Source organism: Phocoena sinus, chromosome 4 (genome assembly GCF_008692025.1).
Source record: "Phocoena sinus isolate mPhoSin1 chromosome 4, mPhoSin1.pri, whole genome shotgun sequence".
NCBI lineage: Eukaryota > Metazoa > Chordata > Mammalia > Artiodactyla > Phocoenidae > Phocoena > Phocoena sinus.
Window position 1 is genome coordinate 77,429,012 of NC_045766.1, and position 121,896 is coordinate 77,550,907.

The window sequence follows — 121,896 nt, forward strand, 5'->3', positions numbered from 1 at the left end:
TTTCTTTTTTTTTGCGGTATGCTGGCCTCTCACTGTTGTGGTCTCTCCCGTTGCGGAGCACAGGCTCTGGACGTGCAGGCTCAGCGGCCATGGCTCACGGACCCAGCCACTCCACAGAATGTGGGATCTTCCCGGACCGGGGCACGAACCCGTGTCCCCTGCATCGGCAGGCGGACTCTCAACCACTGTACCACCAGGGAAAACCCTCGTAGCGTTTTGATCAGAAAAGATGCTTGATGTGATTTCAGTTTTCTTAAATTTACTGAGGCTTGATTTGTGACCCAAGATGTGATCTCGCCTGGAGATTTTTCCATGTGCATTTGAGAAAAAAGTTTATTCTGCTGTTTTTGGATGGAATGTCCTACAAATATCAGTTAAATCAATCTGGTCTATTGTGTCGTTTAAAGCTTGTGTTTCCTTATTAATTTTCTGTCTGGAGGATCTGTCCATTGGTGTTAGTTAGGTGTTAAAGCCCCCACTATTATAGTGTTATTGTCGATTTCCTCTTTTATAGCTGCTAGCAGTTGCCTTATGTATTGAGGTGCTCCTATGTTAGGTGCATATATATTTATAATTGTTATATCATCTTCTTGGATTGATCCCTTGATCATTATGTATTGTCCTTCCTTGTCTCTTGTAACATTCTTTTTTTTTTTTTTTTGCAGTACGCGGGCCTCTCACTGTTGTGGCCTCTCCCGTTGCGGAGCACAGGCTCCGGATGCGCAGGCTCAGTGGCCATGGCTCACGGGCCCAGCCGCTCTATGGCACGTGGGATCTTCCCGGACTGGGGCACGAACCTGTGTCCCCTGCATCGGCAGGCGGACTCTCAACTAGTGCGCCACCAGGGAAGCCCTCTTGTAACATTCTTTGTTTTAAAGTCTATTTTATCTGATATGAGTATTGCTACTCCAGCTTTCTTTTGATTTCCTTTTGCATGAATATCTTTTTCCATCCCCTCACTTTCAGTCTGTATGTGTCCCTAGGTCTGAAGTGGGTCTCTTGTAGACAGCATATATGTGGGTCTTGTTTTTGTATCCATTCAGCAAGCCTGTGTCCTTTGGCAGGAGCATTTAGTCCATTCACATTTAAGGTAATTATCAATATGTGTGTCCTTATTACCATTTTCTTAATTGTTTTGTGTTTGTTTTTGTAGGTCCTTTTCTTCTCTTGTGTTTCCCACCTAGAGAAGTTCCTTTAGCATTTGTTGTAGAGCTGGTTTGGTGGTGCTGAATTCTCTTAGCTTTTGCTTGTCTGTAAGGCTTTTGATTTCTCCATCGGATCTGAATGAGATCCTTGCCGGGTAGTGTAATCTTGGTTGTAGGTTCTTCCCTTTCATCACTGTAAGTATATCATGCCACTCCCTGCTGGCTTGTAGAGTTTCTGCTGAGAAATCAGCTATTCACCCTATGGGAGTTCCCTTGTATATTATTTGTCATTTTTCCCTTGCTGCTTTCAATAATTTTTGTTTGTCTTTAATTTTTGCCAATTTGATTACTATGTGTCTCAGCATGTTTCTCCTTGGGCTTATCCTATATTGGACTCTGCACTTCCTGGACTTGAGTGGCTATTTCTTTTCCCATGTTAGGGAACTTTTTGACTATAATCTCTTCAAATATTTTCTCGGGTCCTTTCTCTCTCTCCTCTCCTTCTGGGACCCATATAATGTGAATGTTGTTGCGTTTAATATCATCCCAGAGCTCTCTTAGGCTGTCTTCAATTCTTTTCATTCTTTTTTCTTTATTCTGTTTCATGGCAGTGAATTCCGCCATTCTGTCTTCCAGGTCACTTATCCATTCTTCTGCCTCAGTTATTCTGCCATTCATTCCTTCTAGTGTATTTTTCATTTCAATTATTGTGTTGTTCATCTCTGTTTGTTTGTTCTTTAATTCTTGTAGATCTTTGTTAAACATTTCTTGCATCTTCTCGGTCTTTGTCTCCATTCTTTTTCCGAGGTCCTGGATCATCTTCACTATCATTATTCTGAATTCTTTTTCTGGAAGGTTTCCTATCTCCACTTCATTTAGTTGTTTTTCTGGGTTTTTATCTCGTTCCTTCATCTGGTGCATAGCCCTCTGCATTTTCATCTTTCTGTGAATGTGGTTTTTGTTCCACAGGCTGCAGGATTGTAGTTCTTGCTTCTGTTGTCTGCCCTCTGGTGGATGAGGCTATCCTGCATCCCATATTTCTGATCAAGTGTATTTTCCAGCTGTTTTTATTTTTGCCAATCACTTCCACTCATGTGAGAAGCACATAGTTCTTTTATTGCTTTTTTCTTCCAGTTTTATTGAGATATAATTGTATAAGGTGTACAGCATAATGATTTGACTTACATACATCGTGAAAAGATTATCACAAGTTAGTAAATATCCATCATCTCATATAGATACAAACAGAGAAATAGAAAAAAATAGAAAAAAAGTTTTTTCTTGTGATGAGAATTCTTAGGATTTACTCTTTTAACAACTTTCATATGTAACATACAGCAGTGTTAATTATATTTATCATGTTGTACGTTACATACCTGAGAAGCACAGAATTTATTTAGTCTGGTTAGATGTTTCTGTTTTAGTCAATTCACAATTTAGTTTGTGTAAATTTCATTTTTTCATATAACCTCTGCAATTTCAATGGATAAACCACTCTTCATTATTTGTGCAACTTACTAAAATAATCAGATGACATCTTTGAAGGCACATCAATTGTTACTGAGTTTCCTTTACTTCTGTCTTTAGCAATATTAGGCCAAACAAGAAACCACTTCTAGAACAGCACACTTTCCTTAAAATTCTGGATGTTATATAAAAAATACTTCCTTTAAAATTCATGACTAAACTGGTAAAATCAGAGATTTCCTTGTCAGTCAAATAATTTGACATTTGACTCCTTAATAAAAGGAGTAAGTAGAGAAGTGAAGCATTAGAACCAAAATTTTCCATAGTGATGTCTGCTGATCCCTGGTGGTCTAGAGTATGGATTTTAATGGATTATGTGTTCTGGGGGATAGGAATCTGGTGTTCCTGGCAGGGTGGGTGGTAAGATCTAAAATCCCCTGTATAAAGCCAAAACCCCAAAACGACAGCTCCCTCAGAAAGTAAAGCAGAGAAATATCTCTTCTGAACATTGAGATGGTGAGTGTGGAAGCTGTCCAAATCTGGCTCTGGTGTCTAACATTACTACTTCCATATCTTAAAAAATGCCAACCCAAAGATTACATTTAAAATTGGCCAGAATTGATATGTCTCCCAGGTAGCTGGCAGAAATATATTCAAAAAAATTTTCAAGGTCTTTAATGCAGACCTTAAGGAATTACCACAGATACAATTCCAAGGAATCCAAGCTCACAGTTAAAAGACAGGTGGGAAATACTTCAGGTGTATTAGCTTTAATTATTATGGTAACTATTAGCACAAAAAATGTTTAACATTTTTGAGAAGTAACCTTCTCCTTTGTATTTTCTAAGAGTTCTTTTTTTACATCTTTATTAGAGTATAATTGCTTTACAATGGTGTGTTAGTTTCTGCTTTATAACAAAGTAAATCAATTATATATATACATATGTTCCCATATCTCTTCCTTCTTGCGTCTCCCTCCCTCCCACCCTCCCTATCCCACCCCTCCAGGTGGTCACAAAGCACCGAGCTGATCTCCCTGTGCTATGTGGCTGCTTTCCACTAGCTATCTATTTTACATTTGGTAGTGTGTATATGTCCATGCCTCTCTCGCTTTGTCACAGCTTACCCTTCCCCCTCCCCATATCCTCAAGTCCATTCTCTAGTAGGTCTTTGTAAGAGTTTTTTTTTAAATTAGAAATTTATGTTGAATGTTTGAAATACATTGTAAATTTTAAAATATTCTCTAGGCTTTTTAGAAGGATGACACAAACCATGCCTTTCAATTTCTTCATAATTATTTTTCTCACTTGATCATAGTTCACCTAATAAAAATAGAATAACTTTGTGACAGAGATTTCTTTGGTTTATTCTTTTCCCATCGAAGTGCTGGATTTATATTGGAAGCAATATTAGAATATTTATATAGCACTTTCTCTGAAGAGCACTTATTATGTGGTAAGCACTTTACACCTATGACTATCTTAGTGCTAATAATAACCAAATAGTTGTTACTTTTATTATCTCCATCATATAGATGAGGAAAAGGAAGCTCAGGGGGTTAAGCAAAATCACACAGCTACTAAGTCTTGAAACAAAGACCGATTGGCTACAGAGTTGCTGCACTGTTGACCCCTATGCTACACTGCATCTCTGAAAGATCTTCCATGACTACAATCTAAATTAGGATCCTTTTATATCTTTGATAGCACTCTATTCTTTTTTGCCTGAGCAATAGTACAATTTAAAATTATCAATTAATTAATTAGTTTAATGTCTGTCTCCTCTGGTCTCTTTCACTTTGAGAGCAGGAGCCATTTCTTCCATTTCTCTGCCATATACCCAATGCCTAGCATGTAGTAGACGCTCAATAACTAGTTGAGTGAATCATTGCAAGAAAGGTAACTAAGAAAAATGTTTCCTTCATGGAGTAATGTCTCCATCTTGTGGACTTTTAGAATACTGTCCAAAAAATTTTTCTTTTAACAAGGAAGGTTTCACAGGAGAATTGATTCTCCTATTTTCCAGACTACATGTCCGGGAAACATGAGAATTTTTGTTGTTGTTATTGGACTGTTCCTTTTGAGACTTTTAGAGCTGTAGAAAAGCACCGCCCCTTCAGGGCAGGTTTTCCCTTACTAGATTTGCTTGGTGAAACCAATTGTGCAACTGGGTAATTAACTGGCATCAATCTAAGTCCAGAACTCGTTTGATTCTACCTTGCCAAAGGTAGAGCACAGATCCATCAACAAACTCTTGGCTCCGAATGATCACTCGGGCACATCCAGAGCCCCTTCTATGCAGCGTTCTACTACCTAAGAGGTCTATCGGCCGCAGTCCCTATCTCTCCATCACATATTCCTCACAGCGTATGATGGCTAAAGTAGAAATTGTGTACAGAAATAACCTCTGCCCTACCATCTGTAAATCAGTTATACATATACATATGTTCGCATATCTTGTTATAAAGCAGAAAGTAAAGCAGGAGTAAATTGCACTCCATTCTAAATCCTAAATTTTACTTGTATAATATTTTGCACATATAATTTGTAATAATTGTTTTAAAAATACAATATGTTAAATAGAGCTACGTCTCTACCTATTATGGGCAGTTCATTTTATGAAGTTAACATAAACTTGCTATTTAAACCAGACATGGACAAAAAGAAAAGGAAAAACTTTAAGCCAGTATGATTATAATTGGAGATTATATATACTGAGTCTGGTTTTTCCCCCCGTTTAATCTAGGTCCAAGTCTGGTTCTCTTTCACTATCCGACAACCGAGGTGACAGGCCGGAGGTCTAGGACACCAGCGAGAGCCCCTCCTTCCCCACGATTCTATGGTCCTCAGGTTACTCTCGTCACTGGGAACTCTATGGTTCCGGGGCGGGCTGGGAGGCCTGAGTTTGAAAGCCGTGGCGGGAAGATGGCGGCCGCACCTGTCGCCAGCTTTCGTTTCTTCCGAGCGGGAGGACGCTGGGACTGTGCCTTTCCCTGAATGGCCGAGAAGATTTCGCGATGAATCTGACGCGCTGGAGTGGGAAACGCCGACGTTCAGCACCAGGCTCAGACTTCTTTTCGGGAAGTGGCGGTGACAGCAGTGACAGCCCCCTGCTCCTCTCGGGGCCGGTGCTGAGCCCGCCCCCGGGCCTGAGACGCAGCCTGAAGGACCGCGGCCGCCCGCCGGCCAGAGCTGCAGGTACTCGCAGGCACTCCGTGGGCAGCGGGCGTGGTAGGCAGCTCAGCCGGGCCACTCGTCGGGAGGTGTCCTCACCGCGCGGAGCTCGCGCGTTTGCACGGCCTGCTAGGCTTCTACTCCCCTTTCTCAGTTTGTGACTAGGACCTGGTGCGGCACGTCACTTTCTGTTGACGTGGAAGAGCTTTCAGTCCATATTCAGCGACTGTCTGGTAGTAATCTTCAAGTGGTTTCTGGGTCTTTTCGACCTTTATTTACGGAAACAACTTACTAGTTGGCCAAATCTCATCACCTGTAGGGAATTCACTCCTAATAGCGCCCAGTGCTCCTTACAGATCCTTATATTGTATGTGTTTTATGTCAGGATGTACTTTAAATAGCCTCTTTACAACACATAGGAATCCCAAAACACAGTGGAAAGCAAATTACTGAAGTCTTACGTTAGAACTAAATTCAACTATTTCCTTTTTTTTCCTAAAAGGGAAATGCAAGCAGACGTTTCCTGACGATAAAGTAGACAAGCTGCTATTGGCAAACTGGGGGCTTCCTACAGCGGTTCTGGAGAAATATCACAGTTTTGGTGTAAAAAAGATGTTTGAATGGCAAGCAGAGTGCCTTTTGCTTGGACAAGTCCTGGAAGGAAAGAATTTAGTCTATTCAGGTATTCAAATTTGTGCAAGTTAATTTCTCTACTATTTTTAAGACATTATTAATGTAAAGGACACTCTATTGAGGTAAGGTGGGTGAGAGTGCTTTATAACTAGATAAAGTCTTAAAATATTTGAAAAGCAGAGTTTCATCATATGCATACTTAAATTATGAAAATTCCATTAGATGGTAGGGTGGGGGAAGGCAAAAACCCAACAATTTAAACAGAATTATCTGCCTACCATTTCTCTCAAAAAACATGTGTCCCAGAGCTTCCCTGGTGGCGCAGTGGTTGAGAGTCCGCCTGCCGATGCAGGGGACACGGGTTTGTGCCCCGGTCCGGGAAGATCCCACATGCCGCGGAGCGGCTGGGCCCGTGAGCCATGGCCGCTGAGCCTGCGTATCCGGAGCCTGTGCTCCACAGCGGGAGAGGCCACAACAGTGAGAGGCCCGTGTACCGCAAAGAAAAACAACAACAAAAAAAACATGTCCCAGAGTGAGTGTGCAGTATGAGATGTAAATGTGCTCTTCCCACAGTTGATCTCACTTGCTTTTCAGTGTGTGAACATTTTACGTTGTATGTTTATAAATTGACCTGCTTATACAGGATTGTATATACAAAGCCCTATGTAATATACTTTATGAAAGGTTTATATGAGCTTTCAAGAGCAACTTTGACTTACATAATTTTTAGCCGTCTGTGCTTAGTATACTGACTTTAGAATCTAATCACTTGGTAAGATGTACGTCCTTTGTATCAGTTTTCTCTGAAATTGTGAGTCATCCAGATTTTCATTATGGCTGCCAAAATAATTAGAGAGTTAACTGTCAATAGATATAAGTTCAGGCTGTTTACTGACTGTGTAACCTTGCAAATTAGTTGAGAGAGAGAAGCAGAGGGAGGGAGGGAGCGAGCGCCTACGTGCACAGAGAGCATGAGTGCCAGGGTGTGGGCTTAGAAAAGTTTTTGGCGTGTAAGAAATACTCAGTTAATGCTAACTAGTGGCAGTTGGTGGCATTGGTAGAATGGCCTGACCGTTTCAGTTGCTTAAACAAGAACTTGGGTGTCATTCATAACTCTGCTCACCAACTCACATTAATTAATCACCAAGTGTAGTGTCTGTTACCTCAAATGTCTTGATTCTGGCTACTACTCTCTGTTCTTAGGTCCATTACCTAGTTTACTATCATCTTCTAGACTATGCAATAGTTCTCTAACTAGTTAATCTTTTCTTTCTGCTCTTGCTTTGCTCCTGCAGCCAAAAGTGATCTCTATAAAGTATAAATATGATTTTGTCATTCCTTTTCATAAAACTCACTTGTCACTCTGCATTGTAGGATTATAAAAGTCTTCTCCATGTGGCACTTTCATATCTCTTTTTTCACTCCCCTACTTGTACTTTATACTTCAGGCTTACTAAATTACTTGCTATCATCTGAACATACCAGGCTTTCCTCTAGACCTTTACATATGCTGTTTTTTTCTGCTGGGCATTCCTTTCTTCTTGCCTTCTTTGCTCTCATAAGTTCTGTTTCCATAAACTTCCTTACAGCTCTTCTCCCTCAACTTCTATCATAGCTCCTATCACAATGTATTAAAGCATTTTATCTATTTCCCCAAAGCAGGGCTTTTAACTGTTCAGTACTTAAAGGAAAGAATCTTTAGGTATAAGCTAGGTACTCAGTAATATTCATCATTTATTTGATGTAAAGATTTATTTGTCTCTGTTTTCACTGTGAGAGTATTTAGAAACCTGGTTTAAAGTCAGGGGCATTTCAGGGTATAAAGGTTTCAAATGCTAGCTGGGGCCTTAATGATAGTTTAGCCTTGGGCTATTTAGTTACTGGATATGATTTAAAATGTTTATTAATGCAGTGTATCAAATATTACTTCTTTTTGTGATAACCTTGCCGAATAACTTGTTTTAGCTCCTACAAGTGCTGGGAAGACTCTTGTTGCTGAACTACTTATTTTGAAGCGGGTCTTGGAAACGCGGAAGAAAGCTCTATTTATTCTGCCCTTTGTCTCTGTGGCTAAAGAGAAGAAATACTATTTCCAGGTAATGTTCTTTTACTAAGTTTGAAATTGTGAAAGGCCTATTATTGGCAGCTTCGGCTTTACTCATTTGAAATGGAATTATAAAAGCAATTGGAAAATAAAATTTCTTTTATTACATCCCAATGTAGCTTTAAAAGTTGACCATTTATGAGGGGAAACTTTTAAATTACTGCATAAAGGAGAAAGGGCCATTAAATCAAAGAGCAATCGGTGAAAATTGTGTAAAAATTTATAAACTTTTCCTTAGGAAATAGGCAGAGTAATCTAATTAGCATATAAAAGTGCAAATTAAGAATCAAACTCTTAAGTGAATAGTAGGACTAGACTGAAGCATGGAAAGGAAGTGTGTTTGAGGAAGCATATCCCATCCTGATGCAGGGCCATTTGGGAACGTTAGAGGATGAAGAACAAGATCCATTGGTGCTTATGTAAAGCTCCAAACCTGTGTTTTCTTCTCCTGTTCTCCTGCAAAAATGAATGACAACAGTATACATTTGTGTGACGCTCACTGGTCTTTAAGGTATTTTTACAAATACAATATTTCATTAAATAGAATAAATTTATTCTGATTTCTGCAGTGAAAAAATGTGATTTTGGAATGCCAAGATTATTGCAGTGGTAATACAAAAAATCTGAGTTCTAGTCCCAGTTTTGTCACTACCTGTGTCTTCAGGCCAGATACATAATTTGCTGGGCCTCAGCTTTTTCCACTGGTAAAATGAAACTATGGGGTTAACTATGGGTTAACTTAGTAAACACTCAGAAACATTTTATTGAATGAACAGCTCTAAAATTCAATGGTTCTATAAATCTTTTTAACAGTTATTTCAGAGGTCAAATAACCAACAAAGCTGGTTCTACATGGTAACATCCTTTCAACTTAGACCAAAGTAACAAAATAATGATCCTTTTTACTGAGAAGGTATGTTAGTTAAAAGTTAAACTAAAAAAATTAACATCAAAGTCCCATTGCATTTGACTTTTGAAAGCTTTTCTTCCGTTGTATAAAAAACTAATCTTTAGTGGGATAATGAGAATATTTTCCTCACGAAGTATAAATTTGTTTCTGAAAATATTACATTAGTGTTAAAGAAAGAGTGAGTTTCTTGCTTGTTTATTAGATTAAAAATGTTAGTGCTTAAGGTAGTTTTTCTTTAATTTTAATTTCTATAAAGAGCTCTTAGAACTTATTTGATTAAGTATGCCATTTTATTTGACTCTGTCTTAACAGAAAATCTCTGTACTGAGTTTTGTCAGTTCTGAACTTCTTATTTTTAGTATATGATTCTAAAAAGAACCAGTGTGCCCTGACCAGGAATAACTAACAGTAATCTGATAAATGTATTTGAATACTTATATCTATGTTTTGGGAAAGAACCAATTTAAGATTCATGAATTTCAAATATTTTCCCCTGTATTTTTCCTTTTTACTCAATTTAGAGTCTGTTTCAGGAAGTAGGAATAAAAGTAGATGGTTATATGGGCAGTACCTCTCCAACAGGGCGTTTCTCTTCTTTGGATATTGCTGTCTGCACAATTGAGAGAGCCAATGGTCTGATCAATCGCCTCATAGAGGAAAATAAGATGGATCTATTAGGTAAGCAAATAAGAAAATAAGTATATACTTTCTCTTGCTATTTTTGATAGAATGGAGTGGAGCTGTTGTGATTTCTGTATGACTTATGTTTTATTCTATTGTCTGTCATTTACTTCTGGAGGTGAAAATTGGCATCTGTAATGTTAGGAACTCTGTAAAAAAAAAAAAAAAAAGTTTTGCATCCTACTGATGTTATTGACTCTACTTCCTTGTATTTTTGCACTTTACAAAGCATAGAGGGTATTCTTGAACCCTCAAGTCATTTCTCATTGCTTCTTTCCTATCTAAAGTTTACCAGGAATAGAAGGAAGCACCTGCCATCTCTGCAATTAGTGTATATATGTATTCATTATCATATTCTGGTACTGTGGTATCTAGATTAGGCCTGGACCCAGAGGCTACCATTTAGCAGGCAAATGGTAGGGAGCTATAGAAACTGGCACTGTATTTGAGCTTGGAACTTTTCTACCTTAATCCTTTTTTTTTTTTTCCTTTTCCAACCACTTGGGAAAGCCCACTATGTAGAGGTAGCAACAGGAAGAGAATGGTTATAGCAGCAATAGAAGCTGCAAGAATATCAGTTAGCTACTCATTGTTTTCCTGGTGAACTTAAATGGTAAAGTTAGGGTAGGGTAGGGGTGGGGAGTAAAATCAAAGATTAATGAGACACAGGCTCCACTCTATAAAGCTTGGAGAGAGAAATCACATTCATCAGTTTGTATCAGAATTGTCAGATTGTGTTATATCAGATTAAGTGTTATATCTACTATACCTAGCACAGTTCTTGGCACACTAGGTAGAATAAATATTTTTTGGATGGATGAATGCTGAAATAAGTCATCATACAATATGATTTGGAAATAGCTTACTGATGAGGAAAAGGGTCATCATGTACCATTAGGAAATAGTCTGAAAGGTCTTTATTTTTGTAGGGGGATTTGTGGGGGGGACACTAGTGCACATACAAACTATGATATTATGAAAATGTTTAAAGGAGGCATTCGTTGATACAAATTTCAGTACTTCTTGAGCATTATTCCAAGTGCATAGACTGGTTTGATTCTCCAAGTAGGGGAGGAGGTAATTATGATCATATTTATGTTTTATAGTAGGGTGAGTCACTAGTCTACCATAATCAAACAAAAACATCCTCTTAAAATCATTTATTTCTTCCTGATCTGATTCTGTTTTTCTAAGCACTTGCTAACATCAGTATGGTTGCCCTGGCTGTTTTCCCCATAGCAAACTCAACCCACTGAATAATTGTTGTGGATGTCCTTGATTTTCATCGTACATGTATTTCTACAAGGTTGCCAATTAAGAATTGTCTGATAACATGACGAAGTTTTTCTTGAGTTAGACCTGAGTTAGCTAATCATTGATTTCTAGATCCAGGATACATTGTGGTAAGACCACTTATTATACTTGAAATATCTTGGAAAAGAATTGTCTGCTATGTGGAATCTGATTTTTGTTTTATGGTTAGAAATTTGTATTACATGCAGTATATTATAATGCCAGCTATTTATGGTACAAGATACAAGATATTGAGTCTTAAAATTCTTGGAATTGTGAAATTCTGTAAAAACTAGTATCTGGAAAATCTCTTTAGGAATGGTGGTTGTGGATGAATTGCATATGCTGGGGGACTCTCCCCGAGGGTATCTGCTGGAACTTCTGCTGACTAAGATTTCCTATATTACTCAGAAATCAGCATCTTGGTAAGTACCTGAAATAACTAAGTTCCTGAGATTCTAAAGAATGTTGAGAATGTGTTTGCAAAAGTGCATAATAACTAGGAGTTAAATACATCAGAGGAGGGTAGTACTTATTTAGAACAAACTCATGTACAGCATTTCATTTATGTTCCAAAAGAAGTACTTAAGACTAAGAGTGATTTTAGATTATTTTTAAAACATTCTTAAATTTCTGACTGCTCACCACTTTTATGATAGATTTTTTAAAATCCAGTTTTTGTATTTGTTATCTGTATGCACATCCTTTTTAAGTAGTCAAGGCTAATTATGAAAAATAGCATTTCTTTATCCCCTACTTTCCAGAGGTAACTATTTTTAACTCTTACAGCTTTTTTTCTTTTTTTAAAAAAATTTATTTTATTTATTTATTTTTGGCTGTGTTGGGTTTTTGTTGCTGCGTGCGGGCTTTCTCTAGTTGCGGCGAGCGGGGGCTACTCTTCGTTGCGGTGCACGGGCTTCTCATTGCAGTGGCTTCTCCTGTTGCAGAGCACAGGCTCCAGGTGCATGGGCCTCAGTAGTTGCGTCACTCGGGCTCAGTAGCTGTGGCACGCGGGCTTTAGAGCTCAGGCTCAGTAGTTGTGGCACACGGGCTTAGTTGCTCTGCGGCATGTGGGATCTTCCCAGACCAGGTATTGAACCCGTGTCCCCTGCATTGGCAGGCGGATTCTTAACTGTGCCACCAGGGAAGCCCCTCTTACAGCTTTTTAAAAATTCTGTTTACACGGATATCTCTAAATATAGCTACTTGAGTTTTTAGTTTTACACATTATGTATTGACTTTTTACTATGGAAGATGAAGATCTAGCTCTTTTTTATATTCTTTGCTCACTCCGCCTGATCTCCTCATCCAGCCCCTTAGTCTTTCTTTATCCTCTCATTATATTCCCATTCTTCAAATATACTTATGTTCTAATTTTGCTTAGTTCAGTATTCAATATTACACTGTTATGACTATATAAGTGTCGTTGTCAACTGAGCCATGTGGTATATTATGATTATTTTTACTTTCTAAATAACTTTTTGTTTTCTCTGAAATTAATAAATGTCTTTTGTTTGATGAGTTGGTTTTCTGTGAACTTATCATTGATTTATCTCTAGCATCTTCCCCACTTATATAAATCTCCACCCAGTATGTTCCAATACATTTGTTATTCTGCCCAATTTGTTTTCTTGAAGAAGTTTCTCCTAAAGCCTCCTGAGTTGTTCCAATTTAGATAGGTGGTTAATCTATATATGTGCTGTACAACAGTTATCTTGAGATCTCTTTTTATCATTATCATTCATTCCCATTGCTGTTTGCTTGAGTCAGAGCCCTCCTTTTTTGTGATCATATGTATTTCTCTTGATTCACTTTCTCATTTTAGTGGGGATATCTTCTAGGAAGTTCCACTTTATTTCAGTGTACAGGCTATTATGGGTATAAATTTTGCAAAAATTAGCATGTCTGAAAATGCCTTACAATTATTTCATAGATTTTCCAGGTACAAATGTCAAGATTTTAAACACTTTTAGAGTTTTTAACATAGTACTTCATTTTTCTCATTACTATTGAGAAATGCAGTGCCATGCTAATCCTTCATCCTTTGTATAAATTTTATAAATTTATTTATTTATTTTTGGCTGCGTTGGGTCTTCGTTGCTGCGCGTGGGCTTTCTCTAGTTGTGGTGAGCAGGGGCTACTCTTACTTGCGGTGTGTGGGCTTCTCATTGCGGTGGCTTCTCTTGCTGGGGAGCACGGGCTCTAGGTGCGCAGACTTCAGTAGTTGTGGCTCGTGGGCTCTAGAGTGCAGACTCAGTAGTTGTGGTGCGCGGGCTTAGCTGCTCCCTGGCATGTGGGATCTTCCTGGACCAGGGCTTGAACCTGTGTCCCCTGCATTGGCAGGCAGATTCTGAACCACTGGGCCACCAAGGGAGCCCTGTATAAATTTTAAAATTTTTCTCTGAGAGTTTTTAAGAGATCCTTTTCTTCCTTAGTATTGTGAAATTGCACTGATGTGTCTCGGTGTTGGTCTATTTTCTAACATTGTTCTGGGTACTCAGTAGTTGCTTTTAATCTAGGAGCTCTTGTCTTTCAGTTTAGGGAGATTTTAACACATCTCTTGCAGTATGTGGGAAAACATGCAGATAGTCATCTATGTCCCAAATTAGTAGGATATAGAAGATATGACTAATACAATTAGCAAATTTGACCTAATGGATGTATGTAGAATATTTACCAAATAAGAGCAGTATATATATTCTTTTCAGTTACATATGAAACATTTACAAAAAAAAACCCCTATCATGTGCTAGGCCATAAAACAACATATTTAAAGGATTTAAGTCATTTAAAATATATTCTTTGACAGCAGTGGAATTAAGCTAGAAATAACTATAAGAAAAACATAACTGAAAGATGCCCACATATTTAGAAATTAATAAATAATTCTGACCCCTTTTGGGGTGAAAAAAATAATCACAGTAAAAACAGGAAGATAGTTTGGAATGAAAGTATAATAAAAATATCTCCTAATGAAATTGTGAAATGCAGCTAGAGTTGTTTTTTTTGTTTGTTTGTTTTGCGGTACGCGGGCCTCTCACTGTTGTGGCCTCTCCTGTTGTGGAGCACAGGCTCCGGATGCGCAGGCTCAGTGGCCACGGCTTACTAGCCGCTCCACGGCATGTGGGAATCTTCTCAGACTGGAGCACGAACCCATGTCCCCTGCATCGATCGGCAGGTGGACTCTCAACCACTGTGCCACCAGGGAAGCCCTAGAGTTGTTTTTAAAGGGAAATTGATAGTATGCAGTGTGTATATTATTAAAGACGAGAGACTGGAAAATTAATGACTTATTCATCTCTAGAACTTAGAAAAAGAATAGTAAAATAATGCCACAGAGAGTGGAAGGAAAGAAATAATAAAGACAAGAACAAAAATTAATGAAAGAGGAAAGTCATTATCCTGAACATTAAAAAAAATTCTACAAGTCAATGAGGAAAAATACAATGTAATATATCAATGGGTAAGGAACTTGAAAGACATTTATAAGAGGGTATCCAAATGGTGTCTAAACATGAAATGGTGCTTAATCTCATTAGTAATCAAGGAAATGTAAATCACCTCTTCAAAGAGCTATTACCACACACTGTCCAAAATACCTAACAGACTGACAATACTAAGTGGTAACAAAGATGTGGAACAGTAAGGAAGTCCTAGCCACAGCAATCAGACAAGAAAAAAAAAAATAAAAGGAATCCAAATTGGAAAGGAAGAAGTAAATCTGCCACTGTTTGCAGGTGACATGATAACTATACACAGAAAATCCTAAAGACACCACCAAAATACTAGAACTCATCAATGAACTATGTAAAGTTGTAGGATACAAAATTAACATATAGAAACCTGTTGTATTTCTGTATGCTGACACGAATTATCAGAGAAATTAGGAAAACAGTCCTATTTATAATTGCATCAAAAAGAATCAAAATCCTAGGACTAAGTCTCACTAAGGAGGTAGAAGACCAGTGCAATCCCTATCAAATTACCAATGGCATTTTTTGCAGACCTAGAGCAAAAAAATGTTAAAATTTGTATGGAAACACAAAAGACCCCGAATAGCCAAAGCAGTCTAAAAAAGAAAAATGGAGCTGGAGGAATCAGGCTCCCTGACTTCAGAGTATACTATAAAGCTTTGTTCCGGTACCATACTGTAATCAAAACAGTTTGGTACTGGCACAAAGACAGACTTATAGATCAATGGAACAGTATAGAAAGCTCAGAAATAAACCCATGCACCTATGGTCAATTAATCTATGACAAAGGCAGCAAGAGTATACAATGGAGAAAAGACTGTTTCTTTAATAAGTGGCACTGTGAAAACTGGACAGCTACATGTAAAAGAATGAAATTAGAATACTCCATAACACCATACACAAAAACAAACTCAAAATGGATTAAGGACCTAAATGTAAGACGAGATGCTATAGAATTCCTAGGGGAAAACACTCTTTGGCAGAACACTCTTTGACATAAATTGCAGCAAGATCTTTTTGGATTCACCTCCCAGAGTAATTAAAATGAAAACAAAAATTAACAGGTGGGACCTAATTAAACTTAAAAGCTTTTGCATAGCAAAGGAAACCATAAACAAGATGAAAAGACAACTCATAGAATAGGAGAAAATATTTGCAAACAGAGTGACCCACATGGGTTTAATCTCCAAAATAGACAAACAGCTCATGCAGCCCAATATCATAAAAACAAACAACCCAATAAAAAATGAGCAGAAGATCTAAATAGACATTTCTCCAAAGAAGAATACAGATGGCCAAAAAACACATGAAAAGATACTCAGCATCGCTATTTATTAGAGAAATGCAAATCAAAACTACAATGATGTATCACTTCACACAGAATCACCATCATTAAAAATTCTACAAACTATAAATGCTGGAGAGGGTGTGGAGAAAAGGAAACACTCCTACACTGTTGGTGGGAATGTATATTGGTACAGCCTCTATGTGAACAGTACGGAGGGTCCTTAAAAAACTAAAAATAGAACTATCATATGATGCAGCAATCCCACTCCTGGCCATATACCTGGAGAAAACCATAATTTGAAAAGATACATGCACACCAATGTTCACTGCAGCACTAATTACAGTAGCCAGGACATGGAAGCAACCTAAATGTCCATCAACAGGAATGGATAAAGAAGATGTGGTACATATATACAATGGAATATTACTTAGCCATAAAAAAGAACAAAATAACACCATTTGCAGCAACATGGATGGACCTAGAGATTGTCGTAAGGAGTGAAGTAAGTCAGACACAGAAAGACAGGTGTCATATAATATCACTTATATATGGAATCTAATAAAAAATGATATAAATGAACTTACTTACAAAACAAAAACAGACTCACAGATCTTGAAATCAAACTTATGGTTACCATAGGGGAAATGTGGGGGGAAGTGATAAATTAGGAGATTGGGATTAACCTATACATACTACCATATATAAAATAGGGAACTAACAAGGCTGTACTGTATAGCACAGGGAACTCTACTCAATACTCTAATTACCTATACTGGAAAAGAATCTGAAAAAGAATAGATAAATGTATATGTATAACTGAATCACTTTGCTGTACACCTGAAACTAAAACAACATTGTAAATCAACTATACTCCAATATATATATATATAAAAATCCTAGGAATAAGTCTAACTAATGAGGTAGAAGACCTGTACTCAGAAAACTATAAGACACTGATGAAAGAAATTGAAGACAACACAGACAGATGGAAAGCTATACTGTGTTCATGGATTGGAAGAATAAATATTATTAAAATGACCATACTACACAAGGCAAGTTACACATTCAGTGCAATCCCTTCCAAAATACCAATGGCATTTTTCACAGAACTAAAATGAAAAATTGTAAAATTTGTATGGAAACACATAAGACCTGAATAGCCAAAACAGTCTGGAGAAAGAATAACAAAGCTGGAGACATCACACTCCCTGACTTCAGACTATAGTGCAAAGCTACAGTAATCAAAACAGTATGGTACTGGCATAAAAACAGACACATAAATCAGTGAAACAGATTAGAAAGCCCAGAAATGAGCCCAGACTTTTATGGGCAATTAATCTATGACAAAGGAGGCAAGAATATACAACAATGGTGAAAAGACAGCCTTTTCAATAAATGGTGTTGGTAAAACTGGATTACTGTCTCACAGCATGCACAAAAATAAATTCAAAATGGATTAAAGATTTAAATCAAGACCTGAAACCATAAAACTTCTAGAAGAAAGAATAGGCAGTATGCTCTTTGATGTTGCTCTTAGTAATATTTTTAGGATATGTCTCCTCAGGCAAGGGAAACAAAAGTAAAAATAAACAAATGGGACTATATCAAACTAAAAGGTTTCTGCACAGCAAAGGAAACTTTCAACAAAATGAAAAGGCTGCATACTGAATGGGAGAAGATTTTTGCAAATGATGTATTCAGTAAGGGGTTAATATCTAAAATATATGAAGAATTCATATCAATCAACATAAAAAAATCCAATTAAGAATGGGCAGGGGCTTCCCTGGTGGCGCAGTGGTTGAGAACCCGCCTGCCAACGCAGGGGACACGGGTTCGTGCCCTGGTCTGGGAAGATCCCACATGCCGCGGAGCAACTGAGCCCGTGAGCCACAACTGCTGAGGCTGCGCTCGAGAGCCCGCGAGCCACAGCTACGGAGCCTGCGCTCGAGAGCCCATGCACCACAACTACTGAAGCCCACGCACCTAGAGCCCGTGCTCTGCAAGAGAATCCACCGCAATGAGAAGCCCACGCACCGCAATGAAGACCCAACGCAGCCAAAAATAAATAAATAAATTTGTAAAAAAAAAAAAAAAAAAAAAAAAAAAGAATGGGCAGAGGGTCTGAATAGACATTTTTCCAAAGAAGACATACAGATGGCCAACAGGCATATGAAAAGATGCTCAACGTCACTAATCATCAGTGAAATACAAATCAAAACCACAATGTGATATCACCTCACACCTGTCAGAATGGCTGTTATCAAAAAAGACAGCAAATAACAAGTGTGGGCAAGGATGTGGAGAAAAGAGAACCCTTGCGCACTTTCGGTGGGAATATAATTGCTGCAGCCACTATGGAAAACAGTATGGCGATTCCTCAAAAAATTAAAAGTAGAACTGCCATATGATCCAGCAATTCTACCCCTGGGTATTTATCTGAAGTAAAACAAAAACACTAATTTGGAAAAGATATGTGCACTCCTAGACTTAGAGCAGCATTATTTACAATAGCTAAGATATGGAAGCAACCAAGTGCCCATCAATAGATGAATGGATAAAGAAAACATGGTGTATTTATATACAATGGAATATTATTCAACCATACGAAAGAAGGAAATCCTGCTGTTTGCAACAACATAGATGGACTTAGAGGGCATTATGCTAAGTGAAATAAGTGAGACAGAGAAAGACAAATACTTTATGATTTCACTTACATGTGGAATCTAAAAATACAGAACAGATGGTTGCCAGAAGGATGGGGGTTGTGGGGAGGAAAGAAATAGGTGAGGAAGATTGAGGTATAAATTTCAGTTGCAAAATAAATGAGTCATGGATATGAAGTGTACAATGTGGAGAATATAGTTAATAACTAATAGCTTTGTATGATGACATATTGTAACAAGACTTACGCTGATCATTTTGAAATGTATAGAAATATTGAATCACTGTGTTGTATAACAGAAACTAACAGTGTTGTAGGTCAATTATACTTCAAAAATGAACAAACTCGTAGAAAAAGAGATCAGATTTGTGGGTTACCAGAAGCAGAGTTGGGGAGAGAAGGAGCTGAATGAAGGTAGACAAAGGAACAAACTTCCTGTTATAAGATAACTAAGTACTAGGGATGTAACGTACAACATGATAAATATAATTAACACTGCTGTATGTTATATATAAAAGTCATTGAGAGTAAATCCTAAGAGTTCTCATCACAAGGAAAAAACTTTTCTCTGTTTTTTTAATGTTGTATCTATATGAGATAATGGATGTTCCCAAAACTTATTGTGATAATCTTTTCATGATGTAAGTCAAATCATTATGCTGTACACCTTAAACTTATACAGTGCTGTGTGTCAATTATATCTCAATAAAACGGGGAAAAAACACACATGGATTGCAGGGGTGTAACTCTGGTGCAGTCTCTTTGGAAAACAGTTGGACATTATCTAATAAAATCAAGATAATATAAGACCTAGCAATTTTACTCCTAGGTATATACCCTAAAGAAATTTATGCACGTATATACCAAAGGACACGACCAAGAATATTGTTAGCACCATTTGTAATTAGTACTGTGTGTCTTTTAGCATCATTTTCATTTGTTTTTCACAGCCAGGCATATTTAGCCAGTCCTCTGTCTAATGCCGTGCAGATTGTTGGCATGAGTGCTACTCTCCCAAATTTGGAGCTTGTGGCTTCCTGGTTGAATGCTGAACTCTACCACACTGACTTTCGCCCTGTACCACTGCTGGAATCAGTAAAAATTGGAAATTCTATTTATGACTCTTCATTGAAGCCTGTGAGGGAATTTCAACCCATGCTGCAAGTAAAGGTAAGTCATTATTTTTATATAATTACCACCAGTACCTTTGTGTTTGATTGCATTTTCTCACAAGTTAACAGTTGTTTTTGTTTTTTGCTATACGCGGGCCTCTCACCGTTGTGGCCTCTCCTGTTGCAGAGCACAGGCTTTGGACGTGCAGGCTCAGCGGCCATGGCTCACGGGCCCAGCCGCTCCGCGGCATGTGGGATCTTCCCGGACCAGGGCACGAACCCGTGTCCCCTGCGTTGGCAGGTGGACTCTCAACCACCACGCCACCAGGGAAGCCCAAGTTAACAGTTTTTGAGTTAAGTAAAGTAGGGGGTTGCAAAGTAGTTGATTATGCATTATATATGCATTAGAAGGATTCCTAATGCTAAGCTAATTGGTTTCATATTAAAGAATTGGTGGTGTTGGTGAGAGAGGAAATGTAGCTGTGTCTTAAATTTAAGTATTATCATTTCCTATAAGTGTAAGTATAAAATTTTGTAGATTTTTGTTTTTAACTAGGAAAAAGATTTTCTTATGGCTTTGTTTACACTAAACACTAACGTGGAAAATTGACTTTTTGTTTAATGTTATAGGTATAATATAGTAGAGTGGAAAATTCATTTTTTGGAGTCAGAAAGACCTACTTCTGATACTTCATAGGGATACTTGATATGGCTATGATATTAGTTGAATCACATAACTCCTCTGAATATAGTGTCTTCATCTATAAAATGGGATGTAATACTTGTATTTAGTATTGTAAGAATGAAATTTGATTTAAAAAAATTGCCTAGCACCTAGAAAGGGCCTGAGAAATATCCCCTCCGCACACCCCTAAATACACTTTAAAACATTTAGTTCACAATATTTTTCTAAGCCTGATTCTTCAGTACTGAGGTTAAAGGACTGACTCATGATCTGTGCTGCGAGGGATCTGTTTTTATGCCGAGCAGTGCCTCTGAGTACTGAAAAAGTTAAGGGTAAGTTTAGAACTAGGAATAGGACTAAATTCATGTGTTTTAGTACCGTCATAGGTATGCATTTGTAGCTTCTGCATGCCTGGTATGGAATCTTATTTAGTTGCTTCGCTCTGTACCCCAAATTTCACCTGACTGTGCCTTGGTTACCTTAAGTATATAAGTAAACACATTCATCTACTCTCCTGTTAATCTTCTTCTATTATCATGCCTATGCCTCCACCTCATTTAAATGTTACAACTCTTACCTGGATTTTTGAAATAGACTCATAATTGATCTCTTTGCTTCCTACTTTGTCCCCTTCAGTCTGTGCTTAAATCAAGAGCTAGTGACCTATTTAAAATGAATATCACATTCTGCTCAAAAACTTGTGATGGTTCCCTGTTTCATTTAGAATGAAAGCCAACATCTTTAAAGTAGCCTACAAGCCCCTGCATGATCTGCCCCACTCCCTTAGTGCGCTGACTTCAGTTTCTATATTCCTTCTTACTTCCTCCGTAGCCTTTTTGCTATTCCATAATATGCCAAGAATCTCCCACCTCAGGTTCTCTTTATCTGGAATGCTTTCTCCCCCAGGCATCAGTAGGGTTTACCCTTTCACCTTTGGACCTTTACTCAAATATCAATTTCTCAGACCTTCCTTGGCCACCTTATTTAAATTGCTGTGTTCTCCCATTCCTCCTATTTTCCCTGTTTTATTTTTCCCCTTTGCACTTTTCAAAATTGAACATACTACGCGTTTTACTTATCTTGTTGTTTTTATCTATCTTTTCTTACTGGAGTAGAAGAACTCTGAGGGCAGAGCTGTTTTTCTGCTTTATTCTCCATCCGCAGTGCCTAGAACAATATATGGCACATAGTAAATATTTGCTTAATGAGTGAATGGATTAATGAATTAATCCAGTTACACACACTGACCTTCCAGTTTTGAGAACTCCCTGGGCCACCACTGGGTGTTTACAAATGCTCTTTGTTCTGCTTGAGATGTGTTCTCTATCCCCCAGTTACCTTTCATTAGGATAATGCTTCCCATTCTTCACGTCTCAGCTAAATCATCAGTTTCTCAGGGAAACCTTTCTTTCAGATCTTTCAAATTTATGTCAAATATGAGGCTTCAAAACACCATAAAAGTCTCTTTTATAGTACGTATTATGATTGTATTTTACATTTGTTTGTTTAGTACTTTAATATGTTTCCCCAGTGAGACCTAAACTCCTTAAAGATAGTACCTTGACTTTCTTTTACTCACCATAATATCCCCATTACCTGAGGGTTGGAGGTCAGTCAATATTAGTTGAATGAATATAAGATATTTCCTACTCACCTTGCATCATAAGGAAGTTTATTTTCTTCTCTTTCTGCTTTTTCTTTGTTTTATTACTGATTTTGTGTAACTGATTTTTATCATGCCTTTGAGTAGAAAAACCTTTCCCTTGAAGCAAAATGAATGACTTTAAAATGATACGAAAATGTTTTGAAAGTACTACTATAGTGGCAACTTCTCTTTCTTTTATAGGGAGATGAGGACCATGTCGTGAGTTTATGTTATGAGACCATTCGTGATAACCATTCAGTATTACTTTTCTGTCCGTCAAAGAAATGGTGTGAGAAGTTGGCAGATATCATTGCCTATGCGTTTTACAGTCTACACCATCAAGCTGAGGGTAAGTTACTGATAGCAGTGAAAGCCTCCATACTTAGGACATTTGCTTGAAAGTAATGTTAATAATTATATTAGCAAAGCATGGCTCTCTTTCATCATTGCCACCACCTGCCTACTGTATACTCCTTTGTAAAACTATGCTTTTGTGACTAATCATCTCCTTATCCTCCTTACAGACGATGTGTACACACATTTAGACTAATCTTCAGAATTTTAAAATGTTGGATTTCTACAGGTATATACTGAGGTTCTTCATCTAGGATCTATGGGCTTTGAGACGTTGACCTTGGAGCCCCTAAATTGTATAAAAAACTTCACATATACACATTTTTTTGGGGAAAGCAGTCATATCTTTTTTATATTTCCAAACTGTAACTCTAAAAAGAATCATACACACACACACACACACACACACACACACACACACACACACACATATGTACATATACATATATACACATGTATTGGGTTGGCCAAAAAGTTTGTTCATAACATCTTATGGAAAAAGCTGAATGAACTTTTTGGCCAACCCAATATTTTAGAAGCTTTACTGAGGTGGAATTTATGTGGAATAAAATGTACCCACTTGAAGTGTGTAACTTCATGAATTTTAACAAATGTGTTCACCTGTTTAACTCCCCCACTGTGATCAACATGTAGAACATTTCTGTCACTCTAAAATGTTCTCTTTTGCTGTCAATCTCCTCCCTCTATCCCCAGCTTCAGGCAACCATTCATATATTTTCTGTCACTCTAGATTAGTTGTGTCTTTTCTAAGAATTTCATATAGTAAATGAAGTCATATTGTGTGTATGTGTCTTTTGTGCCTGGATTCTTTTACTCATCATAATATTTTTAAGATTCATCCAGATTGTTACTTTTATCAATTTGTTTCTTTTTTATTGCAGAGTATTGATCTAGTATATTGCTATAACCATTAATATATATTTTTACTGATTCTAGGATGAATACTAGCTTATGGTCCCTTGGGGTCAAAGATAAGTGTAGGGAAGACAGAGACCAGTTCTAGTTACAGAATACTGTGATATTTTATGACTTTGTTATGACAGTGGCATCTTGAGGACAGGTGATGGATATCTCAAGCCTAACTCCAATAAGTAAACTTTGCCTGAAGTTATATTGGGTAGACTCTGATCCAACGTTTTAATATCTCTTCTAGTTCCCTCTTAATTGATACTTTCTTATTATGCCAACTTATATTTTTTATGTGAACCATGATAACTTATATTCCTTAATAACCAGAAACATTATTAATATTTTCTTTGCTTGAGGCTCCGTTATTTTGATTTATAGCAGTGGTTCCCAAATCCTGGTGCTTAGACTGGAGCCTGGGCTATGATGAACTTTTCACCAGAAAAGTAAAGACATGGCAGCACATTTTTCATAAAGATGAAGTTTAAATTTTGAAATTATCCCTACTAATTTTTTTATGTTAAAATAACTTTTCTTTTGAAATAAGGAATCAATGATAATTTAAAAAAAATTTTAAATTGTTCTTAGAGAAATAAAACTTTGGCAACCCTCTGTGGATCCTCAAAATTTTAGGAAAAGTTTACCTAAAAGACTTAAAAATATATAAAATATAAGATATATTCTATGAGAAGGTTTACTAGTTCAGAAATCCAAAAGTCTAAGAAATTCTTTAAGCAAACAGTTCTTGCATCTAAGTCTTCTGGGGGAAGTTACACATAGAGGCAAAAACAGAGGGTAATGTATGATTAATTACCACATTGGTGCCAAAAAGGCTAGAAGAATTGTCATTTAGAACTAAGCTCCTATGTGATTCTGACACTGCTGGTTTGGTGGGGTGGGGCACACTTTGAGCGAGGATTTTGATTTTTAGTCTCTGAGTGGTAGTATCTGTAATTTTCTCCTTCCTTCAGCTGTTTCTTTGATCTCCTCCTGTGGGCTTGATCTCACCCTGATATAGTGTTTCCTAAACTTTGGTACACATTAGAATTGCCTGGGGAGATTTAAAAATTGTTATGTCCAGGTTGCATCGCATCACAAAGTCCAGAGGTGAATGCCAGGCATCAGTATTTTTAAAAGATGTCCAGGTGATTTTTTTTTTTTTTTGGCGGTACGCGGGCCTCTCACTGTTGTGGCCTCTCCCGTTGCAGAGCACAGGCTCAGCGGCCATGGCTTACGGGCCCAGTCACTCGGTGGCATGTGGGATCTTCCCGGACCGGGGCATGAACCCGTGTCCCCTGCATCAGCAGGTGGACTCTCAACCACTGCGCCACCGGAGAAGCCCCGTCCAGGTGATTATTATAAGTAGTAGTTTCAGAACCATTGCCCTCTGTCATGACTCAGGCAGATAGCAGTTAAAGAGGTCCAAGGGGAGGTGACAGTGTTGATGATTTTTTTGTGACAGGATTGGTAAGATCATCTGAACTTCCACCAGTGATACTGGAACAAAAGGGCCTCCTAGAAGTGATGGATCAGTTAAAACGTTTGCCTTCAGGACTGGACTCTGTATTACAAAAAACTGTGCCATGGGGAGTAGCGTTTCATCATGCAGGTATCCGTATTTATAATATGTTATTAAAAAGCCCCCTCCAAGAATCCTTATAATTTCTTCATTTTTATTTTTATATTTGATTTGCATTTGATTTCTTGTTAACCACACTTAATACTCTTAGATTTTATTTTAAGAAATTGTGTGATTAAGGTTAAACAAGAATAAGAATAACATGTAGGTTTACTTATCTGTATGGTATATAAATACTAGATATAAGCTTTCTTGTACCATTGGGGAAATGAATTCTAAAATTATTACCTTTCTATACTTTGTTTTCTTAAAAATTAGGTTAGAGTGGTACTTGCTATCCTAATTTTATGCCACTTTGTTTCCTTTTATCTCAAGGGGTATTAGAAATATTCTCACGAGTATATCAAAATCAAATTAAGTTTAGAATTTGTCATATTATATTTTGAGAGGGCTACAAGTGTTTAAAAACCAAATACCTAGGTTGTCAAAATTGCAAGGGTTATGACAGTCACCAAATTGAATAATTTCATTCAGGGTATGATCTGTCAATGATGATATGTGCTGAGGATATGATTAAGAATATATAGTTTCTGGGGAGTGGGAAGGGTAAGCTGTGACAAAGCGAGAGAGAGGCATGGACATATATACACTACCAAACGTTAAGGTAGATAGCTAGTGGGAAGCAGCCGCATAGCACAGGGAGATCAGCTTGGTGCTTTGTGACCGCCTGGAGGGGTGGGATAGGGAGGGTGGGAGGGAGGAAGAAGCAAGAGGGAGGAGATATGGGAACATATGTATATGTATAACTGATTCACTTTGTTATAAAGCAGAAACTAACACACCATTGTAAAGCAATTATACTTCAATAAAGATGTAAAAAAGAAAAAAAGAATATATAGTTTCTATGATTAGGAACTTAACCTTTTCAATTTATTTAAAGTTTTTATCGTGCTATATATAAATAAAATTTTAAAAAATATATATATATACCTATACACACAAACACATAAAAAATTTTCATTGTATATAACTTATAATGCATACTAATAAAATGAATACCGGTGGACCCACAACTTATTTACAAACTAGAATCCCAATCCTTTTGATTTTTTTTAAAATAAAAGAAAATAAAAAATAAGCCACGTAAGTGTGTATTCTATGTGCTGTTTTTCTCATGTGCTGAGAGAGCACATTTTCTATGTGCTGTATTTACTCATGTATTTATTTTTCAGACATTTATTTATGTGTCTCACCATGGTGTTGGATAGACCCTGCAGATACTGTCATAAGGCATGTCTCTACCTTCAAGGAGTTCTTGTCTAGAGCAGGGGTCAGCAAACTACAGTCTGCTGGTCAAATCCAGCTGTTTTTGTAAATAAAGTTTTATTGAAACACAGTCTTGCCCATTTGTTTTGCGGCTGCTTTCACGTGACAGTGGTAGAGTTGAGTAGTTGCAGCAGGGACCATCTGTCCTGCAAAACCTAAAATATTTACAGATAAAGTTTGATAACCCCTGGTCTAGAAGATGAGATAGAAGTACAGTATACAGTACAAGGGTTGGCAGATTATACTCTTAAATTGGTACACTTTGATTACTTCTTTGTTTACAGTTATAACAATAGCTTGAAAAAAATCTTTACATGCTTGTAACAGATTCTCAGATCCATTTGTAAGTGATCAAGTACAATATTTTCATTATATGTTAATAAGTATATGTTATTGTAATTTCTTTTTTTTAGGTCTTACTTTTGAGGAGAGGGATATCATTGAAGGAGCCTTCCGTCAAGGTCAGATTCGGGTCTTGGCAGCAACTTCTACTCTTTCATCTGGGGTGAATTTACCGGCACGTCGTGTAATCATTCGGACTCCTATTTTCAGTGGTCGACCTCTAGATATTCTTACTTACAAGCAGATGGTTGGTCGTGCTGGCAGGAAAGGAGTAGACACAGTAGGTAAGTGAGTTTGAATTTTGTAATAGTGTTGCTGAAGGACAGTGTCAGTCTACCTGAAATTGAATGGCAACCCATTTCTTATCATGCTGTATTTCTTTGTTATCCAAAACACTAATGTCATCCTTTTGGATTTGTTTAATATTTATATGAGTATAACTTAAAATTTTCATATCATCAACTATTGATTGTCTAGTAATGTAGAATCAAGATTTTCTTTTGTATTATATACAGTGAAATGATTCAGTATTATGTTAGATGACATCACATTAGCTGTAAGATGACTTAATTTCCAGTATCATCTACTATTTTGTGCTAGTGAAGGGATTAATTTTTATGGGTATTAATTCTGTTTAGGTGCCTGCTGTAAGAGTTCAAATAGGGATGCTGAGAGCCGGGGAGTACTCGCACACTTTTGGAATAGCAACTTCATGTACCCGCTTTCTCTTTCTAAATTGGTGCTGGCTCTGAAAACACTTTTTCAGTTTCTTATTTTGTGTCAGCAAGTGATGATAATATTACCAGCAATGCAAACAAAACTTTTGTCTTAAGCAATAGGGAAGAGGCTTGTTTGAATTAAATATGAAGATAGCAGCAAATATTATTTCTTGCCTGCTACATTATTCTGGGTATGACTAAATTGTTGAGTCTTCTAACATTAAAGAACTTTGAGAGGAACATTCTCTGTCACACTTTCTTTCTTCTAGTTTGTTTTTCCGTGTTCAGCAATATAGTTTCTATCTTGTGGTATAAGATGGCTATTCCAGTCTCTGTTATCACATCTGCATTTCAGTCATCAGGAAGGAGAGATGAGGAAGTAAAGGGCCCATCCTACCCTTTAAGGACACTTCCCAGAAGTTGCACTTAGTATTTCTCCTTACACACAATTGGCCAGAACTAAGTCATATGTTTACATTCCCTGACTACAGGGAAGCTGGTGAATATAATCTAGCCGAGTGACCCTGTGTTCATCTAACATTTAGGGGTTTTATTAAAGAAAGAATGAGAGAATGGCTATTAGGGGCAAGTATTAGTCTCAGCCCTAGTAGCAAATGATTCGTCTGTATGTAATCCCTGAAGGGCCACTGGTCTGCCTCACTTTTAAGCCCTAAGAAGTTTGTTGATTAAACAAACCTTCCAACTCATTGGATTTCTCTTACTAAAGGCATCAAATAAGTTTATCCTGCTTCTGTCTCTTACTTTATCTACGAAATATGCAGATTACATTTATGTGTTTTAAAAGGGCAAGAGGAAGAGCTGAGATGCTCCCTTCTCATTCCTAACTGCCTCCTTCTGTCCTTCCTCCAATTTTCATTTCTCAGTAGACTCACAACTCTGGAGAGTGGAGTGTAAGTTCATTTTACATAGATACTCTTCTTTCAAGGCCAGAGGGTCTTCAAGGTGATGTAAAGATAAGGAGGTTTTATTTGCCTTGCTATGTTCTTAGCTTGTGCTTATCTTTCTCATGGGGAAGAATAATAGGAAGGTTGGCATCCTGGACTAATATCAAGCCTTAAATCAGATAACATTCAAACAATACTAAAATATACCACAACAACTTTGTTTCTGAGGTCTTGGAAACTTCTGAGATTTTGACTTTGCATAATGTTCCATTTTAGGATGGCATATGGCTTGCTCAGAATTTCTTTAAGTGGGGAATGTGCAAATAAAGGGTTTCATATCAATTATGAAGATTTAAATACTTGGTCATTCTTTTTGGACTGTGTAGCATTTTTGTAACTTCTTTGCATTTTATAAATGATATTAATATTTCCTGGATAATTCATGGAGTTTTATTTAGATGACTCTTTAATCTCTCTTTGGATTTTTTGGAACCTTCCAGTGTAGGATGATGGTGCTTTGTGCCAAAACAGTGACTTGCAGTTAAAAAGTTTGCAGATCTATCTATATCAAATCTATGAATGATTTGATTCTAATTGACTTCTCAATTATAATATGGATACAGCCTCACTAGGCAGGTGGGAATGGGATCTGGACATATATACTGGCATTATTTGGGGCATTTTCATAAATCTTGCTCATCCTGAAAAAGGGTTGTCTATTTTGTTGAAGAATCAAAGCCTGGAAGAGCTTTACACTGCTCAAAGTGGCTTTTTACCTTGTTGCTAATGCTAGTTGATCCATTTTCTAGGTAGGTTTTTTGTTTTAAGCTGGGTTGTTTTATAGTTATCACAAGAACCAGGTGGTATATTTTATTCACCTGGCTTTTGTTTGTTTGTTCTGATGGCACCTATGTTTTTTGTAATTATATTTGGGGTAAATAACCAATGGTTATCAAGTTTATAGTTCCTTATATTTTTCCTATCTTGATTCTCAATTTGGCAGTGTTAAGAAAGCATCATCTGTATTTTTCTCTCTGCCTGGGTGGTTAGTATAGTCCACCACAATGCTACTTTTATTTTTATTTTTCTCTAATGCAAATGGCCTTCATTTTGCCTGTTGAATATCTTATTTACTGCTTCCTTTCCCTTACTATTGGATTCATTTTTGAAAAAAAATTAGTTTTCTCTAGTTTTAATTGTTGTAATAAGTGTTTATGTTTGTATAAATTGTATATTTGTATATATTTTTTCTTAGTGACTTTTTTTAAGGTTTAATTTTTTTTTTTTTTGGTGGCTGCGTTGGGTCTTTGTTGCTGCATGCGGATTTTCTCTAGTTGCAGTGAGTGGGGGCTGTTCTTCATTGCAGTGTGCAGGCTTCTCATTGCGGTGGCTTCTCTTGTGGAGCATGGGCTCTAGGCATGAGGGCTTCCGTAGTTGCAGCACGTTAGCTCAGTAGTTGTGGCATGCGGGCTCTAGAGCACAGGTTCAGTAGTTGTGGAGCACGGGCTTAGTTGCTCCGTGGCATGTGGGATCTTCCCAGACTAGGGATGGAACCTGTGTCCCCTGCATTGGCAGGCAGATTCTTATCCACTGTGACACCAGGGAAGTCCTGTATATGTATTTAATTAATAAGTGCTTTCACATATTTTTGTTCACTTGATTGTTTCAATAGCCTAAAGCATTTAAATTAGTGAGTGTTATAATGTGATTTCTAGGTATCTGTTAATATTTTTGATTTTATATTATCATCATGTATAACTGATATTGAACTCAGGTTTGGCTACTCATTACACGATAGGCCAGTAAGTCAAGTGACAAGGTGTTGAGTCAAGGAAAGTGACTTTATTCGAAAAAGCCAGCTAACTGAGAAGGAGAAGATGGTGGACTAGCGTCCTTAAAAACGATCTTAACATCTTGGTGCAGGCAAAGGGCTTTTAAAGGCAGTGTGAGGGAGGGTGCTTCCGGGTGCATGAGCAGCTTTTGCACAATTCTCGGATTGGTTGGCATCAAGGTGAAGTTTCAAGCATCACCAGTTTTCTGGGTTCAGCTGGTCTGGGGTCTACATGCTTGCAGTCAGCAGTTTTCATCTGGGGGTCTGCTTCCTATAGAACAAGTTAAGAACGTGTGTTAGACCTTTTATCTATATCTTTCAGGGAACTGAGAGTTCGGTGACTGCTTTGTGGCTGGTTTATAGTCTAAATTGTTACCAGTTTCCTGGCCCGACAGCTATTCTTTGTTTCTACACCTTTGCATTTCCTAATCATTAACTCTTGAGCCAGCCTTTTGAGACTGAGTGGAGGCCTGGGAGCTTTTTACTTCAAAGGACAGGGACACAGGGACTGGTATGCAGTTTCATAACCAGTAATAATTTGCATCTGCATTTTCCTTTATAGTTTTCAAAATATCTATTACTATTATATACTTAATTATTCAATAACAATAGTTAATCCTGTAGGGAAGGAAAAAACTTTTCCTCTACCCTCTTAGGTTCTATGCCTAGTGCCTGCAAAGGAAACTGACAAATTACAGATTAACAGGAAAAAAGCCATACATATTTGACTTGATGTTAATATTTAATTTTTTACATACACAGAGTCCCTAATAGAAAAGTAAAAATCTAAAGAAGCAGTTAGATGCTGGGGGCTTATATACCCTTTTAACAAAGGTTGATGAATTGTAGAGAAGTGACAAGACAAAGGAAAAGGGGTTTGGGCTTCTAGGGGGTGGTACATTGTGGGAAGGTAGATATATGCTGGAGTTTAATGCAAGTTAAGGTTTCTTTAGTGAGGTTTGTGCACACCCATCTCAATACTGACTTTTTGTCTCCAGTGATAAGAATTGTCCTCCTGCTGTGAGAGACAGGAAGGGGAACACCTTCACAGAGAAATTTATGTCCTGCTTCTAAGCAAATAGGGAGAAAGCAAAGAGCTCTTTCTATGTTTGCTGCTTCCCAATTGGCTTCAGGTCAAAATAATCCTTATGCTAAAGTGGCATATTTTGGTGTAGCATATTCTGATCCCCTTCAATCCAAAATTCAGAAAATAAGAACATTAGTGATAATTATATGACTATAACAACCACTATCTCTTGTCTCCTTTTAAACAAGTAAGCCAGTTTAAATTCTCTTTAGCAGGTATTTTATGTAAACGTGTTGGGATTCTGCAACTGTATAGTTTTTTTTGATTATAGGTGAGAGTATCTTAATTTGTAAAAACTCTGAGAAATCAAAAGGTATCGCTCTACTTCAGGGATCTCTAAAACCTGTTCGCAGCTGTTTGCAAAGACAAGAAGGAGAAGAAGTAACTTCGAGCATGATAAGAGCTATTTTAGAGGTAAGAGAGAGTTCACTAAATTACCATTTGCTTTTTTGTTCCTGTAGTACAATGATAGAACTTTAGTATGTGAAAAATCTTAGTTTTGTGTTTCTTTATGAGATTATTTATAGCCTTCCCAAGTCTGAACCTCTTCTACTTTATATAGTTATTTCCTGGAGTTTAATACAGCTAGTGCCATATGAATCTACTTCAAAACAGTGTATTAAATCACAAATGCCAGATGGTTATTTTTTAGATGTTCTTTATTATTTTCTGAATTTAAAAAAATGATGACAGGGCTTCCCTGGTGGCGCAGTGGTTGAGTGTCCACCTGCCGATGCAGGGGACACGGGTTCGTGCCCCGGTCCGGGAAGATCCCACATTCTGTGGAGTGGCTAGGCCCGTGAGCCATGGCCGCTGAGCCTGCGTGTTCGCAGCCTGTGCTCCGCAACGGGAGGGGCCACAACAGTGAGAGGCCCGCGTACTGCAAAAAAAAAAAAAAATGATGACAAAAATGGACCTTAGTTCCTCCATCCAGATAATACCTGTTGACATTAAAATTAAATTACAAATACACAATTAGAAGTTGCAAACTTCTACAGACGGAAGTATCTAAAGTGAAAAATAAAACCTTTTGCTCAGAGTCCTCAAAGGTAAACACCTTTTAACTGTTTCATGTAGTCATCCAAAAAAGTTTCTATTCCTATACCAGCATGCCTTGCTGTTGGTTTCATTGCTGGTGCTGGAGGACTGGTATTGTACTTATTCTCGTTTTTTCCCCTTTAGCTCTGTTTGAAAAAAAAAAGAAAGTAATTGATAGCACAGGGTAGATAAGACTGTAGAAAGTAGGCACTCATACAGTGCTGAAACTCTTTTGGAGAGCAACGTGGCCATACCTACTAAGAATTTTTTAAAAAATGCAGACATTTATCCAGCAGATTCACATCTAGGAATTTTACCTAGGGATGTATTTGTGAAATTTCATCAAATTAAAGATACAAGAATGTTTATTGTAGCACTATTGGTAATAAGAAGAAACTGGAAACAACTAAAATACTATTAAAACTAAACAAATCTTGGTAAAACTATGCTTTGCTGTCATTAAAAAGAATGAAATAGCTCTGTTTAGACTGATTTGGTATGTTTCCAGTATACTTTAAATGACAGAAGACAAGGGGCAGATTAGTATATGTAATAGAATAGTTTGAGGAAAATGATATCTATAAGATGCCACTTTCATCTTTTTCTACACTGATTCTCACCCCTCTTCTAGGTGGGGAGTATTCAATGCTTGCATTCATATATGCCCACATATTTAAAAAAGGAAGGATGAGTAGAATTGATTTGGTTCATGGCCATGAACCATCAACACCTCCTTTATATTATATATGTTATATACTTATATATGTATATTATTTAATTATGTTGTTAATTCCCACATTTCAGATAGATAATAATTCATTTATTTTCATTTATGAGAACATGCTATATCTACTTTTAAGGAAAACTTTTCATGTTGTCAGTAGGTGTTATCTACCTTTGTAATGAATGATGGTGGAAGAGTTAATAAAGAGTCTCTACATTAAGATGCTGATAATATTTTAAGAGAACAAAGTTATTTCTTTTATATTTTGAGGACCTATGTGTCTTATTAAAAAGTTACAGAATATTTCAAACCTCTTGTCTCAGATAATAGTTGGTGGCGTGGCAAGTACATCACAGGACATACAAACTTACGCTTCTTGCACATTTTTGGCTGCAAGTATGAAAGAAGGGAAGCAGGGAATTCAGAAAAATAAAGATTCTGTTCAACTTGGAGCAATTGAGGCCTGTGTAATGTGGCTACTAGAAAATGAATTCATCCAGATTACTGAAGCTAGTGATGGAACAGAAGGTAAATTATTCTTAATTGCAACTTACTCACTTTTTCACCTTTAGTGATTTAGAGTATCTAAGACTGCTTAGTAAAAGGAAATTGACTTTTTCAGCAGTATAAAAGGAAACTGACTTTTCAACTCATTTTTAGTAAATCAGTGCTGTGTTCAGCAACATCAGACAATTAGCATAGAGCCTGCTAATAAATATCCATGCATTGGATTCTGTTTGTAAAATTTATCAGAGCCTTAAAATGTTAATTATAGAATGCCAAAAGACAGCATTTGTTTTATTTTATTTATAACATTTGGTCCTTTATTTCTCCTCCCCCAATCCCAAATCAGGAAATGTGTATCATCCAACACATCTTGGTTCGGCAACTCTTTCTTCTTCACTTTCTCCAGTTGATACTTTAGATATTTTTGCTGACCTCCAAAGAGCAATGAAGGGCTTTGTTTTAGAAAATGATCTGCATATTGTTTATCTGGTAAGTTCTGCTTTCTTCATTATTATATTTGTGAAAATGGGGAGAAAATACCTATAAGAATCCTGAGCATCAAAGATACCCTAAGGGAATATCTTGTCTGCTTCCCTTGACTAGGGTAGTACTGGTGGGAATAGAGAAGAAGTAAGAAGGATTGTTGTAAAGGAATAAGCTAAATGTTCTAGTGACCTTTTCAATCTACTTGCCTACTTGTCTTTTTTCTCCAACTTTCTTTCAAAAAGTATTTGAGGTGACTTATTAAAAAATATGTATTATATAGTATGTAAGAACACAGCAAAGGACAATGAGATATCTGGAAATTAAAGATAAGATCATAATGTAAAACTCAAGCAAATGTTGGTACATAAACAAGAACACCATTAAGTCATGTACAGTTGTTGTGCCCAACATTGGTTCTGGGCTGTCTAGCAGCTGTAGCAAAGAGGGAAGCTTTGTTAGTCTCAATATTCATAAGATAAAAAACAAAAAAATTTAGGAGAAGCATTGCATTTTATTGCCTAAGAGAAATGTCTTAGAAAGATACTATGGGACTTAGATTCTTGATAAAATATTTATAGTAAATGCAATTAGGAATTTTAAAAGTTTGTCTACATTAGGTAATCTTTTATAAATGTTATTTCTTATAACAAATATTTTTGATAAGAATTGAGTAAAATAAAGTTTGAGATCATATTCTCTGGGAAGAACCTGACCGGAAATAAATACTTAATTTTGCAATTAAGAGCAGATGTAGGGACTGGTGTAAGCAAGATGGTGGTATAGGAGATCCCTGGCTCTAGTCCTCATCAAAAATACAGATTAGCAACTATTCACAGTCAAGAATGCCTTTCTGAAAATCCCAGAACCTGGTGGTGAGGTTAAAACACTCTCTTAGAGCACAAAAACTGAGAGAGGCCACATTAGAACACTAAGAACAGTGGTTTCACTTTGACTCTGTTGCCCCTCCTTCAAGCAAGCACAGTGCCACACTGAGGCATCCAGTTTCTCTAGTGGGGTGAAGAGAGTCAAGGTAGTCATCCAGTTTCCTCAGCATTCTGGAGTATTCCCTGGGAAGGTCACTTCTGTCTCGCCTCATGGAGAACCATGGGAGAATTGGCAAGGCTAGACCACCAAGGGTCAGGTAGTAACAAAAAAAGTGGGCGGGGCTCACAGTGACCAGTGTGTGGATCATGGCAGTGGCTCTGCATCTCTCCTGGCCACCTCACCCAATCAGAGAGGCCAGTAAGCGATTCCACTCACTGTGGTATCAGAATGATGTCCCCATCTGGCCAGGAAGCAGGGTGAGCAGTTCTGCCCAGCTGGCATCCCTGGCTAGTGGCCTGTGCATAATCCTCAATGTATATTTATACATTTTTATTTTTTATAATTTTGGGAGAATTTGTGGAGGGAAAAAGTAGTAACAGAGCCAGATTAAGAATGTGATTTATGAGCTCTTAATAAAGGTCATAATAAAAACCTTTTAATTTAAAAAAAAAAAAAAAGAGAGCCAAGCCAGCAGCCCCACCAGACGGCAGAGCTTGCTTGCAGTCTTGCCTGACCAGGGACCCTGACTGTGGAACATAGCCTGGAGTCCTGCATGAACACAGAGTTCATCCTATGGGCACACCCAACTGTGGAGCACAGTCTCTGTCTACACCTGAACATGGAATCCAGCTAATAGCACCAACCAGCCAGGGAGTACAGTTTGTTCCTGCCTGACCAGAGAACCCAAGCAGCAGCCCCACGCAACCTCAGAGCTCAGCCAGTGGTCATGCCTATCCATGGACCCCAGCTAGCAGTTCCACCTGACCAGGCAGCTCAGGCAGTGGTCCTGCCTGAATGCAGAGCTGAGCCAGTGGCCCCACCCAACCAGAGGCCCTGCCTGCCCTCCTATGGACTCTACCAGCTGGCCCTTTCTAGAACCCCAAGCTAGCCTGACTAGTGAAGGTCTTTCTTTGCCAAAGCAAATGTGAGGATTGGAAGAGGAGACTGCTTCCTCAAATGCACAGACACCAACACCAGTATGCAAGAATAATGAAGAATCAGGGAAATATGACACCACCAAAGAAACTAATAAAGCTCCAATAACCAAACTTAAAGAAATAGAGATCTATGAACTGACTGACCAAGAATTCAGACTAATCCTTTTAATGAAGTTCAGTTACTACAAGAAAACACAGATAGGCAACAGAACAAAATAAAGAAAACAATACATGAACATAATGAGAAGTTCAACAAAGAAACAGAAACCATTTTTAAAAAGCCCCCTAAGCCCCCTAAAACCCAGAAATCCCAGAGCTGAAGAATACAATGAGTGATCTGTAAAATTCAATAGAGAGCTTCAAAAGCAGACTTGATCAAGCAGAAGAAGGAATCAGTGAACTCAAAGATAGGTCATTTGAAATTATGCATCCAGAGAAGGGGGGATGGAAAGAATGAAGAGTAAAAAAACCCTGCAAGACTTATGGGATGCCGTCATATACGTTATTGAAGTCCAAGATGGAGAAGAGAGAGAAAAAATGGCAGAAAGTCTATTTAAAGAAATAATGGCTAAAAACATGCCAAATATGGCGAGAGATATGGACATGAAGCTAAAAGGACCCCAAACAGGTACAACCCCAAAATGACTTCATCTAGACACAACAAACTGTCAAAAATCCAAGAATCAGAATTTTGAAAGCAACAAGAGAAAAGACTCTTGTCATGTACAAGGAAACCTCAAAAGGCCATTAGTGGATTTCTTAGCAAAAACTTTCCAGAGAGAATGGTATGATATATTCAAAATATTTAAAGAAGAAAACTGCCAACTAAGAATGCTATACCAAGTAGTTCTGTCCTTCAGAAATGAAGGTAAGATAAAGACTTTCCCAAACAAACAAAAGGTGAGGAAATTCATCACCACTGGACGTGCATTATAATAAATGTTAAAAGGAGTTCTTCAAGCTGAAATGAAAGGATGCTAATTAACAGTGTAAAAACATACGAATGTATAAAACTCACCGCTAAAGGTAAATTTATAATCAGATTCAGAATTCTGAATGTAATGGTGGTATGTAAATCACTTTTATACAAAAGTTAAAGACAAACATTGAAAATAACTATAATTACAATAATTTGTTAATAGATACATAAGATAAAATGTAAATTGTAATATTAAAGGCATAAAATATGAGGGGATGGAGAAGTAAAAGCATAGAGTTTTTGTATAGCATCGAAGTTAAGTTGTTATTAGCTTAAAATAGGTTTTTATAACTATGTATACCATGGAATATCATTCAGCCATAAAAAAGAAGGAAACCTTGCCATTTGTGACAACATGGATTAACGTGGAGGGTGTTGTGCTAAGTGTAATAAGCCAGACAGAGAAAGAAAAATTTTGTATGGTCTCGCTAATGTAGAATCGGAAAAGTTGAACTCAGAAACAAAGGAGAATGGTGGTTGCCAGGGGCTGGGGTATGGGGGACATGGGGAGGTGTTGGTCAAAGGGTATAAACTTCAGTTAAAGGCATACCTCCTCGTTTTATTGCACTTTGCTCTGCTTCATTGCACTTTGTAGATACTGCATCTGTTTTTTAGAAATTGAAGTTTTGTAGTAACCCCACATTAAACAAGTCTTTTGGTGCCATTTTTCTAACATCATTATTTTTATTTTTTATAACTAAAAATTTTATTTTTATTTATTTATTTTTGGCTGTGCCTTGCGGCTTGAGGGATCTTACCTTGCGGCTTGTGGGATCTTAGTTCCCCCACCAGGGAGCGAACCCCGGCCCTCAGCAGTGAGAGCATGGAGTCCCAAATACTGGACTGCCAGGGAATTCCCTAACAACATTATTTTTAGATTAAGATGTGTGCATGGTTTTTTAGACATAATACTATTGCATACTTAAGAGACTACTTTTATATGCACTGTTAAACCAAAACATAACTTTTATATGCACTGGGAAACCAAAAAACTTGTGTGGCTCACTTTATTGTGATAATTGCTTTATTGTAATGCTTTTTTTTGTTGTTTTGTTTTTTTACATCTTTATTGAAGTATAATTGCTTTACACTGGTGTGTTAGTTTCTGCTTTATAACAAAGTGAATCAGTTATACATATACATATGTTCCCATATCTCTTCCCTCTTGTGTCTCCCTCCCTTCCACCCTCCCTATCCCACCCCTCTAGGTAGTCACAAAGCACTGAGTTGATCTCCCTGTGCTATGCGGCCGCTTCCCACTGGCTATCTATTTTACGTTTGATAGTGTATATATGTCCATGCCACTCTCTCACTTTGTCACAGCTTACCCTTCCCTCTCCCCATATCCTCAAGTCCATTCTCTAGTAGGTCTGTGTCTTTATTCCTGTCTTACCCCTAGGTTCTTCATGACATTTTTTTTTCTTAGATTCCATATATATGTGTTAGCATATGGTATTTGTCTTTCTCTTTCTGATTTACTTCACTCTGTATGACAGACTCTAGGTCCATCCACCTCACTACAAATAACTCAATTTCGTTTCTTTTTATGGCTGAGTAATATTCCATTGTATATATGTGCCACATCTTCTTTATCCATTCATCCGATGATGGACACTTAGGTTGTTTCCATCTCCTGGCTATTGTAAATAGGGCTGGAATGAACATTTTGGTACATGACTCTTTTTGAATTATGGTTTTCTCAGGGTATATGCCCAGTAGTGGGATTGCTGGGTCATATGGTAGTTCTATTTGTAGTTTTTTAAGGAACCTCCATACTGTTCTCCATAGTGGCTGTACCAATTCACATTCCCACCAGCAGTGCAAGAGTGTTCCCTTTTCTCCACACCCTCTCCAGCATTTATTGTTTCTAGATTTTTTGATGATAGCCATTCTGACTGGTGTGAGATGATATCTCATTGTAGTTTTGATTTGCATTTCTCTAATGATTAATGATGTTGAGCATTCTTTCATGTGTTTGTTGGCAGTCTGTATATCTTCTTTGGAGAAATGTCTATTTAGGTCTTCTGCCCATTTTTGGATTGGGCTGTTTGTTTTTTGGTTATTGAGCTGCATGAGCTGCTTGTAAATTTTGGAGATTAATCCTTTGTCAGTTGCTTCATTTGCAAATATTTTCTTCCATTCTGAGGGTTGTCTTTTGGTTTTGTTTATGGTTTCCTTTGCTATGCTAAAGCTTTGAAGTTTCATTAGGTCCCATTTGTTTATTTTTATTTCCATTTCTCTAGGAGGTGGGTCAAAAAGGATCTTGCTGTGATTTATGTCATAGATTGTTCTGCCTATGTTTTCCTCTAAGAGTTTGATAGTTTCTGGCCTTACATTTAGATCTTTAATCCATTTTGAGCTTATTTTTGTGTATGGTATTAGGGAATGTTCTAATCTCATACATGTACATGTAGCTGCCCAGTTTTCCCAGCACCACTTATTGAAGAGGCTGTCCTTTCTCCACTGTACATTCCTGCCTCCTTTATCAAAGATAAGGTGACCATATGTGCGTGGGTTTATCTCTGGGCTTTCTGTCCTGTTCCATTGATCTATCTTTCTGTTTTTGTTCCAGTACCATACTGTCTTGATGACTGTAGCTTTGTAGTATAGTCTGAAGTCAGGGAGCCTGATTCCTCCAGCTCCTTTTTTCGTTCTCAAGATTGCTTTGGCTATTTGGGGTCTTTTGTGTTTCCGTACAAATTGCGAAATTTTTTGTTCTAGTTCTGTGAAAAATGCCAGTGGTAGTTTGATAGGGATTGCATTGAATCTGTAGATTGCTTTGGGTAGTAGAGTCATTTTCACAATGTTGATTCTTCCAGTCCAAGAACATGGTATATCTCTGCATCTATTTGTATCATCTTTAATTTCTTTCATCAGTGTTTTATAATTTTCTGCATACAGGTCTTTTGTCTCCTTAGGTAGGTTTATTCCTAGATATTTTATTCTTTTTGTTGCAATGGTAAATGGGAGTGTTTTCTTGATTTCACTTTCAGATTTTTCATCATTAGTGTATAGGAATGCAAGAGATTTCTGTGCATTAATTTTGTATGCTGATCCTGCTGCTTTACCAAATTCATTGTTTAGCTCTAGTAGTTTTCTGGTAGCATCTTTAGGATTCTCTATATATAGTATCATGTCATCTGCAAACAATGACAGCTTTACTTCTTCTTTTCCGATTTGGATTCCTTTTCTTCTCTGATTGCTGTGGCTAAAACTTCCAAAACTATGTTGAATAAGAGTGGTGAGAGTGGGCAACCTTGTCTTGTTCCTGATCTTAGTGGAAATGCTTTCAGTTTTTCACCATTGAGGATGATGTTGGCTGTGGGTTTGTCATATATGGCCTTTTTTATGTTGAGGAAAGTTCCCTCTATGCCTCCTTTCTGGAGGGTTTTTATGATAAATGGGTGTTGAATTTTGTCAAAAGCTTTTTCTGCATCTATTGAGATGACCACATGGTTTTTCTCCTTCAATTTGTTAATATGGTGTATCACATTGATTGATTTGCATATGTTGACGAATCCTTGCATTCCTGGAATAAACGCCACTTGATCATGGTGTATGATCCTTTTAATGTGCTGTTGGATTCGGTTTGCTAGTATTTTGTTGAGGATTTTTGCATCTATGTTCATCAGTGATATTGGCCTGTAGTTTTCTTCCTTTGTGACATCCTTGTCTGGTTTTGGTATCAGGGTGATGGTGGCCTCGTAGAATGAGTTTAGGAGTGTTCCTCCCTCGTCTATATTTTGGAAGAGTTTGAGAAGGATAGGTGTTAGCTCTTCTCTAAATGTTTGATAGAATTCACCTGTGAAGCCATCTGGTCCTGGGCTTTTGTTTGTTGGAAGATTTTTAATCACAGTTTCAATTTCAGTGCTTGTGATTGATCTGTTCATATTTTCTGTTTCTTCCTGATTCATTCTTGGCAGGTTGTCCATTTCTAAGAATTTGTCCATTTCTTCCAGGTTGTCCATTTTATTGGCATATAGTTGCTTGTAGTAATCTCTCATGATCTTTTGTATTTCTGCAGTGTCAGTTGTTACTTCTCCTTTTTCATTTTTAATTCTATTGATTTGAGTCTTCTCCCTTTTTTTCTTGATGAGTGTGGCTAATGGTTTATCAATTTTTTTTATCTTCTCAAAGAGCCAGCTTTTAATTTTGTTGATCTTTGCTATTGCTTCCTTCATTTCTTTTTCATTTATTTCTGATCTGATCTTTATGATTTCTTTCCTTCTGCTAACTTTGGGGTTTTTTTGTTCTTCTTTCTCTAATTGCTTTAGGTGCAAGGTTAGGTTGTTTATTTGAGATGTTTCCTGTTTCTTAAGGTAGGATTGTATTGCTATAAACTTCCCTCTTAGAACTGCTTTTGCTGCATCCCATAGGGTTTGGGTTGTCGTGTCTCCACTGTCATTTGTTTCTAGGTATTTTTTGATTTCCTCTTTGATTTCATCAGTGATCACTTCGTTATTAAGTAGTGTATTGTTTAGCCTCCATGTGTTTGTATTTTTTACAGATCTTTTTCTGTAATTGATACCTAATCTCATAGCATTGTGGTCGGAAAAGATACTTGAAACAATTTCAATTTTTAAAAATTTACCAAGGCTTGACTTGTGACCCAGGGTATGATCTATCCTGGAGAATGTTCCATGAGCACTTGAGAAAAATGTGTATTCTGTTGTTTTTGGATGGAATGTCCTATAAATATCAATTAAGTCCATCTTGTTTAATGTATCATTTAAAGCTTGTGTTTCCTTATTTATTTTCATTTTGGATGATCTGTCCATTGGTGAAAGTGGGGTGTTAAAATCCCCTACTCTGAATGTGTTACTGTTGATTTCCCCTTTTATGGCTGTTACTATTTGCCTTATGTATTGAGGTGCTCCTATGTTGGGTGCATAAATATTTACAATTGTTATATCTTCTTCTTGGATCGATCCCTTGATCGTTATGTCATGTCCTTCTTTGTCTCTTATAATAGTCTTTACTTTAAAGTCTGTTTTGTCTGATATGAGAATTGCTACTCCAGCTTTGTTTTGGTTTCCATTTGCATGGAATATCTTTTTCCATCCCCTCACTTTGAGTCTGTATGTGTCTCTAGGTCTGAAGTGGGTCTCTTGTAGACAGCATACATACGGGTCTTGTTTTTCTATCCATTCAGCGAGTCTGTGTCTTTTGGTGGGAGCATTTAATCCATTTACATTTAAGGTAATTATCGATATGTATGTTCCTATTCCCATTTTCTTAATTGTTTTGGGTTTGTTATTGTAGGTCTTTTCCTCCTCTTGTGTTTCTTGCCTAGAGAAGATCCTTTAGCATTTGTTGTAAAGCTGGTTTGGTGGTTTTGAACTCTCTCAGCTTTTGCTTGTCTGTAAAGGTTTTAATTTCTCCATCAAATCTGAATGAGATCCTTGCTGGGTAGAGTAATCTTGATTGTAGGTTTTTCTCCTTCATCACTTTAAATGTGTCCTGCCAGTCCCTTCTGGCTTGCAGAGTTTCTGCTGAAAGATCAGCTCTTAACCTTATGGGATTCCCTTGTGTGTTATTTGTTGTTTTTTCCTTGCTGCTTTTAATATGTTTTCTTTGTATTTAATTTTTGATAGTTTGATTAATGTGTCTTGGCGTGTTTCTCCTTGGATTTATCCTGTATGGGACTCTCTGTGCTTCCTGGAGTTGATTAACTATTTCCTTTACCATACTAGGGAGGTTTTCTATGTAATGTCTTCAGATGTTTTCTCAGTTCCTTTCTTTTTCTCTTCTTCTTCTGGAACTCCTATAATTCGAATGTTGGTGCGTTTAATGTTGTCCCAGGTCTCTGAGACTGTCCTCAGTTCTTTTCATTCCTTTTTCTTTATTCTGCTCTGCAGTAGTTATTTCCATTATTTTATCTTCCAGGTCACTTTTCCGTTCTTCTGCCTCAGTTATTCTGCTATTGATCCCTTCTAGAGTATTTTCAGTTTCATTTATTGTGTTGTTCATCGTTGGTTGTTTCATCTTTAGTTCTTCTAGGTCCTTGTTAAATGTTTCTTGCATTTTCTCTATTCTATTTCCAAGATTTTGGATCATCTTTACTATCATTATTCTGAATTCTTTTTCAGGTAGACTGCCTATTTCCTCTTCATTTGTTAGGTCTGTTGGGTTTTTATCTTCCTCCTTCATCTGCTGTGTGTTTTTCTGTCTTCTCATTTTGCTTATCTTACTGTGTTTGGGGTCTCCTTTTTGCAGGCTGCAGGTTCGTAGTTCCTGTTGTTTTTGATGTCTTTCCCCAGTGGCTAAAGTTGTTTCAGTGGGTTGTGTAGGCTTCCTGGTGGAGGGTACTAGTGCCTGTGTTCTGGTGGATGAGGCTGGATCTTGTCTTTCTGGTGGGCAGGTCCACGTCTGGTGGTGTGTTTTGGGGTGTCTGTGGACTTATTATGATTTTAGGCAGCCTCTCTGCTAATGGGTGGGGTTGTGTTCCTGTCTTGCTAGTTGTTTGGCATAGGGTGTCCAGCACTGTAGCTTGCTGGTCATTGAGTGAAGCTGGGTGTTGGTGTTGAGATGGAGAGCTCTGGGAGATTTTCACCGTTTGATATTACGTGGAGCTGGGAGGTGTCTTGTGGACCAGTGACCTGAACTTGGCTCTCCCACCTCAGAGGCACAGCACTGACTCCTGGCTGCAGCACCAAGAGCCTTTCATCCACACGGCTCAGAGTAAAAGGGAGAAAAAGTAGAAAGAAAGAAAGAAAGAGGATAAAAGAAAATAAAATAAAGATTAAATAAAATAAAGTTATTAAAATAAAAAATAATGAAGAAAAAAAATTTTTTTAAGTAAAAAAACAAAAGAAAAAATGGACAGATAGACCCCTAGGAGAAATGGTGAAAGCAAAGCTATACAGACAAAATCTCACACAGAAGCATACACATACATACTCACAAAAAGAGGAAAAGGGGAAAACATAATAAATCTTGCTCTGAAAGTCCACCTCCTGAATTTGGGATGATTCGTTGTCTATTCAGGTATTCCACAGATGCAGGGTACATCAGGTTGATTGTAGAGATTCAATCCACTGCTCCTGAGGCTGCTGGGAGAGATTTCCCCTTCTCTTTGTTCACACAGCTCCCGGGGTTCAGCTTTGGATTTGGCCCCGCCTATGCGTGTAGGTCGCCGGAGGGCGTCTGTTCTTCGCTCAGACAGGACAGGGTTAAAGGAGCCGCTGATTCGGGGGCTTTGGCTCACTCAGGCCGGGGGGAGGGAGGGGCACTCTGCGGGACGAGCCTGTGGTGGCAGAGGCCGTCGGGATGTGGCACCAGCTTGAGGTGCGCCGTGCTTTCTCCCGGGAAGTTGTCCCTGAGTCCCGGGACCCTGGCAGTGGCGGGCTGTACAGGCTCCCCGGAAGGGAGGTGTGGATAGTGACCTGCGCTCGCACACAGGCTTCTTGGTGGCGGCAGCCGCAGCCTTAGCATCTCTCATGCCCGTCTCTGGGGTCCGCGCTGCTAGCCACGGCTCGCGCCTGTCTCTGGTGCTCCTTTTAAGCAGCGCTCTTAATCCCCTCTCCTCACACACCAGGAAGCAAAGAGGGAAGAAAAAGTCTCTTGCCTCTTTGGCAGGTCCAGACTTTTCCCCGGACTCCCTCCAAGCTAGCCGTGGTACACTAACCCCTTCAGGCTGTGTTCACGCCGCCAGTCCTCTCCCAGTGCTGAAGCCCTAGCCTCCGCTCCCAGCCCCGCCCGCCCCGGCAGGTGAGCAGACAAGCCTCTCGGGCTAGTGAGTGCCAGTCGGCACCGATCCTCTGTGCGGGAATCTCTCCGCTTTGCCTTCTGCACCCCTTTTGCTGTGCTCTCCTCCGTGGCTCCGAATCTTACCCCCTCCACCACCCACAGTCTCTGCCCCTGAAGGGGCTTCCTAGTGTGTGGAAACCTTTCCTCCTTCACAGCTCCCTCCCACTGGTGCAGGTCCCGTTCCTATTCTTTTGTCTCTGTTTATTCTTTTTTCTTTTGCCCTACCCAGGTACGTGGGGAGTTTCTTGCCTTTTGGGAGGTCTGAGGTCTTCTGCCAGCGTTCATTAGGTGTTCTGTAGGAGTTGTTCCACGTGTAGTTGTATTTCTGATGTATCTGTTGGGAGGAAGGTGATCTCTGCGTCTTACTCTTCCGCCATCTTCCCCCTCTTCCCTCTATTGTAATGTTTTGAACTGAACCCAGAATATCCCCAATGTATGCCTGTGTAAGATGAATAAGTTCTGGGAATTTAATGTACAGCGTAGTGATTTTAGCTAATAATACTGTATTGTATACTTGGAATTTGCTTACAGAGAGAATCTCACCACACACATGCACACGGTGGTAACTATGTGAGGTGATAGTTGTGCTAATTAACTTGATTGTGGTAATCATTTCACAGTGAATACATATGTCAAATCATTATATTGTACACCTTAAATATATACAATTTCATTTGTCAATTATGCCTCAATAAAGTTGGGAATGGGGAAAGAGCAAATGCATGTGTTTTGATAGGCAAGAGAGTGGGGGGTAAATTTCAAATTATAAGAATTAGGAAGGCTTATCAAGAAATGTATTTCAAAAAGAACACTATATAGAGGCGAGCAGAGGAGAAATTTCTGGACAGGGCCTTCCCTCCGCCCCCCCTTCCAGTGAACATGTGTACTACGTGGGTGATAATGTGTTCAAAGTTCTGTGCCTGAGAATGTGTCTAAGGAGAATCTCAAAGCTGGTCTTACCAGTTATCTGGCATGGCCTTAAAAATAAGTCTCATTTATTTTACATTGGTTATGATTATGGGCTCTAGAGTCAGACTGCCAGTTTCCTTCTATGAAAATTAGATTTAATGCAAGTTACTAAAATAATTGCTGATAAAACATGTGAGTGAGACTTCTGTAAAGCTCTGAAAAAAAGTTATAATCTATATGGGAAAACAACTAGAAGGATACTGTTCACAGAGTATTTTGCAATTTTCTTTAATGTCAAACTTCACTTGACCAAAAGAGAAACTGGATTTATGAGACAATGTACTGTGGGTATGGTTTACATAAGAAAGCCATGGTAAATTCTAATCAATAGACTCACACTCAAAAGACCTTAACCCTGTCTCAAAAAATTGCCAAGTTAATGTACACTTATTTTTTAAATAAAACATTTAAGTTTGCATGTACTATTTTGTTTTTTGAATATTTAAAACATTTATGTGATTCAAAAGTCAGAACTATATAAAAAGGAATACCCAGTGAGGTCTGGCAGCTATTTGTTAATGCTCTGCATGCCGTTTCCTCTTACCTTCATAGATAATTGTTTTCATTAGTTTCTGGTGTATGTCTTTTCTTTTTCATTGTATAAATATTAGCAAGTGCTAATAAATATTAGAAAGTGCTTAGATACGGTCTCACTTTACCTTTCTTATTCAGAGGATAGTATTCTATATACATTACTTTGTACCTCTTTTTCCCCTTTAACAATATATCTAATATATCTTGGAAATCACTCTTTGTCAATTCATGGGATTTTTATTCTTTTTATATCTGTGTAACCCCATTGTGTATGTGGATAATCCATTGTTTATTCAGTCAGTTCTCTGATGGATATTTGAGTTGTTCCCAATATTTTGGTATGGCAAATGATGCTACAGTGAGTAACTTTGGCATATATTATTGTTTAGTTTAGTTTTGATGGAGGTGTATCTTTGCGAAAGAATCCTAGAAGTATGATTGCTGGGTCAAGTGTAAAGACACAGGTGATTTTGGTTTTGCATTGCCCTCTATAGCGTTTATATCATTTTCCAGTTTTACCAGTGCTATATGAGAGTGGTATTTTCCCACAACCTCATAAATAAAATTATATTGTCAAGCTTTTATATTTTTGAGTGTACTTTTAATTTACACTTTTTATTATGAATAAATTTGAACATTTTTTCTATATGTTTAAGGTAGTATTTTATTTTCTATGACTTGTCCATGTCTTTTGCACATTTTTCTATTGTATTTTTGGTCTTTTTCTTAAGTTTTAACAATTCTTTTACATATATTAGGGAGAGTAGTTCTTTGTGGTATAAATATTTTTCTTCTAGTTTTTCATTTGGCTTTTGACTTTGTTTATTGTGTGTTTTGTGTAGCATTTTTAAAAATTGTAGTTGAATTTTGAACTTTAGAATCAGTGAGAAATGCTTTTCTTGCTCTGAGATTATAAATTCTCTCACATTTTCTTCAAGTAATTATATGATTGTAGTCCCTCTCTTTTGCGCTCTATTTCATTTAGAGTTTATTCTAATATATGGTTCTTCAATTTTATCTTTTTTCATAATGGCTATCTGTAGTCACATCTTTATTTTTTAAAAAGATTTGTTTATACACAGTGACTGAAAAATGTTCTTCAGCTTTCATTTAACTTTTTTCTCCAATTTTTATGTGCTAATTTGCATTTGTGTTTAGATGCTTTTCTAATTTCCATTTGTTGTTGGGTATATTTCTATTTCATTTGTTGACCTGACAACAGACCAATTTTACCAATATGTACACTACTACCTCTGTTTTAATTAAAAGCTTTTATTGTATTATCTAGTAGGGTTAGTTTCATTGCTCTCCTTTTTTAGTGTTCATAGGTATTCTTGCTTACCTCCCTTTTCATATATCGCTTAGAATTAACTTGGTATTTTCATTGGTATTGTTAAATTTATACATTAACATGGAGGAGAACTGACTGACATCCCTTTTAATTTGATTGATCTTATTCATGAAAAGAGATGTTTTTCTATTTCTTTGAGTCTAGTTTGGGGCTTTCAAGAGTGTTCTGAAAATTTTCTCATAGGGAATTTGAGTTTTTTTTAAATAGCTTTGTTGCAATACAATTCACATAGTATATAATTTAAAGTGTACAAGTAAATGATTTTTAGTATGTTCACAGAGTTGTGCAGTCATCAACATCTAATTTCAGAACATTTTCATCACCTCAGAAAGAAACCCTGTACCTATTAGCAGTCACTCCCCATTTTCCTTCAACCTCCTCATCCTCCCCTACCCCTGAGCAACCACCAGTGTGATTTCTGTTTTTCTATAGACTTTCTATTCTATTCTTATTCATATAAATGGAATTATATAATATGTGGTCTTTTATGGCTGATTTCTTTCACTTAGCATAATGTTTTCAAGGTTCATCCATGTTTTATCATGTATCAGTTCTTAAGTCCTTTATATTGCAGAATAATATTTCATTGTAGAGATGTACTACATCTTTATCCATTCATCAAAATGATGGACATTTGATACGTTTTTACTTTTTGACTATTATGAGTAATGCTGCTGTTAACATTCATATTCAAGTTTTTGTGGACATATGTTTTGGATTCTCTTAGGTGTATCTCTAGAAGTAGAACTGCTGGATCATATGGTAACTCTAATTTTAACATTTTGAGGAGCTTCCAAAGTCCTAAAAAGCAGCTGCATAATTTTACATTACCATAAGCAATGTACAAGGGTTCACATTTCTCCACATCTCTCCAATGCTTGTTTTTATCTGTCTTTTTAAGTATATCCTTATGGGCTTGAAGTGCTATCTCATTATAGTTTGAATTTGTCTTTCCCTAATGGGTAGTGATGTTGAACACCTTTCCATCTGTTTCTTGACCACATGAATATCTTCCTTAGAAAAATATCTACTCAGATCCTTTGCCCATTTTTAAATTGGGTTATTTATCATTTTATTGTTGAGTTGTAAGAGTTCTTTATATATTCTGGATACAAGTCTCTTATGAGATATATGATATGGAAATATTTTCTTGTATTCTGTGGGATGTCTTTTCAAGTTTTTGATTATGTCTTTTGAAGCACAAAGATTTTTAATTTTGATGACAATTAACAATGTTAAGTCTTCCAGTTAGTGTACTTGGCTGTCTTCACATTTGTGTAGGTCTTTAATTTCTTTCAACAGTTTTTATAGTTTTCAGAGTACAAGTTTTATGTCTTTTGTTAAACTTATTCTTAAACATTTTATTGTTTTTAATGCTATTGTAAATGGAATTCCTTTATTAATTTTCTTTTCAGATTGTTTATTGAAATGTATGAACAATTTTTTAATATTTTGATCTTGTATGCTGCAGCCTATTAAACTTGTTCATTAATTTTAATAGTATTTTGGTGGATTCCTTAGGATTTTCTATATACAAGTTCATATCATTTGCAAATAGAGGTAGTTTTGCTTCTTCCTTTCCACCATAGATGAATTTTATTTCTTTTTCTTGACCTGTCTAGAATCTCCAGTTAAATACCAATAGAGATAGTGAGAGCAGACATCTTTGTCTTGTTCCTGATCTTAGAGGGAAAGTGTTCAGGCTTTCACCATCAAGTATGATGTTAGCTGTGGATTTTTTGCACATAGCCTTTATCAGTTTGAGGAATTTACCTTCTATTCCTAGATTGTTGAATTTTTTTAAGCACAAAAAGGTGTTAGATTTTGTGACGTGCTTTTTCTGCATCTATTGAGATCATCATGGGATTTTTGTCCATTATTCTATTGATATTACATTATTTGATTTTCAGATATGATATTAATCTTGAATTTTCTGGGTAAGTCTCACTTGATCATGTTGTATAGTACTATTTACATGTTGCTAGATTTGGTTTGCTGGTATTTTGTTGAGGATTGTTGCATCTACATTCTTAAGACACATTGGTCTGTAGTTCTTTATTCTCATGATGATTTTGTGTGGTTTTGAGGTAGTGAATGAATTAGGAAGTGTTCCTCTCTCTTTTTGGAAGAAATTGTGAAGGATTGCTGTTAATTATTTAAACATTTGGTAATAGATTTTACCAGTCAAGCCATTTGGGCTTAGACATTTCTTTGGAGTACATTTTTTGATTACTAATTCAGTCTCTATTCTTGTTTTAGGTCTATTTAGATTTTCTATTTTTTCTTGAATCAGTTTTGGTAGTTGGTATGTTTCCAGGAATTTGTCCATTTTATCTAGGTTATCTAATTTGTTGGTATTCAATTGTTCATAGTATTTTTTTATGATTCTTTTTATTTCTATAAGGCAGTAGTAGTGTCCCCTCTTCCATTCCTGATTTTAGTAATTTTAGTATTCTCTCTTTTTCTTGATCAGTCTAGCTAAAGGTTTCAGTATTGTTTCAAAGAACTGTTAACAGTACTTAAATAAGGAAGCCTGTCTTAGCAGCTTACGTAAGCAAACAAGAACTTAAGCCTTAGTCAATGCACTTGAATCCAAGAAAGTGAAACTTGAGAACAACCAATCACAAAAAGCCAACTAGGTTCTCCCAAATAAGGCAACTGCTGAAGCGATAACCAGTCCTATAATTGCTTTGCTTTTCTTCAGCATCTTCTCTTTAAAAACTTTGCCCCAGCTCCTGTCATTAGAGGACTCCTAACTGCCTTTGGTTTTGCGCTGCCCAATTCTAATTGGTGCATGCTCAAATAAACTCTTGAAAATTTTAATGTGTTTCAGTTTACCTTTTAACAGAACCTATTTTGGGTAGGTTGATTTTCTCTATTATTTTTTACTCTCTGTTTCCTTAATTTCTGCTCTTTATAGTTTTTTTTTTTTTCCTTCTTGCTTTGGCTTTCCTTTGCCCTTCAATTTGCAGTGTCTTAAGGTGAAAGATTAGGATATTGATTTTAGATCTTTATTCTCTTTTAGTATAGGCATTTATAACTATAAATTTCTTTCAAAGCACTACTTTCACTGTATCCCATAAATTTTGGTATTTTATGTTTTCATTTTTTATCTTCATCTGTTTCAAGGTAGTTTTTAATTTCAATTGTGATTTCTTCTCTGACCCATTGTTATTTAGTAGCATCTTGTTTAATTTCCACATTGTGAATTTCCAAAATTTTTTAAAATTTAGTTTTAATTTCATTCCATTGTTAGAACACATATTTCACATGATTTCAATCCTTTTACATTTATTGAGACTTGTTTTATTGCCTGGTAGATGGTCTGTCCTGGAGAATGTTCTATGTGGCCTCAAGAAGAATGTGCATTCTGCTGTTGCTGGTTGAAGTTCTACAGATGTCTGTTAGGTCTAGTTGATTTACTGTATCATTTTCACCTTCTATTTCCTGTTGATCTGCTTAGTTCTTCTTTCCACTGTTGAAAGTGAGGGTATTTAAATCTTCAACTCTTATTTTTGAATTGTCTGTTTCTTCATTTCTGTCAAGTTTTGTTCATGTGTTTCAGAACCCTGTATGTATTTACAGTTGTTATGTTTGTTTGTTGGATGGGTCCTGTTGTCATTATAAAATAGTCCTCTTCTGTGAACTGTTTTTTAGAAGTCTATTTTATCTGATATTAGTCTAGTTACTCTGGCTTTGTTATAGTTGTGGTTTGCATATTTTCACTTCCTTTTACTTTTGACCTGTTTGTATTTTTGAATCTGTAATGTGTCTCTTATAGACAGCATATAGTTGGATTCTGGTTTTCTTCTTATCCAATCTGTCATTCTCTGTCTTTGATAGATTATTTAGTCCATTTGCATTTCATGTTACTATTGATGTAGTTGGATTTACATCTTCCACATTTTGTCTATTTTCTATATATCTCACATCTTCTTTTGTTCTCTTGTACTTTTACTGATTTCTTTTGAATTAAGCAAAACTTTCTAGTATAACATTTAAATTTCTTTTTCTCTATATTTTTTGAAGTTATTTTCCCAGTAATTACTTAAGGGGTTAGCATATACAGCTTAAAATTTATACTTACTTAATCCCATTGAGATATAGAAACATTATTCTTGTATAGCTGTATTCCTATTCCTTTTTTTTTTTCTTTTTGGTGCTATTAGTGTTATACATGTTACATCTAATCTACATGTGTTACAAACCAACAATACATTGTTATAATTGTTATTTTATACAATTTTATGTCTTTAAAGAAGCTGAGAGTAGAAAGGAGAACAAATGTATACGTATAAAATTTGCTATATTTACATTTTTATTTAAGATTTGTGCTTCCCTTTATTTGTTTCTATGGATTTAGTTACTCTCTCTTGTTATTTCCTACTTCAATATAGCTTTGCTCCCATCTGCCTCCTTTGGGCTGTTATTATCAAACATTTTGCATTTTTATATGTTTTATACATACTGTTTTGTACAGTTGCTTTTTAAAGTCAGTCAAGAGAAGAAAAGAGGGGAAATATGCAATAATACTATCTTTACAAGTACCCATGCAATTACCTTTGTTGGCACTCCTTGTTTTTCTGTGTGGAATTAATATACTGTTTTGGGTCACTCTCTTTCAACCAGAAGAGCGTTTTCTTTAGTAGTTCTTGTAGGCAGATCTGCTAGCAACAAATTTTCTGTTTATCTGGGAATGTCTTTGTTATGCCTTTATTTTATAAAGTTAGTTTTCCTTTATATAAGATTCTTTGTTGACTTTTCTTTTCTTTCAGCAGTTTGAACACGTTTCACAGCATTCTGTCCTCCATTGTTTTTTTTCTTTTTTTGTGGTATGCGGGCCTCTCACTGTTGTGGCCTCTCCCGTTGCAGAGCACAGGCTCCGGACGCGCAGGCTCAGCGGCCATGGCTCACGGGCCCAGCCGCTCTGTGGCATGTGGGATCCTCCCGGACCGGGGCACGAACCCATGTCCCCTGCATCGGCAGGTGGACTCTCAACCACTGCGCCACCAGGGAAGCCCTGTCCTCCATTGTTTTTGATGAGAAGTCGGCTCTTAATTTTTTTTGGTTTCCCTTGTATATGATGCATTGTTTTTCTTTTGCTGCTTTCATGATTTTCTCTTGGTATTTTACATTTTGACTCTGATGCATCAGGGTGTGGATCTTTTGAGCTTTCCTAGTTGAGTTCACTTTTAGTCTCTGGCATATGTAAAGTTTTCCGTTAAATTTGGAAAGGTTTTAGCCATAATTTCTTCAAATGTTCTTTCTCTTCCTTTCTGTCTTCTTCTGGTACTCTCATTATGCATATGTTGGTACACTTTAATGCTTCCCACATTTCTCTGAGGCTCTGTTCATTTTTTTTCCCTTTTTTCTCACCTCTCAGATTACATAATCTTGATGGATCTATCTTCATGTTTGCTGATTCTTTATTCTGCCAGCTTGCATCTACTGTTGAGCTCTATAGTTAATAGTTCATTTCAGTTGTATTTTTTAACTCTAGAATTTCCATTTGGCTCTTTTTTTTTTTTATCATTTCTCTTTATTCATATTCCCTACTTGGTGAGACATTGTCATCATACTTTCCTTTACATTATTAAGTGTGTTTTTTGTTGTTGTTGCTGTTCTTTGACCATACTTATAATGTCTCTTTGAAGTCTTTGCAGATATTTCTGACATCTGGAACCCCTCAAAGGTGTTTCTTTTGCCTGCTTTTTCCCCTGTGTTTGGGACACATGTTTCTGTTTCTTTGAATGTCTCATTGTTTTTTTTGTTGTTGTTGAATCCTGGACACTTCAGATAATAAATATATTATAGCAATTGTGAATATTGATTCCTCTTTCCCCTCCCTGTATTTTCTCAGAAGTCATACAAAATACTTAAGATTGTATTTAACATCAGAATACCGAGATTAAAAGTGTCTATGATTAAAGTCCTTGGATTCTGTAAAATCCAGCTTGTGTGCTTAGTGGTCTCTTCTTTTCTCTTGTCAGTGAGTTGTTTGTGATTAAATGAAGTTTCCATATAAGTGAGGCATTATCACATTTAGAAATTTTTCCAAATACTGAAAACTTTGTTTGTTTTTTGGTATGCAGGCCTCTCACTGTTGTGGCCTCTCCTGTGCGGAGCACAGGCTCCGGACGCGCAGGCTCAGCGGCCATGGCTCATGGGCGCAAGCCGCTCCGCGGCATGTGGGATCTTCCCAGACCAGGGCACGAACCTGTGTACCCTGCATTGGCAGGCGGACTCTCAACCACTGCGCCACCAGGGAAGCCCATGAAGCCTTTGTTTTTAACATGAAGTTTATGTTTACAATTTTGTCCCTTTTGTAATGCAATAGTTTTAGGTAATGAATGATGCTTCTTCCCTTTAGGTTACACCTGTGTTTGAGGATTGGACTACTATTGATTGGTATCGATTTTTCTGTTTATGGGAGAAGTTGCCAGCTTCTATGAAACGGGTGGCAGAGCTAGTGGGAGTTGAAGAAGGGTTCTTGGCTCGCTGTGTGAAAGGAAAAGTAGTAGCCAGAACTGAGAAACAGCACCGACAAATGGCCATCCATAAAAGGTAAATATCAAGGAACCTGGACTATCCAGTTTTTAACACAGTATTGGATATACAGTAGATGTCCAGTTTATTGTAATCACTTTCATTGTCATTAAAATAAAAGTTTTGGCTGAATATAGTAAAAATTTTCAACTTCTTGTATTTACTGAATGTATTGATATTTTAGTTTCTTTGTAGCTTATAAGAAACTACTATATATCAAGACTTTTTAAAGTAGAACACTTAATTACTTTCTTCCCTTAAAGAAGATATGATCAGAATTGCCAACTTAGTGTGGCTCCATTTGAGGATATGGTTTGTATCATCCTTTGAATTGATTTGTTACCAGTAAGGAAGAGCCAATTAAAAGATTCAGGTGGGGAAATTGTACAGGCTTTAGCTTCTTTGAAATATAATAAAATTATTTTTCTTAAAGCATTAGTCTCATATTATTTACATCATAGTCAAGTGTAAATTTTGTGAGGATTATATACTTGGCTTATTTGTGGCACAGTTGCCTTTCACATCAAAACTTCTTTATAACCAAATTTTGATTGAAATATGATTAGGTGATATAATTGTGTATCAAGTGTTCTTTAAAATTTTTGTGCCATCATATTTCTTGAACCAAGTCTCATTTCTTAAAATTAGTTAGCATTATTGAAATATGAACAAAATCTTTTTGTTATACAGATATTAGTTTTTTGCTATAGTACTAACATATGTTAGAATTTACAAACATTGAGCTCTTTGTCCACTAATCCTATATCCTATTAGGAATCTTATCCCTTTCTCACCCTCTTACCTTTTTTGGTTCTTTCTTGTTTCTCAACATACATTGTACTTTCATAGTAGAGTTAAGTGACCTCTTACCATACTTTTGGTAATTTACTTTCCAGGTTTTTTACCAGTCTTGTGCTATTAGATTTAATCAGTGAAGTTCCCTTAAAGGAAATTAATCAGAAATATGGATGCAGTCGTGGACAGATTCAATCGTTACAACAGTCAGCTGCTGTTTATGCAGGTCAGTTAAACAAGTGTTCCCACATTTATTTAAGACTCTGTGGTTTGAGGTCAAGTTAAGATTACTTTTTTTCAAATTCCATTTTACTGTAGGTTTCTCTAAAAGTGAGGGGATCATGTTAAGCTATAATTTTGTGTAGTTCCTGTCATCATCAGAACACCCAAAACTATGACTCCTGGGGGCTCAGTTACCCTGCTACAGAAGACTGGCAGCTGGCTGAGTGTCTTGATCTTGGTCCCCTTCCATTCCCTAGCAACCTGCTGACCATCACTCTTCTTTCTGTTTTTCTGTCTTTTTTTTTGGCGGGGGGAGCGTATTGTAAGAAGAAACAGACACAGTTCTCACTGGTCTTCATTTTCTCATCAAGTTATTGATTAATACTTGTTACTGTGGAAGATGGCAAGTGGAGAGGGATTTCTAGACTTCTGTCTCATTGTTTTAAATATCTGTTCTCTAAGGAAATACTGGTCTTTCTTAATAAAATTAAGCTCTTATCTTCTAAGCTAGGCAAACAAGGGAAGTTCTAGGTCTGGTTTTACCAAGAAATCCTTAAGCCCTTAGGAGGGAAATCCTGGGCTGCTGGAGAGTGTGTTTACACATGTAAGAAGTTTCATTGTGAAATTGTGTGCATGAGAGATTACCGAGGGAAAGATGCCAGGAGAGGGTAGTAAGAAGGGAGAGACTTACCCTTCAACTCACTGGCATCAAAGATCTCAGATTACCTCTAGGGTTAATGTTCTTGTAGGGAAGTGATTTTCTTAATGACTTGACACTTGGCTACTCTGGCCTCTTTATTTCAAGAGGGTATAGCTATCAAGCTGGGCAACCTTTTTTTTTTTTTTATGAAATTATCAATGGGACTTTCACTCTTTGTAAATAATCCTCTCAGCACTTGACAGTTTAAATTAGCTCTCTTGTTTTCCTCTAGGTGAAAAGAGTTCTTTACCTGTTTTAAGAGTTCTTTCTTCCTTAAAGAAAGTAAGGAAAAAATTGAGAGAGAGAGAGAGAGAGAGAGAGAGAGAGGCGAACTAGTGAGGGCTTTTTGTTTGTTTTGTGTTTATGTGCTCTGCCTCAATTTTTTCAAATGCAAGTTCATGATTAAGAAAAAATGAGATGATATTTAGTGTGTCTAGCCAATTAGCTAGGCCCTTAAAGATGTCTACTCTCCTATTATTTTATACCTTGGGCCTGTTAAACTTTATAATTCTGCAGAAAAAACAACAACAACAGTGAAACAAAAATACATCTCAAGAAACGGAGAATTGGTCTAGAAAGAATTTTTAATTCAATAAATATTATATGAATATTCTAGGGATGATTACAGTGTTTTCTAACCGCCTGGGCTGGCACAACATGGAACTACTACTGTCCCAGTTTCAGAAGCGTCTTACATTTGGCATCCAGAGGGAGCTGTGTGACCTGGTCCGGGTATCCTTACTTAATGCACAGAGAGCCAGATTCCTCTATGCTTCTGGCTTTCTTACTGTGGCCGATCTTGCCAGAGCAGATGTTGCTGACGTGGAAAGTGTTCTGAAAAATGCTGTGCCTTTTAAAAGGTAAGAAAAATCCCCTTGTCTACATATGTTATTAAATGAAAACAGGTCAATTTGTAAATAATAGATAATATATTAAAATACTTTTCCCTTAGATAATATCGTGCCATATTTGGTATAAGTGGAAGAAAATGTGGCTCCTTTTCCCCTTTGAGGATTACTTTTTTCTTTTTTTGTATGTTTAAAATATATTTTATGACTTTAAAGACACTTCTAAATGTATCATAACTCTCTCCTAGAAAGTTTGAGTAAAGTTAAGTTACCAATGTTTCTGCTTTGATGGATTTTAGTTCTCAGTATATATCCAGGACTCATCTTAGATTTTCTTCAGGCAAGAAAACTTTAAAATATACTCTTCTTGAATATTCTTTGTAATACTAGTCCCTCAAAAACAGTTTATGAGAAGAGGACTTCTTGAAGTGTGTGTGTGTGTGTGTGTGTGTGTGTTTGTGTGTGTGTAACCAATTCATTGAATGGGCTGGACTCAGCATATTATCAAGGAATAGCTTAATTATTTTCTCAACCACTATTCTTTGAACTCACTGTTATATGGAATCTTAGCCAGATTCTATAGCTGTTTAGGCAGTTTCAAGTATTAACAGTTTTATTTTCAGGTTTTAAAAATTTGTCCAAAATTACAGCATTAATCTCATTTCCAGTTCAGTGCTTCTTTCCTCTTTGGTTTGTCACATGCTCTGAAACTTGAAACATGTGTGAAGGGATGGGAAGCATAGTCAAAGAAAGGGCCTCACTGTGCAGTGCCACCTCACATCATGGGCTCTACTCCGTGTACTTCGGCAGCAACGGCAGGTGTGATTCCTACTAGTGGGCCCTAGTACAGCATGCACTACAGCCAGCATAGCTATAGCTGTATAGCTACCTCTACCTAGATTTTGAAGGATGAAATTGCTTGGAGTCTTAAGCATATGCAACCCAAGCAGAGAATGTGGAGCTGTGGGGGCAGGGTCATCCCCTGTGACCCCAGATTGGCAGATCCAATGGTGGGAGATTTTGTCACTTTGGAGTGTGCCTCTGACTGAAACCTACATAGAGTATGCTTTAAAACCTACTTGTAAAGGTGTTGATCTCCTCTGGAGCCTGTGATTTTCACAGAATCTTTGGATATATTCATAGTTGCTTAGAAATATGTAATTAAAGACCTGAGGTGAAAAAATTCAGATGTGGGAGTATCTCTGTGGTAACAGCATACTTAACCCTTCCAGGGAGTCATCTGAAGTCAGTACACATTTTAAAAAATTTAATTGGAAAAAATTTGTAAACATATTTTGGAATCTCTTCTGTGTGATTCTAAGGCCATTATTGCCATGACTGTGATTCTTCTGAAAGCCCAGAACCTTCACTGATCAAAATTAATGAAACATAGTAATATGAGAAATCAACATTATCTGCCTCCTCATGTGACATACTGAGAAAGACACAACATTACTCCTGGAATATTTTTATCAAAAATGTCTAATGTAAATTTAGCTGTAGAGAAACATCAGACAAACCTAAATTGAGAGACATTCTACAAAATAATTGGCCAGTACTTTTCAAAAATATCAAGGTCACGGAAACAAAGACTGAGGAGCTGATTCCAATTAAAGCAAGCTAAAGAGACATGACAACTAAATGTACCACCTTACTCTAGATTGGATTAGAAAAAGGACATACTTGGAACAATTGGTAAATTTTGAGTAAGGTGTGTAGATTAGATACAGTATTGTATTTTTTTTATTACTTTTTTTTTTGCCCCGGACGCGCAGGCTCAGCGGCCATGGCTCACGGGCCCAGCCGCTCCGCGGCATGTGGGATCCTCCCAGACCGGGGCACGAACCCGAGTCCCCTGCATCGGCAGGCGGACTCTCAACCACTGTGCCACCAGGGAAGCCCACAGTATTGTATTAATGTTAATTTTCTGAATAGAAACTGATGTATTTGGAGACTGGCCACCCTTTCAGTGCCCGGTACGTAAAAGCCAGAAAACCCATCCAACATTCAGATTGTCTCAAATAGCTTGCCATTACCAACAATCTGTAATGAATTACCTTGTGCATATGTATTTTCATATTGTTGGTGATGTTTCTTCAGAGTAAATTCCTAGACATGAGATTTCAGAAGGTAAGTGCATATATATAGATTTATTAGATTCCAGATTGCTCTGCAGAAGGGTCTAGCCAAGTTGCACTCTCACTAGTCTATTACCCCTCAGCGCACGAGTAGAATCCATTGTTAGATGTTTGTTAAAAAACAAAATCCAGCTGAGTAAATTTGAAGATCCAACTAGCTTTATTAGGTGATTCATGAATTGCAGCATCCAGTCTAGGAACTAGAAGGGGTTTTACTGAAAGATGGAAGGTTTTTATAGGAAGAAGGATAGGGCAAAGGAGCTATTAGCAAAATAAAAGAAAGGATTATTTTTATACCAGGGCAGCTTTTTGGGGGTAAAAGGGAATGGCAAGGGGGTTTTATCATGCAGATTGTATCTTGGGGGTGGGTGGGGGTGCGGGGGTTGGGAAGGGAGGATGGACAGATTACCTCTTGGTGCTGACCAGGAAATTCTAGACCGGTTGATTAAGATTACATTTCTGGTGAAGGTCAAAACTGCAATTAGGTTAGGTATTAAATCTAGGTTTGGTATCATGGGCTTTAGCCATTTGGGGCCTGTGGCTTTTCTCTTTAACAATTCCTTCCTTTTCATCATACTCTAAGCCTGAGAGATGTGATCAAAATTTAAGGCATTAGCTTCGCTCTCAACTACTGCTCTGCAGCTTTGTTGATCTTTGTTGTGCTATCCATAGGTCATGACGTCTTTGATGAACTCCTGTGATGTTCACAGGCCATGACTTCAGGTTTGTTACTGAGTCCAAGCTTGTTCTGCTGCACAACAGACCAATAAAGCAGGAGACGAGGTGTTGAGGCAAGGAATAGCAACTTTATTTGGAAAACTGGGCATCCGAGAAGATGGCAGACTAGAGTCCTAGAGTACCATCTTATCTGGGTCTGGATGCTAGTTTCTTTTATAGAACAGAGAGGGGGAGGAGGTGAGGAAGTAAAGTAAAAAGGCTCTAAGTCTTGCAAAATGTCTTCTGGTTTGGCCAGCGTCTGGGAGGGGATGTGTTAATTTCTTCTTTCTTGCAGCCATTCACGGGTGGGCAGGGGCAGGGTGTTTCCCTGTGAGCTGAATGAAGGCACTTTGGTTTAACATTGAGGCAGAGGGGCAGGGTTCCCCAAGGGAGGCCACTATGTATGCTTATAGCTATAAAGAGCATCCTTTTAGTGATTATAGTCACAAAAGCAACAGGAAGCAAAGGTTAAAGTAAACAGATCCAACATGGAGTCAGATTTTGTTCTTCCCTGTTACAGGTTCACAATTTTTAAGGTGGCTGTTCTCCTCGTTTCTTTTCTGATGTTCCACTCAGGGAGATCACTTCTCTGCTGGTCAGTGGCTGTGAACATGCATTTAAAACTTTTGAGAGGATCCAATGCGCTGATATTTATGACAGCTATAAATAGGATAACTCCCAGTATTTGGAGTGTGCTTCAGAGACATAGTCCCCAAGACCCAAACCAGTCAAAGACACTGTTGAAGGAGTCACCCTTTTAAGCCAAGTGGCTTACTCAGTGATCTTACATAATTAAGTTTCAACTTCACCAGAAGTGTCAATCCAGGTACAACAGATGGTATTGGTCATAGCACAGACACTTCCCTGCTCAGCTAAAAGATTATCAAGGGCTATCTTATTATCAAGAGCAACTATGGCCAGAGAGTCTAAGTATTTTTGTTGGGCAATTAGTGCCCTAGCAATGGAATCTGCAATGTTCTCTAAGAGTTGAGGAAAGGTTCCTGATTATATTCTTCTTTGTTTTAACTCCTAATCAGGGAAGTAGGCCCTGCCAAAGGAAGCAGTTCTTGAATCATGAATCCTCCTGTTAGACCTTTTCTAGAACAGTTAGGGGCACAGTTAGATAACCTAAGACGCCTAGTACAGTTGTGTGCCAGCTATATGGGCATTCATATGGGCCCAAGGAGAATGATAACCACCACAGACAAAGACAAGACCTGTCGGGATGCAAACCATTCCTGTTAAGGAATACTGATAAAAGATTTATTCACAGGGACTGCTGCATTTACCTTTTCAAGCCAGGAGTCAGTCAGGTTTTTAGTGCATGTGGAAAGAGAATCTCCCCCATCCTAAAATAGAGTTATCCTAAATACTGAAGGTTATCCCTTCTTAGTAATGGCCTGGGAGATACAGATGAGGGTGTTATCTTTCCAGGCCAATGCCAGAGTGAAATTAAGAAAGAAAAGGAGAAAGGGTTTCATGTTTAACTAAAGCAAGAAGACTTGAATCTGGTGTCTTGGGTGAAAGCAGTAGACATCAATATCAGTGACTTTTCTTACTCATCATTTTGATTCAGGGGTCTCCAGTGTTGTGTAGGACCAGATGTCAGGTGGTCCTCCTTAGCTGTGAGACATGTACCCAAGGCTCAATACTTTCTATAATTTTGCATCAGTGTCAGTGGTCAGGAGCACTTGGTAAGCTCCCTTCTGACAGGGCTCAAAGGCTGCCTTTGTTCTTAGTGATGTCAAATCAGAAGGGTGGGAGAAAATTGGAAATCTTAGTTTGGTGAGTTGTAGCCAGATATTTAAGGACACTAGAAGAGTTCAGGATCCAGTCCAGTTTACAGGTATGTAATAAAACTTCAAAGACAATTAACAGGACTAGAATCTAATACTATCTACAAAGGTGCAAAGATAATTTTTCTCTCTAATTACCCCTATGTTTTTTTTAACCAAAGATAATCATAGTAAAACTAATTTGTTTGCATTAAACTTGGCCTGATTATTTATATAAGTACAGCAAGAATAATGATTGACCATATAAGTCCTTTTTTAAGACTGCTTTGCTGAAACCTTGTAAGCAAGGTACCAGGTCGATTTTTTTTGAAGCAGTTCTTTGAAGCTATCTGGTCATATCTGAGTCTGTGCACACCTTTCTCAAATATGACATTCCAGTCAAAGCCTTGGTAATATAGCCAGTGTTTCTAATTGTATCCTGTTACAAGGAGAACAGATTGTTATTGAACTTATGCAAGCAAATAAATTGTTAAGAGAGTAAGAATATTCACTGAGAGTTCCTGAATTCTGGAGGGATCAGGTGGGGAGAAGTTGTTTCATCTTTGTTCACAAAGGTATACTTTACCAAATTGTTGTTAAGTCATAGATAGCTTAAGAAAAGTCTCCTTAAATCTGGAAAAACAAAAACATTAGAGTATCCTCCTCAGGTCATGTAGTCCTATGTAATTAATACTTTTTCTGCTTGAATACAGTTTTTCAAGGGCCCAGAGGGAGGAAGCCTAAGGCCTTCAGGGACACAAATAGTTGTTCTTACATATACTGTGGTGGGTGAAGGAATGGGAAAACAGAAAAATGAGATTTGTCAGGGAGCCAAGAAGAACCATGAGGCCATCTTGGTTTTCCCACAGCTCCAACTGTTTGTTTAATTTACAGCCATTGTTTACCCATCTTAGTTTCTCTGATTCAGAAGCAGACTGTCGTCTGTTATAAGGACATCAGGTCTGGCAGTAAGCGGGTCATTTTTGGAGAAGTAGAACGAATCTCATCAACACTTGCCACAATCTTTATATAGATTCTGTTGCCTTTACATGAAAGTCAGCTAGGTCATTTCCCTGTTACTCAGGTTCAATAATTTTAGTGTGAGCCTCAATTTTGATGAGTAATTTCAGAAAGTAAGTGAATAGCAGTAAAAGGATTGTTTACTTGTTACCCATTTCTGATTGGGGTCCCAGAGGATGTCATACACCATTTTAAGATAATGACTAGAATTATAAGTTAGGACTGTACCAGGATATATCAAGTTTCTAGGAATTTCACACAATTTCTAGAACACTTATACACCTAATCAAGTACGACATAAAGAAGGCTTAATGTTACTTCTTGTTTGGTAATGCTTCTCATGTAATTTAACATATCAAATAAGCCTAACATCTTTTGAAATGTTCCAGGGGCCTCTGAAAAATTTCAAAGTTAGTTTGTGGTCAAAAGACATCATTCAGAATTTGATTTGGGGAAGTTTGTCAAAGATATCAAATGGCTTGGACACTTGACTAAATAGGATCACAGGTCCATATGAAACAATACTCGGTTGTCTATTTAGCAGATGAAGGAAAATTAAGTTCTAGTTTTATATATGTACACTATTGATATTAAAACTTAATTTTTAAAACGCTTATAATAAGTCAGTTTTAGCCAGCTTGATTACACAAGGTAAAATCTTTTCCCTCTTCAGTGAAGAGAGAAAAGATTTTTGTATGCCTTTAGTTTACCCTTTATAACCAGAAGCTCTAGTTCAGACAAAATTACTCTCATTTCCCTTAACAAAATGCATCTTCATTCCTCATGCCTTTTCTTTTCGTTGTTTTTTTAAAAAATTAATTAATTAATTAATTATTTTTTTTTGGCTGTGTTGGGTCTTCATTGCTGCACGCGGGGCTTTCTCTAGTTGCGGTGTGCAGGCTTCTCACTGCGGTGGCTTCTCTTGTTGCGGAGCACGGGCTCTAGGCCTGCGGGCTTCAGTAGTTGTGGCTCATGGGCTCTTGAGCACAGGCTCAGTAGTTATGGCACATGGGCTTAATTGCTCTGTGGCATGTGGGATCTTCCTGGACCAGGGCTTGAACCTGTGTCCCCTGCATTAGCAGGCAGATTCTTAACCACTGTGCTGCCAGGGAAGTCTCTCATACCTTTTCTAGCCAAAAGCATATCGTGCTTTCCTTGCATATGGAGATGTTTCCTTTGTTGTTTCTTGTAGCTTTAATTACATATATTAGAATTTTTAATCTTTTGAAAACCTTAATTTCTGGCTAAAATTTAGGAACTAAACAGTTGTGGACTCTTACACTAGCATTCTGAAGCTTGGCAAAATTATAAGTACTCTTTGTAACTTCTAGAAACTTGTGCTTTCTCATAGAAACTTTCTTAGCATGGCACTGTTGACTGGGGAAAAAAAAAAAAAAAAGCAAAATGTGAGAGTTGTGAGTGAAGTTTTATTTGGGGCAAAATGAGAACTATAGCCCGGGAGACAGCATCTCAGACGGCTCTGAGGTACCCATTCCAGCAAGGTAGCAGGGAAGGTCAGTGTTATATGACTTTAGTGAAGGGGGTGCGAGCAGCCAAGCACACATTTTGGCAGAGGCTTGCTGCTAGTCACGAGGAGCAGGCGTCACTGTTAATGATTTTAGTGCTTTTCTAGATATGAGGAGATGCAAGAATTTGGGTTCATAATATCTTCTCCTGAAAATATCTAACTATCTGAAGGCCAGTTCTGCCAGTTGTTCCCAGAGCACAGACAGAGTGCCTCATTCCTGATCTCCACCCTGAACTCCTTTCAGATGGTGTTGAAGGTCAGCAGCTGCAGCAGCTCATGATTTAATCCTTGTGGAGGTAGATGGCAAGTGCCAATAGTTGGCAGCACCAAACATGTTTACTAATAATCCCAAATCTTATCTTTAGTTTTTAAACAATAGAAAGCCAAAAGTAGATAAAGCTATGTTCAGTAATTAATCTTTCACCTGTTTTATCTTATTTGGAATGATCTAAATGTTCAATAAATTTCCATTACTTAACCTAAGCTTAGCAAAACTTTAGGGTTTCAGGCTAAAGATTTGGAAAAGTTATTTCAAAAGTTCACCTAGAAAATCTTTTTATTCTACTTTTATTTATTTAATTTACTTGCTCTAAACAATTATATTTAGGTTACTAATGAAAATTTCATCATACCAAGTTATTTTTCTTGCTGACAAATTTGTTAGCTTAGGTAGAATAAAAATATTATAATTAATGCTGACAACTATTAAGACATGTCTGTTTTTTTTTTTTTTTGACATGTCTGTTTTAATTAAAGCAACAAACTTAAACTAGCTTTTACTTCCTAAAGATTATCTTGGATAACTTGATGTTGAAAAGCATTTGAGTTAGCTATATTCCTTAGAACTTTGGAGTAGCCAATCACAGCTCTTATTGTAGATCAACTATATTTCAAAAAAAAAAAGATTACACTTCTGATGAAGGTTTAAATTGTATTTAGGTTATGTATTAAATCTAGGCTTGGTATCATGGGCTTTAGCACAAGTGATGCCATTTGGAGCCTCTGGTTTTTCTCTTTGACAAAAAGGTTTTCATTTTTACTAGTCAGATAGATGAGAAGTTGTATCTCAGTATGGTTTTAATGTGCATTTCTCTAAATGTGCGTGATGGTGAATATTTTTTCTTATTTTCAGGATTATTTAAAGAAATATATCTTCGTGAATTATCTGGTTATGTCTTTTCCTTATGTTTCTACTAGGTTTTGGTTTTTACCCTCTCCTTTTTAAAGAGTCTTAGAATCTTTTCTTTTAAAAACTGATTAGGGTTCTTAGCCATTTGTTTCACATGTATATTTCATATATTTTTCTCAAAAACTTATCAATTGTCTTTTGACTTTATTGCATTGTTTTCACCATGCAGAATTTTAATTTTTCTTTTCATTTATTTTTTAGCAATCTTTTTTTTTTTTTTTGCTTCTAAATTGTCATAGTTAGAAAGGTTTTTTCATATATTGAGATTAAAGAGGAATTCACATGTTTTCTTCTAGTATTTGTAAGTTTGCATTTGGATTCCTGATGCATTTAGAATTTAATTTTGTGAATGGTGTTAAGTCTGGATCCAATTTTATTTCTCAGTGGTTCCCATTTATAAAAAAGTTTATCTTTGTCCCAGTGATTTGAGATGCCACCATCATATATTAAATATCCATATGTAATTAAGTCTATTTCTGGACTTTCTATTCTATTTGCTATTCTTTCTGTCAGTTAATGAGCCAGTACCATGCTTTTAATTATAAGGGCTTTATAGTGTGTTTTAATGTCTGGTAGAGTAAATTCTACCTTATGGTTTTTCAGTATTTTCTTGGCTATTCTTGCATGTTTGCCCATATGAAACTTAAAGTGCTTTTTGATATTGTATTAGAATTCGATTGAAATTTAATAGAACTGAAATCTTTATAAGGTTGAGTGAACCTACGCAAGGATAGGTAATAACTTTGCATTGGATCTAGTCTTTTTGATTTTTCAGGAGTTTTAAAATATTTTCCTCATACAGGTTTTCAGGAGTTTTAGTTTTCCTCATACAAGTTTTGTACATTTCTTGTCCTGTTTAATCATTATCCTGTTTTTAATTAGTGGCTCTCTTCTATGTCTTCTACATGGTTATTATTTGAATATGTAAAGGCTATTGAGTTTTATATTTTTTTATCGTGCTATTTTCTGAATACTTTTGTTTAAATTACTTTTATCATTGATTCTCAAGGATTTTCCAGGTATATTGTCATATCATTTGTGAATAGAGTTATTCTACTTTTTCCCTAACAATTCTTGTGCATCTAACTGATTTATTTGGTCTAATTGAATTAGCTAATAGCTCTAATAGGTAGTGGTAGTAGACAGTAGTAATAGAGATAGTGGACATTTTTGCTTTGTTTGTGATCCTAGTGGAAATGCCTCTGCTACTCTAGTAAGATACTGACTTCAGGACTGTGGTGTGTGTGTGTGTGTGTGTGTGTGTGTGTGTGTGTGTGTGTGTAATCATTTTAAGAAAATGTCCATTAATTGCAATTTTCTCATATATTTTTTTATCAGGAATGGGTATTAAATTTTGTTAAAGGCTTTTTCAGTATCTATGGAGATAGTCATAGGTTTCTCCCCCTTTACATCTCTTAGCATGTTATATTAATAGATTTCCTACTATTGAATCAGTTTTATGTTCCAGAATAAATTTCACTTGGTCGTGTTATATTATTTTTTTACATGATGTTGGATTCTATCTGCTAATATTTAATATAGTATACTTTTGCATTGTTATCCATAAATAATATTAGTCTACAGTTTTTGTATGTGTGTTTTGCACTATCTTTACTCAAGTTTTGATATCAGACTTTCTTCATGAAAAACAAAAAGGAAGATTTTCCCTTATTTTCAGTACTTTGGGACTGGTTAAAGGTTTGATATGATTACCCTATGAAACAGTCTTGGATGGTGCCTTTTTATGGGGTTAATTCTCTGATCACCTTCTCTATTTTATTTTTTCAGAACTTAATCTCTTTAAGCTTTCTATGTCTAGTGGGGTCAATTTTGGTAGCCTTTCTTTCCCAACGAAATTATCTATTTCATCTGGATTTTCAAATATATTTTTATAGCGATCTGTAAATTAGTCTGTTAGGAATTTTAAATATTTCTTCTATTTCATTGGCTATGCCTCTTTTTTGATTTATTATTTGGTAAATTTCTGCTTTCTGTTTTCTTCTTGATCAGATTAACTAGTGGTCTATTTTGTAAATTTAAAAAAATCAAGTATTTTGTTTTACTAGTTAGGTCTATTAAAAAAAATCTACCTCATTAAATCCTATTTTTTGAATTTTATTACTACCTACTGCTTTCTTTTGTTTTACTTTGTCATACTTTTTCTAGTTCTTTTTGTTGAACTAGGAGTTTAATTGGTTGACATTCATATTTTTATTGATAAAATACTGTGTGTTTTTATTTTAATACTATGAATTTAGTACTGTGAATTTTCCTGTGGTCTCTTATTTTAAATGTAACCATAGATTCTGATTATTTAGGGCTTTCATTATATTTTTTTAGGAATTATGGAATTTACATGTCTTCCCTTTTTTGCCTGGGTAGAAGTTCTTTTTTGTTGTTGTTGTTAATAATTTTTAGTTTATTGCATTGTAATATAAGCATGTTGTTTATAACATTTCTACTTTATGGAATTCACTGGCAATTTCTTTCCTAATATATGATCAGTACAAACTAGATAGTTGTATTCTCTATTATAAAAGTAAAATATTTGAGATATTTTCACAAAATCTACCATTTTGATTATGTTAATTAAGTCTTATTCATTCCTATTTATTCCCCCCTGCCAGTACTTCATCTGTCTTTTAATAAGAATGGTTTATTAAAGTCTACTAATTGTTAGTACACTTCTCTCTTTGTCTCCTTGTATCTCTTACAGTGTTTGCTTCACAAATGTGGTTGCTTGTTATTTAGAGTGTAAATGTTCATAGTAAATATGGCTGATTGATAGTTATCTTTGTTGTGCTTTTGGTTTTGAGCATTAAATTATACCCTTCTTGGAATATCCCTCACTGCTTTCTCCTTGTTTCCCTTTGCCTGGGAATTCCTTTGCCCATTCCTTTATTTTTAGCCTTTTTGAATTACTTTGTTTTAGATATGCTTTTTTGTACCACATTGAGTTGCTTTCTGAAACAAATTGAATATCTTTTTAATAGATGATTTAATCCCATTCACATTTATCAATATGAATAACATGTTTGGTTTCAATTCTCTCAAATTATTTTATAATTATGTGTATTATGTGATATTTGCTGTTTCTTTCTCCACCCGAGGGTATTCTTTGGTATTTTATTTTTAAATTTAGAAAGGTGTATATTTTTGTTTTAATGGGTGCTTTTGTACTTTTTATTATGTGGTTTGTCAAGATTTTAATTGTATCCTGTGATTCCTACCTATTGCCGGAACAACAGTCACTGACATTGAGCTTACTTTAACTTTCTTTTTCCCCTCCCTTTTTCAAAGTGCATTCTTTCTACTTTATCTCAATATAAAACTTGCATACATTAATTTTCCACCTTTGCCTCCACCCTTGTGGGGGGGTAGGGTTGGAAGACTAATATAATCTACATTTTTAGTTATTCAGATTCTTACCATCGTTCTTATTGCTGAAGTATTCCTTCCTCTCTTGAGTGGATGAAACTTATCCTCTAGTAGCTTTAGGTTCCTTGAGGAGGGCTTATATAATATAGAATTCTTCAAGTTCTTGTGTGTTTCAGACAGATTTTCCATAACCTTAATATCTGAAGCACACCTTGGCTGGATAGAAATCCTTGGTCTATACTTTCTTTTATTGAGTTTTTTGAAAATGTTGTTTCTTTGCTTTGTATGCTGTTTTCGAGAATTCTTAGGGGAGTGTGATTCTTTTGCCCTTCCAAATATGTAGGCCTTGAGAGTTCTTTTCTTTTCTTTTAACATTTATTTGTATTTATTTATTTTTGGCTGTGTTGGGTCTTCGTTGCTGTGTGTGGGCTTTCTCTAGTTGTGGTGAGCAGGGGCTACTCTTCATTGGGGTGCGCGGGCTTCTCATTGCAGTGGCTTCTCTTGTTGCGGAGCACAGGCTCTAGGGTGCATGGGCTTCAGTAGTTGTGGCACATGGGCTCAGTAGTTGTGGCTCGCGGGCTCTAGAGCACGGGCTCAGTAGTTGTGGTGCACAGGCTTAGTTGCTCTGTGGCATGTGGGATCTTCCCGGACCAGGGCTCGAACCCGTGTTCCCTGCATTGACAGGCAGATTCTTAACCACTGTGCCACCAAGGAAGTCCCGAGATTTATTTTCTATATCTTTGAAGTTCGATAGTTTTACTAGGCATTTTAGTTAACTCTTGCTATGGAAAAAATTACTTAAGAACTTAGTGTCTTAAAAGCAACTAGTAAATATATATTTACTCAAAGTTTTTGCAAGTCATGAATTTGGGAGTACCTTTCCTCATAGTTCTGGTTTGAGCTCCTCAGGAGGTTGTAGTTAAGTTGCTGGCCAGAACTGTAGTCATCTGAAGGGCTGACTTAGATCTGCTTTAAAGATGCCTCACACACATGCTGGCAGGTTGGTGTTCATTTCTCTACATGAACTTCTCCATAGAGCTGCTTGAGACCCTTTTGCCATGATGGTTGGCTTCCCCCAGAGTGAGTGACCCAAAAGACAGCAAAATGGAAACTGCAATGTCTTTTATGACCTAGCCTCAGTTTTTAGTTGTTTTGGGTGAGAGGCTAAATTGGTCCCTGTTATTTTATCTTGGTTGGAAACAGAAGTTTCCCAGCTTCCATAATTTTTATGCCTCATCCTGTTTATCTTCTCTTCATGGTACTTCAGTTACGTATGTTTGACCTTTTAGGGTGTAGAATCTATTATTTTACTATGAAGAGCACTGATATTTTGTCAGTCAGCTTGGCTAAGCTCAAACTTTTCCTGTTGTAGGCAATAGCTCAAATCTCTGTTCAGTTGTTTAGACTTTCACCTAGCTGCTTGGAGTCTCTCCACACTTGCATAGTTTTGAGGTCAGCCAGATATTTGGGCAGAATTTGTATGAAAAATATGGGGTTCTCCTTCTCTGGGTCTCTCAATTCTGAACTTTCTCTCTTCATTTTGAATCTCTTGTAGTTACTCTGAACTGTCTTTCAAATTCTGTCAATAAACTCCAGGTTTCCATTTAAAGACTCTGTCTTAGTGAGGCCTTCCCTAATGATTTAAAAACTGCAGAACCACCTATCCCTTTCTGGTGCTTCATTTTTTTTTTTTAAACATCTTTATTGGAGTATAATTGCTTTACAATGGTGTGTTAGTTTCTGCTTTATAACAAAGTGAATCAGCTATACATATATCCCTATATCTCCTCCCTCTTGCATCTCCCTCCCATCCTCCCTTTCCCACCCCTCTAGGTGGTCACAATTGTGCTTCAATTTTTTACACAGCTCTTACCTATCACCAGTTGACACAGAATGCATTTTAACATTTGTTTACTTTCTGATTTCCCCAACTATAATGTAAGCGCTATGAGAGTAGATACATTTCCCTCTTGTTCAGTGCTATTTCTTCAGTTCCTAGAAAAGCTCAGATTAATGCTTAATAAATACTTGTATTAATGAATGAATCAATGCATTAATTTCTTTCTTTTCCTACCTCTTGTATAGTACCCGAAAGGCAGTGGATGAGGAAGAGGAAGCAGTTGAAGAGCGTCGGAATATGCGAACTATTTGGGTGACTGGCAGAAAAGATTTAACTGAAAGGGAAGCGGCAACTCTTATAGTAGAAGAAGCCAGAATGATTCTGCAGCAGGACTTAGTTGAAATGGGAGTGCAGTGGAGTCCATATTCCCTTTTAAATTCTGATACACACTCATTGACCTGCAGTGAATCAGAAGTAAAAGAACACAAATTTATACCCCAAACTAAGAGTTCTTATAAAAGATTAACATCAAAGAAAAAAAGTAACACAATATTTAATGATTCTTCTGTTACTCATTTACCAAATACAGTGCAAGATTTAGATAAAAGTAGAGAGCATACAGATTCCTTTTATTATAAATTTCAGGATGGGCATCAAGAACGTCAGGTGCATTCCATTTCCAGAGCAAAAAGACAGGCTTCTTTGAGTATACATAAAGAAAAGCTAGGGACCTCTCTGAATGAGGGGAAAGCAAGCACTACGAAAGTTGTTCAGACTCTCTCATCTGAGAACACAAAAAAAGAAGCTTTGACTTTCAGTTCAGAAGAGATGAGTACAACCTCTCAATCTTGGAATCATAGTAAGCATCTAAAACGATCTAGAGACAGTAGCCCTGTGAAAGACACTAGGATGTGTAGAATCAATTTACAAGAACAGACTCTGTCTAATCCTGTTCATTGTGAAGAGTCATTTACTTCAGATGAGAAGAATATGGAATTTAGAAGTCCAGAGCCATTTGCTAAAAACATATCTTTCTGTGCTGAGGGAAGATATAGCAAAGTATCATTCCCATCACTAACAGAACAAAGTTGTTCAAGGAACAATAAAGTATCTAATGATATTCTTGTGGAATATTTTATCACAGGATCCCAGAATAAAAATGTGACTCATCAAGCCACCAGTGTGGTTAGTGAAAATGGAAGAGGATTAGCTGTTGAATCAGAAAAAACAAATGAAGTGCTGATACAAAATGATTCAAAAAACCAGCATGTTAATGTGAAACACCACGACACCCATCCAATTAACCAGTGCCTGGAAAAGCAGTTTGATAAACAGACAAATACTTACACCAAACTGAAAAAACCAATAGCAAGACAAATGCCCTGTGAGAAAGACAGCAGTTATATGAATAGGGACTCAAATGTTATTTTGAAATGTGAAAGTACAAAGTTTAATGCTGAGGAAAATAAATCAAGTAATCTTCAGGTATCAGGAGATAACATAAGCAGCACTGAGATATCCAGTGGAGTACATCTACTAAGTGGAGCATTTGGTAAATCAGGAGGCCAGCGTGAGAATATTCTAAATACCCTTAGAGTACGAGTAAAAACAGATGCTTATGCAGCAGACAGAACTAAAAATAATCATGTTTCTGACTTAGGTTTAGATCTCTGTGATTTTGAAGATAGTTTCTACCTGGATACTCAGTCAGAGAAAATAATTCAACAGATAGCAACTGAAAATGCCAAGCAAGAAGGAGCAAAGGATACCAGCCTGGCAACAGGAATGATGCAGAAGAGCCTAGACAAACAGAGCTCAGTGAGCTCCTTTCAGAAAGAGATTCACTTTACTTTTCCAGGTGAACAACATTCACCAGGAATGACAAATCATTTGAAACATAAGACTGTAGATGCTATGAAACAAAGCACTGATTCACATGGGGTTGATAACCTGACTCCAGAAAGCCCAATTTTTTATTCTCCAATATTAATAGGGGAAAATGACCCATGTTTTAAAGGCAACGAACTTTCTGTTACTGACTCCCAATTAAATAGTTTTCTTCAAGGTTATCAAACACAAGAAGCTATGAAACCAGTTATACCTCTGGTTCCTAAAATGAGAACTCGTACTGATATAGAAGTAGAATGTCTGCCAGTTCCTGAAGCAAGTTTGAATTTGAGTGGTAGTTTACTGTTTGACAGTTTCAGTGAAGAGTACCTGGTAGAAGAACAACCACCTGATGTACAAGCAAAAGAATGCCTTCCTTCTGAAATAACTTCAATCCATTTTGCTGATTCTCTGTGTCTACAACCAGAGGGCCCAGTTAAAAAATCAGATGTGAATGAGAATCAACATAATCAGCAGCCATTGTCTTGTTTCAGTGATGAGTCTACTGTATTTTCAGAAATGGATTCTGCTCAGATGGTTGAAGCTTTGGATAATGTAGACATATTTCCTGTCCAAGAGAAACATAATACTGCAGGATCTCTTAGAGTATTAGAACTGAGTGATCCAGTGATTGTGGGTAATGATTATTCCCAAAGAGAAGTAATTGGAGGAGATAAAGATAAAAGGTCTCAAAAATCCATATTTACTGGGACAAGGCAAGATAGTTCATTCATATGGTCAGGGGCATCATTTGATTTAAGTCCAGGACTACAAAGGATTTTAGATAATGTGTCCAGTCCTCTAGAAAATGAAAAGCTAAAATTAACCATTACAGACTTGCTCAGTTTGAAAGGAAAAAACACAGAGATAAATGACAAACAAGAAGTGATTTCAAATTTGGAGACAAATCAAGTGCAAGGAATTCCATTTTCCCCTAATATTGTGGTAAAAGGCAATATTGACACACTAGAGAACAATGTCATTCATGGTGAAACCTCCTCTCTCTTGCCTTGTAAAGAAAACTGTATAGTTGATGATAATGGACTCATTCCTCCTGTACCATCTGCTTCTAAGTTGTCATTTCCAGGTTTTCTTGGAACATCTGTAAAACTTAGGAAAATTAGTGGTGGTTTACAACTTGATGAAACTTATTCATTTGGCTCACCTTCAGATAATAAAAACTGCGATTTAAATCCAGAGACTAGAAATGGTTTCAAAGATGACAGTCCTATTAGAGACACAAGTTTTTCACCGCAGTTATCACAGGATGGATTGCAGTTAACTCTAGCCTCATGCAGTTCAGAAAGTTTGGCCATAATTGACGTAGTGAGTGACCAAACTCTCTTTCAAACATTCATGAAGGAGTGGCAAAACAAAACTCGATTTTCCATCTCATTGGCTTGTGAAAAGATCAGTAATTTGACATCTTCTAAAAGTGCTACTATTGGTGGTAGGTTTAAGCAAGGTAAGATTTTTTTTTTAATCTTTTACATTTTTATGTAAAATAGTGGACTGAGATGGGACTGAGACTTTTCAGTATTGGATATTAAATGTAATAAGTGTGTTCAAAGTTTAATAAGTTTCAGGCTTCCCTGGTGGCGCAGTGGTTGAGAGTCCGCCTGCCGATGCAGGGGACATGGGTTCGTGCCCCGGTCCGGGAAGATCCCACATGCCGCGGAGCGGCTAGGCCCATGAGCCATGGCCTCTGAGCCTGCACGTCCGGAGCCTGTGCTCCGCAACTGGAGAGGCCACAACAGTGAGAGGCCAGCATACCGCAAAAAAAAAAAAAAAAAGTTTAATAAGTTTCTCCTATGTGGGTTTACATGTGGAACAGCCTTATTGTTCAGCACAACTAGATTAAAAATAGTTACCCTCTGGTATAAGAGATGGGAGACCTCTGGACACATGGGAGGAGAGCTGAGCAGTGAGGCCAAGAGCTCAAGCTGGTAGACTGAAAATGTACACACCACTAGGACACTGTTCGTTCCTCTGGCTCTGATCCATTGTTGTGCCTGGGGTCTAATCAGGCCTGTGTCTGCCTCCTTCCAAGCAGGCCAGAAATCCCATCTAAACAGCCTTTCTATAGCAGCTTCCCACAGGAGTTCCATACCAGTGTTGTCTCCCAGGACACTGACCCAGCAGCCAAGCTTATTGCTGGTGGGGACACCAGAGTTGGTATGGCTGGTTCAGAGGCCAGCATTAGAACAGTGTTTGACAGATCGATGCTTGAGTGCCAGGCATACATACATACAAACAATACCTCTTCTATGCCATTCTGGGCTCTGCCTTGTCTGAGGCCATAGGGCCCTTCTCTTTGGTTATCTTCCTCATCCTCTTTACTTTGTGAGTCTCTGGAGGTTTCCTGTACATCCCTGCTGCTTTAGCTCCTGGTCGTGCCTGGTGTTAGAGTGTGCCAAGCTTACCATTAAACACAGCATTTCTCTAAGAAAGAAATCATATATATATATACATCTAATATCTATATATATATAATCATATGCATATATTAATGTATATTAGTTAGAATATAATTTTGTAAAATTTAAGATGTATATTTTGAAAATGGATCAGACTTTTGTTATGGTACCTTAATGGTGTGACATGGTTTGAATTTAATTAATTAATTAAGTATAGCTGATTTACAATATTAAATTAGTTTCAGGTATACAACATAGTGATTCAGTATTTTTATAGATTATACTCCATGTAATGTTACTGTAAAATAATGGCTATATTTCCCTTTGCTGTACAATATATTCTTGTAGCTGATTTATACATAGTAGGTTGTACCTCTTAATCCCCTACTGATATCTTTCCCCTCCCCCCTCCTCTCCCCACTGGTAATCCCCACTTCTACTCTTCTCAAGTAGAACTTGTACCTCTACTGATAGTCATGAAAGCCTCATAGAACTCTTTCAGGTTTTCAGAGAATTGAAACTTTGGTTAAATAATGCCACGTATTCCTGTCTTATTTCATGGAAGTAATGATTCAGTATTATGGGGGATAGTTGTAGTCAGCTTGACAACCTGTTGTGGAAATCAAAGATTTGATCAAATTTCTTAAATCTCTATATTTATGAATGAGTTTGTTCATAAAGTTCTGAGTATTTGTTTGATCTTCAATTCAGGAAGCATATGTGTTAATGACAAGTTTTATGCACTTTCATTGTTGACTAGCTCTTTCCATTTTTCATTCAACAAACATAAAATTGAGTACATTTTCTGTGCTAGAGGTTAGAGGGATAAAAACATTCACTTAAATTTAACAAATATGTGACAGTTATTTTCCAGGTATTGGGGATATAATTGTAAATAAGATGGATTAGTTTTTGACCTATGTCTGTGCAATTGAAAGGTGTATTATTTTAGGAAAAATATTGACTCAAATACAAAATCATACCTAATTCTTCACTAAGAAGTAAAACTCTTGATTTTTCTGGAGTTTCTACGTGTTAAGAATTGCTAAATTTGCTACAAAATTTTTGTAGTATGCAAGTGGTCTTTATTTTTGAGTTATAGAAATTCAAAATGCAGCTTTTGGAAAACTTTAAAAAGTTAATTTTAAACTATCTTAGTCGTTATTACAGATCTCTTTTAAGAAATCTTTGGTAGATTTTTCATAGTGACAGTTATCTTAAATGATGGGAAGCCTAGGAAGATCTTACACCTAAAAATGACTATCCACATAATGCATATTGTAGGGATCTGAAAAATTTGCTTATCAAATAATTTTTTATTATATCATTTTTTTTAGTATTCAATTTAGTGGTTTCATTTTCAGAGATTTTTAACTATTTCACTTTGGTTTTACGTAGTTAGTTCCTCTCAGGAAAGCCCTATTGGAGTTGATGGAATTCCTGTTAAAGGTTGTGATGGCACCTTGGTGGTTGGACTGGCAGTATGCTGGGGTGGAAGAGATGCTTACTATTTTTCATTGCAGAAGGAACAAAAGCATTCTGGTAAGTAATCACTATTTGGTTAAGTTACCATATAATTTTAATGTAACCTCTATGAGGATAGTGACTTGTTTGTTGAGAATAGTTTCCTGATATTTACCTAGAATTTATTTTTTAGGATTAAAAAAAACCTTTAAAAATAGTAGCTATTGTATACATTATTTCATATATTAACTAGAATGACGTTTTGAGAAGCCACCCCCCTTACTGTCTTCTGCTTGTCACATGTGGCTGTTAATACTGTGTTTTCTTCTTCGGGGTAGTGGATCCTTAAGGACTCACTGGCCACCTTGAGGATTTGCTTCTGAAGACTGGATCATGGCAGTTTCTTTCCAGGCTTTTATCCTCCTATCGACTGTATCTGGAACTCATTTAGAGGCAGTGATGAGCTAGACATCTACAGTAGTTGAATCACACAGCCTTTGGAGAAGTCTTGGCATTAAAAGGATAGGACCTAGGTATAAATTGTGATCTGATTATGGTTGTTGGATACCTAGTTGATTGTTTGGTTTTAGACAGAAGCAAAATTAATAAGGAAACATTTTAAAAGATGCCATATAATGTCTGTTCTGAGTAAGCATGAAATATTTTCAGTTGTTTCATAGGAGAACATCTTAGGATAAGTAATTACTTGAACTTCTTTTATTTTAGATGTAATTTTATACATTCATACTAAAATTCTCTCTGAAATGAGTTCCTTTAAAATTCATTTCAAAATAACTTTTCTTTTTTTAATTCCACATTCCGAGAAGTGTAAATTTATTTTTAGGAATCTTAATGTTTAGAATTTTCTCCCACCTGATTAAATAGAGCATTATAAATCACCTAGCCCAATCCTTAATTTTTAGATTACAGAGCACTTCATCTATATAGCCAACATGACCTGGATAACGTCTTGCTGAACTAAACTGAGGCTTTTGAGTCTTTTTCAGTCTTGGCACTAAAGATTGCTGTTTCAAATGAATGCGTGTACTTTTTGCCTTAAGACTTTTTTTTTTTTTTCTTTTTTTTAAGAAATTAGTGCCAGTTTGGCCCCACCTTCTCTGGATCCAAGCCTGACTGTGAAAGACAGAATGCGGCACCTTCAGTCTTGCTTTCAAAAGGAATCTGATAAAGAACGTTCTGTTATCATCTATGACTTCATCCAGAGCTATAAAATTCTTCTTCTGTCTTGTGGCATCTCCCTGGAACAAAGTTATGAAGATCCTAAGGTTCCCTGTCTTATCTAAAAGAATTTTACATACTTCAAAAAATATTTAATTTTAATGTTTAGGGTTAATTCTTAAATGACTTGGTATTTATTTAGCTTCAACAATACAGCTTAAGTATTTTAGAGTAGTCACTTCTTTGTCCAATAACTTCATCCACCCAGAACAGATTATTATGCACCAAATGCCTCTGTGTAGATAAAACCAGAGATGTCACACATTCCAAGCACTAAAGTTCACATCTTTCTTCAGAGACTTAAACAATTTTCATTTTGGTCATAAGTTCTAAATTTTCTGTCTCATAGTAAATTAGAAATGAAAGGAGAACTGTCAGATTTAGATATATGATAGCCGGGTGTTTCAAATGTCCATGAGGATAGAGGCAGAAAATAGCAAAAGCATACAGATATAAGAGATCACAAAGCATAGTAGTTAGAGGCCGTTAGTATAGGGACAAATGACCTTACTAGCCCCTGAGAACTTTTCCATATAATAGCAAACTATGATACACTGTTCATAATGATGACTCTGAGTTATTAAGGAAAGAGTAACTTATGTTGTTGTAATATACACTTAACAGTATAATGCACTTTCAGAAGACATTTATTTACAGGATCATAGCCCTGAAAAGGGATATCGTTTTTTCCCTTCTGTTGAGACTGGATACATGAGGTGTGTGGAATATTAATTTTGAGTTGAGATATGATACTAATTGGTTGTTATTATCAATATGATCAATGATAATAGGATAATATTTTAGTTTCTTTAGCTTTTTTGGCAAAGATTTTTGAAGGCAGTATCAGGTAAGCTAATGATACTATTCTTTCCTATACTTCAAACCAGCCTTGGTTTATATGTGATAAATTTCATATAGTTTCTAAACTGACCTTTACTGGATATAAAAGGTTATTACCTAATTTTGATGTTCCAGAGCCCAAAATGAGAATATGGGTAATATGAGCTTATTAAAGCTGTAGTAGTATCCCAGATTTATATAGCACCTTTGGCATAAACTATTTGAAATATTCCATACTTGGTTTTCTTAATCATAACATTTTTGGTGTAAGAAGAGAAGCTATTAATTTATAAAATTTCACTTTTATAAGAGACGTTTGCCAACTTTTACATCAGACTCTCTTATTCAACACCCCTAAAAGGGTTCTGATCACCAATTTCTAATGGTGGGGGGGGAGGGGGTTTCGCTGTATCTCCAACAGTTCTCTGGGTACCAGTTGGGTGTCCTACAATTCAGCTCAATTCTGTTACTATCTACCTGGAATGAGCATCAAATCCCATAAGTTAAGGGCTCAGTCCCACAAGCCCCCAACTTCAAACACCACTTGCAAGCCCAGCTCGTTACCTGTGCTTCTGGTCAACCAGCTATAAATAAATCAGATTCCCACAGCCCCCTCCTTGAGTTTGATTAATTTACTAGAGCGGCTAACAGAACTCAGGAAACCAGTTTACTCACTAAATTACTGGCTTATTACAAAGGATATTAAAGGATACAAGTCAACAGCCAGACGAAGAGATATATAGGGTGAAGTTTGTAAGAAGAGGCGTGGAGCTTCTGTTCTTTTTAGGCTTGCCAGTCTCCCTGCATCTTCATGTGGTTACCAACCCAGAAGCTCTCTGAACCCTGTCCTTTTGGGTTATTATGGAGGCTTCATTACATAGGCATAATTGATCAAACCATTGGCCATTGGTGATCAGTTATCCTCTGGCCCCTTCCCCTTCGCAGGAGTTTGAGGGGGTGGAACTGAAAGTTCCAGCCCTCCTATCACAGGGTTGATTACTGGTGGCAACCAGCCGCCATTCCTAGGTGACCTAGGGGCACTCCAAGTCACTGCATTAGCATAATTAAAGACACCTTTATCTCTGTTGGGAAGACCCAATTTATATTTCTTATTATAATTTACAATATCGCCCCTCCCCACCCTGTAAAACTACATTCTAGACCTATAAAAGAAGTAACCAAGTCATTTAGTAATTATTGAAATTATGAACAAGGCTTAGATTTCCTTATTCTAAATCCAATTTCGCTCTGCTAGAATCAAGTATTAGAAAATACAGGTCTTCTAGTCTCATAGGGAAGCTAACAATAGCAGTCAAATCACTAGTTGGGTGGTCATGGTGACAGGGCCTCATCCTTGAGAGAAATTCTGTAGGCATTCTAAAACACTGGATATGAACTTGTAATGGTGAAATATTTATGTCTCACTTCTTCCAATATTGAATAAGCCACTCAACTGTACAATTAAATATGCTTAAAATAGTATGTTTTATATTATGTGACTTACCGCAATAAAAAAATTTTTTTTAATTAAATAAACCTAAAACTATATAGGCCCATCTTTATTATAGTAGTAGGAAAGCCAAAATTAGCCTTAGTGGAGAAGAATCCAGCTGCATTTTCAGAAACATGACTTTTGTTAGCTGAAAGGCATTTGGTTTTCAAGCCTACTTCTGAAGTAGGTCAGCAGGAGCATTGCAGTAGTGGAAAAGTATAAATTTTCCTTCTTTGAAGGCCACCGCTCTTATTGGTAAAAGATGAGTTATTTTTTATACCAATTATCCTTTCCTTATCCTGGTACAATTATCCTTTCCTTCTCCTCTCCTGGGAAGACCATTGAATAAGTATTAAGTGAAAACGAGTGAGATTAGAAATGAGCTTTCTTTTTTCCCCTTTTAATTTAAGGGTACAGAAATATCTTTGAAAAATCAAGAAAATATTCTGATTGTTATCTCATTCAGGTGGCATGCTGGTTACTAGATCCAGATTCCAAGGAGCCGACTCTTCATGGCATAGTTTCCCGTTTTCTTCCTCATGAGCTTCCACTCCTGGAAGAGATAGAGACTGGCCAAGGAACTCAAAGCCTAGGGCTGAATGTCACCACTGAGCATTCTGGGCGATACAGAGCATCTGTAGAGTCCATTCTCATCTTCAGCTCTATGAGTCAACTTAATTCTTTGTTGAAGAAGGAAAACCTTCAAGGTAAAAACACAGTTCCTGGCATTTTTACGATGTTATGAGACTGGGGATAGTTATGTATTTAGCCACTCTATCACAGGTGGATAAATTATACTTCTTATGCAGACCCTTTCTTTTGATTGTCTAGTGCAGGAATCAACAAATTTTCTTCTGTAAAAGGCCAGTGGTGAATATTTTTGGTTTTGCAACCTAGACGGTCTCAATCACAAATATTTAACTCTGCCATCACAGCACGAAAGCAGCTATAGACAATGTGAAAATGAGTGTTCCAGTAAATCTTTATTTACAAAAACGGGCATCTGGCCCTAGTTTGGCCATAGTTTGCTGACCTTTGGCTCTACTGTAATGAGGTGAATTAGTGGCATCTTCCTCATTTATTCCTAATATTATATTTGAATGTTATCAAATGGTTTTTGTTCACACTTAGAATATATCTTTTATGGATTTAAAAAAATGAACTGTTTTCTTTTTAGAGCTATTAACAGTTATTTTTTTCAGCCAAGGGTGTTTATGTGAATCTTTTTTTTCCCTTGTGACAAATAGCGTGGATTTATTGTGCAGGCTGCTGGCCCAGATTGAGTACCTTGACTTCGGAGAGCATAATATATGTTTATGGTGAAAATGAGGAAGTGGAACAAAGTTGGCTTCATTGTGAGGAGATATAAACTGTGGATTTACTGGCTGATTAATAAATACTAGAAACAGCAGACTGATGAATTCACAGAGACCAGGGCTTGAATCTGTATTATTTATTTGTGAGGGACCTTGGGCAAGCTATGTTAACTCTCTAAGTCTGGTTCTTATTTTGTAAGTATTAAATGAGACAGAGAACTTAGTGCAGTGTTTGCCACAGAGCAGGCGCTCATTATTGTATTCCTTGATGATTATTATTACTGCTAGCACAAACCCTGTGTGCTGGTAATAAAGTTCTCCCCAACATCATTGGGGTAGAATATACAGAAGACCAGACTGACTTATTTGCTCACAGGAGACTTCCTTAAGTGATGTTAATTATTAGCTCTTCAACAGGCATTGTAGTATTTCAGACAGCTTCTTTAAGCCAATCTAGGCAGGCCAAGGAGTGGGAGTATGCAGCGCACATACCTCAGGCTACTTTACAATAATGCTGAATGAACATAGCTCATTCCCTCTTAGTCTGACTAGTCTGCCCCTAGGATAGGCATCCTGGGTAGTCTGTATAGTTTCTAGACACTGACATTTGACGATGGTGATATGAATTAGTCTGTAACTTTTTAGATATTTGTTACCCATTATCAGATTTGTAAGTTTTCAGTCTGATTGGGAGGGGATGGTTCCACTATTTAAAGACAGTTTTTCACCTATTAAAAAAAAGAAGACTGACTTTCCTTTCCAGAAAAGCACAAGAAACCCTCTAGATTTGTAATTTTTAACTTTCACAATTTCTTTCTATGTGCCTTGAAAGCTTTTTTTTCCCTGCAGATTCAAAAGTGGGTGACCACGAGGTGTTAAATGCATTCTTGTACAGTGTTAAATATTTCTTATTCACAGAATCCATAGAATTGAAGTACATTGAGATAAGGGAGTCTTTTGGAGAGAATGTGGACAGCTATCAAATTTTATTTGAAAATAATTATTTCAGGATGTGCTTGTTAATTTTAATGGGCCTCCAGAATCTTCATCTTTTTCTTTTCTCATCTTCTTGCCTGTTGGAGAGGTATGTTCTAGCTGACTTTCTCCCCATAGAGAGCTGATTTTTGTTTGGGTATGAATTAATACTAATAGTACAATGTGTCTTTGCTTAATTTGAACCAGGACAAAGTATCCTGTCCTCTTCACATTGATCAATTAGGTCCTTTCTAGATAGTTTGAACATAGATTAGATGATTTTCTAGGTATGGAGTGAGTTGGTTTCTCTCTTTTTCAAAGGACCTCAGCTGTACAGATTTATATTAGTCATAATCTTTCTTTCATGATCACTATCATCATTGGTCCATGTATGGTCCTCTTATTATTCACCATTATTTTAATAATATAATGATAACTGTTAACTCACATTCATAACTTAGACATTTGTCTACCTTTGTGCTCCTCCTTCCTTGTACATCCCAAGTTTTATGTTTATCATTCCCTTATTTTCTTATTTAAATTTTATTTTTAATTAAAAATTTTAGCATATATATGTCTAAGTCCAAACAATGTATTATTTGGTTTTGCTTGTTTTTGAACTTTATAAAACATCTGTCACACTATGTCTTGTTTTACTTGCTCTGCATCATGTTGGTAAGTTTCCTGCATATTATTGCAAGTATGTGTAGTTTATTGATTTTCACTGCTCTGTAATATATCACTGTTTTGTGTGTGTGTGTGTGTGCGTGTGTGTGCACCAAAATGTATTTACCCATTTTCCTCTTGGTGAATGCTCAGGTTGTTTCTAGTTTTGTTTTATTTTGTTCTTTTGTTCTGCTATAACAGGTATTTCTCTATAAATATTCTTATAAATTTACATGTCTCCTGCTACACTGGGCAAGAATTTCTTTTGCATGTAGAATTGCTCCATCTTGGAAATGGGAATATTCAACTGTACAAGATTATGTTAAATTGTTTTCCAGAATGGTTGTATAAAGTTTGTTCTTTAAACAGCAATGTGAAAGAAATCTTGCTGATTACGTTGTCTCTACTTTGCCAAGTCATTGGTTGTAAAATGACTGTAATTTTTCTTTCTTGTGCTTTGTTTTTGGTAAGAGAGTTACTCTAGTTTCATGGAATGCGTTGATGAATATAGCCTCTTTTTGTTCTGGAGGAGTTTATGTATCGTAGGAATGATGTGTTCTTTAAAAGTTCGGTAGAATTTGCCTGTAAACTCTCTTTATGGAAATATTTTTAACTACTACTTTGACTTCTTTAATAACGGTAAGATTATTCAGTTATATCTTTTGGTTATGTTTTGGTAAGCTATATATATTTTTAAGAATTTATCTAAAGGTATTGCTGATTTTTTATATCTCTGGTTTATCTGTTATGTCATCTTTTTCTTTCATAATACTATTGTTTAATCTCACTAGAAGTTTATCCAATTTTTCAGTCTTTTTAAAGAACCAGCTTTTGCCTTTGATATTTCCTGTTGTTTTTGTTTTCTATTTCATTGATTTCTGTGAACATTTATGTAATCTCTTTTTTTCTAGTTCCCCTGACTTTATTTGCAGTCCTTTTTCTAAATTCTTAAGTTTGACACTAAACTCATTACATTTAAAATCATGTTTTTCTTTTCTAATTTAAGTACTTAAGGCTATAAATTTTCCTCAAAGTTCTACTTTCATTATATCTTACAAGTTTGACATATATTGTTTTCATTGTTTTATCCTAAATATTTAACATTTTCTGGTATGCCTCTTAGACTTATAAATTATAAGAAGATTGTTTTTAATTCTCAAATAGTTGGAAACTTTTATTTCATATTTTCATTATTACCTTCAATCTTTATTGTGTTGTAGCTAGAGAACATGTTTGTATAATACCCATTCTTTGAAGTCTTTTGATAATTGTTTTGTAACCTAAAACTTGAACTATTGTGTAAATGTTCTGTGTGCATATAAAATAGTATGTATTCTAATTCTGGATGCAGAATTTTATAAATGTCTGTTAATTCAATGTTGTTGTTTAAATCTTCTATATCTGATTTTCCCTGTAGTTCAGGTAATTTTAATTTTATATGTTTTGAAACTATTTTATTAGGTGCATACAGGTTTAAAATTGATGTATTTTCCTGGTGCATTAAACCTATCATTATGTTGTGACTAGCTTTTCCACTAATATGATTTTTACTCAATCTATTTTTTGGAATGAATATGGCAGCATCAACTTTCTTTTGATTAATATTTGCCTCATATATATATCTTTTCTTTTCTTTTCTTTCTTTTTTTTTTTTGAGGTACGTGAGCCTCTCACTGCTGTGGCCTCTCCCGCTGCGGAGCACAGGCTCCGGACGCCCAGGCCCAGCGGCCATGGCTCACGGGCCCAGCCGCTCCGTGGCACGTGGGATCCTTCCGGACCGGGGCACGAACCCGCATCCCCTGCATCGGCAGGCGGACTCTCAACCACTGCGCCACCAGGGAAGCCCCTCATATATCTTTTTTTTCTACCCCTTTAAACCTTCTAGATCCTTACTTTTTAGATGTCTTCTAAACAAAGTATAGCTTATTTCTTTTTCAAACTATCAGGTTTTTTTTTTTTTTTACAAATTTAGCAATTTATTATGATGATTGATGTGTTTCTATTCATTGTGATTATTGACATATTTACACTTTCCTGTTTTGTTTCTGTTCATCTTGTTTGATTTTGTAGATAGTTCATTCGTAGCTGTGCTCTGTTCTAATGATTCCATACCTGCAATTCTTAGGGATCTAAATCTGTCATTTGTTGTTTCTGCTGAGTCCAGTTCATACTTCTTTGCTATCTTATATTTTTTATAATCTTTGTGAAATTATACAAGATTTGATCAGTAGAGCCCTGCAGGGCTTATTTGGGGGAAGTCTTCCTCTAGAAAGGCTATGCTCTGGCTTCTGCTTGTTACTAAGCTAAACTTCATCCAAGGCCTACATTAGCTTTTCTTGAGAGTTTTGGTTCAGAACAGAAGTCTGAGAATCAGCTTCTCCTCCTATTGCTACTCCAAAAATCTATTATTCCCTCAACCTTTTTGCAGTAGGACTCCATTCCCATTGCAACCCTGTTTCTTCCTACTGTTTATGAATCCAGGCTGGCTTCCTACCACTCTTGACTCTTCTTTTTCTGACCCTAGTTCCTTATTTCTCTGGTCCCACATCACATGAATTTCTGCTCTGGTTCCAAGTCTCCAAAGCCAGGCTCTGACTGCCCAGTATGTTCTGACTATTAGAGGCCAGTAGCTCTCAATTGTTTGCTTTTGGGGGTGGTTACAGGTGTCCTTTGCGATTTCGCCTGCTGATTGAGACCAAGAGTGCCTTAAAGAATGTGTGGGGGCTTCCCCGGTGGTGCAGTGGTTGAGAATCCGCCTGCCAATGCAGGGGACACGGGTTCGATCCCTGGCCCAGGAAGATCCCACATGCCGCGGAGCAACTAAGCTCATGTGCCACAACTACTGAGCCTGTGCTCTAGAGCCCATGAGCCACAGCTGCTGAGCTCGCATGCCGCAACTACTGAAGCCTGCACGCCTAGAGCCTGTGCTCCACAATGAGAGAAGCCCGTGCACCGCAACGAAGAGAGCAGCCCCCGCTCGCCGTAACTAGAGAAAGCGCGCGTACAGCAATGAAGACCCAACACAGCCAAAAAAAAAAAAAAAAAAGTGTGTATGTGGAGCTGGGGAAGGCAGGCCAGGGTTACACAGAGTCCTAGTGACCCATAGTACTGGAGCAGAAATCTTTGTTATGGATTTTTTTCTTAACAATTTTAGGATAGCATTTCCCACAGAATGTTCTATGGACACTTACTTTTCACAATGTTAATAAGTATTATACAGCTAAAGGGTTTTATGGTCAAATGATTTCAGACTTTTGGTTAAAACAAAATTAAATAGTTGTCTTTGTTCATTTCTACTCAGAACCTTTAATATATTAACAGGCATCATGAACATCTAAGAGTAATTTATAAATGATGAAACTCATAGTATACAGTGTCTCTCAATCCCAGCCTTTTATAGAGTATTTTTGAGACTAATATTCTAAAGAACATACTGGGAAAACTGATTTAGAGTGACTATTCTGTTGAGAAATGTCAGCAGATAGAAAAATACTCTGATTCTTCAGGAATCTTATTCTTTACTCTTAGAGCATTGGAAAATATAAAGCCTTCATGTTTAGCTTTGTGCACGCCTGCATACCATGGGACCAGGAATACTGGAAAAAATTTTGGTGAATTAACCTTTTGTAGTCAGCTTAGCAAATTAGATTGGCTACCTTGTTCTTGCTAAGAGTAGAAGCAGAAACATCATCTTGGGAGAAATGCAATCTCTTATAATTCAGACTGTTGTTCATAAGATTGCCTGTTTTACTCTGCATGGACACAGATAGTAATCCAATACTCAAGTGGAAAAGTGGAAAGTACTTTAATACCTTTCAATGATGGTTTGATAATGCTGCTCAAAAGACTGGATCTTGAAGGATAACTTAGTAGCATCTCTGATTCTCCCAGAAAAATTCTATGTATGTTTAGGTAATCATGCTGATCTAGTCACTTAGCTGGTGAATTAATGTTTTTTGCTTTCTTTTTTTCTTCCAGATGTCTTCTGTAAAGTGGAGATGCCCTCCCAGTACTGCTTGGCCTTGCTAGAACTAAATGGAATCGGCTTTAGTACCGCAGAATGTGAAAGTCAGAAACACATAATGCAAGCCAAACTGGATGCAATTGAGACTCAGGCCTATCAACTAGCTGGCCATAGTTTTTCTTTCACCAGTTCAGATGACATCGCTGAGGTTGTATGATGGGAATAAAAAATTTAGAAAAGTCACTTTTAAAGCAAAAACGTGTGTGTGTGTGTGTGTGTGTGTGTGTGTGTGTTTCATAAGTGTGTTTACCTAAATACCAAAGATCAGTAAAATAAAACAATCAGTTAACCAGAATACTTTGGAGATAGAATATTCTAACATCTCCTTTGTAAGTTTATACCTATATTTATGAATAGGAAGGTAGTAAAGAAGTATCCTAGAATGTGTGTTCCATAAGGAGATTTGCCTGGAACAGAAGGGGCACCCAGTAAATACTTTTTGTGTGAATGAGATCCATAGTGGTAGTTGTATAACAGTGTAGGTGTTTCTCCATGAAGTTAGTCATTTCATGAACTCTCACTCCTTCTTCACTGCAAAATTAGATATTTTTCTTAGGTGTTAGTGAAAAAGGGATTTTGGGAACGCTCTGCTTTTTTAAACCTACTAATATTTTTATCATCTTAGATAAATTTTGACATAGTTTACTCTTCTCCCCCGCCGCCCCTCAAAAGTTGGTGTTCTCTTCCCTCCCCACACTCCATAAAGGGTGGTTGGGTTGTTTTAGAGGAGTTACCGATACAGGGTGGGTGCTTACTGTTGATATCTTTGAAGTTCTATTGTTATCTAGATGTGATTCAGTATTATAGCATATTGGTATTATAGACTTTAAATCCAGACTTCTTGGGTTTGAATGCTACCTGCTCTATTTATTAATTAACTCTATAACCTTGGACCACTTCATTAACTCTATATCAGTTTCTTCATCAGTAAAATACCTCATGTTAGAAATACCTCATAGAGTTGTGAGGAATAAGCAATAAATGTAAAACACTTAGAACAGTGCCTATCTCACAGTAAGTGTTGTATAAATACTATATAAAGGGCTTACGCATGCCCCCCCCCTTTAGCCACAGTTACGTGTTTTTAAAAAATGGGGAACTTTGTTTCTCCTAATCACGTAGTACATTTGTATTGAATTCAGTGGTGTTTTTTGGGGTGTTTTAAAATACTTTCTTTTGATTGCTTTAGTCCACAAGTCCCCAAGCCAGAACCTAGCTCGCTACACCTAAAATTACATGGGGAACTTGTCAAAGATATAGAATCTCTGGATATCAGCACAAGTAGGCTTGGGGCAAAGGCAAGAACCAGTACTCTTGTGATTCAGATGGGTGCAAAGGCATGTGGGCCTTAGGCCTAGACCAAACTCTGGCCTAGAATAAAAGTCCTTTGATATTATTGGCTTGTTCTTAGGTCTTCATGTTAAAATGGAAGTTATGTTAAAGGTAATCTAACATTTTCATACATTGATTGTTTTATCCTTGGTGATTTTAAGTTGAATCTTTCAGATAGGCAAGATGTTACTAATCATCTAGAGCTGCAGTGTTCAATAAAGGAGTCACTAGCCACTTATCTCTGTTTCAGTTTAAATTAATTGAAATTAAATAAAATATATCAATTAAGTTCCTTAGTCATGCTAACCACATTACAAGTGTTCAATAGGCGCAGGTGGCTAGTGGCCACTATATGGGACAATACAAATATAGAACAGTTTTATTATTGCAGAAAGTTCTTGGATGGCACTGGTCTTGAGAAGGTATCAGCAAAATATGACTTGCAGGCCAGATCTGGCCTGCCACCTGTTTTTGTAAATAAAGTTTTATTGGAACACAGCTATAGCTGTTCATGTACTTATTGCCTGTGGCTGTTTTCATTCTATAATGGCACAGTTGAAAAGGTGTGACAGATATTTACTGTCTGGCCCTTTGTAGAAAAAGTTTCTGACTCCTGGTCTAGAGGGAAGCATGGGTTAGTAGAAAGAAAAAGGACTTTAGAGTTAGAAGACTCTGGGTTCTAATTCTTAATTCTACTACATTTTGGGCATGCAACTTTGAGCAAGTTTCTCCAACTGTCTAAACTTTGCAGATTTGTCATAAAGTTGTTATAAGGATTGCATGTTAAAGCACCTAGCCTGATGGCTGGCACATAGGAAGTGCTTAATAAATATTAGTGTCTCTTGCTCCCATCCAGTTCAACTCCCTCAGTCACAGATGTGTTAATTAAGACCTGAAGAGAGAATTTATGTGTGAAGTTTTTATAATTAATTCTGAAGGATTCACCAAAAATGGAAGCTTAAGATAAAACTTGAGATCTTTAAATTGTCTTAATTATGATAGGTCGTCCTTCCTGGGGTTGTTGATTTATTGTTATTGTAATAATCTTTCATTTTTTCTATTCAGTTATTTTCTTCTCTCTTCTCTGCTGCCATTCATTTATATACTCTTTGATATGTATATTAGAGTTGCCTGATTAAATACCAGCACTTGGTTAAATTTGAATTTCAGATGAACAGTGGACAATATTTTAGTATAAGTATGCTCCATGTCATTCAAATTTGACTGGGCATCATGTAATTTTATTTGCTAAATATAGCAACCCCAATCCTTATGTGTGCATACGTTCATATCTATATAACACAGTCTTTGGGCAAGTTAGTTATTAACATCCATAGTAAGCCTCAGTAATTTTCATGCCTAGGACCCCAGTTATTCACACTACTTAAAACTGAAACCAGATTTTTGTTTCTGTCATCACCACTGTTCTAGGGAAACAGGTATATCTTTACTTCCACCCCTGGCCCAACTTGTAGAAAAAATTCTCATGCACAGGGTTTCAATTTTTAGAATTATTATTGGGAAAATAATCCAAGGTTCAATAAATCTTACTGAAAGTATATAAATGAATGAGTAGAAAGAGTAGATAGTGTTCTGAATTGCCTAAATTGGAACCCCTCTAACAAGAACTAGTGAGTTTAAGGTATACATGGGATCTTCCCTCTGACCCACAGCCTGGATCCCTGTTCCGTGTAAGCCTAGTTTCTTCAGTGGGTGCTTACTGGCCACTCCCTAACTTTCATTATTGCTGCATTGGATCAATCACCTTCTGGCTTTTTGTCCAGGGCCTCTCAGGGTCTAGCCTTGTGGTAGTGGAATTAGATGGCTTTTTGGGCCCCTTCCTACTTTAGTGTTCTCTGAGTTTTGTGATCACACAATAGCCACAAAGGCTCCCATGTTTATCCTCTATGGGGCTTAAATGATCAAGCAGCCGCATTGGTTACCACATCAAGGAGTATTTAGGTGAGCTTATAATCAGAGCAACCTAAAGTCGCAATGCCAATAGTTTGTCAGTCGTTCAGCACAGAATATATACATTCTTGTGTTCTTGACTGTTTAAGAGCCTGGTGTTGCTATTAATCTAATACTGACTAAATTAGGGTATGGACAGCCTACTTGACATAAGATTTTATTGCCATTATTTATTAAATGTGATAATTCCAAATTGTCCAAAAAAATTCTTACAACCCATGTTGCAATGTATAGAATCTTTTCTCGAATAACTTTTTAAAATGTTTTCTGAATGATAATACTTGTGATTTGATTCTTGACTAAAGAAGCATTAATTTCTTGCAGGTTTTATTTTTGGAATTGAAGTTGCCACCAAATGGAGAGAGAAAACACCAAGGCAGCAAGAAAACTTTGGGTTCTACCAGAAGAGGGAATGATGATGGATGGAAGCTAAGGCTGGGAAAACAGTTCAGCACTAGTAAGGTGCTCTTTGGGGCAGTCACAGGGCAGAATCTGAACTACTTTTAGCATTTTGGTGTCCTGAAAGAATGCTGATGAAATCAAGATCCAATGTAGTACACCATTTGAACTTATCCAGACAAAAACAAATTGGTTTTTTGTTCAGCTGCCCACAAACACTATGGAAACATTCCAGCATGGAAAATCTGGATCATAATCTGAGTTAGCAGTTGTGTCCTTCCTATCATTAAAACAGTGTAAAGGTTTGTAGATTCAAACCTTTACCTATATAGACATTAATTATTGATATGCACTACTCTTGGACTTCTAGTATAATATAATTTCTGTCGTTATATGAACATGAACAGAAAGGTATGGAAGAATTTAAAAAATAAGAAGACAGTCAATATAAATAAAAGTTTGTTTTTTTCAATTCCAGAGCAAAATAGTAAGTTTTCCATGCATTTGTTTTGAGAATCTAATCTGTTAATTTCAAAGTCAAATTGAATCACAACCCATGGAAACTGTATACATGGGACAAAAGAGAGAAAGCCTTAATTTTATACTTTTACTGAATGAATTATCAATGGAAAATAAGGATAGAAAGTACAGCCACAACAGCCATGGAGAGAGCAGTCCAAGTTGCCATTCTGTAGAATTTTGACCATAATATTATTAATTATGACTTGCCTGCCCCGGGGAAGTTTCCACAGCTTCATTCTGTAGCAAAACTTTTTATTTAATTGCATTGGCCCTTTTACCTTACAAGTTTTTGTTCCTTAATGGTTCATTGAATGTCTGTAGCATGGAAAATTCAAAGTTTTAAAAATAAATTTCCTTGTTACAAAGACTATGAAAGTATTATGGCAAAAAGAAGGAAAAAAAAAAGACTGGGAAACTTACAATCACATGAGCAATGGAGGAGGAAAATATAAAGGAAAGAGATGATGTAAACAATTGGGTGGGGTGTGGGGAAGCAGCTGTTTTACTAAGTTGACATCTCATTGATTTTTTTTTTTAATAGTAGATGTAAATTGACATTACTCAACATTAACATGTTTACATTTTATAATCTATAGTTATTATAGATTTATCATTATGGTGATTTCCAAAAAACCCAAATAGTAATTTTATAATAGTAAAGTTGAGTTTAGATACAGGAGTTATCAAATTTAGTTTTGAGATTATATTGTTTACTTAAAAGAGATTCTAGTTTGCTATGGAATTTGGACAAGAATCTGATCCTACTTTATTATAATTCTTTGGCAGGATGTTTTAAATAAATTAAGGGCATTACATCCTTTACCAGGCTTGATATTAGAGTGGAGAAGAATCACTAATGCTATTACCAAAGTGGTCTTTCCCCTGCAGCGGGAAAAACGTCTGAATCCTTTCCTTGGAATGGAAAGAATCTATCCTGTATCACAATCACACACTGCTACAGGTAATGAGAAATCTTAAGTATGGATAATATCCAGTTTTGCAAAAAAAAATTCATATGTAATATTTGCTTATGACGACCAAGGAATTCAAGTGTTGATCATTGGGTTCAGTGAAGTTCTATAAACATTTATGAAACGCATACTACATCCAAAGCATAGGTGAATATCAGGTAGATAAAGAGATGAAATTTAGTAAGATAACAGTTCCTGCTTTCATATACTGTATAGAGTAACTTGGATGTCTGAGATTGGATGAGAGTATGGCCAGGAATTAAATATTTATTTGAGTCAGTGATCTTATCTAATTTCAGTCCCAGCCCTATTCTGAATCTCTTAAGAGTCTCTCCAAGTTGAATCTAAGTAGGCCTGTGCGGTAATAAGGGAGTGTCTTACTTTACTCAATCGGAAAAGAAAGGTGTAGAGTCCTTTGCATGTCTTTTGGCCCTCTTGGGATCAGTATGCATGTAATCTCATGAAGAAAAAAAAGCATTCTTTTTCTAGGTAGTGCACAACTTCACATATTTGTCAAATGCAATGTGCTGTGGAAGAAAGGGCAGCATTAACTCCTTCATAGAGGGAGCATTTTAGTTTGGTGGTATAGAATGTGGACTTTGATATCACAGTTTCACAAGGTTTGAATCTTGGTGCTGAGAATCTTTAGACAAGGTACTTAACCTTTCAGTGCCCAAGTTTCCAAATGTGTAAAACAAGATAATAACAGTCCTACCTCACTGGGTCATCCTGAGGATTAAATAGATCAGTACATGTAAAGTGTTTAGAATGATGCGTGGTACATTATCAGTTGTTGCTGTTATTGAGGACGGGGGCACCGTGAGGAGCTGCTTTTCTCTTTGCTTGCTTAGTCTCTGTTCTAAACAATTCCTCTTCCTTCTCCCCATTTAGCTAACCTCTTGGTACTTCTTGCCTATTTCTTGCCCTGTTTTAAGTTTCATTTTGAAACATATGCTAATGCTGTAAACTTATGTAAAATAAATCCTTGTTGGTGAAAAAACAATCAACCTAGAGTTTTCAAAGCTTTTGCACATTTATTTGTTGCTTGTAAAGCAGAAAGTCATCAATTCCTTGTTTTCCTGATTGTTTTTCATTATACTATGCCTACATTTAAAGAATATTTTAGAAATACAAGCTTACCTAACTATAGTAAAGCCCTTTCATTATTAGAATTAATCTTCATGAAGCTATATTCATGTTTTGTAATTTACTTTTGCCATTTTATTTGTCTACCAGTGTTACCTCATTAATTCAAACACTAGACCTGAATATTAAGTATTGATAGTATCATAGAAGAGAAGACAGTGTGCTGAGGCAGAAAGAGACTTGGATTCTTTCCTGTGCTATTTGTTAGCTTTATAAAATTGATTAGGCCATTTAATGCTTATAAGTGTAATAATATCTACCATTAATTGAACACTAATTTTTGCTAAAATCAAAATAACGAGGATATAGTATCAGGAGTTTATTCAGAAAAACAGTATCTGAGATACTTAAGATCTCTGATTCATCTAAAGAAGATGGAATTACATACAGTAGCTAGTAGAGAGCCTGTTAGAATGAAGAGTATCATAAAACAGAATTTTTTGGTCACTGTATGTGTATGATAAAAACTGCAGTAGCAGTCAGTTACCCGAACTTTTTGAACAACACCTGTGTGTTTTTGAAAAATTCATCCAATAAATAAATAAAATGTAAAATATTTGGGGGAAATTAAAGGCCATAAGCATTAAATCAAATAGCTTTCTGTTTCCAAGAAAATGTACTAGCCACCTGATTCTAGTTTCTAGTCATGTCAGTGCTACCTACCGTTATTGATTCTTGTGATAAGTGATGAGGAGGAGGAGGAAAACTGGCCAGGTGATATCTAGAAAGTAACGTTCTAGTCACCATCTCTCACTACTACTCCATCTCCTGCATCCTGTGGCCTAACTCCTGTGGCCCCAGTTGTCCCTGTTCAGCACTCAGTTGCTCTTCTGCTTCAGATCCTCTTTTCTGTATCTTGTTTGTTCCTGGCTTTTAAAGGCTTCGACAGTCATTTCTCCTAAGATCCATTTGATTTGTCTTTTACTCATTTGTATAACAGCTAGCATTTTATAGTGCTAACTTCTGGTACTCATTTTAGCGTAGAAATAGTATGATATATCATATTCTTATCATGGGATTGTTTCTGTAGAATGAGGTTAATTATAAAACACTGTATTGTAGCTGATTCATATATTCACTTATATTACGATTGGTCTTCTACTTGTTATTTTTAGACACATGAACATAATAAAGTGTATTTCATTTAAATTTAGTTTAACAATAACAGAGCATGCATTTTTAGGATAATTCAGAAATGGTATTCATGTTAAAGTAAATGTCAGATTTCCCCTCTTCCCTTCCCCCCCCAATTTTATGTCTTCATTCTGCTTGATTTTAGGACGAATAACCTTTATAGAACCAAATATTCAGAATGTGCCAAGAGATTTTGAGATCAAAATGCCAACACTAGTAGAAGAAAGCCCACCTTCCCAAGCCCTAGGCAAAGGCCTACGTCCTATGGGCAGGTAGACTCTATTTCTCTTTATTTGGGTTAATATACTTTTGGGAGTATGAATGGCTCAGAAATAGCCTATTGGACAAATAATGAAATCAGTTTAATTTTCTGTTCCAGGCATACACATTTCTATTCTATTTCAAATCCTGAGTCTGTCTATAAAGAAGCTAGTTGATGGCAAAAAGCTGAAAATCTGGGTCACTAATTAAATCAACCAGCACTATATGCTTGTTTAAGTCAAATACTAAAGGGACAAGTTTAGCAGTGTCTGGAACATCCCCCTTCCTGCCCTCTTCATATGCTCACAAAAGGAAGAAAAAGCACAGATCATTTATATTAGATATGGTCAATGAGATTTACTGAATTGAGTGAAACAGTTTGTGGGAAAGGTTATTACAGAAATACCTTCCTGTTTAATTGAAGGTTTGCTGAACGAGGTCTAGTATATTTGTTAAGCTTTAAAGTGTGTTTCAAATAAGGTTTTTAAATTTCTTAGATGGAAATATTGACTTACTGAAAAATTCAGACCATTTTCATATATTTAAGACTACTTCATGTCCAGCTGATGATGTTTTTCGCACAACAGAGGAGGAAAAAAGAAGGGTTGTGGCCTGAACCTCAGGCACCAGGCAAAGATGGAGGAGAGAGCCTCAGACAGAGGAATGCCGTTTTCAGTTAGCATGAGACATGCCTTTGTGCCTTTCCCAGGTAAGGTGACCGATGATAGTTTTTGAGCTTCTTTTTGCTGTGGGAATGGTTTTCAAAGCACTGATAAAGCCTGATTTATGAATAAGACTCAGAAGAATACATTAGTTCCTCCATCTTCCCTCTCTTTGGTGGAGCCTGTTTTTCCCCTTCATGTTGCCAGGTTTATAACAGTCAGTCATTATTGTCTTCATGATCTGCTCTGTGGGAAACCTCTGTGCTGTTTGCTCAGCATCCTGCTGAAATCATGTAATCCGTAATCCTGGGTCATTGTAAACCTTTTTGCAAAATCCAGTGAATTTTGTTAGTTGTCATCCTCTTTGACTTCTCTATAGCATTTGTCACTCTGTTAACCCTCTCTTTCCTCAATTTCTCTCCCCCCCGACCTCTAAGGACACAATTTTTTTTTTTTGGTCTCTTTCTAACTTGTTTTGCTCTTTTGTTTCTTCTCCACTTCTCCCCACTGCTGCTTCCTATTGCAGGGGGTAACCCTCAAGGCTATCTGACTTCTGTGTGACCTCTCCTCAGTACTCGTCATCAAAACATTTGGAAGTCATGATCTATCTCCCAGATCATCCCTATTATTTGTATACATATTTGCTCTTTTTACCACCTGGCAGCTCTGGGTGAGTGCAGTTAACCAGCTGAATTTATTTGAATTCTGTCAGAAATTTATATTCCAAGGGTGAATTCAGGTCTATGATAGTATAACCCATTTGGCAATTTTCAGCTTTGCTTTTTAAATATGAACTACCAGCATTTTACCATTGTAACTATATTTAAGTATTCAGTTCTGTGGCATTAAGTACATTCACATTGTGGTGCAGCCATTACCACCATCCATCTCCAGAACTTTTTATCATCCCCACCTGAAACTCTGTACCCATTAAATATAACTGTCCCCCTGGACTCCCACAGCCCCTGGCAACCACCATTCTATTTTCTGTCCCTATAAATTTGACCACTCGAGATCATATAATATTTGTACTATTGTGCCTGGCTTATTTCACGTAGCATAATGTCTTCAGGGTTTATTCATGTTGTAGCAATTGTGTCAGAATTTCTTTCTTTTTTAAGGCCAAATAATATTTCATGATATTTATTTATTCTTACCTAAATAACAAAACTGTGTTTTTTTTTTTTTTTTTTTTTTTTTTTTGCGGTACGCGGGCCTCTTACTGCTGTGGTCTCTCCAGACGCACAGGCTCAGCAGCCATGGCTCACGGGCCCAGCCGCTCCGCGGCATGTGGGATCTTCCTGGACTGGGGCACGAACCCATGTCCCCTGCATTAGCAGGCAGACTCTCAATCACTGCGCCACCAGGGAAGCCCCAAAACTGTGTTTAACACAACAATATTTTATACTGATTTTGTTTAAAATTTTAAAATTAATTTAAATTAAATGTATATGGATTTAACCTGAAAATTTCTGCCATTTAAATGTAGTGTTCAGTTAACTATCTAAAATAACTCTTGATGGTGTTTATCCCAGGAATGCAAGGATTCTTCAATATTATGCAAATCAATCAATGTGGTAAACCATATTAACAAATTGAAGGAGAAAAACCATATTATCTTCTCAATAGATGCAGAAAAAGCTTTCGACAAAATTCAACACCCATTTATGATAAAAACCCTCCAAAAAGTAGACAGAGAGGGAACTTACCTCAACATAATAAAGGCCATATATGACAAACCTACAGCCAACATCATCCTCAGTGATGAAAAACTGAAAGCATTTCCACTAAGATCAGGAACAAGACAAGGGTGTCCACTCTCAACACTATTATTCAACATAGTTTTGGAAGTTTTAGCCACAGCAATCAGAGAAGAAAAAGAAATAAAAGGAATCCAAATCGGGAAAGAAGAAGTAAAGCTGTCACTGTTTGCAGATGACATGATACATAGAATCCTAAAGATGCCACCAGAAAACTACTAGAGCTAATCAATGAATTTGGTAAAGTAGTAGGATACAACATTAATGCACAGAAATCTCTTGCATTCCTATACACTAATGATGCAAAATCTGAAAGAGAAATTAAGGAAACACTCCCATTTACCATTGCAACAAAAAGAATAAAATACCTAGGAATAAACCTACCTAAGGAGGCAAAAGACCTGTATACAGTAAACTATAAGACACTGATGAAAGAAATTAAAGATGATACAAATAGATGGAGAGATATACCATGTTCTTGGATTGGAAGAATCAAAATTGTCAAAATGACTATACCACCCCAAGCAATCTACAGATTCAGTGCAATCCCTATCAAACTACCAATGACATTTTTCACAGAACTAGAACAAAAAATTTAACAATTTGTATGGAAACACAAAAGACCCCAAATAGCCAAAGCAATTTTGAGAAAGAAAAATGGAGCTGGGGGAATCAGGCTCTCAGACTTCAGACTATACTACAAAGCTACAGTAATCAAGACAGTATGGTACTGGCACAAAAACAGAAATATAGATCAATGGAACAGGATAGAAAGCCCAGAGATAAACCCACGCACATATGGTCACCTTATCTTTGATAAAGGAGGCAGGAATGTACAGTGGAGAAAGCATAGCCTCTTCAATAAGTGGTGCTGGGAAAACTGGACAGGTACATGTAAAAGTATGAGATTAGAACACTCCCTAACACCATACACAAAAATAAGCTCAAAATGGATTAAAGACCTAAATGTAAGGCCAGAAACTATCAAACTCTTAGAGGAAAACATAAGCAGAACACTCTATAACATAAATCACAGCAAGATCCTTTTTGACCCACCTCCTAGAGAAATGGAAATAAAAATAAACAAATGGGACCTAATGAAAATTAAAAGCTTTTGCACAGCAAAGGAAAGCATAAAGAAGATGAAAAGACAACCCTCAGAATGGGAGGAAATTGCAAATGAAGCAACTGACAACGGATTAATCTGCAAAATTTACAAGCAGCTCATGTAGCTCAATATCAAAAAAAACAAACAGCCCAATCCAAAAATGAGCAGAAGACCTAAATAGACATTTTTCCAAAGAAGATATGCAGATTGCCAACAAACACATGAAAGGATGCTCAATATCATTAATCATTAGAGAAATGCAAATCAAAACTACAATGAGGTATCACCTCACACTGGTCAGAATGGCCATCATCAAGAAATCTACAAACAATAAATGCTGGAGAAAAGGTAACCGTCTTGCACTGTTGGTGGGAATGTAAACTGATACAACCACTATGGAGAACAGTATGGAGGTTCCTTAAAAAACTACAAATAGAACTACCATATGACCCAGCAATCCCACTACTGGGCATATACCCTGAGAAAACCATAATTCAAAAAGAGTCAGGTACCACAATGTTCATTGCAGCTCTATTTACAGTAGCCAGGACATGGAAGCAACGTAAGTGTCCATCGACAGATGAATGGATAAAGAAGATGTGGCACATATATACAATGGAGTATTATTCAGCCATAAAAGAAATGAAATTGAGTTATTTGTAGTGAGATGGATGGACTTAGAGTTTGTCATACAGAGTGAAGTAAGTCAGAAAGAGAAAAACAAATACCGTATGCTAACACATATATATGGAATCTAAAAAAAAAAGGTTCTGATGAACCTAGGGGCAGGACAGGAATAAAGATGCAAACATAGAGAATGGACTTGAGGACATGGGGAAGGGGAAGTGTAAGCTGGGATGAAGTGAGAGAGTGTCATGGACTTATATATACTACTAAATGTAAGATATGGGACTATATGTATATGTATAGCTGATTCACCTTGTTATAAAGCAGAAATTAACACACCATTGTAAAGCAATTATACTCCAATAAAGACGTTAAAAAAATAAAATAATTCTTGATATATGGTTGGATTTAAGTCTATTGTCTTGTCATTTGTATTTTGTTCTATCTGTTCTTTATTCTTTTTTAAAAACTGTAAATGACTATTTTTGTTATTGTTTTATTTCCTCTATTTTTTTTTTTTTTTTTTTTTGCGGTATGCGGGCCTCTCACTGCTGTGGCGTCTTCCGTTGCAGAGCACAGACTCCGGACGCACAGGTTCAGTGGCCATAGCTCACGGGCCTAGCCGCTCCGTGGCATGTGGGATCTTCCCGTACCAGGGCATGAACCCATGTCCCCCGCATTGGCAGGCGGACTCTCAACCACTGCGCCACCAGGGAAGCTCCTCTATTATCTTTTTAACTCTATATCTTAGATACTTTAGAGTTTACAATATGCATCACATCACAGTCTAGCTTCAAATAATTTTATACCACTTCATCCATAACGTAAGGAGTGTTTTTCCATTTCCCATTTTTTGTAATACGTTTAACTTCTATGATTATTATAAACTTTGCTATGTAGTTTTTTTTTTTTTGCTGTAAACAGTTATGACCTTTCAAAGAAATCAAGAAACAAAAGTGTCTTTTCTGTCTGTTCACTTTTTTACCCTTCCTGGCACTCTTTGTTCTTTGAAGTAGACTCAAGTTTCCATCTGTTACCAATTTTCTTTACCCAGAGGACTTCTTTAAGGTTTTTTGTGTAGTGCAGTTCTACTGACAGTGATTTCTCTTAGCATTTCCATGTCTAAATTTCTCTATTTTATCCTCACTTTTGTAAGATTTTTTAATTTGACATAGATTTATGGGTTTATAGTCCTTCTCTTTCAGCACTTTAAATATATATTTCCATTAGCTTATGGTTTGCATTATTTCTGATGAGAAGTACACCACTATTTTTCTTGCTATTCTTCCAAGCATAATATATTTTTTCCCAGGATGCTTTTTTGATTTTTTAAATTTGTTATTCAGTTTTAGCAATTTGATTTGGGTGTGAGTCTCTGGGTGATTTTTTATGCTTTACTATTTGGGCTTTTGAGTTTGCTGAATTTCCTGAGTCCACTTAGGTTTTTTTTTCTTTCATCTTCTTAATCTATGTGCTTATATTTTTCATTAAGTTTGGAACATTTTCAACCATTATTTCTTATAATATTTTTGTCCATATTTTGCCCTTTTTTCCTATTACTCCAAATATACATGTGTAATACCACTTAGTATAGTCCCACAGATCACTGAAACTTTTTTTCTTCTTTATTCCCCTCTTCATTTTTTTAAACTCTGTACTGCAATGGATATTTTCTATTGACTGTTTTAATGTTCACTGATCTTTTTTTCTACAGTGTCTAAATGCTGTTATATCCTTTTAGTGAATTTTGCATTTCAGATATTGTATTTTCAGTTTCAGAATTTTAAGTTTTTGTATAGTTTTCATTACTTTATTGTAATTCACTATTTGTTCCATCATTATTTTTATATTTCTTTAAATTCCATCATCGCTGTAATTTCTGAGTCATTTTTCTATTGACTGAATTTTCTCCTAGTCAGAGTTACATTTTCCTGGTTCTTCATATATCTAGTATTTTTTTTATTGTATGCGGAACATTATGGGTACTACATTGTTAACTCTTTGGATTTTGTCGTCTTCATTTATAGCATTTTCTTCTGGCAGGCAGTTAATTTACTTTCACATCAGCTTGATCATTTTGAGTCTTTTAAAACTTTGTGAGGAGACGTTTAGAGTAGCCTTTACTCTAGGGCTAGATTAACCATCATTGTAAGGTTTGGCCTTACTGCGGTCTCTACTTTGTGCTCAAGTTGTTCAGCAGGATTTCTCCACTCAGTCTGGTCAGAGCTTGAACATCTTTCAACATTCAAGAGTATGTTGTTCAAGCTATTATCAAGTTTGATAATAGCTATATCTTTAGTGTTCTTTGCCTGGTTCTCTGAACTTTCTCCCTGCACAGTTTAGTATTTGGTCAAAAATCCAAAGGGATTGCTGTGCATATTTCTGGTGATCCTTTTATGCAAAGTTCCTTTCTCTCCAAATTTCACAAGTTCTAGCAGCCTCAGCAGGCCCAAATTACACTTTCTTCTTCCAGCTCAGAGACCACAGTGCTTTGTTTCATCTCTTTCCCTGCGCTGCCTCCATTCAGAAACTTGAGACAGTTGCATGGCTCCTCTTATCTCCCCTCTCCTTCCCCTTTCTCAGGGATTGTAGTCCTGTATTGCCTATTGTCCAACATCTGAAAACTGTTATTTCATATAGTTTGTCCAGTTTTATTTTGTTTAGGGCAGAAAGGCCATAAAAGTTGTGGTCATTTGTTTCAAATCAGTATTTATATATTTTTGAATTGGTTATTCGTTCACATAGTTCAGAAATCAAAATATTTAAAAGGTATAGATTGAGAAACTTTGCTTCCTTCCCTGTCCTAGCTACCCTGTTATGTATAACTCTTATAGTTAATTACATATTTGAGTTTCTTATATATCCTTCCAGTATTTCTTTATGCAGATACAAGCAAATATGAATACGTACTATTTTCTTCCTCTGTTCTTACACAAGCATAAGCATTCTGTATACACTGTTGTTTGCTTTGTTTTTTTGTTTAATATTTTTATGCTGAAGACTTGTGATTATCAGTAAAGAAATTTGAACGTAAGCCAGTTTAATCTGTGTGCAGATAATCTTTGCAGCAGCCTGTGGGCTTGTTTACTGAGTCACAGAGTAAAAAGCCTGTTTAATTTTGATGGATATTGTCAAATTGCCATCTAATGGGACACAGTTACCATTTACTTCCAAGTAACAATGTATGAGTGTTTCTTTCTCCACAGCCTTGCCACAGAATGTGCCATCCAACCTCTGGATTTTTACAAGTAGAAAAGAATTGTTTCTTGTTATAGAGTTAATTTGCATTTCTTTTATTGTGAATGAAGCTAAGCATTCTTCAATAGGTTTAAGATTCTTTTGTTTTTATTAGTTCTGTGAATTGCTTGTTTATATTTTGTTCTTGATTTATAGCACCTCTTTTTTTTTTTTTTTTTTTTTTTTTATTTTTTTTTTTTAAACATCTTTATTGGGGTATAATTGCTTTATATAGCACCTCTTTTATACAATATAGCAATGAGTCCTTTGTGATATCAGTTGCAAATATTTTTCTACTTTTTCTTTAACTGTGCTTTTGCTTGTTCTATTTTGTTTTTGCCATGCATATCCAGTCATTTCTAGTCCATAGATAAATTATTTGAATCCTCTTAATTATTTGAATACTCTTTTTCACATACAGGCCACTTGACCTTTTTTTGTTGAGCAAGTTTATTTTCAAAGCAGAGCACACATTTCTCTCCACACCCCTTAAAATGTCAGCACACATTAGAAACCAGTTTCTTTATTCACTCATTCATTCATTCCTTCAACAACCATTTGTTAAGGACCTATTAGGTACCAGGAATTGTGCATTTCTGTAGAATGCAAAGGAAGATTGTCTCCCATCCCTAATGGCTCAGTGTTACGTGGGAGAGGCATGAAAGAACCATTTTAGATTATGTATCAGTGCTATAGGAACACTGAGGAAAGCACTACCACAGTGGTTAACGGGCAGAGGTCAAGGGTGGCTTTACATATATTACATATCCTTGAAAGCTAAGCAAAAAATTTTTACATGTTACAGAGCTGAATTGCATCATATTAAGAGCAAGGTTTTAGCTTTTTTTGATTTGAGCTTTTTTACATGATCTCACGGTTGTATGTTGGAACTAAATTTCTGTCATCCTGTTCAGTGTTATAAAACTTGGTTTTGTCTTTGTACCGACTTTTCTAAAATCATTTCTGTTTCAGGTGGTTTAATATTAGCTGCTGATTACTCTCAACTTGAGCTGAGGATCTTAGCTCATTTATCCCACGATCATCGTCTTATTCAAGTACTAAACACTGGAGCTGATGTTTTCAGGAGTATTGCAGCTGAATGGAAGATGATTGAGCCAGAGTCTGTTGGGGATGATCTGAGGCAACAAGCAAAACAGGTGGTCTTTACTGAACATGTTTAACATAAATGAGGAGAATTTTTACGATTTAAAAAAATTTTTTTTAACTATCTCAATCATTTGTGGTTGAGGAGTGATTTCTCCCTCTTTGGATTTTTCACAACGTTCACCTGAGCCTGTCTCATGGTATTCATATTTTCCTTTGTAGAGTCAATAGAAGGAATCAGGTAGAGTTAGTCCGAGCCTACTTAGTTCTGGGAAATTTATATGCATTAGTGGTAGATACTGTGGTGGTGGTGGTAGATATTGTGTGTGTGTGTGTGTGTGTGTGTGTGTGTGTGTGTGTGTGTGTGTGTGTATTTTTAAAATCTCTTTCTAGTCTGTAAGCACACATATATTTATCTTTTTATATTCACACGCATTGAGCCATGGTGCCTTTTATAGAAGGATGCTCCCTGAATGTTTGTTGAAAAATAAATATTGCTGAGCTGCGGATTATAATCAATAACTATTAGCTTTTTAGTTATTTTAAGAGTTATTTATTATTATTTTTAAAAATAAATTTATTTTATTTATTTATTTTTGGCTGTGTTGGGTCTTCGTTGCTGCTCACGGGCTTTTTCTAGTTGCGGTGAGCGGGGGCTACTCTGTTGCGGTGCATGGACTTCTCATTGCAGAGGCTTCTCTTGTTGCGGAGCACGGGCTCTAGGCGTGCAGGCTTCAGTAGTTGCGGCACACTGACTCTGTAGTTGTGGCTCACGGGCTCTAGAGCGCAGGCTTGGTAGTTGTGGGGCACGGGCTTAGTTGCTGCGCGGCATGTGGGATCTTCACGGACCGGTGATCGAATCCGTGTCCCCTGTATTGGCAGGCAGATTCTTAACCACTGCGCCACCAGGGAAACCCAACTTTTTAGTCTTTTGAGGCCATTAGTTAGCTAATCTGCCTGTAAAACTTCATACTGCCCTTGGACTTTTCACATAGGCCCATATTAGTTCCTACTCCTGGATGACTGTTGGGCACAGGGAAAATCAAAGGCCACATTCACACTGTTCCCTGGCCTAAATTAACAACTGATACTTGTTTATCACATGACCTGTGGGAAATCTGATGCCCTTTTCAAGAGAGCAGGATTGTTGGCTGAGGTAAAGGCACACCACTTTTAAGATCCTGCTTTACTAGTTTTACATTTACACTTCTTGTTACTCACAGCTGTGATTCTTGACTGGCTCATTAGGCATGAAACACTTCCTCTCACCACTGCCTGTTTAGCACCAACACTTGTTTCTTCCACTATTTAGAAAGCCAGTTTTGTCTTCTCTATCTAATCCTCTCAGAGTAAATCCTGCATTTAGCAAGAATCAAACCCTAAGTTAAATAGGTAATAGTCCAATATTTAATCCTCGTAGTAAGTACACGAAATAGGTTTTATTATTATTATTCCCATTTTACATAGGAGGAAACCAAGGCACAGAAAGTTAGTAGTTTGCTTAAGGTCATATAGCTATAAGTGGTGGAGCCAGGATAAGTTCAGAATGACAGAACTTAGACATTCTGACTCCATAATCTAAACATTTATACACTGATGATAGCTGCCTCTATTTAATAAGTTCTTGCATGATTTAATAGTGTTTATGATATACCAGTTTATTTTTCTTGAATCGTCATGCACTGAACCATCTAATCTAGATCTCAGTCTTGCTGAGATATCAGCTAGCACTAAGTAATATCTGAATTAATAAAAAAAAATGTAAAAAGACCTAAAAGGAAAAGAAAACAGGAGTGAAAAAACTCCCTCTCAATGTAATTAAAAAAAAATATTTTGGGAAGTATTTTGGATTTTGATAATCAATTTTTGCAAGTTATCTTTTTAAATTTTATTTAACAATATTTATATGATCTTGCTTTATGTCAGGTGGTATCCTACACACACACACACACACACACACACACACACATATATAAAATAACTCATCTAATCCTAACTCATGATGTAGGTATTACTGTCCTCATTTTATAGTTGAAGAAACTGAGATACAAGGTAGATTGTGCAAGATAATACCTCTTGTAAATGGTGGAACTAGGATTTGAACCCAGGCAATACTTATTACTATATCAGTTTCTTTATTGACCTATTTAGACCATTTTCCTCCACTACTCCCAAAATTTTCTCAAAAGTTTGTGTTTAACCCAAATGAATTCTGCAATTGTGGGATTTCAGGTGGCTGTGAGATGAAGAGGATATTTATTTCCAATGACGTCCTCCCTATTATGAAGCCATGTAGTCTACTCTTCTGCTTTTTTAGGGCTATTCAAAGGTGAGGAGAGGAATGTTTGTAATGCTTCTCTTTCCTGACTCCTAGGCACTTCTTTAAGCAGCAGTTAATGAAGTATTATGAGGAGTAGAAAGCTTCTCTGAAGAGTTCTGGATAAATGACAGTCAGAAATATTTCCTTTTAAACTACTAGGGTTATTTTCTTAACACACACACACTCATATTCATTCATATTCTGCCCCTTCTTCTCTTTCTCCCCGCACCTCAAAAAGTATTGCTAAAAGGCAGTAAAAGCGCTTACTGGATATCAGCTTCTATGGATCTAACCCACCAAAGCAAATTTAATCATTTCTTTGACTCACTATGAAAAGTTTACCAAATCTCAATCCTAATGAACTTTTTATGTTTGCATTTTATGTAGTTATGACCTATAATTTACTTACTGAGTGTGATGAGTCCCTTTCAGATTTGCTACGGAATCATTTATGGAATGGGAGCTAAATCTTTGGGAGAGCAGATGGGTATTAAAGAAAATGATGCTGCTTTTTACATTGACTCCTTCAAATCCAGATATACCGGTAAGGAAGCATTGAATGTTAATTATCTTCTAGATACTATTCTTCTCAACTCTCTTTCCATATTATATTTTTAAAAATTTGTGTTACAGAATTTTCTATTAACAGAAGTTTTCATCAAGCATTGTTGATTAAATAACATCAACCTTACTTAGAGATGTGCTTTTTTCATAAAAGTAGGGACAGAAATGGAATAGCAAAATGAAGTTGATGTATATGCTACTGTGTCGTTGTGAAAATCTTATAAAATCTAGGAATTGTCCTGTGCTTTAGGTTTACATAGCTTTATCTTGAAACAGTAAACCATTGAGCAAATGTACCAGAAACTGTGAGAGAAAAATTGCTTTTATAGAGCAGTTTGAATATCACCATTTTAAATTCTCTCTTCTTTTGGCAGTTTATTAAGGTAATTTGCACACAATAAAATTCACCTTTTTTAGTTGTATAGTTCTATGAATTTTGACAAATGCACGCAATCATACTGTCTACATTACAGCTGAGGTATGGAACCATCACCTCATCATCTCAGAGAGTTCCTTTATGCCCCTTTGTAATCAACCCTGTCCCCGGTCCCCAAAAAGAAAAACTTTTATTCACACATGACATGATCTTGTACATCGAAAATCATGTGAATTCAACAAAAACAACTACTAGAACAAATAACTAAATTTGGCACAGGTTCCCACCATACAAGGTCAGTTTGTAAAAATCAGTTGTATTTTTTTTTTTTTTCCTTTTTTTGGCCATGCCAGCATGGCATGTGGGATCATAGTTCCCGACCAGGGATTAAACCCATGCCCCCTGCAATGGAAATGCAGTGTCTTAACCACTGGACCACTAGGGAAGTCCCTGAATCAGTTGTATTTTTATATACTAGCAATAAACAATTAGTGAATGAAGTAAAAATAAAACCATTTACAACAACATCAAAAAACATGAAATACTTGGGATAAATTTAACAGAGTATATGCAAGACTTTATTGAAAACTCCAAAGCAATCCTGAGGGAAATTGAAGAATACTTAAGTAAATGTGAGGTTTACCATGTTAATTTATTAGAAGGCACAATATTGTTATGATCACTGTTCGCTGTAAATTGTTCTATAGACTCAGTGCATTTCCAATCAAACTATCATTAGACTTTTGTGTCAAATTTGACAAGCTGATTCTAAATTTATATGGAAATTCAAAGGGCCTGGAATAACTAGAATAATTTGGGGGGGGAAGTACAATGTTGATTATTTACACTCCTTGGTTTCAAAATTTATTATAAAGCTACAATAATCAAGATAGGTATAAGGGTAGATGCAGGGAACAATGAAACACAATAGAGCATCAGGAAATAGACCTATACATATATGGTGAATTGATTTTCAACAAAGTTGCCATAGTAATTCAATGGAGGAAAGATGGTCATGTCAACAGTTGGTGCCAGAACAACTGGATACCAGTATGGAAAAAAAAATGAACTCTACTTTATCTCATACTATATTCAAAAATTAACTTGATATGAACCACAGACCTAAAAGTAAAAACTAGAACTATCAATCTTGCAGAGGAAAAGGGAGAGGAGCTTTATGACATTGAGGTAGGCAACAATTTCTTAGGTGATAATAACACTGAATTAGTCATAAAAAATAAATATTGATAAAAGACACCATAAAGAAAATATAAAGTCAAGCCACAGACTGAGAGGAAATATTTATAGTTCCTATTATCTAACAAAGGACTTGCATCCAGAATACATAAAGAACTCTTACAACTCAATACTAAGAAAGTAAATTATGCAATAAAATAAAGTTCAAAAATTTGAACAGACACTTCACAAAAGAAAATATGTGAATAACTACATCAAGTGTTATCGTCATTTGTTCTCAGGGAAAAGCAAGTTAAAACCACAAAGAGATACCATTATAGAAACATTAGAATGCTAAAATTTAAAAACAGTGTGTCTCTTTTACATTGCTGATTGGTTGTAAAATGGTACAACCACTTTGGAAGACACTATGGCTCTTTCATATAAAGTAAAACATACACTTAACTGTATGATTCTGCAATTCTACTATTGGATGGTTGCCCAAGAAAAATGAAAACATATGTCCAAAGAAAGACTTGTATGTGAATGTTATAGCAGTTTTATTCATAACAGCCAAAGACTGGAAGTGTTAAACAACAAAAATCCTAGTGAGTAAATTAAAAAAATTTTTCCCCAGTTTTATTGAGTTATAATTGACACACAGCACTTTATAAGTTTAAGGTGTACAGCATAATCACTTGACTTACATATATCATGAAATGATTACCACATAGATTTAGTGAGCATCCGTCATCTCATATTGATACAACATTAAAGAAATAGAAAAAAAAGATTTTTTCCTTGTGATGAGAACTCTTAGGATTTGCTCTCTTAACAGTTTTCATATATAACATTCAACAGTGTTAATTAGCTGTATCGTGTTGTACATTTCATTCCTAGTACTTATTTATCTTATAACTGGAAGTTTGTACCTTTTGACCACCATCACCCATTCCCTCTCCTCCCACTCCCCACCTCTGGTAGCCACAAATCTAATCTCTTTTTCTATGAGTTTGTTTTTGAAGTATATTTGAACTACAAACTATGTTAACTCCTGGTATACAACACAGTGATTTGATGTTTCTATACATTTCAAAATGGTCACCATGGTAAGTCTAGTTGTCATCTGTCACCATACAAAGATATTACATAGTTATTGACTATATTCCCCACACTGTACATTTCATACTTGTGACTCATGTGTTTTGTAACTGAAAGTTTGTGCCTCTTAGTCTCCCTCACCTATTTTTCTCCTCCCCCCAACTCCCTCCCCTCTGGCAACCATCTGTTTGTTCTCTGTACCTATTACTCCATTTCTTTATCAACTGAGTAAATTTATTAAAGATCAAATTGGCTTTATTCAATGATTCATGAATCGGGCAACATCCCATCTAGCACTAGAAAGGAGCTCCACCGAACTGTAGAAGAGGAAAGTTTTTTAAAGGCAGAAAGGGGGTAGGGGGATAAAGGAAATATTAGCAAAGAATGCATTGTTTCAGGCAAGGTCACTCTCCTAAGGGGAATGGAAGGGCCTATTGGGCAGATAACCTCACTAGTCCTGACCATGTAATACCAGGTTGACTGGTTAAAGGTTACATTCCTGGGGGTGTTGAGGCTGCAATTTGGTTAGGTAATAAGTCTTAGTTTGCTGACATAGGGTTTAGCACAAGTGACTCCATTTTGGCCCTGCTGTCTCCTTTTTAACAGGAACAAATATCTGTCAACAGGATTATGGATAAACAGATTTTGGTATATCTCATCAATGGAATGCTACTTAGCAAGAGAAGGCAGACACAAGTGAGAACATACAGTGTAATTTATGAAATTCAAGAACATGAAAAGGATAGAGTGTAATAAAGTAGATCCATTAGTGTTTGAGGCTGATAATGGGGAGCTGACTGTGAAGGTGATTAAAATGTTTTGTATCTTGTAGTGGTTGTTAGAGGGGTGTATATGTTTGTTAAAATGCATCAAACTGTTCACCAGAAGTGGGTGCCTTTTATTGTATGTAAATTATATCTCAGCTTTGTTTATTGTATGTAAATTATACCTCAGCATTGATTGTTTTTTTAAAGTAGTTCTTGCAATCTCTGACTATTTGAAGGCTTCCTACAGGAGTCAGGTAAGATAATTCATAGAGGTGTAGTCTCTTAAATCTCATCCTTTTCTTTGCTCTTTACTCAGCAGTATCACAGTAATTCCTGAAGAGAAGATGAGAGCCTGATTGCTTTCTGAAACTCCTATGCTAGTAGTCAGATATCACCAACAGCTGCACTTGGCAGGGTTTCTCCCCTTCCTTTCACCCACAATCTGTGCCAGCCACACAATATAAATCCTCAAATGAGGGGTTTTAATTGGGAGGCATTAGTGTTTATTACTTAGGATGAGCAGAGCTGTGAGAAAGCAGAAATTGCACAAAAGAATAAAGATAGATTAGCAGTCTCTGTACTTAAATGTGTTTTAAAGAGTATAGAAAAAGAATGTTCCAGGAGAGAAGAACCTCTCTAGCTCAGAGACAGGAATGGGCAATGAAGAGACTGGCCCATCTGAAGCAAAGAGTTCATCCTGGAGAGTCGTAAGACCTAATAACGGACCTATATAGCAAAGGATGAATGCTGGTATAGGGACTATGAATGTGTTTGAGTAATATACTATATGTAGTCTTTTTGAATTTTAAGAAGTGAGTTGTTTAAGTTTCTAATAAAATATTACAACTTCATGCATTAGTTTCAGTTAGGTCCTATTTGAATCATAGCATAGATGGTAACAAGGAGCTGTTGGAATGTATTAAGCCTGGTAAAGATAAGCTCAAAGAGTAAAAGAGGGTTAGTGTGATCAAAGAACAGAACCCTGTGAAAAGTAGCATGGAGTAGTCTTAAGGTCCTGTAATAAAACCATCTAGGTTTTAGTACCTGCTCTGTTGTTCTGGAGTTTAGTTTTGTATTTTTTGTTGTTGGTGATGGTGGTTGAAAAACAGAGATTATGTCATTTCTAAAGTCCCTTTTGTTTCTAACTTTCATAGCTATATGAGGTGATGAGTGTTAATTAAATTTATTGTGGTAATTTCACAACATATGTATATGTGCTGCCTAAGCGAGCACTATTTCACAATATATGTAAAGCAAACTGTCATGCTGTACAGTGATGTGTATAAGTTATTTCTCAATAAAACTGGAAGAAAAAGTGAATGAAAGTTTATATGCAAAATTTTGATGATGTGATATTAATGTTAATCATGGTGAAGTTTTGGTATATTTCACTATATTGAAACTAGTGAGTGAGATTAAGGATGGACATTGGTTGTAATTGTTTCTTCATTTTCTTTGTAGGGATTAATCATTTCATGAGAGAGACAGTGAAGAATTGTAAAAGAGATGGATTTGTTCAGACCATTTTGGGAAGGCATAGATATTTACCAGGAATCAAAGACAACAACCCTTATCACAAAGCTCACGTATGTTGAAATTTCTCTGGATTTTTAACTTAGTATTTTAAATTAAATTTTTAACTTTAATGACATGTACTTTTTCAACAAAGACTGAACCCTGCTAATGTTCCTTTTAGAGATCACTAGCATATTAATAGGATCTTCTATTTTATTAAGGACTTCTGAAGTGATGGTACATGCCAGTATTTGCTGAACACAGTCTCTATAGGAAACTAATGGAAATATGAGTTCACTTAGTAATATTTCAGTTAAAGATGTTCTGTTTTAGTAAGCCAATTATTTATTAGCTTTGGTAATAAGTTATATAAAAACTTAATTCTTACATTTGCTAATTGTTCTTTGTTTCAGATATCTATACTAATTTGTCATATTACACCAGATTGCATTGTCTTCAGAGATTAGCCAGTCATTGAATTGTGGTATTTTTTGGTTCATTCCTTTTGTTTATTTATTTTAAAAGCGCTGGCTCATCAGAGGTTGTTATTAGGATACCCCAAATATTAAAGAAGATATTAAAATGATATTTAATATCATTCAAAAGATGTATTGATGGTATTTACTCAAATTATGATTGAAATCTCTTTCTGAAATCATTGGGATCCATAAAAGTGTATCTACACTTTTTGTGTATCTGAGCATTTAAATTTCTGTTATAGTCCAAACCTTCCTATTTTAACTGGTTGTATTTTGCCCTTACTCCATACTTTTGTGTGTCAGTGCCCACTACACATTGTATGTAATGAAAATATCCAGCCCCCAAATTGCTAAACTACTGTCTTGAGCTAGAATCTCTCAGAGCAATAATGCTCTTAGGGACCATGGAGGAATAGTTGGGGTTTTGTTACTTCTTCACTCTCTCGCCTCCCATATATCCACATACAGATGTCAGATATTTATCAGCCTTTTATCATATCTCCAAGTGAAGTAGGCACTGTAGTTGTTGCACTAGGAAAAGTAAGTCTTAAAATGTATTGGAAGAGATAAAGCAAACTAAAAAAATATAAAAGTAGCATGTATACTCAGTTATTTAAGCTTCTAGAGGAGATAGGACTTAAACAGATTCTTGAAGACTATTTAAAATTTAATTGATGGCATGAGAAAAAGATAATCACAAGTGACCAAGAGTTTGAGTAAGGATTGGCTAGAAGCCAATCTGATAGGAGTGGAAAGTTTGAGTTGTCACTTAGGAATAGATAATTTTCTACTGGTCAGATGGAATCAGCTATTGGGGAAGGCTTTTAATGGCAGGCTGAGAAATTTGAGCTTGATCTAATAGGGATTGATTATGTTTTTTGGTATTTACACAATGAAAAATGGAGGATAGAATGATTAATGTTAATGAACCATATAATTTTTTAAAAACTAATATTTTTGAAGTTAAAACTGTGAGAGTAAGACTTTTTATACCAAATCCTTAGGAGTCAGAGTTCTAATTGATTCATTATGTTGTTGCTGAGGGAAAAAAAAAATTGCACCCCTCTGAATCAGAAATGGAGTAAATATAGCCAGATTTATTGTTTGGTTTTCATTTAGTTTGGTTTTACATTTTATTTCAACTTTTACTGTACTGAAAAATATACATAGAGAAAGCACAAGAAACAAATTTAAATTTCAGTAAATTATCATAGAGCTATACCTATGTAACTACCATACAAACCAAAATATAGAATATTGTCAGCACCCCAGAAGCTCCCCTCATACCTCTTCCTAATCACCATACACTGCCTTCCCAGAAATAACCACTATAACCTCTAACCCTGTGGTTTTGTTTTGACCTCTCTATATATCATATATATGTATTCTGTGTTTAGCTTCTGTCACTCAAAATTACATTAGGCAAGTCATTTATGTTGTTTCATGTTGGGGTAGGTATATGGCTCTGTTATATGAATATACCACAATTTATCCATTTTTCTGTTGATGGGTTTCTAGTTTGGAGAATTTTCTATTTGGATGGGTTTCTATTATGGATCTTGATGATTTAATTATTCTTGTTCAAGGTTCCTGGTGCACATATGTTTCTGTTTATGTTTGGTAAAGCGGTAGACATAGAATTGCTCTCATCTTCAATTTCAGTAGATAAAGCCACATTGTGTTTTATGGTAGTTGTAGCAATTTGTCCTCCCATATAAATTTGAGTTCTCATTGCTCTGCATCCATGCCAACATTTGCTATTAAGTTAACATAATTTTAGCTTTTCTGGTGGGTGTAAAGTAGTATCTTGTAGTTTTGCTTTTTCTTGAATACTATGTCTTGATATATGGTGAAGTTTTCCCAACTTGCTTTTTTTCTCTCCCCCAAGAATATTTGCCTGTTCTTGGGTTCTCTGCATTTCCATATAAATTGTAGAAGCAGCTTGTGAATTTCCATACAAACACAAAATCCTGCTGGGATTTTTTAATTGCAGTTGCCTTGAGTTCATAGATCAAGATGGGATTAATGACATATTTATAAATTTGAGTTTTCCAGTTGATAAACATGTTATATATGTCCATTTATTTAGGTCTTTTAAAATTCTCTCACTAATGATGTATAGTTTTGGGGAAGAGATCTTACAAGGTTTTTATTAAATTTATAGCTAGATATTGGAAAAGTTTCATGCTGTTGTGAATGGCATCTTTTTAAATCTTTTCCTTCCCTTTTTACGTTTTCTAACCCTTTACTACTGGTATAGAAAGATAATTGCCTTTATTGTTGTTCTTTTGTCTAGAAACCTTGCAAATATTACTTACTAATTACAAAATTTTATCTGTAGATACTTTTAGGTATTCTATCTACACAGTTATTATCTGGGGAAAAAAAAGTAGTTTTATAACTGTCTTTCCAAGTCTTATTCTTTTTTTTTTTTTTTTTTTTTTTTTTTACTTTTGCTTGACTTACTAGCTAGGACAGTGTTGAATAGAGTTAGTGATAGTGAGTATCTTTGCCACTTTTCAGGTCTCAGAGGGAAATTTTAAACATTTTACCGATAAGTAGAATTTTCCTTTAGGTTTTTAATAGTGTCTGTGTCAGAAAAAGTAAGCTCCCTTAAATATGTGCTTGTAGGTTGCAGAGTCTCCATTACAACTACTCAAGCCTGCTGTTCTAGTGCAGATGCAGCCATAGACCCTACATAAATGAGTGAGTGTGGCTGTGTTCCAGTAGAGCTGTATTTACAGAAACAAGAGATGGGCCAGACTTGGCCTGTAGGCTTTAGTTTGCCCATCCCTGGTCTGTTTCTTCTTTAAATGCAATCTGCCTTTTTTCTCTAGGTTGCTTTTAATACAGTATTTTTCTTTCCTTGTGGTTTCCAGCAGATTTTCTGTGATGTGCTTAAGTTTGTGGGTTTGTTTTTTTGTGTGGTACGCAAGCCTCTCACTGCTGCGGCCTCTCCCGTTGCGGAGCACAGGCTCCGGACGCGCAGGCTCAGCGGCCATGGCTCATGGGCCCAGTCGCTCCGCGGCACGTGGGATCTTCCCGGACCGGGGCACGAATTCGTGTCCCCTGCATCGGCAGGCGGACTCTCAACCACTGCGCCACCAGGGAAGCCCCTGTGGTTTTTTTTTAACTTCATGTGCCTGTGTGTGTGTGTCTGTGTGTGTCTGTGTGTGTTTAACTGATCTGTTTTTGAGGGTGTTAGGACTTCGTGAATCTGCACCGTGAGATCTTTTGTTGATTTTGGAAAATTTTTAGTCATTTCTTCTTCAGTCATTGCTTCATCAAAATCTCTCCTCTCTTTCTGGAACTTCTATTATAAATTTTAAAAACTTTTCTCTTTAATTCCTCATTTTTCGTATCCCCTGTTCCATGTTTATATTTCATATCCTCTGTTCCATGTTTATATTTCATCATGCTTAATTCTGGATATTTTCTTCTAGCTTATCTTTCAGTTGGCTGATTTGCTCTTCAATTTGCTGTTGAGCAACTATTGAGCTTTTAGGTCTAATGGTATAGAACTTTTCCAGCACCCCAGAAGGCCTTTTTATCTTCTCTCCAAGTCAATACTATCTCCCACTGCACACATACACCAAACTATAGGGAAAAGCACTGTTTAAATGCTTTAAGTTCTGTTGTTTTAATTTTTTGGTTATAGAGTTTCTATTTGGTTCTTAATGGTATTTTGTTCTCTGCCGAAATATTCAATTTTGTCTTTTATTTTCTTGATAACATGATCATTTTATAGTCTAATAGGTTTGATAATAGTCTGTAGTCAAATATGGCTCATACTTGAATCCCTGTAGTCTGTTCCTATTGCCTTTTGTTTTTCTTAGTTTTCTATAGAAACAGTTGTATTATCTCACCTCCTTACCAGGCCTCCTACTTATTGGGCTGTGAACCCAAATACTTCAAGACCATCAAGTTCTGCTCAGCTTCTTAGCCTGTCAGCTGCCTCTTCTGGAATCTGTTGATTTCCCTGGGAGAAAGGATGGCCTCCAATGCCAGGATCACCTCCTTGTTTCCTTTCTCTCCCAGTTCTCTAGGTTCTATAATTCTTCACTTCCCCTTTTCCTGTCTGATTCATTCAAATGAGGCATTTTCTGACCGCCTTTTTCTGGTTATCAGTGGAAAGGTTAGTCCTAATGGCATAATCTCCTGTTACCAGAAACCTGTATATTTTTATGTATATGAAAACACCTCTAGTGATGAGAAGGGACTGAGATTGTGGACACAAAGCTGAGACTGCCAAGTTTTCTTATTTTGGAATAGAATCAGGGAAGTACAATATCATGAGAATGAATTATATATTTTAGTTATATTTGTTTGTGTCACAGTAAAAACAACTCCTGTATTTCAGTGACTTATAATAAGAATATTTGTTTTTAATTCACATTACAGTTTGGCTCTGGGTTGACTCTGCCTCTGCTCTGTATTTTCTTCATTCTAAAATTCAGAATAAAGAAAAGTACCTACCTGGGATAAGCCCTTTTTTGTGACAGTGTTAGATAGCTTTTAAAACTCCTTGCATGTGCTGTATGTCAGTTTTACTCACATTTTATTGGCCAAAACAAGTCAAGGCCATTCTTTTAGAGTGAAAAACACTTTGAATTACATGGCAATGGGTGGGGGCCATGGGACTTAACAGAGAAAGGCAGCAAGTAATAGCAACAATACATAATCCACTGCACAGAGGCCATATAGTTTCAAGAATGGGAGCAGTCAGAACTTTGAAATTCAGTCACTCTTTAAACGGTGACAACTGAGTGAGTTTAGAATGGATTCATCAGCATTTGACAAAACAGTAGTTAAAAAGTCTACCTCTTTAAACCAGTATGTAATATACTAGGAGTTGATGTAGCCCAGGTGACAGGGAACTAGAGAACACCTCTCAGGTTATATAGATCCCTCCAGTGAGCCCTTTTGGAACAACAGGAGTGATATTCATGGATAGATTACATCTTGGATATTAACCTAGACCCCTATTCCTACTGCCCCGGGATGTTCACTTTTAGCAGCTGTGGTTGCCTGCCAAGAAGCTCATGGCAGCAGTAGTTTCAGGGAAGTTCTAATTTAATACCTGGGGATCTAGGATCTGCATTTTCACCAGCAGCTAACGATTAGGCCCAACAGCCCATAAAAAGCTCTGATTCATACCAGAGGGCTGCAGACTTGCTGGGGCCAAACTCTACATAGGACTGAGAGGCCACTGATATGAGGGATGTGCTTGAAACATTCCAACCCACATCACAAAGAATGGTATTCTAATTATATCTATTTAGTGTTAAGAGGAATTGTATTTTGAGGAATGGATCCTTTAAAGTGAAGTTTAGAATACTGATAATATATTTTTAAAAATAATTTTGAGCTTCTAGATACATTTTAAGTGTAATGTAGTTTTTGGTTCCTAACTGTCGAAGATTTCTAAACTGAAGCAATCTGACCTTCTTTTGTTTAGTCTATCCTCATGTGAATGATAGCCCAGAATCTAGAGCCCTGGATCATTCTGGTTGTTATTCTTAAGATACAGCTTATAGTGGATGCCCTGGGTCACATCTCAGTTCCAGATTTCCAGTCTGCACATGTGAGCACTAATCTGTGGACGCTAAAGGCAGGTATGAAACAATGCTGGCGTGTCTGATGGAGCATCTGTTATTGTTGTTTTTCATAGGCTGAGCGTCAGGCTATCAACACAAGAGTCCAAGGTTCGGCGGCTGATATTGTCAAAATAGCCACAGTTAATATTCAGAAGCAGTTAGAAACCTTCCACTCAGCCTTCAAATCCCATGGTCATCGGGAGAGTATGCTCCAAAATGACAGAACAGGTTTGTTCATAAATGAGGCCCTTCTATGACATGGTGAGATTAATTACGTCAGAAAAGAAAAGGGGAAACGATTTATATTTATTTCTCAGCAGTTCTCAAACATTTTGGTTTCATGATGTCTTTATACTCTTAGAAAGGATCCCAAAGAGCTTTTGTTTATGTGTGTTAATTATATCTACTAATATTTACCATATTAGAAATTAAAACTGGGAATTTAAAAACATTTATTAACATTTACAGGTAACAATAATAAACCCACCATGTGTTAACATAAATAACATATTTTTATGAAAATAACTACATTTTTTCAGAACAACAAAAAAATTCGTGATGAGTGGTTTTATTTTTCTGAAAATCTCTTTAATGTCTGGCTTAAGAGATGACAGTTGGAGTCTCTTATATTTTTCTGCATTCAGTTTGTTGCAATATTACCTGTTCTGTAATCTCTGGAAAATCCTCTGTAGAGGATGATGAATGTCCCAGTTTGTGGGAGACCGATGGTTTCCCAGGATGTGGGACTTTCACCAAGATAATTGATCACCTTGTTGTACGCTTATGAAAGAAGGAGACTGAAAAAGGAAAATAACCTTTGGGTGTTATTGGGAAAATAATGACTTTGCAGATGCTTTGAAAGAATCTCTGGGATCCTCTTCGATCCTCATACCACACCTTAAGAAGATGTTGATTTTCCTGTTCATGACTTTCCATGAACACATGCACACATTCACACTCTTATATTTGTAGAAAGAGGATGTATGGTCAAACTTATTTGGGGAATAACATTGTACTGTGTGCTTCGGAGGATTTAGAAGTAAAAGTTGTCAACCTATGTTTGAATTTTAAATCTGCTAAGGAAAGGAAGATATGATACCTGACTGTGAAATATTTACCTGACTCTTCACAGCAGAATGATGCAGTGTCAAAATGAAGATATAGGTGGTATCACTCTTTAGAGTGAGTGGAAGACAATGTGGGTATGTCATGAGGATGGCTTGATTGTGTCATGTTGAGTTAAAGGCAGTAGTTGGTCAGTGAGATCAAAGGGAGCTCAGCCTGAGGAAGCAGACCACACAGGGGACAGGAGGATCATGGCATTCTGGGTCAGAAGCCAAGTAACCAAGGGAAATCAAGAGGACAAAGGTACAACGATCAGAAAGCAGAAAAACTAGAGCATCCAGACAGCCAATGATGCAAGATAAGTGGGGCCCAATGGGTCAGATCAGATTTTAGCCAAACTGGCAAACAGATGCACAGCCTTTGCAGCCCTGGTATGGAAGCAACTTGCCATGCCTCATCTGCCTTTGTTCTCTTACCCTGTGAGAGCCACCTCTGAGAAAACTTGGGCTGCAGGTAGTGACAGCTAAAGAACTCTCTCTGAGGGAAGCACCAGATATTGAGGGAGACGGTATTTGTGCTGTCTTGAAGAATAAGTATAGGAAATTTGAATGGCAAAAAGGAAGGACTGCTCTGAGAAACGGGCAAACAATGGAAGGCAGATACTCTAAAAGTATTAATGTTGAACCTTATTTTAGTGATCAGAGGGGCATATTCTGTACCACTAGGCCCACTAGTTAGGAAATAGTGACTATAATAACTATATTATAATAACTATAATACAGTGATTTTTTAAACCATTTTTGGATTCATGAGTTCTTTTGAGAATCTTCTGAAAAGGTATACATCATCTCCACAGAAAAATATACAGACATAGACCCTTTCATATATCTTGAAGGAATCTGTGTATTTTCTGAAGTCCACATTTGGACCCTAGGTTTAGAATTACTTGTCTAGAGTGTGTGGTCCAACTGGGGAATCACCAATTCTACCATGGTGACACTTCTGGCCAGAAAAAGACATCAAGGAGTGTCAATCAACTCCATTTACTGATGTCTTTGTTAGACTCCTCATTTCTGGGAGGAGGTAGGTGGAGATTTGAGTTTACCTGATAGGTGGGCTAGGTGGCAACCAGCAATTAGTTATTTTCTTGATAGCTCCAAATTTTATGTGTTTTAATCTCTTAATTATAATTTCCCAAAATCCCTCTTAAAAAAAAAATACTCCCATAGCACAGTGACATGCTGATCAGTTTTGCTACTTTTCTCATGGGGTAGGATTGTTACCAAAGAGAAAACTGCAAGGGATGTTCTGTCCCATCAGAGGAGGCTTCTTCATCCTTCAACTCCATGATGAACTCTTATATGAAGTGGCAGAAGAGGATGTTGTTCAGGTATTTTTGCAGTGTTCATGTCCATTCTACAGAAAGCTAAGACACTGTAAGTCAGGCTAAGATGCATGAGATTTCTGGAACCCTTCCCTATCCCCAGGATGGCTATAGAAAAGTAGAATCCTTAAGGGTAGAGAAAGAGCTAAGAGTGCTCAGCTTTAAACTCATTTTAAAAGAAATTCCTGATGCAGGGGTATTTTTGTCTGCGAGAAGTTAGATGAGAATTTGGAGTCTTGCCCTGAGGATTTCAAAGCTCTGAGCATTCTAGTGAACCTGGCAGAGCTTCTGTTTGTCAGGGCAGACTAGTGTGGGATACCTGGCTCTTTTCCAACTTAGAGTTTTAAGCACCATGAGGTAAAGAGCTCCAGTCTGGTTTATCCCCTCAGTGGGTGAGCTGGCAGACAGTTCTTGGATTGGGCAGAGTTTGTTAACCTCTTTTTTTTTTTTTTGTAGGTAGCTCAGATTGTCAAGAATGAAATGGAAAGTGCCATAAAACTCTCTGTGAAACTGAAAGTGAAAGTGAAAATAGGTGCCAGCTGGGGAGAGCTGAAGGACTTTGATGTGTGATTGTAGGGAAGCCTGGTGTAGGTACAATCACATGGAAAGAATAGAGATTACCCTTTCACCTACTTCATGAAAACAGAAACCCTCAAGTTTTGATGAACTTATGATAGTAATTTTATAGTGAGAGTTTCAAAACATGTATGAGTTCATTTTCTGTAGTATGAAAAACGTTTTTGAGGCAAAATATCAAGTTTAATGATTATATTCACTCTCAAAGAGTATCTATGAAATTGCCTTTTATAGTTTACTGTGGCCCTAAACAGTTTCAGAACACATGCTTGAAATAGGTACTTAGCACTTTGGATCTTCATCTGTCTGGTTGAGCATGAAGAAAATGAAACTGCTGTCTCAGGGTCATTTTCATCCCAACCAGGATTCAGACACTGGTGATACAGACCCCTGAAGGAGCCAGAGGCAGATAAGGATTTGGTTTCACATAAACCACCAGGGTTAGGTGTTGTGTGTGATTTTCATCCAGTATCGGTGTAAGACTTTTGAAATGGTATTTTTAAATAGCACTGGCTAGTAAATTAAGAATTCTGTAAAGTGGTAAGACTTGGTATGGATGTAGTCTGGGAATGGATTTTCATGAATTGCCATTTCTTCTTCCTTTCCCTCTCCCAATTCATGCAATTAATATATTTCCAATACTTAGGTAATATAAAACAAGCTACACCTCTTCAAGAGGTATTCTGATCTTAAGATCAGATATTTATACTGCAGTTTAATATAACACTGCCAGAGAAGGAAAACACCCCCTCATCAGTCCCTCAGTGCCTTTCTCTGTGGCATGGTGAGAATACTCACGCTAAAAGATTGTACTTTATAATCCCAGTCAGAGGTGAATAACTGACCTTTTTTTTTTTTTTGCTGTTTTAATAAAATTAATGTATGAGAAACTTTATACCAGCAGTTCAGTTTTCAAAATTGTGTTTGGTCTAAGTATCAGAAGCCTGTGTATCCATTTACTTATTCTATAGTTTGCTCAACAGTGTACACATAGGAAGTGTTTATTATATTCTTAGTCAGTTATCATAGAGCTCTTTTATGTTTATTCATCAGAATTTTAAAAGACAGTTGCTTTATAAACAAAGTGTAATACACTATTAGTAGTTGGATATTAGTGCACAAGATCCTCAGATATTTTGGTGCTGGGGGGAAGTGGCAGAAGAAGACAGAGGTAAGAGGGAAGTTATATCATTATTTCTCGAGTTTTTTCCATATTCACCTGTACCACGTTTCTCAGAAGAGTTGCAGTGCTGTTAGTATTCTGGTGGCCTTGAGAATCCAGCACAAGAGAAACCTCAGCCTATTTACATGAGTGTTCTCCAAATATGAGTGCAGACATATAGATCACTTCCACCTCATCTTCTGCAGCCATGGCTCTGCATGTGTGGTTACATGCATTTTCTCATCCTTTTTGACCTTCAGCTGGGCTTAAAACAGGCACTCCTTGCTTTGCATGATTCAGTTATGAAAAAATTCAAGTTACCATGGTTTACTTAAATAACACTAATGTCCATACAACACAATTCAAATTTCAGTTGGCATGGTATATTAACTTAATAATCACATAAAGTTCAAACTTCAATGGTAGCTCTTCAGTCTACAAATCACTATGTTAGTAACAGATGCCCTTTGTTGTAGGCAGAATGCACCTCCCCTCCCCAACTGCTCACATCCTAATCCCCAAAACCTGTGAACATTTTCGTCACATGGCAAAAGGAACATTGCTGATGTGATTAAGTTAGAGATCATGAAATGGGGAGATTATCTGGGTGGTTCCAATATGAACACAAGGGTCCTTGTGAGAGGCAGACAGATGATCAGAGTCAGAGGAGGAAATGTGACGATGGAAAGAGTGAGATTGAGGTTTGAAGATGCTACACTGCTGACTTTAAAGATGGAAGAAGGAGCCATGAGCCAAGGAATGCAGACAGCCTCTAAAAACTGGAAAAGGCAGTGGAATGTACAGCCTCCAGAAGGAACACAGCCCTGGCAGCACCTTGATTTTAGCCCAATAAGATCATATTGGACTTCTGACCTTCAGAACTGTAAGATACTAATTTGTGTTT

At 36.6% G+C, this 121,896-nt stretch overlaps 1 protein-coding gene and 1 pseudogene across 1 annotated transcript; both read left to right on the plus strand.

Annotated features, from left to right (window-relative positions):
• Nucleotides 1-5,505: 5,505 nt before the first annotated feature.
• Nucleotides 5,506-120,725, plus strand: POLQ (DNA polymerase theta). Its single transcript, XM_032631419.1, has 30 exons — nucleotides 5,506-5,809; nucleotides 6,288-6,467; nucleotides 8,384-8,514; nucleotides 9,954-10,110; nucleotides 11,723-11,831; nucleotides 19,780-19,999; nucleotides 22,473-22,620; nucleotides 25,015-25,161; nucleotides 26,871-27,083; nucleotides 31,613-31,755; nucleotides 33,427-33,631; nucleotides 33,957-34,099; nucleotides 54,031-54,224; nucleotides 55,103-55,227; nucleotides 56,540-56,783; nucleotides 70,602-73,708; nucleotides 76,059-76,202; nucleotides 77,214-77,410; nucleotides 80,162-80,402; nucleotides 86,631-86,824; nucleotides 90,304-90,441; nucleotides 91,687-91,861; nucleotides 94,297-94,423; nucleotides 95,000-95,121; nucleotides 102,779-102,963; nucleotides 105,663-105,774; nucleotides 110,676-110,800; nucleotides 116,880-117,033; nucleotides 119,145-119,260; nucleotides 119,711-120,725. The coding sequence occupies exons 1-30, from the start codon at nucleotides 5,629-5,631 to the stop codon at nucleotides 119,822-119,824; spliced, it is 7,791 nt and encodes a 2,596-aa protein (XP_032487310.1). The 5' UTR covers nucleotides 5,506-5,628; the 3' UTR covers nucleotides 119,825-120,725.
• On the plus strand, nucleotides 74,130-74,623 carry LOC116753116 (annotated as a pseudogene).
• Nucleotides 120,726-121,896: the final 1,171 nt, after the last annotated feature.

Excerpts from the sequence above, each read along its gene's own strand:
- POLQ (XM_032631419.1), top strand. The coding sequence starts at position 5,629 with ATGAATCTGACGCGCTGGAGTGGGAAACGCCGACGTTCAGCACCAGGC. Across the intron at positions 27,084-31,612 it reads GAAAGGAGTAGACACAGTAG|GTGAGAGTATCTTAATTTGT; the intron begins GTAAGTGAGTTT and ends TTTTGATTATAG. Across the intron at positions 34,100-54,030 it reads ATCTGCATATTGTTTATCTG|GTTACACCTGTGTTTGAGGA; the intron begins GTAAGTTCTGCT and ends TCTTCCCTTTAG.